The 144,179-nt window shown below is 42.9% G+C and overlaps 1 long non-coding RNA gene across 1 annotated transcript; it reads right to left on the bottom strand.

The window, feature by feature from the left end:
• Nucleotides 1-49,205: 49,205 nt before the first annotated feature.
• LOC138645986 (uncharacterized) lies at nt 49,206-92,814 on the bottom strand. The gene is made up of 4 exons (XR_011314815.1): nt 92,549-92,814; nt 84,503-84,595; nt 76,774-76,876; nt 49,206-49,451 (listed from the first exon to the last, which is right to left on the bottom strand). It is a non-coding gene; the product is annotated as an uncharacterized lncRNA (long non-coding RNA).
• Between the last annotated feature and the right edge of the window lie 51,365 nt (nt 92,815-144,179).

Raw genomic sequence — 144,179 nt, 5'->3', positions numbered from 1 at the left:
AATCAGACCAATTATTCTAATCAGACTCTGATGACATTCGTTTAGTCAAAGTGTGGTACAAGTGACATCAATTTTCTTGTACGTGGACAAAATGCACTAAAAAATTCTCTATCTAACAATCTATGAAAATTGGACTGCACTTTGATGTCATCCACGTGCAGTCAAATTTTTTTTTTCAAGGTCCCATTGACTTGCATTGCTGATATTGATCAGACCCTCGGATCAAAATCGAACATATCTATGATATTTTCCATGGATCGCTCGGTCTGATGAAAGAATTCGACATGTGACTGGTCCCATAGACTATCACAGGTATGAGTGTGATCTGTGAAAAACACGGATAGCACTAAACAGACATCTAAATGAGGCCTTAGAAGTCAGATCATTCATCTTCAGACACCTAAAACTGACTATACACCTTAGCCGAACCCACCGATATCAACGCTTCAATGTGTATGGAGGCAGCAACCAAAGATGGTCGGGAGTGATGTCAATCAGGAATGTCCAATTTCAGACTGTTGATTGCATTGATCTCTCTGATATAATCTGACACCGATGTGTCAGTCGATGTCTTTCTCTTAGAGAACACAGGCGTGCTCAGCCGAATGAGCTCTCCTGTACATAGGAAAATTGACCGAGATGTCGAATGGACGAATGATCACTTTACAACAGCCTAAGCATCTGTTGTAAAGAAAATATCTAAACCACTTTACCCAGAGTAGACTAGCAGATCAGACAAGACAACTGACTTCCGAGGCATGTAAAGAATTAAAGAGTTTAAGAAAAATGTGTGATCGGAAAATAGGAAGAAATTAGTAAAGTAAAATGATTGAACATCTAGTTTTAATTAGTAAAAAAAACATATATTAGTTCTACGTTCCCTTTAAATAAAAATTAAAGAGTCTATGTAAGAATTAGTTCATTCGAATGGAGTCGCTGGACAAGGTTTTCAATCCAAGGAACATTTCACTGGCGACGAAGACACAGCTCGTACATAGCCTGATTTTTTTCAGCAGTAACATTTGGATGCGAACCCCAGACTATAAAGAAACAAGACAGAAGAAGAATCAATGCCTTCAAAATGTGGTGCTGGAGAAGGATGTTACCAATACCATGGATGGCAAGAAGAACAAACACATCAATTTTGGAACAAAGTAAACTAGACCTGTCTCTCAAAGAAGGATCACCGATCTACGACTTGTCTACTTTGGACGCATTATAAAAAAAGAGCGATCACTGCAGAAGGACATCAAGGTTGGAAGACTACAAGGAACGGGGTGAAGAAGAAGACCAGCAACCCAATAGCTTGATACAATCAAGATAACGGTGGAGAAGACCCTGATGGATCTATCTAGGCTGACACAAGATCGATCTTGCTACAAGAGCGTTCATCCATCAAGTTACCATGGTTCGAGACCGAGCCAAAGGCTGGTAATAGTAATAACATTAGATGTCGCAAAATCTGAGCAAATTCAAAACCCTACAGCAAAATAATATATGGAAAATATTTTTACATAAGGAATCTGCTAAAAAAAATAATCAAGTGTTGTGCTTTTGCTAGAATTATTTGCTTTGTAGCCTCTTACCAATTTCTAACCCGTCTTGGTATTCATCATGTGTCGAAATTGCAGAAATTCTTTTATTGGATTATTTGAAATGAGGCAAGAAAAAAAGAAAGAGAAATGCAGCAAAACCAGGATTAGAGGCATCGTAGGTCAACAGAACGAGAACATTCGCCACTATATGACAAATATTAATATGTATCCAACAGCCACCTCCATCTTCTCACTGCACCGCAAGATCAACATGTCATTTGAGTCAATTAGGAAATGTGTATTCTAATGTAATACAATATCTCAGCAAGGAACAGCGTTTCTCTGTTATTGTGCGAACTCACAAAACTCTTTCTTGTTTGATGGACAGGAAAAAATACGGGAATAAAGAGCGCCGCTTCTTATTTAAAGAACGCTTTCAGTCATTGTGCTATGTCTTAACCTGTAATTTTAAGAAGATGAAAATAGCTATGGAAAAGCTTTGAGAGGTCAAGGGTTGATATTATGGACTAAATATGTCACAATTAGACCTGCTGCCATAGCGAGTGGGGATCAATAGGCTGAAAAATGTGTATAGCATTGGGCTATTATTCCGCATTATATACTGGGATAATCATTGCATAGTATTGCATATGTTCCTCTACATTTCTCAAAATTATCATCCTCTGGTGCTAAATATTTCTGAACATAATATAGTCCTCCTATTTTTTTTTTCTAGGCCAGATCCCAGCATGCATAAGCTTCTGGCACAAAAGATGTGAACCCAAAAGTTGCAAATCCTGCAATATTCATATTACTTTCCATGTGGGAATGGGTCCCGTATCTGTATCCTTGTCTTTTAAGTGTAAAAAATTATTTTTTCTGTGAAAAAGCTCAGGCTCGACAGGTGGTATTGAAATGTGCAAATGTGCCCAACCAATAGGCCAGTGTTAATGACTTTCTCATTGACGCCATGCAGTTGGCAATATGCAAATACATCAGCTGAAATATAACATTTTATAATTTCTGATGTTAATATCTTTTCGATTGTTTATTTGTTGGAGTATGGAGCAAAGCAGAGCAGCAGATAAGGATGACATGAAAGGAGAACTTCCGAGGATCTATGCAAATTGTATCTTCAGAGAGGAGAAGGCCTTGAACTCTAATGTCACCAGTTGGAAGTATTTTCAATTGGGGAGATTCGTGGATATTACCCATGCTGCTGCATAAAGGAATGTTCAGGCGCATTGGAGATACAAATGGTGGTTTATTCTCAATGTGTTTCAAAGTCACTAGGACGTCTTCTTCAGGATTTGATACAAGACTTGTATCTACTTTTGAAGAAGACGTCCTAGTGACTTTGTGTGAATGTGTTGAGAATAAACCACCATTTGTGTCTGCAATACGCCTGGACATTCCTTTATGAGGCAGTGCGGGTAATATCCACGGATCACCCCAGTTGAAAATTCTGAATCAGTCATTGTCTGACCAGTGGATCTGCGGCAGCTGCTAACTCTGAGTTCCTTTATGCCATAATTCCAAGAAATATCAGGTGAGTGTAATCTCATTTATACTCGGTGATCTCCATCGGATAAGACCCTGTTTGTGATTTTCTCTCCTACGGTATCCCCTATTACCAGTTGGAAATAGCAATCCTACAAGTCACTATCGACCTTTTAACGAGCCTTGCCACATGACTTAAGATAAAAGCCAAACCAGAATTTCAGTTTGCAGACACATGTTTTGGGGTATTGCCCCTCTTCAACTCAAAGAATGAGATCTGATTTGTATGTATGAGAGTCTTAGGAGTAGGATCTAAGGTGTAATGTGACATGCCAGGGTAAGGAGCATTACATAGCTTATAAGTCTCCTTACCCTGGATTCTTCCACAAGTAGAAACATTAATCCTTAGATCCAAAGATCTAGAAATAGGAAAAAAACAGCTGAAAGTCAACAACAGGTGCTTTTGCAGAATCTTCAAGGGCAGCAGAGCTAGTAGGACATTGGTGCAATTAAACGCCGGAATAGTGTGCCTCCTACAGCTGGCTCAAAAGCCAGAGATTGGGCAAACAGCATGGTGGATAGATAAGTCACCAATAACATGCATATATGGACAAGTCACATACAAGAAGCACTTGATACACCGATGCCTTGGATACTGTGCAGGTTTATAGAGACTGTATGGCTTATGTTACAGGCTGCAGCATTGTACCTTCCAGATTCATCTCCACATTTACCCAGCAAACTACTGTACAAACTATGTCAAATGCATGCTGAACTGATAAAGTTAACATATTGGGGAGGACTAAACCCACTTTTAAATCCTATTGCTTATAGATTTTCGTTTTCCAGATGTTGTGTCAAGTCTATCCATTCATAGGTCTTTGAAAGCTATATACAGTAACACCTTTATAACTTCAATCTGTTGCTGCATTTCTACGAAATTGGCATTTTAACTCTTATGCAATTGAGTTGTTAAGTGCTTTAGGTGTAACAGAGCACTTCCCAAACATCTGCCTCCAGAGATTGTTTCACCGCCTAGCATTACCTTCTTTAGCTTGATTGATAGCTCACTGTTTGATTTACTTGCCTGGTGCCTGAGGTTACACAAACAATGAGCTATTAATCAAGCTAAAAAGACTGGGATTGGAGATGGAAACAACCATGGGAGGCAGAGACTTGAGAAGTGCTCTGTTATGCCCAAAGCACTTAATATGAATAATAATGAATATGAATTACAATGCTGATTTCTTGGTAATGAAGCAACAAATAGAAGATAAAGGTGTCAATGTGTTTTGCTTTCAAAAATCTGTATGTCCATATATGCAGTTTGGGAAATTGTTCTTACTGACATATTCCCTTTAATTAAGCTTGTTCAAAGCAAAAGGTGCATAAACTCTTGTCTCAATAGAAGCCAGGGTCATCACACAATAAGCCATTATAGGTATATTTATGGTGAGAAGCTTAGAATAGCACCAACTAAGAAAAAGTAACCTTACATTATCAATAGAACAATATTAAGAGAATTCCAGATGAAAAGGTAACTACTAGGGTTGAGCAACCTTTACTTTTATAGGATCGGGTTGGGTTTCACGAAACCCGACTTTTTCAAAAGTCGGGTCGAGTGAAATCGGCCGATCCTATAAAAAAGTCGGGGTCGGGCGAAACTCGAAACCCAATGCAGTGCATTGGGTTTCCATGGTTTCCAAGGTCTGAAGGAGCGGAAACTCTCCTTCAGGCCCTGCGATCCATATTTTAGTGTAAAAAAAAGAATTAAAATAAAAAATATCGCAATACTTACCCTCTGACGCGCCCTGGTACTAACCGGGAGCCTTCCTTCCTTAGAATCAGCCTTCCAGGACCTTGCGGTGACGTCGCGGTGACGTCGCGGCTTGTGATTGGCCGTGCGGCCGCCCATGTGACCGCTCGCGCGACCAATCACAAGCCGCGACATCACCGCGACGTCACCGAAGGTCCTGGAAGGGCTGATTCTTAGGAAGGAAGGCTGCCGGAAAGAAGCAGGGCGCGTCCGAGGGTGAGTATATACCTAATAGGAATATACTCACCCTCGGACGCGCCCTGCTTCTTTCCGGCAGCCTTCCTTCCTAAGAATCAGCCCTTCCAGGACCTTCGGTGACGTCGCGGTGACGTCGCGGCTTGTGATTGGTCGCGCGAGCGGTCACATGGGCGGCCGCGCGGCCAATCACAAGCCACGACGTCACCGCAAGGTCCTGGAAGGCTGATTCTAAGGAAGGAAGGTTCCCGGTTAGTACCAGGGCGCGTCAGAGGGTAAGTATTGCGATATTTTTTATTTTAATTCTTTATTTTACACTTAAATCTGAATTCCAATACCAATTCCCGATATAAACATATCGGGAATCGGTATCGGAATTCCGATTCTAGATTCAAAAGATCGCCGACTTCATGGCCGACCCCACACAGGGGTCGGGTCGGGTTTCATAAAAACCCGACCTTGCCAAAAGTCGGCGACTTTTGAATATTTTCGACCCGTTTCGCTCAACCCTAGTAACTACAGGATTGTGATGCTAAGGTTGAAAAAAGGTTTGAAAATGAGTTTGCCACATTATTACAAGTATCAGCTGTTGCTTTGTGAATACTCAGTCACTGCTATTAAATTGTCCCGAACTGTGATGTTAATGTTTATGTCTTGTTACAAATGCAATGCTTTAGCCTATGAATTAATATGTATACTGCTGGGACAACTGAGACAGATCTCGTGAAGTTCCATGAGTGATGCAGAAGATTGGTGTATAGGGTGCATCAATACATTTTGTAGTAGCAATGCCTTGGGTTTAACCTGTCCAGATAACAGGCCACTGAAAGCACATTTTTAACTTCAAAGGGTTGTCCGGGACTGTACCATTGGTGGCCTATCCTTAGGATAGCTCATCAATGTCTGATCGGTAAGGATGTGACACCCGGCACCCAAGGAGATTAGTGTGATGGCGCCGCTGGGCACCGCTGCTCCTGCCGCCCCGCCTGCCACTCCGCCCCCAGCTCGCCGGCATACTTACCCTCTCCGGCGCGCTCTTCTTGCAGGTGCGCGTTCTCCCTTCTCCTCCTGATGCACCACAGCTTGCTGGTGTCCGCCGGCCACACGTGCGCACTCCATCTCCCTCTGCGCACGCGCACATTCTCTGTGACATACTCGCGCACTACTTCTCTTCTCTATGGCCTGGAGGACCCTGACCCGGAAGTCCTTCTGCACACCATGTATTTAAGGTACGCCCTTCCTCTGCTCCATACCTGATTGTCATTTGTCCTCATTTGACCCAGGTCCCTCTGTACCTTGCTCAGTCCTGTGCGTTCGTCTTACCTTGCTCTGTCCTGTGCGTTCACCATGCCTTGCTCTGTCCTGTGCATCCGCCATACCTTGCTTTGACCTGTGCATTCGCCATTCCTTGCTCTATCCTGTGTGTCCGTCATACCCTGCCTGTCTTGTGTTTCCATCATACCCTGCCTGTCCTGAGTTTCCGTCATAACCTGCCTGTCTTGTGTTTCCGCCATACCCTGCCTGTTCAGTGTTCCCGACATATCCAGTTTGTCCTGGGCGTCCGCCATATCCTGCCCTTTCTTAGTCTCTGTCATTGCCAGTCAGTCCTGTGCCTCCATCACGGCCAGTTCTGCGTCTTTTCCGCTCCTACTTCCTGTCCCCGGGTATCAGCTTCTGCGGCAATAGTTTCCCTCAGGTCTGCCCCTAACACTCCCAGTATTGGGGGTGGTCCACCTGGCCAGCTCACCCTTGGGAGGTTCGTTGTCGTGGTTCTGCGGGTTCACTTTAGGAGTTTCAAAAGAGCTGACAATCAGTTGTTCCAACTATGGTCGGAGACTGGAACTGCTCGGTTGCAAACCTGCACAGCTCTGTCGATGGAATAGTGGCCACAGCCAAATACTGCACATCTGCCTCTATTGATTTGAATAGTTGGTGGATGTGCAGTACCAGTCCATGGCCACTATACAGGCAATGGAGCTGTGCTGCGCAGCTCCGGAACAGAGAAATTCTGGATGCCGCTGACACCGGTAACAGCTGTCGCACTCCCACCGATCAGACATTGATGATGTATCCTAAGGATGGGCCATCAATGGTAACATCTCAGAAACGCCTTTAATGTACTGAACTTTGTATGAAATACAGAGACATTAGGTATGTGCAAATACAGTAGCAGTAACCCAAATAGAAAGCAAGCAAGTAATGGCTGAGTACTATCTTACAATTGGTGAACCACCCCAGGTAACTAGTTAGGAATGTAGGAAGTTTGATCCTTCAATACAGTTGTTGCGTCTGTACAAGGAGGGAAAGTTTAGCCCTCCTGGTTGTGAGGATCACTATTATAGAGAGATGGACACGATTGACGCCCCAGAGAGAAGTATAGAGACCTATTCCTGGGAGTCAAGAGTCTATCCACCAACAATAAAGGCACGGATGATTGACCTCGTGGAGAGCAAAACATCCAACACCGCGGAGACACCATCACGTGTTTCTCAACGCAGTGATCCAGAACACTGCCCCCAAATATGCAAACGCAAGTAGAGGAGCTGCGGAGACACCATCACGTGTTTCTCAACGCAGGCAGTGAATAGCCAGGCCTTTCCCCGGGAAGGAACAACCAAGGGAAGGGCATAAATATATAAATGGAGGGCACCGCAAAAATACAACAAAGATTGGAAGGTTCACTGTGGGCTTGTGATTAAACATGAAGAAAGAGCAAGAAAAAGATCATGCCCACATAGACAGGAACACCTCCATATATAATCCAGTATCAAAAATAATTTTTATTATTAAATTGGCAAAAAACCTCAAGACTGCACATAAGTACACACACAAAACAACACAAAAACCATTAAAAACACTTAAAAAATGCAAACATGCAAGAAAACATGCATATATATATATATATACAGTGGGGCAAAAAAGTATTTAGTCAGTCAGCAATAGTGCAAGTTCCACCACTTAAAAAGATGAGAGGCGTCTGTAATTTACATCATAGGTAGACCTCAACTATGGGAGACTAACTGAGAAAAAAAAATCCTGAAAATCACATTGTCTGTTTTTTTAACATATTATTTGCATATTATGGTGGAAAATAAGTATTTGGTCAGAAACAAAATTTAATCTCAATACTTTGTAATATATCCTTTGTTGGCAATGACAGAGGTCAAACGTTTTCTGTAAGTCTTCACAAGGTTGCCACACACTGTTGTTGGTATGTTGGCCCATTCCTCCATGCAGATCTCCTCTAGAGCAGTGATGTTTTTGGCTTTTCGCTTGGCAACACGGACTTTCAACTCCCTCCAAAGGTTTTCTATAGGGTTGAGATCTGGAGAATGGCTAGGCCACTCCAGGACCTTGAAATGCTTCTTACGAAGCCACTCCTTCGTTGCCCTGGCGGTGTGCTTTGGATCATTGTCATGTTGAAAGACCCAGCCACGTTTCATCTTCAATGCCCTTGCTGATGGAAGGAGGTTTGCACTCAAAATCTCACGATACATGGCCCCATTCATTCTTTCATGTACCCGGATCAGTCGTCCTGGCCCCTTTGCAGAGAAACAGCCCCAAAGCATGATGTTTCCACCACCATGCTTTACAGTAGGTATGGTGTTTGATGGATCCAACTCAGTATTCGTTTTCCTCCAAACACGACAAGTTGTGTTTCTACCAAACAGTTCCAGTTTGGTTTCATCAGACCATAGGACATTCTCCCAAAACTCCTCTGGATCATCCAAATGCTCTCTAGCAAACTTCAGACGGGCCTGGACATGTACTGGCTTAAGCAGTGGGACACGTCTGGCACTGCAGGATCTGAGTCCATGGTGGCGTAGTGTGTTACTTATGGTAGGCCTTGTTACATTGGTCCCAGCTCTCTGCAGTTCATTCACTAGGTCACCCCGCGTGGTTCTGGGATTTATGCTCACCGTTCTTGTGATCATTCTGACCCCACGGGGTGGGATTTTGCGTGGAGCCCCAGATCGAGGGAGATTATCAGTGGTCTTGTATGTCTTCCATTTTCTAATTATTGCTCCCACTGTTGATTTCTTCACTCCAAGCTGGTTGGCTATTGCAGATTCAGTCTTCCCAGCCTGGTGCAGGGCTACAATTTTGTTTCTGGTGTCCTTTGACAGCTCTTTGGTCTTCACCATAGTGGAGTTTGGAGTCAGACTGTTTGAGGGTGTGCACAGGTGTCTTTTTATACTGATAACAAGTTTAAACAGGTGCCATTACTACAGGTAATGAGTGGAGGAAAGAGGAGACTCTTAAAGAAGAAGTTACAGGTCTGTGAGAGCCAGAAATCTTGATTGTTTGTTTCTGACCAAATACTTATTTTCCACCATAATATGCAAATAAAATGTTAAAAAAACAGACAATGCGATTTTCTGGATTTTTTTTCTCAGTTTGTCTCCCATAGTTGAGGTCTACCTATGATGTAAATTACAGATGCCTCTCATCTTTTTAAGTGGTGGAACTTGCACTATTGCTGACTGACTAAATACTTTTTTGCCCCACTGTATATATATATATGTCATATCCTAGAATGAGGAAAATGACAGCCCACAAAACATGTGCTTCCCACAATAAGGTTATCACAAGAATCTGACTGCACAAGCGAAGATAATGCAAGGATAAATGACCACTCCATGAAATGGGTGTGAAGATGTTAATATTGCAATACCATACATCCCTATAATAAGGCACATAATATGCGTGCAGGATACTTCAATAATATAGAAACTTTAGTCATATGGCAAAAAGAAAAAATGTAACTGATGAAAAAAGGCGTGCAACAAAAATGGTGATGAATGAGACAGTAGAAAAAATAGAAAAGCATAAGAGATGTTAATATATGAAGTGTCTCAGTAATAGTACGCATAGGACCTGCGGAAGGGGGAGGGAGAGGGGGAACTAGACAATGCAAGAGCCCAAAACCTCAATCCCATGGGGAAAAAAAAAAAAAAAACCTTGTCATACCCACAGTCCAAAGCCATAGAGAGAGATCTTGTGAAGTGGGGAGGCAGAATGTGGGATAGGCTCCCACGCGTATCGCCGCCTGAGTAGCGGCTTCCTCAGGGAAAAGATATCATGTAGTGTGAGGCATCCCATGTGGTAACATATATACATATCCCTAATGGTACTAAAGGTATTCACCTGTGTGGAGAGATCTCAAGGAGCACATGCATGCAATACAGCATGGTCGCGGCCATCTTGTTTGTGTTAAATTCCTGAATGAAGCAATAAAGTTTGATCACATAGCCAGTGCGCATACATAGAGGCGATGTGCACCGAAAACTCAGATATAAAGCGTCTAGCCATTGCTGCGCAAACCCAAGGGGGAAGTATCTGCGCATGCACACTGCATGGCACTGCCTAAGTATCACAGTACATGCTTCAATTATTCTGCACATACCAAGTAGCCAATGTACCTGCGAAAATTAATGTACACAGTTCCCACTAAGTAAACAAAGCATGAGCCAATTTTGTAACATTGATGGGAAAAAAAAAAAAAAAAGGAAAGCAGCTTATGCTTGTGCGCATAGACATGGATGTCATATGCCAGTAACATGAAACTGACCGACATGGCGATTGCTGCACAGACAAATGGAGATGGTACCAACGCTTGCGCTATGTGCCACACAACACCCATGCAAGACCACTCGCTGTGGGTATAGGCGCAAAAGACGCTGAGGCTTATTGGTGTAATAGAGAGAATATCAACATATATAAAAGCACATGCACAGCATCCAAGAGGATAAATGAATGAAAACACGCTCATTACATGGGGCTAAGTAGCCTGTACTGAAAATGAAAAAAAAAAAAAAAAAGTAAGTAAATGAAGAAATAATAATAAATATTAAATAATAATTAAAAAATAAAAATTTTGCTCAAAAGATGGAAACTATTAATCTATTATATTTGTAACAAATACTGTTGTAATACCACCATGCCCGACACAAGATACAGATGTTTTTGCGCCGTTGCGATCCTTTGTGCCTAAAGTACATAGTACAATTAAGGTGCATGCAATAGACTTAAGCGTATGGTACTGCAATATCAAGAAATGAAAAATCAAAAAATCTCTGAAAAACAGGCATAAACGAGACAGAGTAAAAAAGGGAGAGTGGGGGGTTGTTGTGATCAGACCTAACTCGAAAATATATATGTATATCCAGGTGCAAACAATGCACACGCAAATAGGTTTCACACCATATATGTACATGTATACAACACGGCAATCCAGGCATCAACAGGATAACTATGACTATTATACAGATAGGCCCCCACATGAATATTTTGACAATGGTCCAATCTGGGATGCAAAATAAGGTCCAAATCAGCCATTAAATCCAGAGAACAAGAGTTCTTCATTTAGTTCGTTGGGCGATAAGCTTTTTAAATTGAAGATCCAACAGTGATCCAGAACATTGCCCCCAAATATGCAAATAGGAAAGGCCTGGCTATTCACTGCCTGCGTTGAGAAACACGTGATGGTGTCTCCGCAGCTCCTCTACATGCATTTGCATATTTGGGGGCAGTGTTCTGGATCACTGCATTGAGAAACACGTGATGGTGTCTCCACGGTGTTGGATGTTTTGGTCTCCACGAGGTCAATCATCTGTGCCTTTATAAACTTTTTACTAGGCACTGCTCCTGATAGCCAGTTTCCTACTCCACACTGATGAGGGGCAAAAACCCCGAAACAGCTGTCTGTGGATGGATACCAGGCTTGGCATAGGTGGTTTTCCTTTATTGGATGCTGCCCTTCTTTTGGATGTTCCTTCCCAGGGAAAGGCCTGGCTATTCACTGCCTGCGTTGAGAAACACGTGATGGTGTCTCCGCAGCTCCTCTACATGTATCCACCAACAATGACTTCATAAGCACGACAAATTAGACACAGCAGATGGGAGAATAAATGCATATTCCTGACTATGAAGATTGTCAAACAAGAAGCAGCTGACTGCTGATGCATGAGTGTCAAAAGAATTTCCACATCAGAGACATCAAGAGGCCAATACCTGTGTGGTAGGAACTGTGAGGCAATAACAGTGTCCCAAGAGTTTACAAGTTGCCAGAAAACGGCTACTGCAGGTTACCACTTTCTAGATAGATGACCTGATAAAGGGGTCTCAGCCAGCACTGTGGATGTGTGCTGTGCTGCCTTGTGAATGTGACTAAAAGATTGTGCTAGTGTGCAGGAAGTGCTGCTGACATGTTTGAGAGTAGAATGTCCCAAGTATTGGCAAAATGTCTCTTATATTTGTTTATTGATGTAAACTAACCTTTTACCTCTTAAATAGACTTTTTAACAATATAGCATGTTGTCCCCAAGTAATTAAAGTCAATTAGCACTGTTACAGTACATTTGCTATCCCTGAATTACGACGCCAATTTTTCCAACGTGAGCCAGTGTTTCCATAACTTAAAAGGAGGCATGTCAACCACCCAGCACACCTCTTACATTGTAGAATATAAAACAAACCCAAACAAAAGAAATAAAAGGGATATGTAAGAAACAGCTTTGTGGAGAAATGACAATACAATTAATTCGCGAAAAATGGCAAAAGGCAGAACATGCAGTACTGACAATTCTAAAAGAATGGCTTTACAGAATAAATTTTATAAATCACAATGCAAAACTGTCTTCCAATCATGAGTTTCAGATACAGATCCTCAATGGTGGAGCCTCCACAATAGTTGGGGGTGGGCAGGGCAGTCTCAGATGACCCTTAGCTTGACAAGTGTAGACCAAGGTTATTTACTTCTACCTTACCTCCTCCAATGAGCCCTGGTATTTGCCCAAGATTGTCTGGTGTTGATCCGAGCTGTAAGTGTGGGGAGCAATTTACCTATAACTACAGACCTAAACTTAAGCATTGAGTCGGTAATCTTGTTTTAGGTCCAAATATGTCGCGTTATGCCAAAATCGGGTAAGGTTTTCTCAGCTTGAGAATGTGTACTAAATATTTCCAAATGCTTTAGAACATTGACAGGTATGATGAGCTCTATTGTGGCCTTATGTAGACAGTTTCTATGGAAACAGCTTATAACAACTGCAGTCCCATAAGTCAGAATACATGAAAAATGTCCTAGGAATATTGAACCGAAATGTACTGCTTATATTTCATAGTTCATAGTACTGCTTATTTTTCTGTATTCATGAGGATCCTCTAAAACAATATTCAAGGAACTAAAAGCCTTATATTTATCTAATTAATCAATTCCCCAAAATATTAATTAATAGATTTACTGTATTAAATAATTAAAATAATAGTATGTTTAAATAATTTGCATTCAAGTTCAGATCCAGGTATGTGTAAGATCATTAATGATAGTCATGATGAACTTCTAATTTACCTACCCTTAGCTCTACAAGTATCGAGTATGTTTGCCCCAATCATCATGGTCTCTCTCACATCTGGTTAGTACTGATTTTTCACAACTACAACAATGGCCCATAGTAGACTTGGATGCATGGCAATATAATTCTTATCAATAGATAAAGAAGTCCTCCAAAAATCTTTGTCATATGTTGATGGAGCAGATGGGAAGAACCACTTGGCTCTTGAGGGATCCAAAGACAAAGATCCTCCCTCTGGAGTAACTTATAAAATGGCTGTGAGGTCAACACTAAAATTTGACCCTTAGTCATGCGAGCAGAAGACCATTGGTGCTCCCCCTCCCGTTTATTATATAAATAAATATAATCACGTCAAAAGATCCCAGCGGAATTCATCAGATGGATCCAAGTCTTAAATTTTCACGCCTAAAAGTTCTTGGCCTTGCCTATTTTACTTAAAGAGGTGGCATAGCTTAATATGACTGTACAAAAGGAAGGAATGTTTTAAAAATAATAAAAGAATGTATACTAACCAACTCTAACTTTCATGTCTGCAACATAGGCTGCTTTGGTGCTTAATAAAGTTTAGCAAAATGATTTGAAGGACCTTAGTCCAAGTGTCATGTTGGTACTTCATGGTCTCCAGACCAAAGCAATGTGAACTTCCGACTACCAACTGGCATCCTTGGGGCCTCTTGATTAGTAAGCCCTATGACATTATGACATAGTCATGATCAGAAGAAGCACTGAAATCTTCTTACTACCTCCCGGATTCTGGAGGTGTCTTCTGATTAGTAGGCATCATAATGTCATGACACAGCCAGGATCAAAAGAGGCACCCGGAACTTCCTAGTATCTTCTGGCAGCTGACGTGCCTCTTCTGATAAGTAGGCCATACAACATCACGGCATAGTCATGAAGTCTTTGGTTCTACTAATGAGAAGTCATGACTCATGACATAGTGAGTCCTACTAATCATAAAAAGTGTCTAGGATACCAGCAGGCAGTAGAAACTTAGGTTATCACGGAGTCCCACTGTGACTGCAAGATCAGGGTCCTATGGATCATTTTGCTCAATTCTAGAGCCCACAGGTATATCCAATGACCTCCTGTTCCAGTCACCAACAGCTGTAGCCAAACACATTCTTCAGCCCTCAGAGGACCAAATAAAGGGATGTCATCACTTCCAGTCTCACCAGAGACTTCAATTGGCTGTCACTGGAATCACAGGAGTTAGGGCTGCTGGGTATACATTCTTTTATTATTTTTTTTTAAATATCCATTCTTTCTGTACATTTTTTAACTCGCGTATCGCATTTGCATGCCATCTAACACTAGTCAATAACATAGGCTGACATTTTTATATTTATGTGAATAATTCACAGATCTGTAACTAAAAAGCTGTTTGATTATTTTCATCTAATTTCCTTGTATTTTGGTGTGCTGAAAACGAAAAAAATATTGAAAAAAATCCTGGACGTCAGGATTTGCCGCAAAATTCTCTTCAAATTTAGTATATTGTTCTCAATTTTTGGTATTTTTTTTATCTTAGGGTTTCGAAAGTCAAAATTACTATTAATTAATTCACATCAATGCATTGAAGATATACAAGACCCTGACTACAAAAAAATCGTCAGACGAATGCTGAAAGCATTTCAAGCTTTCGGTTGCCTGATGAGTTTGAAAGTGCATTTCCTCCATTCCCATAGTTACTTAAATTGTCAGAAAATGTGATGTCCTATGACAAAACGTAGGTCGGTTTCAGATTCAGCGCACTTGAAAACATAAAGATTACGTGGAATAACCAAAACAGCTCTTGAAAAAAAATTTTTTTTTTGCAGACCTGTGTAATAGATTTACAATTCTTTACATAATTTACATAGAGTGGGTATTCTATGGAGAAGAGACATGATGTGACGGTCAGGGAGATCTGAGTCCTAGTCATGAATCTTCAACAGATGGTGAGTAATTGGTATTCTGGTGAGTGTGAGCTTTAGAAAAGAGCATTCACTTTTATCAATGATCTTCAATGCTTGAAATGGTGTATTTCATAAACCCTGAGTATAGTTTCATGCCTCATCACACTTCATTTAAGCATTAGTTTAAATACCTTTTCACTGCCTTAATGCTCTTCTAAAAATTCCCCCCCAATTTTAATTTCAAAAGACATCTGTTATGAAATTTTATCATTGACTTTAAAATTTTATTTGAATAGTTGAAAAGATTTGTTTTAATCTTCACGAATATAAGTGGTATCTGTCTAAAAATCTGTCAAGACTAGGTAAAGCAATGAATTTGTAAACCTTGGCCAAAAGAATTTCAAACTATAACCCAATCTTAGTAGGTTCACTTATCTTTTTCAAGCGGATTCCACCTGATAAAATGCCCCCCCAAAAATGAATATCATGCACTGCAATGTAAAAAGGACATTACTCTGCACGTCCTGTCTTCAGTTACGTCCTTTAACTGCTTAATGGTGCGAAAATCGAGAAGTGGTTAAAAGAAATAACATGTTCATTCTTTGGGTGGCTTTGTTTAGAAACCACTCGCACACAATGTATACATACACTGTGTTCCAAATTATTATGCAAATAATATTTCCTCATATTTTCTCTAAATTACCTATCTGAATTGCAGTCATTGTTATTTTCCAGTCATCTACTATTTTAGTATAATTGCAATGTTTTGGAACAAACTGCCTATGAAAACAGTATCTTTAAAAAAAAAAACACTCAAAATGCATGTTCCAAATTATTATGCACAGCAGAGTTTTCAACCTTTTTTTATTTAATTTTGAACAAAAAATGGTCAATTGTGAAGTTATAAGAAATTATCAGCTTATTACAAAATGAAATCAAACAGTTTTCAAGTGAAAACTTTATTCTAGGTGATGTTACATTTGCACATAGGACCCCTTGTTCGAAAGAAGCTTCTGAACTCTCTCGTCCATTGAATTTGTCAGTTTTTTGGATGGTTTCTGCTTCAATTGTTTTGCATGTGGACAGAATACCCTCCCAGAGCTGTTGCTTAGATGTGAACTGCCTCCCGCCATCATAGACACTCCTTTTGATGATGCTCCAGAGGTTCTCAATGGGGTTGAGGTCAGGGGAAGATGGTGGCCACACCATGAGTTTGTCCTCTTTTATGCCCATAGCAGCCAGAGATGCAGATGTGTTTTTTGCAGCATGAGACGGTGCATTATCATGCATGAAAATGATCTTGCTGCGGAAAGCACAGTTCTTCCTCTTGAACCATGGCAGGAAGTGTTGTTTTAGAATCTCCACATAGATTATGGAGTTCATCTTTACCCCTTCAGGGATCATAAAGGGGCCGACAATCTCTCTCCCCATGAATCCAGCCCAAAACATTACTCCACCTCCTCCTTGTTGGCGCCTTAGCCCTGCTTTCATGGGGTGTCCATCAACCAGCCATTCTCCACGCCATCCATCTGGACCATCGAGCGTTGCACGGCACTCATCGGTGAACCAAACAGTTTGGAAGTCAGTCTTCATGTATCGTTTAGCCCACTGGAGCCGCTTCTGCTTGTGTGCAGTGGATAGAGGTGGTCGACAGGATGGCTTACGCACAGCTGCAAACCTCTGAAGGACCCTGCATCTTGTTGTTCTGGGGACGTTGGAGGTACCAGCAGCTTCAAAAACTTGTCTGCTGCTATGACAAGGCATTTTTGCAGCTGCTCTTTTAACCTTACGCAATTGCCTGTTGGAAAGAGTCCTCAATTTTTTCTTATCAGCACGCACACATGTGTGCTGGGAATCAGCTACATACTTCTTGATTGTGCGATGATCACGATGAAGTGTCATGGCAATGTTGATTGTAGTCATGCCTTGACCTAAAAACTCCAGAATTTGTTGCTTCTCAGCAGCCGACACATCCTTTTTCTTTCCCATTTTGGCCAAAAATGTAGGCTGCTTAATAATGTGGAACAGCCTTCTTAAGTAGTCTTGCCTTTATTTGGACACACCTGCCAAACTAATTTGCACAGGTATCTGCAATTGCTTTCAGTGATATAAAGAGCCCTGGTACACATCACCATCAATGAGTTTAAATGACAAACAAAAATATTCTAACCTCATCACTCCTAAACTCTTTGTGCATAATAATTTGGAACACAGTGTATACTGTAGGAGAAAGAGGCCGGCAATGGAGCCACCGTGAAAATGACTACAAAACTGACGATGGAAAAAAATCACCGGATTTATGAAAGGGAAAACATTTGTCGTGTCTACTGCACGATTACCGTTAAACAAGCGAAATGGCCGTTCCTCTTTGACATGGGTTACCCAGACAGGACTGTAAGTAGGTCTCAAAATAGATGGTGGAAGGGCAGGACCCAGAATTGAATTGCAGTTTTAAATAGTTGAAAATATAAAATTAGATTAAAAGGAAAAAATTATTAGTAAAAAAAAAGTATCATGATCCCTTTAGTATAAAAGTGTGATCTGGACTCTGGAAGTGGGAAAATATTCTTAACAAGGTTGTATACATGAAGTGAAGAGATTACTGATGAAGAACAACATATTGACCTTTCATCATTGTATAAAATGGTCTTTATTTGGATGTCGATCAGTTGGGTTAATACTTGTGTTGACTTTCAATGGTATTATACTGTTCACAATACGACCTAATTATTCAGTGCTTTTCACCTTGAACACCTACCTTATAAATGTAGACTCCCACAGGAGTTAATGAAAGCATACACAACTCTTAAACCAAAGACCGTTCCTCAGGAGATTGACTTCAAAGAGCGCAGGTCAAGCTTCCCATTGCTTCTGTTTAACCTCGACCTATCGGATACATACATCCAGACCTCTATAGGAATGAACAAATAATAATTATACAACAATACCAAAGTAAAAGAAGATAGCTTCCTCCCCCAGCATGTTTATACCACCTAGAACAGGTCATGGAAAATGCATTTCTATGTCGCCAGTGAATTATTTCGCAGCTTTGAGATTTAACTGTTGGAAATATACAGTGAACAGTGTGAAAAAAAAATCAGTTATGAGTCTGTATTTTCTGTACAAAGTATTGTTAATACTTCCAGACAGCACAGTGTGTCACTGTGTCCTATTCACAAGAAACTCAAAAGCCGTTTCAAGCGATGACATTTACACAATGCGGCCTCAACACATGCATATTCCTTTATTTGTTAGCTGGAAGGAAAAAAAACCCGACACATGGTGAAAGCACAATCACATCAATAAGGAATTTTTAAAGCTGGTTACAAACTTCTGGTGACGCAAAAGATGAAGGACTATGCTTTGAAAAAGGGCAGATATGAGTAATTAATATGCTCATAGAGCTTTGCTTAAGGAAAGCGTACAAGGCTGAATTATCGGGAAACCATTAGAGGCAATTGCTCAAGGACTTTCAATATCTAGTGATCAGTGGTGTAGATTTAAGCTGGTGAACTCCAAAGCATAATCTCCGATGGGGTAGTCAACTGTAACACGTCTCTATTAGTTTTGGCCTAAACATGTGTGTCAAAGGGAACTTTTAGGCCACTCACAGACTCCTGGACCTTGGAGCAAATGCATCCCCGTACCCATAATAGCTACACCCATGTTAGTGATCTTCACCAGTTCCAGTAGTCTCATTTGCCTCATTCGTCTATGAAATACAGCACTGGAGGTATGAGAAAGGCAAATATGTAACCCTAATCCCCTGTCGTGCCCCATGTGGAGTCCCACCCTAACAAGGGTAGTACCCAAGTATTCATGTCATTCCCCAAAGCCTTCTCCCTACATGTTTCAAACCTATTGCAGCGGCTTCATCAGGGGAGTATGTGATACCTGGGGTAGGTATAGGTATGGGTAAAAAGTATGTTTTCACATACTTTTTACCCATACCTATGCCTACCCCAAGTATCCCATACTACCTCGATGAGGCTGCCGAAATAGGGTCGAAACGTGTAGGGAGAAGGCTTTGGGGGATGACATGAGCAAGATGTCACTTGAGTACTGCCCTTGTTTGGGTGGGAGAGGCACCAAGCCAAATTAAAGGCCTAAGTGGTGTCTGACAACCTCTGGTCTATATGTCACTTTTCATTAATGATAGAAATTGAAAAAAACCTTTAAAAAAAATCTCCCTTGTAACAAACACAGACTCCTCCTTGCGTAGTTTGTAATCTAGTGAATATTGTGGATAATCAAAGTAAGAGCAATGCCTTCCCATCGAAGACTCAAGAAGTATAACTCCTATTTTCCAGGAGTCCCACAGACGTCCAGAAGAGTAAGCAAGCATCGCTTAAATCCGAAGTCCTTTCAGGATGCTTCACTCCAGCAATCAATGACGCACATGAAGACTCAATCTTATGTACATGTTTATGGTTCTGCGTCCTTTAATAAGTCTTAATTATGAGTCAAGCCCTTACAGAAAGCATTACAGTATATCTATTAGAATATAATGAATTATTAATCTACCCCGAAGCTGTTAGCATATTTTATTTAGAAAGACGATGAAGAATCTTGATCAAAGTCATACCGCTCTGACATGTCAGCGGACACTCACACCCTACCCGCGCTATCACAAACTTCTCTCTTTGATTAACCTTTGCTGTATTTGCGATGATATGGGGGGAGGCATGTAACGTGATGAACATACTTTAAAATTTTTATCATTTCATAAAAATGTAATCAAAGAAATAGACTTTGCTACGACGTGATTTACGAAAGAAATGTTGCAGAGGGATTCTAATGGAAGAGATATAAGAGGGTCCTACTAAAATACATATACAGATGCAATCAAAGTTAATCAACCCTTATTACAAACTTGGCTTAATTGAAACATTCACAAACTTTCAATTAAACAAGAACAATGTAAATATCTGAAAACGACTAATATAATATGTGCTTTCTGTAAATTCATCACAAAATACCGATTTAGCTGACTGCTCTGTATCAGAATTATTTTGCCTAGAATAAAAAAGTGATGTCTCAGTGAGTGTAGCCAGTGAACAGGAGATCAGAGATGCCGTAGATAAAGCAGGTATTTATTCAAACGTGTTTCGGATCAGATTTGGCTCCTTCATTTGATTGCAGCGCTCACTGAGGCGCCGTTTTTTATTCTCTGCAAAACTTTCCTGAGACCTGACGCTGCCTGTCAGAACTGCGTGGAAGTAGTAGAAACATATATGGACCATTTGCAGGCCAATCACTCATCATAATGCACAAGTCCACTTACTTCTGAGGTGGTAGTGGGCCCGCTTACTTCTTGGGTGCCTTTATGGATGCACTGGTTGCACCAATGGTATATCCACCCATGTCTAACTTGCAAACACATCGTGCCTGCAGCTCCTTGCTGCATAATTGTAAGCACTCCTGCATAGTGTTCCTAACACCATGTGGTGGCACAAAAAGCCAACTGTCTGCTGTAAGGTGCTCACTCATACCTCTTAGGTTGGTGTCCAGTCCTACCCAATTCCATCTGGACTTAGAGGCAGCCTCCCCTTGGGTAATAGTCTAGCACCATCGAACTCACTTTGCTTCCCTCTTGGTCTGATATCTCTCACAGCCCCTGCAGACTTCTAAGAATAACAGCCTCACATCACTCTTTCTAGCCTCCTGTCCACCACCTCTCGTGCAATGGAGCCCCTCTAAAATCCAGCCACTGATACTTCTGCAAAGATCAAACCCACTGCTGCTTTATTTTATTCTCACCTAAAACCTTACATGGACCAACCACTTTTACTTGATGTCAAATGAAGACCATGAACACTCTGCTCCCTTGGCACCAAAGGACTCCATTTTTTAGAAGCTTTCCGTACATATTAGTGGTGTGGCACAGAGTTTCAGCATCATAGTGCACACTCCAAAATCATCATCTGGCTCTTCCTTGGCTAACATTAATACATACTTATCAACAGTCTCGATTTTCCGACAGTCTCGATCAAAAGATGAATGCCCAGAAGTAAATGTTTCATTTGCATTCCTGGAGCATTTTGGGGGAGTTTGAAGGTGGTCTCACAGAGAGACTTAGAGGTCCTAATTTTGGGTTTCAAGGTGAAGGTATTAATAATGTCAGAGCTGTGATTTTTCCACTCATTTGCACAGTTGTCATTAATATAATTTCTCCATTTTACCATGATAGTCATCATTACATGACTTCCTTCCTCACCCTCAGTGCAATTAGTGCCTATAGACAAAATCAGAAACCAGCACAATTTTCCAACACTGTTGATTTTCCCTTCATGCAGCCAATCAGAGATATTGGGCAATTAGGCTCTGAGATGCTCGGCAGCTTCTGGTGTAACTGATAAACATGTGGTGTCCAGGTTGCTGCTATGTATGTGTATATCTATGTGTTTTTCCCTATTTTTTGCTAAGAAAACATTTGGTATCAATGGGAGGGAAGTGATTTACAAATTTATCAATGAAGCTAGAAAGGGAGCGATTCACTAATTTATCAATGAAATTAGGAGGTGAATGATTCTCTAATTTATCAACGAAACTAGGAGGGGAAAGATTCACTAATTTATCAATAAAATTAGGAGAGGAGTGATTCTCTAATTTATACAATGAAACTAGGAGATGAGTGATTCACTAGTTTACCAATGGAAATTGGAGGGGAATGATTCACTAATGTATCAATGAAATTAGGAGAGGAGTGATTCTCTAATTTGTCAATGAATCTAGGAAAGGAGTGATTCTCTAATTTATCAATGAATCTAGGAAAGGAGTGATTCTCTAATTTATCAACGAAACAATGAGGGAAAAGATTCACTAATTTATCAATGAAATTTGGAGAGGAGTGATTCTTTAATTTATCAATGAATGTAGGAAAGGAGTGATTCTCTAATTTGTCAATTAAACTAGGAGAGGAGTGATTCACTAATTTATCAATGAAACTAGAAGGGAAACGATTGGAAGTTCCCCCATAAGAATTAAAATGGGGTTCTCATGGTGACATGAACCCTTCATTTTATTTATTATTGCCATGGGTCTTTTTGAGGTTGCTATGTTATAAAGGGTTAATTTTAGTACGCTGTGTATGACACAAGCAGGTTGTTCCAGTTTAAACCAGTTTTTCAGTGGTTCTTTAATCTCTATTTTCATTGATTTGAATAAACAGAGCGGGATGAATCTATATATATATATATAATTGTCTAAGGGGTACTTCCGTCTGTCTGTCTGTCTGCAACTTCCGTAACGGAAATCCCACGTCGCTGATTGGTCTCGCCAGCAGCCTGTCATGGCTGCCGAGACCAATCAGCGATGGGCACAGTCCGATTGCTACCTCCCTACTCCCCTGCAGTCAGTGCCCGGCGGCCGCCTACTCCCCTCCACTCACCGCTCACACAGGGTTAATGCCAGCGGTAACGGGCGGCGGGTACCGCACTACGTTAACGCTGCTATTAACCCTGTGTATCCCCCAATTTTTACTATTGATGCTGCCTATGCAGCATCAATAGTAAAAAGATGTCATTACAAAAATAATAAAAAAACAAAAAAACCTGCTATTGTCACCTTCCGTAGTCCGACAATGCGCTCGCAGCTGCATCCATCTTCCGTTCCCGAGATGCTTTGCGAAATTACCCAGAAGACTAAGCGGTCTCGCGAGACCGCTAAGTCATCTGGGTAATTTCACAATGCATCCTGGGAACGGAGGATGGTGGCAGCCGCGCGCATAGGGACAGCTTCGCTGGATCCCGGCGGGTGAGTGTATAACCATTTTTTTTATTTTAATTATCTTTTTTTAACACTGATATGTGCCCACACTGCTACATACTATGTGGGCAGTGTTATATAGCGCGTGGGCTGCATTATATACAGTGTGGCTGCTATATACTACATGGCCAGTGTTATATACTATGTGGGAAGTGTTATATACCGCGTGGGCAGTGTTATATACCGCGTGCACTGCGTTATATACCGCGTGAACTTTGTTATATACCGCGTGGCTGCTATATACTACGTGGCCAGTGTTATATACTACGTGGGCAATGTTATATTCCGCGTAGGCAGTGTTTATATACCGCGTGGGCTGTGTTATATACCGCGTGGCTGCTATATACTACGTGGCCAGTGTTAGATACTATGTGGGTAGGGTTATATACCGCGTGGGCTGCATTATATACCGTATGGCTGCTATATACTACGTGGCCAGTGTTAGATACTATGTGGGCTGTGTTATGTACTGCGTGGCCTGCGCTATATATTACGTGGCCACTGTTATATACTGCATGGCCTGTATTATATACTACGTAGCCTGTGTTATATACTGTGTGGCTGCTATATACTATTTGGGCTGTGTTATATACTGCATGGCCACTGTTATATACTGCGTGGCCTGTATTAACGCATCGGGTATTCTACAATATATATGTATGTATGTATATAGCAGCCACATAGTATATAGCACAGGCCACGTAGTATTTGTCTGCTATATACAACATGCCTCCTATATACTACGTTGCCTATGCTATATACTATGTGGCTGCTATATACAGTTAGGTCCATATATATTTGGACAGAGACAACATTTTTCTAATTTTGGTTATAGACATTACCACAATGAATTTTAAACATAACAACTCAGATGCAGTTGAAGTTCAGACTTTCAGCTTTCATTTGAGGGTATCCACATTAAAATTGGATGAAGGGTTTAGGAGTTTCAGCTCCTTAACATGTGCCACTCTGTTTTTAAAAGGACCAAAAGTAATTGGACAATTGACTCCAATGCTATTTCATGGACAGGTGTGGGCAATCTCTTTGTTCTGTCATTCTCAATTAAGCAGATAAAAGGCCTGGAGTTGATTTGAGGTGTGGTGCTTGCATTTGGAAGGTTTTGCTGTGAAGTAAACATGCGGTCAAAGGAGCTCTCTATGCGGGTAGAAACAAGCCATCCCTAAGCTGAGAAAACAGAAAAATCCCATCCAAGAAATTGCTATAATATTAGGAGTGGCAAAATCTACAGTTTGGTACATCCTGAGAAAGAAAGAAAGCACTGGTGAACTCATCAATGCAAAAAGACCTGGGCGCCCACGGAAGAGAACAGTAGTGGATGATCGCAGAATAATCTCCATGGTGAAGAAAACCCCTTCACAACAGCCAACCAAGTGAACAACACTCTCCAGGAGGTCGGCATATCAATATCCAAATCTACTATATAAAGCTGAATGTGTGTGTGTATGTGTGAATGTCCGGGATTGGCATCTGCACCGTCGCAGCTACAGCCACAAAATTTTGTACAGTCACACGTCTGGACCCCGAGAGCGTCATAGGCTATGTTGTGAGGCGAAATTTTAACCCCGCGCGTTCCAATTCACCAAACTATTTTGCCCCTATCTACATAATGGGGAAAAAAGTGAAAGGAAAAGTGTTGGAGGCGTCGCAGTTACAGAAACAAAATTTTGCACAGTCACATGTCTGGACCCTGAGAGCGTCATAGGCTAAGTTGTGAGGTGAAATTTTAACCCTGCGCTTTCCAATTCACCAAACAATTTTGCCCTTATCTACATAATGGGGAAAAGTGAAAGGAAAAGTGTTGGAGGCAAATTGACAGCTGCCAGATGTGAACAAGGGGGACTTAAAGAATGAGAGTGATGGCACAAAAGAGTATATACCGATCAGTTGCTAAGGTGGGGCCCCGACATGAGATAATCACCACACATGGGGATATGAACACACACACAAAATGCGCCACACACTACCACGTGCTTGAACACATATACCACCCTCAGCACACATTTCACCACACATACACCAACCTCGCCACATAAAAGTCGAAACACAAAAGTCGCCGCTCAAAACTCACCACGCGCAAAACTCGCCACATGCAAAAACTAGGCTCACGCAAAACTCGCCACAAGTGCAAAACTCACCTCATGGAAAACTCGCCACACGCAAAACTTGCACACGCGGAAAAATTGCCACATGCACAAAAGTTGCAACACATGCAAAAGTTGCCTCACACTAAACTTGCACATACTCAAAAGGCACCAGACATAAAACTCACCACGCGCAAAACTCGCCATGCGCAAAACTTGCTACACTAACCTGTCACATGCAACTCGACACACAAAAAGTTGCTACACGCATGTTGCCACACAAAACTCATCTCACAAAAGTCGCTACATGCTTGTCGCCACACACAACTCAACACACACAACTTGACAAACGAAACTCGCCCTAAAACACACACAAGTCTGGTATTAGCCTTCAAAAATAAAAATCTGATTAATAAGCAGACAAACTACAAGAGCAACAAATGTACCATATAGGAAATACAGCAGCTGTCAGTCACATGACCTGTCTATTATGTGTATGTGTGAGCTAATATATACTGCCAGGGGGAGGGCTTCCTGTTGGCTGGGGATTTATCAGGCTGCCAATTTATCTTACAAATACTGAGTTAAAAATACTGAGCAAATAACGTGTTAACGAGGTCTAATACAGGAGATCACACAGGTATATACTATATACAGGGGAGATGACACACAGATATATACTATATACAGGAGAGATGACACACAGGTATATACTATATAGAGGAGGAGATGACATACAGGTACATACTATATACAGGAGGAGATGACATACAGGTATATACTATATACAGGAGGAGATGACACACAGGTATATACTATATACAGGAGCAGATTACCTACAGGTATATACTATATACAGGAGGAGATGACATACAGGTATATGCTATATATAGAACATGACATACAGGTATATACTATATACAGGAGGAGATGACATACAGGTATATACTATATATAGAAGGAGATGACATACAGGTATATACTATATATAGGAGGAGATGACATACAGGTATATACTATATATAGGAGGAAATGACATACAGTTATATACTATATATAGGAGGAGATGACATACAGGTATATACTATATACAGGGGAGATGACACACAGCAGGTATATACTATATACAGGGAGATGACATACAGGTATATACTATATACAGGAGATGACATACAGGTGTATACTATATATAAGGGAGATGACAAACATGTATATACTGAGGTGAAAATGAGAGGTGTGAGGTGAAAATGAAAAGGTGTGAGTGCAAAATGAGAGGAGTGAGGGAAAATAGTGGAGTGATCGGAAAATGACAGATGTGAGGTCGAAATGACAAGTGTTAGGGGGGAATGAGAGGAGTGAGGGGGAAAATGAGAGGTGTGAGTGAGAAAATGATAGATGTGAGGGGGAAAATTAAAGATGTGATTGGGAAAATGAAAGGCGTGATGGGAAAATAAGAGAAGTGACGTGCTATAACTAACCACAGATATTTACTATGCCCAGGCAACGCCGGGCTCTTCAGCTAGTCTACCATAAAGAGAAGACTGCATGAAAATAAATACAGAGGGTTCACTGCACGGTGCAGCCACTCATAAGAATCAAGAATAAAAAGGCTAGACTGGACTTTGATAAAAACATCTAAAAAAGCCAGCACAGTTCTGGAAGAACATTCTTTGGACAGATGAAACAAAGCTCAACCTCTACCAGAATGATGAAAAGAGAAAAGTATGGCAAAGTCGTGGTACAGCTCATGATCCAAAGCATACCACATCATCTGTAAAACACGGCAGAGGCAGTGTGATGGCTTGGGCATGCATGGCTGCCAGTGGCACTGGGTCACTAGTATTTATTGATGATTTGACACAGGACAGAAGCAGCCGAATGAATTCTGAGGCATTCAGAGCCATACTGTGTGCTCAGATCCAGCCAAATGCGGCAAAACTGATTGTCCATCTGTAGTATGAAACGACGACCAATGACCCAAAACATAATGCCAAAGCAACCCAGGAGTTTATTAAAGCAAAGAAGTGGAATATTCTTGATTGGCCAAGTCAGTCACCTGATCTCAACCCAATTGAGCATGCATTTCACTTGTTAAAGACTAATCTTCAGACAGAAAGGCCCACAAACAAACAGCAACTGAAAACCACCACAGTGAAGGCCTGGGAGAGCATCAAAAAGGAGGAAACACAGCGTCTGGTGATGTCCATGAGTTCAAGACTTCAGGCAGTCATTGCCAAAAAAGGGTTTTCAATTAAGTACTAAAAATGAACATTTTATTTAACATTATTGAATCTGTCCAATTACTTTTGGTCCATTTAAAAACAGGGTGGTACATGTTAAAGAGCTGAAATTCCTAAACCAATTTTAATGTGGATGCCCTCAAATGAAAGCTGAAAGTCTGAACTTCAACTGCATCTGAATTGTTTTGTTTAAAATTCATTGTGGCAATGTCTATAACCAAAATTAGAAAAATGTTGTCTCTGTCCAAAAATATATGGACCTAACTGTACATACATACATACATATTCTAGAATACCCAATGCGTTAGAATCGGGCCACCATCTCATTGTTTCTATAAATAGCTGGCTCCACCTGAGCAGCTTCACAGCCAATTTTTAGTCAAAAGAATATTACTGCGTCTTGGTGTTTTTATTGGTTAGCTAAAGTGGGTTTTGTGTCACCATGAAACTAGGAGAGGAGTGATTCACTAATTTACCAATTAAACTAGGAAGGGAGTGATTTACATATTTGACAACGGAACTATTAGGGAAGTGATTCACTAATTTACCAATGAATCTAGGAAAGGAGTGATTCACTAATGTATCAATGAATCTTGGAAAGGAGTGATTCACTAATGTATCAATGAATCTAGGAAAGGAGTGATTCACTAATGTATCAACTAATCTAGGAAAGGAGTGATTCACTAATTTACCAACGAATCTAGGAAAGGAGTGATTCACTAATGTATCAATGAATCTAGGAAAGGAGTGATTCACTAATGTATCAACGAATCTAGGAAAGGAGTGATTCACTAATTTATCAATGAAGCTGGGAAAGGAGTGATTCACTAATGTATCAATGAAACTAGGAGAGGAGTGATTCACTAATGTATCAATGAAACTAGGAGAGGAGTAATTTACTAATTTATTAATAACATTTAGAGGGTTGATGAATTATTACTGACAGGCTTTAATTACAGAGGACTTTGCTGATATGATTTCAGTAGTAGGGAATAATATGACCAGGAACAGTAATATTTCTCTATGGACTTATTATTAGCTATGACTGAAGTAATATCAGCCCCCTATAGACATAACATGGGCATACAGAGTTTATATTAGACACTAAAGAAGTCACCTGTGTGACTATATTACAGAAGTAATGTGGAGCGCTCCCAGACGCAGGGCCGCGGGGTACTCGGTACCGGTTCTTTCTGTCTCGGTGCTGGGGTTGTCACGGTGGCTGGACCCGGTCTGTGACCCTGCCAATGGGATGTCCAATGAAAGGGTGAGGAAAGTTTGTCAGGGGTTCGTGACGCCACCTGTGGTATTCGGTCAGGGCGACTGACGCTGCTTGGGGTCCGCTGGGGTGATGGAATGGCAGCTAGATGGTATACCTTCCCACAGGTGAAGTATATCCCCAGGGCTTCCCAGTAGTGTTGGTGGCGATGATGTGAGGTGCAGTTAATAACGAGGACACAGGGTTGAAGTCTCTTTACCTTTTTACAGAAGACTTCGGCATCCGCAATCCAGAGCACTGCTAACAGGCCTGGCTGAGTCCGGACGTTCTGAAGGCACACCCAGAGTTCCCTTTGCAGGTGGAAATAAGTGCCTACCAACTAGCGCCTGTGTGTTGTAGTCCTTCCCTGCTGAGCATTCGGGATAGTCCTCACAACTTTCGTATTCGTTCTTTCTCTTCTTCGTCCCCCAAGTTTATCTGGCTAGGAAGCACCCGTATGACGGGTTGGCTCGTAGCCATTCTGGGACCCTAGAGACGCCCCTCTCCACGTTTGCCCCTATGTCTGCTTAGGTGATGTAAGGTAGACAGCCAACCTATAATCAACTGTCCTGCCGCTGTTTGAAGTAATGCTTGGAGTGTTTCACTTCCTCGGCGTTCCGGCCACCGGCTACGCGCCTCAGTAGGATGTTGCCGATCTCGGGGCACGACTCCTACTGGTTTATCTCCTTGAGCTGCAATTTAGTTTCTCACTTCTCCACAATATCCTTCACTTTGTGTCCTTCCTTAGGATGCCACCGCAAGGTAGTGCAGGCGCGGCTCCATAACTGTCTGTCCTTTCTGCTAGGTACCTGCCAGGAACCCACCCCTGACAGGTCCTCCCTGGAGCTCTCCCAGGCTGCGTTCTCCCTCACTTCCCATCCAACCCCCAGTTTTACCAAAGTGTGAGGAGTGACCTAATACATAGTGCCTTTTGCTCCCCCTGGTGGCTGGAGTGTGAAGTGTAATGCGTGACTGTGATACCTGGTTAGGTGAACTCCTTTAGTGCAATCAGACATAACATCACTCCCCTTAGTGGCAGAGCAATATTACTGCAATGACCAGGACTCTGGGGCGCTGCAATTATAAGCCTGTATCAGCCACTGATATGAGCCTTGTACTGTGTGCGATTAACTTAAAGGGGTTCTCTGGGCTAAATGTAATGTTGCCCAGAGGCATTGATTCCCCCCCAAAAAAAAAAAAAAATTGATGATCAATGATTTTCAGCATGGATTCAGTCAGCTACAGATGTGATACCGTCACAGTTCACCAACCACGGATGATGAAAACAGGCCATGATGTAATATTTGATTTATCTGAAAACTGCAGGTGTTTTTTTGGGGTGGAGATGTTTGGACAGGAGGTGGATTATTTCAATTTCCACCTCTGGCAGCAGAAAAGCTAAAGTTGTCGTTCCCTGAGACTGTTGTGTGCATTTTGCTGCAAGGTTCCTAAAGGTTCTAAAACCAAAATATCATCTCGGAATTGTCGGGTGTTAAAATTCAGCAAAAACTGTGCTACCATTAGAAATTTCACCACCTACTCATTCTTTATGAAATCTCTTGTCACATCACACATTTCATCTCTACACGGATTCTTGTCCTTCAGGAAAATCGGCCCCCATCTAGAATCATTCTTCTCGGTGACAGCGACGAGCGTCATCTGGCAGAATCTTCTCAGTTGAGTGTGATTAAAAGCACACATACAGCCCACCGGCAGACACACACACACCATCACATCTAAACAATGCTCGTCCCGAAAGCATATATGACAATGTTGTGATTACTGCAAATGATGAAACCGTTGAAGATGATCAAGCAATAATTTCCTATATTAATATGTGGAATATAGGCATATCGCACGGTAATGTGCACATCAGTGCCTGCGGTAAGCAGACTGCTCTGGAGTGCAAAATGTGCAGAAATAGCACCATTCTTTTGCGTGGACATGTCTGGTATTTCAAAGCCAGCCTATTCAAAGAAAAGGGTTTTACGCCGCCACCGCCACCCGCTTTTCCCTGCTATACTTACCTGTCCTCGGCGTCCCGGCATGGCTCTGCTGCTGCGGCGTCCCTCCTCCAGCACTCGCTCCCGGCGTCAGCTGATCGTCGGGTGCGCGCTCACGCCGGCTTTCGTTCTGCGCATGCGCACCTCTAGCCTCTTACTAACGCTGTCTGCCCTGTCCACTCTATGATCCTGGAGGACCCTCTCCACCCGGAAGTAAGCTCTTGCGCTGCTATTTCTTCCTGTCTGCTCCTTGCCTCTGTGCCTGATGATCACTTGTGCTTCGCAAGTGCTCCTGGTCGCACGTAATCTCTGTGCATCTTTTGTGCTCTGATCTTGTGCTTTGTTATTTGTCTTTCTGCAGTTCCTGCGTCAGTCCTTGGCGTCGGTTACTCAAGTTCCAGTCTCGTTACTGTTCCTGTGTTTCCAGCTCTCCTTGTGTTTCTAGTGGTACCGTGTTACTTCTAGTCCCCGTCTCCCTGCGGTTCTCTTGTGTCTTTTCCTCCTTGGTCCTCCAGCTTCCGTGGCGATAGTCCCTTACGTTCCTGCCCCTAACACTCGCTGTATAGGTGTGGTCAACCTGGTCAGCTCGTCCGTGAGGGGATCATCGTCACGTCTCAGAGGGTCCACCTTTTTCCTAGAGATCCTCACAAAGGGGTTTAGTGGTAGTATTATGCATGGCCTGTGAAAAATAATGGTGCTGTTTTTGAACAAAAAATGTCCAATTTTATATGCCATATCATAAATGTACTTACATGCTGCGTTCAGGCACCCATTCAGTGGCGCCATTGGAGCTTACATCCCTATATGTGGCCGTAGACTTTAATGATGACGACAGAGTCTATGACCCTGCCGGCGAATGCACCCACATCTAGTGGATTTGGATGTAAGCAGTGAGCATGCAGCCCCGACGCGCGCTCATACCCTCCACTGCCTGCACAGACACCAACAAATCCCCGCAGGATACAGTGAGGACTCATAAGTGTGCAGTCACACAGAGTGACTGCAGACTTATCAGTTTTGACCAGACAACCCCTTTAATCTAACACTAAAGATGTTTTTTGAAGCACACATCTGAAGATGGCCTAATACTTGCTTAAAAACGCACCATATCATAAAGGACCTCTTTACAATCCTGCGGTACAGTGCACATGCATTTCTACAATATTAAATGTGACTTCCGTTTAACGTAAGCTTTTTTTTTTTAAATAAAAGGAAACTGTTAAACAGAATGTCTTTTAGCCAACCTACCCAAGAAAGTCATTCTCCAGCCCAGCAAGAATACAATACCATAGATGATACCATAGATGTACCATAGTAAAAAAAAAAAAAAAATCAGTAAAATGCTTTCAGAGGTATTTGCTTGTTAAAGCTCTCAGCAAAGGTCATACAGAGTCTCTAGCTGATTCTCCTAATAAAAGCTTTGAAGAGAGGAAATTCTGCTAGCACGAAGGAAAAGATAAGACCAAAAAAAAGGAAGACGTTGATCCCTATACAGGGATATCAAATGAAAGTTCAGTTCCTTGACAAAAGTTTTCTTTTAATTTCTACCTCATTTAAAATGGTCCGAACTGTATAAAAAAAATAGCTCCCACCTTTAATGTAATGCATGACACCAATTATGCGAGGTTGAGTGCATGGCTCCTGCATACGCAGCACACATCTTGTATTAGAAACATTTTTAATTAGACCTTGGCATCATTAGTAAGTGTTGTGTGTGGCCCATCATTAGTAGCAGACTAACACAGACTACAGAGAATCGGGGATTTTCTGTTGTGTATTCCGAGACAGAATGTGACCAAGTTCTAATCAATGTCAAACAATGGCTGAAGCCGAAGAAACATTTGACTTCTCAAATACACATTATATCCTTTGGTTGCGTTATAAGTTTGTGAGCTATACACAACAAAATACTAAACCAGTATTATGTCAGGTTCCTCCCTCTGCAGGTTAAATCTCTAATTTACAGTTGTCTCTGAGCTGGTGGGTGGAGACATGCATACACAAGAGATTCCTACTCTGTTGTTTCTATGTCAATCATTTAAAGAAGAATCAGCACAGAGTCCTTTATACGACTGTACTGACTAGTGTAGCTGTGAATCCAGCATGCACTGAAATAAACACATTTTAGAAGGCAGCAAAATGATCTTCATATCTCTGTGCCCCCAACTCTCCATAAACTTCAAAAGGCAGCTAAAATCTGATACCTCAGTGAGCTTGGCAGACTGTCTGTTCTTGAATAAGACAGATTTCAGCCTTTTTTTTTTAGAGTTAAAGGCGGATTCAGTAAGAAAGGGCATATGACTCTGAAAAAAAAAATTAGAGAATTTTCTTATAATCGTTTGTGCTATTAAATGATGTGAATTTTACTAAAACGACAATCGAACTACATCCTCTCTACAGTGCCAATTGTGCCACACAATACAGAAACACCAGGTGTTTTCTTTCCTTATACCTAAGGGTATATTTACATGTATAGAAGCTTCTTCAGTTCCATTCATCTATCTGATTGGAATTGTTTTGGTGGGAAAGAGATTTGGTCAAAAAGATTTGTACTACCTCGGTTTAGCACCCACTTTTGTACTCCATGGCAGACGATCCATGGCAGTACAAAATTCCTCAGTTGGCATTCGAAAGCTGGCATCCTTGGCGTCTCTCGTAATTACTAGGTCACCATGACCACATGATGTCTAATAAATAGGCCTCATATGGCGCTATCATGCATGACAACATGACTTCGTGACTAGGGTTGAGCGAAACAGATCGGCACTTTTCAAAAGTCGCCGACTTTTAGCAAAGTCGGGTTTCGTGAAACCCGACCCGATCCCACTCTGGAATCGGGTCGGCGGTCGGCGATCTGTACTCCAAAGTCGGGTTTCGTCTTTTATATATATATGTCATAGAGACACACATATATATATATATATATATATATATATATATATATATATATATATATATATTTATATATATATAGTGGGGCAAAAAAGTATTTAGTCAGTCAGCAATAGTGCAAGTTCCACCACTTAAAAAGATGAGAGGCGTCTGTAATTTACATCATAGGTAGACCTCAACAATGGGAGACAAACTGAGAAAAAAAAATCCAGAAAATCACATTGTCTGTTTTTTTAACATTTTATTTGCATATTATGGTGGAAAATAAGTATTTGGTCAGAAACAAAATTTCATCTCAATACTTTGTAATATATCCTTTGTTGGCAATGACAGAGGTCAAACGTTTTCTGTAAGTCTTCACAAGGTTGCCACACACTGTTGTTGGTATGTTAGCCCATTCCTCCATGCAGATCTCCTCTAGAGCAGTGATGTTTTTGGCTTTTCGCTTGGCAACACGGACTTTCAACTCCCTCCAAAGGTTTTCTATAGGGTTGAGATCTGGAGACTGGCTAGGCCACTCCAGGACCTTGAAATGCTTATTACGAAGCCACTCCTTCCTTGCCCTGGCGGTGTGCTTTGGATCATTGTCATGTTGAAAAACCCAGCCACTAGTGTTGAGCATTCCGATACCGCAAGTATCGGGTATCGGCCGATACTTGCGGTATCGGAATTCCGATACCGAGATCCGATACTTTTGTGGTATCGGGTATCGGTATCGGATACATAGAGATGTGTAAAATAAAGAATTAAAATAAAAAATATTGATATATTTACCTCTCCGGCGGCCCCTGGTGAGTCCGCGGGTAACCGGCAGGCTTCGTTGTTCAAAATCAGCGCTTTTAGGACCTGAGAAACACGTCCCGGCTTCTGATTGGTCGCGGGCCGCCCATGTGACCGCCACGCAACCAATCACAAGCCGTGACGTCACCGCAAGCTATTAGCGCGCTCATTTTTGAAAAATGAGCGCGTTAATGACTTTCAAAGACGTTGCGGCTTGTGATTGGTCGTGGCCACGCGACCAATCACAAGCCGCGACGTCACCGCAAGCTATTAGCGCGCTCATTTTTGAAAAATGAGCGCGTTAATGACTTTCAAAGACGTAGCGGCTTGTGATTGGTCGCGGCCACGCGACCAATCACAAGCCGCGACGTCACCGCAAGCTATTAACGCGCTCATTTTTAAAAATGAGCGCGTTAATGGCTTTCAAAGACGTAGCGGGTTGTGATTGGTCGCGGCCGCGACCAATCACAAGCCGCGACGTCACCGCAAGCTATTAACGCGCTCATTTTTAAAAATGAGCGCGTTAATGGCTTTCAAAGACGTAGCGGGTTGTGATTGGTCACGGCCGCGACCAATCACAAGCCGCGACGTCACCGCAAGCTATTGACGCGCTCATTTTTAAAAATGAGCGTGTTAATGGCTTTGAAAGACATAGCGGCTTGTGATTGGTCGCGTGGCCGCGACCAATCACAAGCCGCGACGTCACCGCAAGCTATTGACGCGCTCATTTTTAAAAATGAGCGCGTTAATGGCTTTGAAAGACATAGCGGCTTGTGATTGGTCGCGTGGCCGCGACCAATCACAAGCCGCTACGTCTTTGAAAGTCATTAACGCGCTCATTTTTCAAAAATGAGCGCGCTAATAGCTTGCGGTGACGTCGCGGCTTGTGATTGGTCGCGTGGCGGTCACATGGGCGGCCCGCGACCAATCAGAAGCCGGGACGTGTTTCTCAGGTCCTAAAAGCGCTGATTTTGAACAACGAAGCCTGCCGGTTACCCGCGCTGAGTTCAGGGGCCGCCGGAGAGGTAAATATATCAATATTTTTTATTTTTATTCTTAATTTTACACCTCCCTATGGATCCCAGGGCCTGAAGGAGAGTTTCCTCTCCTTCAGACCCTGGGAACCATGAGAATACCTTCCGGTACTTGATGTCCCATTGACTTGTATTGGTATCGGATATCGGTATCGGCGATATCCGATATTTTTCGGGTATCGGCCGATACTATCCGATACCGATACTTTCAAGTATCGGACGGTATCGCTCAACACTACCAGCCACGTTTCATCTTCAATGCCCTTGCTGATGGAAGGAGGTTTGCACTCAAAATCTCACGATACATGGCCCCATTCATTCTTTCATGTACCCGGATCAGTCGTCCTGGCCCCTTTGCAGAGAAACAGCCCCAAAGCATGATGTTTCCACCACCATGCTTTACAGTAGGTATGGTGTTTGATGGATGCAACTCAGTATTCTTTTTCCTCCAAACATGACAAGTTATGTTTCTACCAAACAGTTCCAGTTTGGTTTCATCAGACCATAGGACATTCTCCCAAAACTCCTCTGGATCATCCAAATGCTCTCTAGCAAACTTCAGACGGGCCCGGACATGTACTGGCTTAAGCAGTGGGACACGTCTGGCACTGCAGGATCTGAGTCCCTGGTGGCGTAGTGTGTAACATATGGTAGGCCTTGTTACATTGGTCCCAGCTCTCTGCAGTTCATTCACTAGGTCCCCCCGCGTGGTTCTGGGATTTTTGCTCACCGTTCTTGTGATCATTCTGACCCCATGGGGTGGGATTTTGCGTGGAGCCCCAGATCGAGGGAGATTATCAGTGGTCTTCTATGTCTTCCATTTTCTAATTATTGCTCCCACTGTTGATTTCTTCACTCCAAGCTGGTTGGCTATTGCAGATTCAGTCTTCCCAGCCTGGTGCAGGGCTACAATTTTGTTTCTGGTGTCCTTTGACAGCTCTTTGGTCTTCACCATAGTGGAGTTTGGAGTCAGACTGTTTGAGGGTGTGCACAGGTGTCTTTTTATACTTCATATTTCATCAAAGGATAATAAAAGAAGTGGCACTCACCAGTTTGCTGAAAAAAGTGTCTTTAATGCAGCCTTAATCCATGCTTACAGGCTATTCAGACACGTTGCAGGTGATTGTGAGGGTGCGGGGAGTGAAGGAGGACGACGGCCGTTTCGTGCAATCAGCACTTCGACGGGTCCATGTGGAAGTGCTGATTGCACGAAACGGCCGTCGTCCTCCTTCACTCCCCGCACCCTCACAATCACCTGCAACGTGTCTGAATAGCCTGTAAGCATGGATTAAGGCTGCATTAAAGACACTTTTTTCAGCAAACTGGTGAGTGCCGCTTCTTTTATTATCCTTTGATGAAATATGAAGATTACTGTTACTTATTGAGCAGAGCACCGTATCCATTAGCTTTATCTGGAAAACGCAATTGGTATATATCGGTGAAATAAGCAAAGGGGCATAGAACCAGAAGGCGAGCCCTGGTGCTGTTCCAATCTCTATGTTTGTCATGTCTTTTTATACTGATAACAAGTTTAAACAGGTGCCATTACTACAGGTAATGAGTGGAGGAAAGAGGAGACTCTTAAAGAAGAAGTTACAGGTCTGTGAGAGCCAGAAATCTTGACTGTTTGTTTCTGACAAAATACTTATTTTCCACCATAATATGCAAATAAAATGTTAAAAAAACAGACAATGTGATTTTCTGGATTTTTTTTCTCAGTTTGTCTCCCATAGTTGAGTTCTACCTATGATGTAAATTACAGACGCCTCTCATCTTTTTAAGTGGTGGAACTTGCACTATTGCTGACTGACTAAATACTTTTTTGCCCCACTGTATATATATATATATATATATATATATATATTTACTTCAGCGCGATAATGTTGAAAAGCCGGTAATTCAATTGCTGGCTTTTCATTTCTCCTGCCTAAACCCGACATGATATGAGACATGGTTTACACACAGTAAACCATGTCATATTCACCTTTTTTTTGCATATTACACACTAATAATGTTAGTAGTGTGTATGTGCAAAATTTCGGCGCTCTAGCTATTAAATTTAAGGGTTAAGTCGCGGAAAAAATTAATCTCCATTATTAATCTGGCTTAATGTCACCTTACAATAACAAGGTGGCATTAACCCTTCATTACCCCATATCCCACCGCTACACGGGAATGGGAAGAGAGTGGCCAAGTGCCAGAATAGGCGCATCTTCCAGATGTGCCTTTTCTGGGGTGACTGGGGGCAGGTGTTTTTAGCCAGGATGGGGGGGCAATAACCATGGACCCTCTCCAGGCTATTAATATCTGCCCTCAGTCACTGGCTTTACTACTCTGGCGGAGAAAATTGTTAAAACTATTAAAAGTCTCTCATCCTACTATCTACTAAAAAGTGACAAACCCTAGAAAGCAGCTGTCTGTTCCTTTCAGAGAAATCTCTGGTTTGTCTAAATATCCTAAGTTATGTGTCAAAGTTTGTTAAAGATTGAGACTGTGACTTTTAAGGTAGCTACCTTCAAAGCATGGGGCTGTAGAATTAGCTTGAGAATTGAAGGTAATTTGAATATGTAACGTGCTAGGGCCGCGGGGTACTCGATATCGGGTCCGGTACTTAAAGGGATGTGTCACGGCGGCGGCGACCCGATCCGTGGCCTTGGGTGCCCATGTTAAAGGGAAAGTCTTTAAAGGAGTTATGAATAAAGTTTGTGTTCATGATGCCACCTGTGGTTCTTGGTCAGTGATGACCGATGCTGCTTAAAGGGGACCGCTGGGTGATGTTATGGCAGCTAAGATGGCATAGCTTCCCACAGGTGAAGCTGGATCCCCAGGGCTTCCGGTATGGAGATGAAGATGGTGAGTAGTGTAGCTAAAACCAAGGACACATGTTTGCAGTCTCTTTACATGGTTTATTGAAGAATTCAGGCAGCCACACTCCAGGGTCCCGTATTACAGGTACAGGTCCAGCCATCTTGGAAGTGAGTTCGGAGTCCCCTTTACCAGGTGGCGTTAGAAGCCTTCCCTCTAGCGTTGTGGTGTAGTTCCTTGCTGCCCTAGGCCTTTCACAAGGTCCTCACGTGTTCTCTCTGTCTTTCTTGAAGTTAGGACACTATCCTGAATGGCAGGTGGCTCAAGCCTTTTTACAGGGTCTCTATCATGACCCGGGCTCTATGCACCACTGTGTCTCCAGCTGTCAGGGCGGACAGGTAATATATAATCCAGCTGTCCTGCCGGTTTCTGCTGTGAGCCGTGGAGTTCCTCACAACCTTGATCTTCCGTCTACCGTTGTCTGCATTCTGTAGGGAGGTAGCCCAGTCGTAGCTGTCCTCCCCAGTTCTCACTCTCCTGCTCTTCACTTTTCCTACATCTCTCTACAAATTGTTCGGCTTTCTCCTTCTTTCTTTCCAGGAGCTGCAGCACTTTCTCGTGGCTGCACAGCCCATCTGCTTCCTTCTCCTCTGTCTCTTTGACAGGAACTACCTGAACTTTCCCTCCAGACCAGAATATATATAGGGGAGCCACCCACAAGCTGGATCATTGTTCCCCCTTCTGGCCTGGAGTGTGAACATGTTGTATGGTTGTATGTACCTGGTAAAGATCCTTTCTCTCTTCCAAGCATGACATGACTCTCCCCGTGAGGAAAGGAATGCCACTGTCACAACCAGGACCCTGGGGTGTCACAAATACTTTTCCCCAGGGCCTATGCGTCTTCCTACTTCAACTTGGTGGTCTCCACAAGAAGAAACTGCACAACCTAAACTTTTATCAAAAGCCTCTCAACCAACCTATCTCAGTCCCTATCACTTTCTGATGATATGATTGGGTATGTTAACCCAAAAGCAGCGATGGCTGGTTGGCTAGACGGTTGGTTGGCTGGATAGTTGGTTGGCTGGTCAGTTGGTTGGCTGGTCGGTCAGTTGGTAGGCTGGTCAGTTGGTTGGCTGGTTGGTTGGTTGGCTGGTCGATTGGTTGGCTGGTCGATTGGTTGGCTGGTCGGACAGTTGGTAGGCTGGTCAGTTGGTTGGTTGGTCTGTTGGTTGGCTGGTCGATTGGTCATTCAATCATTCTAGAAATCTTACTTTGTGTGGCAAAGCTTGTTAAAGAGTTAAGATCTTAATTGAGGAAACCTTGCTGCCAAGGAGCATGATCTGGCCTTTAAGACTCCATTAGCCAGCTTGGCAGTCTCAAAAAAGAGAACCAGTGCCCCCTAAACATCCTATTCTGGTGACATGTCTATTTTGTGCTTCCTTGTGTATATCTAATATTAAACAACGGCAGTCACTGGCTGTCTACAGTCCAATAAAGCTTACAATATATTGTGGAAAAAAAATAACACCTATTGATTGAGGCATACAACTCAATACGCAACTGTCAAAAAACAATATCCTAAATAAGCTGACCTTTAAGATAACAATGATCCAGATCCAGTGATAAACATTTTTCCACTGACATTTTTCACAGGGTCTCGTATGCTTCAGTTTCCCAGCAATATGCACTGTAGACGTTGTATTGCTACATCGCTTGTGTAATATATGAAGAATATTAACGCTCTGTGCTGCCTGCTCAGCATTATTCCAGTGCAATCCATGCTATTTTATTGCCAACTAATGCACATTACTATATTACAATCTCCAAGATGTACAAAGCTACATTATGGCAGCACCTGATTAAAATCACATTATACCCTGCCCTTTAAGTAGTAAACACTATAAAAAGGGTTAAACTTTAATTTCCACAGGAAAGGCCAAAATCTGCCCAATGGAGTCCTTAGTTACCAATCACAAGAATGGAGTCCTAATGCTCCCTTTGCGAATGTTGCAAGAGTAAGCATATGCAACCAGGGGACTCGGCAGTTTGCAATTATTTGCTGCATACGTTCCTCAGGTTAATGTTAGAATCGGGAGTTCCATTGTCAGCTGAGAACATTTTTAGGGACTGTGCAGACAAATGACTTTTCTCGGCATTGTTACACCATTTTGTAACAGTTCCAAGAGTTGTCCACAGGGCCTGTTGGGCTGCGATGACCGAGTTTCTTAAGGACCATGGAAGAAGGGAACTTGTCAATCTCATATGGAATTTAGTTTCTGCGGGAACATGGCAAAGAAACACAAAAGCTTGGAGTGATTGGCTTCTATGTGTGATGGGTATCGTATTGGAGGCTCATCTTTATTATTGGCAATGTTTGATTACTTAGAAGTCCTGTGGCAGTGAGATGCGTCAGCTAGTAAAGTAACCATTACACATCATACTGGTAACTATTATTCATCACACTGGTAACCATTACACATCACATGGGTAACCATCACACATCAGACATCACACTTGTATCCATTACACATCACCCTGGTAACCATTGCATATGACACTGGTAACCATTGCACACCACAATGGTGACCGTTGCATATCACACTGGTAACTATCACACATCACACTTGTGTCCATTACACATCACACTGGCAGCCATTACACATCACACTGGTAACCATTACATCACACTGGTAACCATTACACATCATACTGCTAACCTTTACACATCACACTGGTACTAACCATTACACATCATACTGGTAACCATTACATATCACACTGGCAGCCATTACACATAACACTGGTAACCATCACACATCACACTGGTAACCATTACACATCACACTGGTAACCATTACACATCACACTGGTAACCATTACACATCACACTGGTAACCATTACACATCACACGGGTAACCATCACACATCACACTTGTATCCATTACACATCACACTGGTAACCATTGCACATAACACTGGTAACCATTGCACATCAGAATGGTAATCATCACACATCACACTGGTAACTATCACATATCACACTTGTATCCATTACACCTCACACTGGTAACCATTACACATCACACTGGTAACCATTACACATCACACTGGTAACCATTACACATCACACTGGTAACCATTACACATCACACTGGTAACCTTTACATATCACACTGGCAGCCATTACACATCACACTGGCAGCCATTACATATTACACTGGCAGCCATTACACATCACACTGGCAGCCATTAGACATCACACTGGCAGCCATTACACATCACACTGGCAGCCATTACACATCACACTGGCAGCCATTACACATCACACTGGCAGCCATTACACATCACACTGGCAGCTCTCCTTCATGGAAAATAAGCTCTGGAGGCAGAGATATCTTCCAGGCACTGTCCTCCCCATAATTTGGAAGAGATTATTTATGTAAAGGGATAAAAGATGATTTATCTACAACAAGGCACCTAATATGAGACACATGGGTATCACTTTTTCAGCATTATTTAAGCTGTGTGCCCATATTAATAGTATAGAGATCAAATGTGGTAACAGATTCCCTTTAAGGATCGGGGAATTAGTCCCTCCTCCATAAAGTGAATTTAAAGGTCTCCCGCTCAAGGCTGTATTAGTATCGGAAAATGTGTTGAGAATCTGTATAAGAAGATCAAAGACAGATGTTTTGGTAGGGCCACATGGCTATTGGCTAATAAGTTGCGAACCAAATTTTAACCAGTCAGTATGTTTGAGTATTCAGGTCTAAGGGGTTTGTGTGAAGTATTCCTTTTGCACATAGACAATTCTCCATTGACTCATAAGTTTCGGCAATAATCAAAGTTTATATTTGGGAATTTGGGTTTGTTGTGTGTGGCACGGTTGCAAAGAAAGTGAAGGTTTTAGGTAGATTTAAATCACAATGTTATAGGGGTTATATTCCACCGGATTAGCAGTCGGAGGCCCTATTTGTTAGGTAGGGAAGCATTATTACCCATTGATTTTAATTTGGTTTTAGTTGTATTTGTGATAGGACATTTGTATATTTTCTGGGCAGAATGGGCAACGAGAGTTCATCCGGTTGGAATCAACTTTGGCCATCAGAATGTTTCGGTTGTTTGGATGGGTATAAGAGGTCTACAATAGACACAAGTCCTTAATTCTGAGGTTAAGTGTAGCAAACATTATTAGGCAACTTAGTTTTGGTGATACATGCAGGTGACAACGACTTTTGGAAGGTAACAGTCGGTAATTTACTGTTTCAAATAAAACAGGACACAACAAGGTTTGAGGAGTTTTTCGATAAGGTTGCTATAGTTTGGTATAATATAAATAGTGCCAAGGAGGAATTGTCGAGGTGCTCTGAGCCCTGCAGGAATAGAAAAAGGCCGGAAGCCTTTTAAATACATGAATATCTAAACATGTACAGTCCATGGACAAGGGTAGTAATGAAACATAGGTAGCTCGAAGGTGACAATGCGGATTTACTCAGGAGACTGGGTTCATTTGGACCAAATAAGAACATATATATTCCTTTAAGGGTTACAGCATAGGCTTGAAAAATCCTTAATTCTTTTGGATGGGGTTGGTTGAAATACAAAGTAGATTTATTTTGTCTTCGTAGGTGGCAATTCTCCTCCATGCCTGAGTAGGTTTAATCACAATGCCCATTGTACAGCAGAGGTTGGCCTTCATTTTGCTGTTTGTCTAAGAGATTGGTTGGAACAAAAAAGAAATGGGCATGGTAAGAGTGTAGAGTTGTTGTAATGGTTTGACAGTTGTTCAATAAAGCTATGGCCAAGCTTTTTAACCCAGAACGATGTCCAGTGTTTTTATTAACATAGGCTACAAGGTTTTAAAGCAGCCTAAACACCTGGCAAGGGGCCAGAGATTTGCACTCCTTGCTGTCTGGAGAGCATGGGTAAGGCGATAGACAAAGATGAAAGAGGAGATGTATGGTGGGGAAGAGCTATGGAGACCTTTTTGGGTGAGAGTGATATGTTTTAATTAGTGATGAGCGAGCATGTTCTGGTAAGGTCAAACAAAGAGGCTATCTCTGCATGTGTTGCGGCTCTCAAAAACCATGAGACATGCGGCAGCGGCGACTCTAGAATTTTTTTTTGAGCATGCTGAAAATACTCAATTAGGAAACAAGCGTGCTTGGATGGCACATCATTCGAGCATGCTCGTTCATCACTAGTTATAATGCCATCTCTTCCAAGTGATAACTGGTTAAGTCTTACCTTCTTTCCTTTTTTTCCCACTAATCCTTGATACAATTAACACAGTCAGTTAATCTTCTGCCAGCTGCCAGTAGATTTTAATACTGCAGAGTTTTCCTATTGATATGCAAGAAATGTCTTCTGTGTTTTGAGTTGTGCAATTATGTGTAATTCATTTATGCCGTGATGTTTTGTTGTCACTATAGTGGGTGAAGAAATTTTAGCGCCACTCAACCTCCCGTAGCAATAAATGTCAACAGCAGCGTATTTAGAGCTACTTCATAGCCATATTTACTAGGACAACATTTACTGCTGGGGCTTCCCAAGGCATATAAGACTGATGAACTTGTCTTTTACCAATACAGTTGCAGATAAACTTGTTGGGTAATTAAAAATTGACAGCAGTTTCCTTCACTCTCAGTAGGCACTCTCTTCAAAAATAGGTCATTATTGGGTTGGAGGAACTGGCAAGAAAACCTGATGACTACTGAAGGTTCTAAATGGGGTGGTGCAGGACACGAAAAAACGTAGATAGATGGCATGCGTCACCCCCCTCTAAATTTTATAGAAGGCAAAGCAGAGTGTAGAAGTTTTCCTGAAATGTTTTTTTAACGCACTGAACTCCATGTATTTTTCTCGATTCATTTGTCACGATCTTTATGTACAAGCTTTGTTCCTGGTGGGTCTTCTTTCAGTTTTTGACCCAAAGCAGCACATGATTTCCAGTGTCTTAACTCTCATATCAAACAAAGAGGAAAAACACAATGTGAATTAAGCCTTAGCAATTGGTTTAACAGATTAAAAATAGTAAATTGTGAACTCTTAATTTATGACGTTCCCAGGTTATGTGCAAAACTTGCATTCTAAAGATTTTGCTGCTAAATCCATGCGATAATAGGCATCTAGTGTTTATTCTTTCCTCTACATGTGGAAGAGGGTTTCAAAACAAAATGTCTGCAATGTAAAGTATTGCAATTTGAGAGAAAAAGAGAGCAAGTGAGCGAACGAGACTGATCAGAAGAGAGAGCAAGTAAGCGAACGAGACTGATCACACAAAAGAGCAAGCGAGAGAATGAGAAAAATAGAGAAAACGAGACAGACAAATCAAGCCAGCGAGTGAGTGGCAAGAAAACAAGCGAACAAACAATGTAAAGCAAACAAAAGAGAGCACAAGCTTGTGAGAGAAAGAAAAAGAGCAAGAAAGCAGGAGAAAGAGAGAAAGAAAAGCCAGCAACTGAACAAGTGAGAGAAAGTCAGAAAATGAGAGTAGGCATGCCAGTGAAAGCAAGAGCAAAGGAGTCAGGAAGCTGGAAAAATTAGCAAGGGTGAACCAAATAAAGAGCTAGCCAGTGAAAAAGACATAAAGCAAGATAGCAAACAAGAGAAAGCAATTGAAAAAGAGAGCAAACTTGTGAGAGAAAAAGAAAAGTGTAAGCAAAAAAAGGAGAGAGTGCAAAAGCATGATAGCAAGCAAAAAGGTGAGCAAGTCGGCAAACAAGGAGAAAGAAGCAAGAGAAAAAACATTTGAGCGAACGAGAACAAGTGAGCAAGGGAAAGAGAGATAAAGATAACAGAAGAAGAAAGAGTAAGAGAAAGAGAGCAATTGAGCTTTAGAAAGAGAAAGAGAGAGAGGAAAAGCAAGAGAGCAAGAGAAAGTGCTAGAGGAAGCGAGTGAGAAAGAAGGCACTGTGGTGTATGATGTTTTGAGGTCAGAAAAGCCATGCTCATTGCTTAACATCCTTTGTCTTTCCAGCAGTCAGAGCTCTGTGAAGCGCGTTCATGTCTGTGCCAGGTTGTTCTCACACATACATATACTGTAGCTCGCTTTAGATTGAATGTATTGTTTATTTTAGGATCATAAAACCTCGGAGAACTCATGTGGACTCCTGGCCCATAAGTTATTAACTTCTGTATTATTCCATTAAGTATTTTTTCTTTATTAATTGGCAAAGAATTCAGTATAATGGTGGGGTTTCTCCGTCACTTGTTTTTTTTCGTCACATTTATCAGCTTCAGAATTATCCGCGTTCTTTAGAAGCGACTTCCTGTGGATCTTTTATTTACTATAATAAAGCAGCGGCTTCATATAAACACTTTCTGCCATGAACCGCAGGATGAAATATTTAGTAAAATAATCTTTGGACTCTGCCGTTGTATGCAAATTAGAAGACACTTTAAATGATCCTAAATGTTTTCTTGGCAAGTCCAGCAGCATTTGAGCACACGCACCCAGCGGGGAGCTGAATTACCGATAGTTGACATTAATAAATGGACTTGGCTTGGTTTATGATAGCTATGAGTAGAGAATGAAGGCAATAAGTATGTTACGTATTTATATATACACTATGCAGCATATTGTTATGGATTTAGCTAGATTATTGCAACAATTCAACTGTGAAATTTGTTAGCTTTTTTTGTAATAGATTGATTAAAGGGGTACTATATTCCCATCAGATACACCAAAAATGTCTAAGAGCTGGGAATCCAACCTTTACGACCCCGATCTACTAACAAAACAGTGACCCCAATTTTACAAGCCAAATCAGCTGCATATCAGGCGGAACAGAGTAAAGAGGTAGGAAGGGTTTTTAACCACTTCTGCACCACCTGTAGACTTTAAACATCAGGAACTCTGCTATATACAATTGTTTAGCTGCAGAAGCGGTGACCCAACTGTCAGAAACAGCTGCAATTCCCATACAGAAGGCACAGGTGGTTTATTGCCACCTCCGCCTTCTCCATCACTGTTTAAGTAATGCTAAAGAAGTATTGAGTACACGGTAATAGGAAGTGCTGAAGGTGCGTCTTTCCCCATACATAAATGTCAAGTGCTCGCTGTGTATAGTGTGTGAGAAGGAACTGCTGGGTCATAGGAGACCTAGACAGCTCTGCTATGCAACTAGGAAGCTGCATTTCCCCTGTAACTTGGGCAAATATACCAGCCCCAGTTACAAAGAAATGATGAAAATTAAAATAATTTAATATTTAAGTCCGAGTGCCCCCCCCCCCCAAATGACTTCTTATGATCTTATCAGGATGCACAATGTGCAAACTAAAAGTAAATGCATAAATAAAAACATGCCACTGTCAAATCAAATCTATTATTTTAGCTGTTGCTAAAAAAAGTATTCAATGTATAATAATAATAATTGCAGACTGGGGAACACATTTCTAACTGTATTTCAGTGGTCCTAAAGAACAGATACTTATTTCCTTCATTTTTTCACCGTTACCATAAAGAAAAGAGAAAATGTGGCAGTGACATAAACGTAAAGCCTTATCTGTAACAAAAATTGTGCTTGAATTTCTTGAATATCCAAACGAGAAAATAATATATAACTGCTTAGACCACCTGTATGAAGAAACTTTAAAATGTTGGTCAGGAATGGGTCTTTGTTTTGAGCTGGTTAAAGGGGTTGGCCAGGTTTAATACTACTTTCATATTCTTTGCCTAGAATTGTCTCTTGGTCAGAGTCTACAAGGGCTCCCAAGAGTGTCTCTTGCTCAGAAGGGCCTGGCCTGTATTGATTTCCACATACAACTCATTGCATTTAATGGTTACTGTGCAAGGCTTAGTCTCCCCTGTGATGGCACTGCAGTAAAACTGGGCACTATCTACCAGGTTTCTCCAAAATTTAGGCTGATCTCTGGAGGTCTCAACAGAGAGACATATTGTGATCAGTATGTTGTGAACTGAACAGGTAGGCATTTACCAAAGAAGAGAGTCCCTTGAACTCTCATAGACTTCAATGGATAGAGCCATATAGTCCATGGTCAGTGGGTTCCTCTCCTGTAGAGTAGAAGCTGTTATAGTCAGCAGGGTCCTCTCTCTCCTGTAGAGTGTAAGCTCTTATGGTCAGTGGGGTCCTCTCTCTCTCCTGTAGAGTGTAAGCTCTTATGATCAGTGGGGTCCTCTCTCCCCTGTAGAGTGTAAGCTCTTATGGTCAGTGGGGTCCTCTTTCTCTTCTGTAGAGTGTAAGCTCTTATGGTCAGTGGGGTCCTCTCTCTCCTGTAAAGTGTAAGCTCCTATGGTCAGCGGGGTCCTCTCACTCATGTAGAGTGTAAGCGCTTATGGTCAGTGGGGTCCTCTCTCTCCTGTAGAGTACAAGCTCTTATGGTCAGTGGGGTCCTCTCTCTCCTGTAAAGTGTAAGCTCCTATGGTCATTGGGGTCTTCTCTCTCCTGTAGAGTGTAAGCTCTTATGGTCAGTTAGGTCCTCGCTCTCCTGTAGAGTGTAAAATCTTATTGTCAGTGAGGTCCTCTCTCTCCTGTAGAGTGTAAGCTCTTATGGTCAGTGGGGTCCTCTCTCACCTGTAAAGTGTAAACTCTTATGGTCAGTGGAGTCCTCTCTCTCCTACAGAGTATAAGCTCTTATGGTCAGTGCAGTCCTCTCTCTCCTATAGAGTATAAGCTCTTATGGTCAGTGGGGTCCTCTCTCTCCTATAGAGTATAAGCTCTTAAGGTCAGTGCAGTCCTCTCTCTCCTATAGAGTATAAGCTCTTATGGTCAGTGGGGTCCTCTCTCTCCTATAGAGTATAAGCTCTTATGGTCAGTGGGATCCTCTCTCTCTCTTCTGTAGAGTGTAAGCTCTTATGGTCAGTGTGGTCCTCTCTCTCCTGTAAAGTGTAAGCTCTTATGGTCAGTGGGATCCTCTCTCTCCTGTAGAGTGTAAGCTCTTATGGTCAGTGGGGTCCTTTCTCTCCTATAGAGTATAAGCTCTTAAGGTCAGTGCAGTCCTCTCTCTCCTATAGAGTATAAGCTCTTATGGTCAGTGGGGTCCTCTCTCTCCTATAGAGTATAAGCTCTTATGGTCAGTGGGATCCTCTCTCTCTCTTCTGTAGAGTGTAAGCTCTTATGGTCAGTGTGGTCCTCTCTCTCCTGTAGAGTGTAAGCTCTTATGGTCAGTGGGATCCTCTCTCTCCTGTAGAGTGTAAGCTCTTATGGTCAGTGGGGTCCTTTCTCTCCTGTAGAGTGTAAGCTCTTATGGTCAGTGGGGTCCTCTCTCTCCTGTAGAGTGTAAGCTCTTATGGTCAGTGAGGTCCTCTCTCCTGTAGAGTGTAAGCTCTTATGGTCAGTGGGGTCCTCTCTCTCTCCTGTACAGTGTAAGTTCTTATGGTCAGTGAGGTCCTCTCTCTCTGCTGTAGAGTGTAAGTTCTTATGGTCAGTGGGGTCCTCTCTCTCTCCTGTACAGTGTAAGTTGTTATGGTCAGTGAGGTCCTCTCTCCTGTAGAGAGTAAGCTCTTATGGTCAGTGGGGTCCTCTCTCTCTGCTGTAGAGTGTAAGTTCTTATGGTCAGTGGGGTCCTCTCTCTGCTGTAGAGTGTAAGTTCTTATGGTCAGTGGGGTCCTCTCTCTCTCCTGTACAGTGTAAGTTGTTATGGTCAGTGAGGTCCTCTCTCTCCTGTAGAGTGTAAGCTCTTATGGTCAGTGGGGTCCTCTCTCTCCTGTAGAGTGTAAGCTCTATGGTCAGTGGGGTTCTCTCTCTCCTGTAGAGTGTAACCTCTTATGTTCAGTAGGGTCCTCTCTCTCCTGTCGAGTGTAAACTCTTATGGTCAGTGGGATCCTCTCTTCTGTAGAGTGTAAGCTCTTATTGTCAGGGAGATATTCTTTTTCTTTTTTGAGTCTAAGTTCTTAAGGTCAGTGGGGTTTTCTTTCTCCTACAGAGTAGAAGCTCTGATGATCAGCAGGGTTCTCTCTCTCTCATTCTCCCTCCTCTTCCACACATGTATTTAACAAGCTTTCCGGTAAGAAATTTTCACAAATTTATTCGACGTGAATCAAATTTTGGGGGAAAAATTCTCAGAAGTCGGTGTATTTGAACTTCAAAATATTCACTGATTTCTTTTCATGGTGACTTGATGGTCTACACTGTAGCCTTACACAGCTGGGCTCTTGAGTTCAAATCTCACCAAGGAGAACATCTCCAAGGAGTTTGTATGTTTTCCCCTTGTTTGTGTTGTTTTCCTCCAGGTTCTCCCCTTTCTGCCCACGTTCCAAAGACATACCGATAGGGGATTTAGATTGAGAGCCCCTAATGTAAAGAGCTGTGAAAAATAATGAGCTGTAGTGAGTAAATTAAATAAAATGTGATTGAAAAATAACTCAAAAGTATAACAAAGTCATAAAGTCAGAGGTAGAAAGTCCATGCAACACGTTTCAACTCCAGACCAGCATCCTCATCAGAAATTATATGAGTGTAGGTGTTGACATTGGCAATTTTTGGTTTTACCACCCTAACCAGTATAAATGAGTATTGTATGACTGGTTAGCCAGTGCTAATTTTGGCTGCTGCATAGGAATAAATTTTACCTTAGCATTAGTTTCCGATGTAATGAAATTCATCCTCCGTGATCCTAATGAGAGGCTATACGTCCAGTATGTTAATGATAGCCGGCTTATTTCCCTCTGCTCAGATTCTGGCTACGTTCTCCGTGCGCACTCGCTCGTCATGTAGGAATACATTTGCTTACTTGGAAGTTAGAACTAAGATGTAATCTCATTTTGTTTTCAATAGACCGAAGCTAAATTAATTATTCATCGGGATATTTTCTTAAAGTAGTGTCTTAGCCTTAATTTCCAATTCCCTTAATGCGGTAAGGATCTGTGCTGGCAAGCTATCAATTATTAATGGAGTTAAAACAATATTTGTTTTACATACGATAAATTCCTGAGGGGGAGCATTAAATCTGCTTACAAATTCCGTGTTAGCGTTTCGCTTCCGCACAGATGAGACTCAGAACCAAATACAACAATGCCGGCTCCTTACTTTTGTTCTACTAACTTTAGTTAATGTACTTTTAATAAGAAAATGGTAAACTTAGACTCCTCGGAGACAGACGTTGCCATGGGAATTCTTTGTTCCGGGCTGGACATATGCTGAGACTACATGCAAATTATTCAATGCAGATAGAAAAATGCAACAATAAATTTCCACAGACGTAAGCCTTAAAGGGACTCTGTCACCTGAATTTGGCGGGACTGGTTTTGGGTCATATGGGCGGAGTTTTCGGGTGTTTGATTCACCCTTTCCTTACCTGCTGGCTGCATGCTGGCTGCAATATTGGATAGAAGTTCATTCTATGTCCTCCGTAGTACATGCCTGCGCAAAGCAATCTTGCCTTGCACAGGCGTGTACTACGGAGGACAGAGAATGAACTTCAATCCAATATTGCAGCCAGCATGCAGCCAGCGAGTAAGGAAAGGGTGTATCAAACACCCGAAAACTCCGCCCATATGACCCAAAACCTGTCCCGCCAAATTCAGGTGACAGGTTCCCTTTAAAGGGTGACAAATAAACAATAATTTTCCCCCAGAAATGGTACCACTTCTTTTTTTTTGCCACATTTGATATTGCTGCTGCTACCCATTCTGGTAAATGTATGGTAGTTGAACGGCACTGTCCAGAGGAACAAAAACCCTCTTAAAGGGAATATGTCAGCAGGTTTTTAATGTGTAATCTGAGAGCAGCATGATGTAGAGACATAGACCATTATTCCAGCAATGTATCACTGGGCTTTGTTTTGATGTTTTAATACAATTAGTTTTTTAGCAGCATGAAATTATAACTACATGACTAGGTGTCTCATGCCTCCTAGTCCAGCCCCCAGCACAGTGTACACAGAAAGCAATCAGTGATGTGGATAATACTGAACCTGTGAACATGGCCTTAGCCTCAAATACATGAATTTATGTATGGTTCAATTTTTTTCATGGGCCCATAGACTTGCATTGCCAATTTTAATCTGAATCCTCAGATCAAAATAGGACATGTCTTCATTTTTTTTTCTCGGACCACTGGAAAAAATTACACATGTGAATGGACCCATAGAATATCACAGGTACGAACGCTATATGTAAAAACCACAGATAGAACTTGCATTTTGTTGACCCTAAAAGCTTGTTCATACTTCCGATTTTATAATACAAGTGACATCTTCTTTGATTAGACAACTGGAGACCTTTGCTTGATCCTGTGAACTGATACTCCATTCAAAGAGGACTTGCTACCAGGTCAGCAGTAATCAGTTCTTGACATCATTTAACAGGGGGCGCATCACCGCGAATGAAGGTAACTATAGGTCATTGACCTACATTACCTTCATTCGCTTTGGTTTACAGCCACGAGCACAGCTGCATTATAGCAGAGCTCCTGGCTGTAAAATATTTTAACCCCTTCAGATGGATTTACAAAGTGGGACGTGACAGATCTACGGAAGGTATGTATATTGTTGGTTTATTATTTTTAATTTGTTACAGAGCGAGGGTCTTCAAGTGGATTGAGAGTACAATAAAATATTAAAACAACCTGTGTGTTTATTTCATTAAAATACTTTTTAGTAATGTGTGTGTGTTTTTTTTAACCATTTAATGAAATTGGATTAATAATGGATAGGTGTCAGAATTGATGCCTCTCCATTATTCATCTGGCTTAATGTTACCTTACAATAGCAAGGTGACATTAACCCTTCATTACCCCACATCTCACCTCTACACGGGAATGGGAAGAGAGTGGCCAAGTGCCAGAATAGGCGCATCTTCCAGATGTGCCTTTTCTGGGGTGGCTGGGGGCAGATGTTTTTAGCTGGGGGGTCAATAACCGTGGACCCTCTCCAGGCTATTAATATCTGCCCTCAGTCACTGGCTTTACTACTCTGGCGGAGAAAATTGCGCGGGAGCCCACAACAATTTTTTCTGCCATTTAACCCATAAATTTAAGAGCTAGAGCGCCGAAATTTTGCACATACACACTACTAACAATAGTAGTGTGTAATATGCAAAAAAAAAGGGGGATATGACATGGTTTACCGTATGTAAACCATGTCTCATATCATGTCAGGTTTAGGCAGGAGAAATGAAAAGCCGGCAATTGAATTACCGGCTTTTCTGCTATATCACGCTGCAATAAATATAAAAATAAAAAAATTCCCATTGACTGTGCATTGGGTTTCGTGTTTCGGCCGATCCCCGACCCCGACTTTTCAATAGGATTGGCCGATTTCACTCGACCCGACTTTTCAGAAAGTCGGGTTTCACGAATCCCGACTCGACCTGAAAAAATGAAGTCACTCAACCTTAGTTTTGATGCCTTCAGTGTGAATGTGCAATTTTCATAGTCATGAAAATACAGAACAATCTTTAAATGAGAAGGTGTGTCCAAACATTTGGTCTGTACTGTATATATATTCCACTCTGCAGCCTCTATTACATTATGTGTCTGCTCAACCTGAAAAAATTGGTGAAAGATCCTCTTTACCCAAGTGCATAGCACACAGAAACTTCTAGTTAATGGGAATAGGTAAGAGTAACTCAACAATTGGTTTATAAGTTTGTCCAACATGGATAGTTATGAAATTTTGCAATTCACTTTATTAAAGGATTTGACTTTATTCCTTTAAAACTAAAAAGTGCATGTAAGTGGCTTCCAACTCTCTGCTTTGGCCTTCTCTTTGCGCCTATTTTTTTTTATCATCATGGGCTCATTTGGATTACTGATGCTGGGAGTGAAGAAGAATATATAGAGGATTGGAGTATTACTTGGAAAGAGAGTTGGCTACTTGATGATCACTGGACTTCCTTGTAGAGTTAAAGGATGGGGTGAAGTCTGTGGACCAGACAGACGAAGGACGTAGAAAAAAAGCCTAAGCCCTGATTTTGGAAGAGAAGTGCACCCTACATCACTATCCAGTGAATCTGCTTATGTTTGTAACTTGCTGCTGTACCCACAGAGGAGGAACCGCTAACCTTTGTGCACTAAAGTACATCATGAAAACCTGGGTTTGACTTCAACTACTGCTCTCTGGATCTCCTGTATTGTCTTTATTTAACATCTTTGGGCACATCACTATCTGAGACAGGAGGAACTTTACAGCCCAGTGCCACTACAACTTTTCCATCACTTCAAGTAATTTCCTTTGCCCATTACTCTCATATCTGCATCAGGCCACTAAACATACACTATAAGGGTAGGTTCACAGTCTGATGTCTCCACATCCAAGAAAAATGGTCGTGTGTAGTGTTGAGCATTCCGATACCGCAAGTATCGGGTATCGGCCGATACTTGCGGTATCGGAATTCCGATACCGAGATCCGATATTTTTGTGATATCGGGTATCGGTATCGGAAGTGTAAAATAAAGATTTAAAATAAAAAATATTGTTATATTCACCTCTCCGGCGGCCCCTGGACATCAGCGGGAGGATCCGGCGTCCGGCACGGCTTCTTTCTTCAAAATGCGCGCCTTTAGGACCTGTGGTATGACGTCCCGGCTTCTGATTGGTCGCGTGCCGCCCATGTGACCGCCACGCGACCAATCAGAAGCCGCGACGTCATTCCTCAGCTAAAGTCCTAGAATGAGCGCCTTTTAGGACCTGAGGAATGACGTCGCAGCTTCTGATTGGTCGCGTGGCGGTCACATGGGCGGCACGCGACCAATCAGAAGCCGGTACGTCATTCCACAGGTCCTAAAGGCGCGCATTTTGAAGAAAGAAGCCGTGCCGGACGCCGGATCCTCCCGCTGATGTCCAGGGGCCGCCGGAGAGGTGAATATAACAATATTTTTTATTTTAATTCTTTATTTTACACTTTAATATGGATCCCAGGGCCTGAAGGAGAGTTTCCTCTCCTTCAGACCCTGGGATCCATGAGGATACATTCCGATACTTGATGTCCCATTGACTTGTATTGGTATCGGATATCGGTATCGGCGATATCCGATATTTTTCGGGTATCGGCCGATACTATCCGATACCGATACTTTCAAGTATCGGACGGTATCGCTCAACACTAGTCGTGTGGCATCAGTATTTCTCAGACGTGGAGAGGGAAAAAAAAGGTTCTTCACCTTCTCAATTCTGTTAGTCCGTTAAAATTGGACAAGACACAGATGTTATCCAAGTGTGGTCTGATTTCTATCACGGACTCGTAGGCCGTTGACAATTTTGATCCGACAACAGATCAAAATCGGACAGGTCTCCTATTTTTTTTCAAGCATCACTTGGTCCAAGCAACAAATTAGACATGTGAACAACCCCACAAAATATTATAGGTATGAGTGCTATCCGTGAAAACCACAGATTGCACTCATCAAGTAAATCGATGGTGTGCGCAAGCCCTTAAAAAGCAAATTTGAAAGAGAAGTCTAAGGCAAACAATAGTAACATAGTAACATAGTAACATAGTTAGTAAGGCCGAAAAAAGACATTTGTCCATCCAGTTCAGCCTATATTCCATCATAATAAATACCCAGATCTACGTCCTTCTACAGAACCTAATAATTGTATGATACATTATTGTTCTGCTCCAGGAAGACATCCAGGACTCTCTTGAACCCCTCGACTGAGTTCGCCATCACCACCTCCTCAGGCAAGCAATTCCAGATTCTCACTGCCCTAACAGTAAAGAATCCTCTTCTATGTTGGTGGAAAAACCTTCTCTCCTCCAGACGCAAAGAATGCCCCCTTGTGCCCGTCACCTTCCTTGGTATAAACAGATCCTCAGCGAGATATTTGTATTGTCCTCTTATATACTTATACATGGTTATTAGATCGCCCCTCAGTCGTCTTTTTTCTAGACTAAATAATCCTAATTTCGCTAATCTATCTGGGTATTGTAGTTCTCCCATCCCCTTTATTAATTTTGCTGCCCTCCTTTGTACTCTCTCTAGTTCCATTATATCCTTCCTGAGCACCGGTGCCCAAAACTGGACACAGTACTCCATGTGCGCTCTAACTAGGGATTTGTACAGAGGCAGTATAATGCTCTCATCATGTGTATCCAGACCTCTTTTAATGCACCCCATGATCCTGTTTGCCTTGGCAGCTGCTGCCTGGCACTGGCTGCTCCAGGTAAGTTTATCATTAACTAGGATCCCCAAGTCCTTCTCCCTGTCAGATTTACCCAGTGGTTTCCCGTTCAGTGTGTAATGGTAACATAGTAACATAGTAACATAGTTAGTAAGGCCGAAAAAAGACATTTGTCCATCCAGTTCAGCCTATATTCCATCATAATAAATCCCCAGATCTACGTCCTTCTACAGAACCTAATAATTGTATGATACAATATTGTTCTGCTCCAGGAAGACATCCAGGCCTCTCTTGAACCCCTCGAATGAGTTCGCCATCACCACCTCCTCAGGCAAGCAATTCCAGATTCTCACTGCCCTAACAGTAAAGAATCCTCTTCTATGTTGGTGGAAAAACCTTCTCTCCTCCAGACGCAAAGAATGCCCCCTTGTGCCCGTCACCTTCCTTGGTATAAACAGATCCTCAGCGAGATATTTGTATTGTCCCCTTATATACTTATACATGGTTATTAGATCGCCCCTCAGTCGTCTTTTTTCTAGACTAAATAATCCTAATTTCGCTAATCTATCTGGGTATTGTAGTTCTCCCATCCCCTTTATTAATTTTGTTGCCCTCCTTTGTACTCTCTCTAGTTCCATTATATCCTTCCTGAGCACCGGTGCCCAAAACTGGACACAGTACTCCATGTGCGGTCTAACTAGGGATTTGTACAGAGGCAGTATAATGCTCTCATCATGTGTATCCAGACCTCTTTTAATGCACCCCATGATCCTGTTTGCCTTGGCAGCTGCTGCCTGGCACTGGCTGCTCCAGGTAAGTTTATCATTAACTAGGATCCCCAAGCCCTTCTCCCTGTCAGATTTACCCAGTGGTTTCCCGTTCAGTGTGTAATGGTGATATTGATTCCCTCTTCCCATGTGTATAACCTTACATTTATCATTGTTAAACCTCATCTGCCACCTTTCAGCCCAAGTTTCCAACTTATCCAGATCCATCTGTAGTAGAATACTATCTTCTCTTGTATTAACTGCTTTACATAGTTTTGTATCATCTGCAAATATCGATATTTTACTGTGTAAACCTTCTACCAGATCATTAATGAATATGTTGAAGAGAACAGGTCCCAATACTGACCCCTGCGGTACCCCACTGGTCACAGCGACCCAGTTAGAGACTATACCATTTATAACCACCCTCTGCTTTCTATCACTAAGCCAGTTACTAACCCATTTACACACATTTTCCCCCAGACCAAGCATTCTCATTTTGTGTACCAACCTCTTGTGCGGCACGGTATCAAACGCTTTGGAAAAATCGAGATATACCACGTCCAATGACTCACCGTGGTCCAGTCTATAGCTTACCTCTTCATAAAAACTGATTAGATTGGTTTGACAGGAGCGATTTCTCATAAACCCATGCTGATATGGAGTTAAACAGTTATTCTCATTGAGATAATCCAGAATAACATCCCTCAGAAACCCTTCAAATATTTTACCAACAATAGAGGTTAGACTTACTGGCCTATAATTTCCAGGTTCACTTTTAGAGCCCTTTTTGAATATTGGCACCACATTTGCTATGCGCCAGTCCTGCGGAACAGACCCTGTCGCTATAGAGTCACTAAAAATAAGAAATAATGGTTTATCTATTACATTACTTAGTTCTCTTAGTACTCGTGGGTGTATGCCATCCGGACCCGGAGATTTATCTATTTTAATCTTATTTAGCCGGTTTCGCACCTCTTCTTGGGTTAGATTGGTGACCCTTAATATAGGGTTTTCATTGTTTCTTGGGATTTCACCTAGCATTTCATTTTCCACCAGGAATTCCAATAGGAATTTGAACAATCGGAAGCAAATTAAATTAGATATAAATTTCCCCAAAATTTAGGATTTACCAATTTGTTTTTCATTTTCTGGTCTGAGAAGGGATTAAAAATGTAAAAAAAAATATATATACTCACCTGTGCAAGATGTTAAGGGGTGACGGATGTCATGATGGTGCATGAAGCCTAGTCATAGCAAGAAGTGCCAAAGAATGAAGACTAGGGTTGAGCGAAACGGGTCGAACATTTTCAAAAGTCGCCGACTTTTGACAAAGTCGGGTTTCATGAAACCCGATCCGACCCCTGTGCAGGGTCGGCCATGCGGTACGCGACTTTCGCCCCAAAGTCGCGTTTCAATGACGCGAAAAGCGCCATTTCTCAGCCAATGAAGGTAAACGCAGAGTGTGGGCAGCGTGATGACATAGGTCCTGGTCCCCACCATCTTAGAGAAGGGCATTGCAGTGATTGGCTTGCTGTCCGCGGCGTCACAGGGGCTATAAAGGGGCGTTCCCGCCGACCGCCATGTTACTGCTGCTGATCTGAGCCTAGGGAGAGGTTGCTGCCGCTTCGTCAGAAGCAGGGATAGCGTTAGGCAGGGTCCATTAACCACCAAACCGCTTGTGCTGTAGCGATTTCCACTGCCCAACACCACCTTCGGTGTGCAGGGACAGTGGAAGCTACATTTTTTATTTTTTTTTCCCCCTCAGCGCTGTAGCTCATTGGGCTGCCCTAGAAGGCTCCCTGATAGCTGCATTGCTGTGTGTACGCCGCTGTGCAAACCAACTGCTTTTTTCAAAGCACAAATCCTCTTGTTCCTTCCTTTCTGCACAGCTATCTTGTTTGTTTGTCCACACTTTTTATTTAATTTGTGCATCAGTCCACTCCTTATTGCTGCCTGCCATACCTGGCTGAGATTACTGCAGGGAGATAGTAATTGAAGGACAGTTCCTTTTTTTTTTTTTTTTTTGTGGGAGATTAAGATTGGCATTTCTGCTAGAGTGCCATCCCTGTCTATGTCATCTCTCACTCAGTGGGCCATAGAAAGCCTATTAATTTTTTTGCTTGATTTGGGTTCTAAAATCAACCTAAAAAAATCACTACATCAATCAGTGGGAGAAAAATATTGGCCTCAGGGCTTGTGTGCCACTCCTTACTCCTGTGTGTGCCATCTCTCAGTGGGCCATAGAAAGCCTATTTATTTTTTTGCTTGATTTGGGTTCCAAAATCTACCTGAAAAAATCAATAAATCAATCAGTGGGAGATTAATATTGGCCTTTGGGCTTGTGTGCCAGTCCTAAGCGTGCCATCTCTCTCTCTCAGATAGTGGGCCATAGAAAGCCTATTTATTATTTTTTTTATTGGGTTTATAAATTTTCCCTGGAAAAAAAAAAAAAAGTGGGAGATTAATATTGGCCTCTGGGCTTGTGTGCCAGTCCTGAGCGTGCCATCTCTCTCACAAATAGTGGGCCATAGAAAGCCTATTTATTTTTTTGGTTGATTTGGGTTCTAAATTCTACCTGAAAAAATCAATAAATCAATCAGTGGGAGATAAATATTGGCCTCTGGGCTTGTGTGCCACTCCTGACTCCTGTGTGCGTCCTCTCTCACTCAGTGGGCCCTAGAAAGCCTATTTTTTGTTTTATTTGTTTTCTAAATTCTCCCTGAAAAAATCATTTTATTTTATTTGGTTTCTAAATTATTCCTGAAAAAAATCATTTTTTTTTTTTTCTAAAGTCTCCCTGAAAAAAAAACAAAAAAAACAAATCAGTGGGAGATTAATATTGCCCTTTCTGCTTGTGTGCCAGTCTTGATTCCTGGGTGTGCCATCTCTCTCTCTCCAATTGTGGGCCATAGAAAGCCTATTAATTTTTTTGCTTGATTTGGGTTCCAAAATCTACCTGAAAAAATCACTAAATCAATCAGTGGGAGATAAATATTGGCCTCTGGGCTTGTGTGCCACTCCTGACTCCTGTGTGCGTCCTCTCTCACTCAGTGGGCCCTAGAAAGCCTATTTTTTGTTTTATTTGTTTTCTAAATTCTCCCTGAAAAAATCATTTTATTTTATTTGGTTTCTAAATTATTCCTGAAAAAAATCATTTTTTTTTTTTCTAAAGTCTCCCTGAAAAAAACAAAAAAAAACAAAACAGTGGGAGATTAATATTGCCCTTTCTGCTTGTGTGCCAGTCTTGACTCCTGGGTGTGCCATCTCTCTCTCTCCAATTGTGGGCCATAGAAAGCCTATTAATTTTTTTGCTTGATTTGGGTTCCAAAATCTACCTGAAAAAATCACTTAATTAATCAGTGGGAGATAAATATTGGCCTCTGGGCTTGTGTGCCACTCCTGACTCCTGTGTGCGTCCTCTCTCACTCAGTGGGCCCTAGAAAGCCTATTTTTTGTTTTATTTGTTTTCTAAATTCTCCCTGAAAAAATCATTTTATTTTATTTGGTTTCTAAATTATTCCTGAAAAAAATCATTTTTTTTGTATTTTTTTTTTCTAAAGTCTCCCTGAAAAAAATAAATAAAAACAAATCAGTGGGAGATTAATATTGCCCTTTCTGCTTGTGTGCCAGTCTTGACTCCTGGGTGTGCCATCTCTCTCTCTCCAATTGTGGGCCATAGAAAGCCTATTAATTTTTTTGCTTGATTTGGGTTCCAAAATCTACCTGAAAAAAATCACTAAATCAATCAGTGGGAGATAAATATTGGCCTCTGGGCTTGTGTGCCACTCCTGACTCCTGTGTGCGTCCTCTCTCACTCAGTGGGCCCTACAAAGCCTATTTTTTTTTTATTTATTTTCTAAATTCTCCCTGAAACAATCATTTTATTTTATTTTGTTTCTAAATTCTTCCTGAAAAATTCATTTTTTTGTATTTTTTTTTCTAAAGTCTCCCTGAAAAAAAAAAAAAAAAATCAAATCAGTGGGAGATTAATATTGCCCTTTCTGCTTGTGTGCCAGTCTTGACTCCTGGGTGTGCCATCTCTCTCTCTCCAATTGTGGGCCATAGAAAGCCTATTAATTTTTTTGCTTGATTTGGGTTCCAAAATCTACCTGAAAAAATCACTAAATCAATCAGTGGGAGATAAATATTGGCCTCTGGGCTTGTGTGCCACTCCTGACTCCTGTGTGCGTCCTCTCTCACTCACTGGGCCCTAGAAAGGCTATTTTATGTTTTATTTGTTTTCTAAATTCTCCCTGAAAAAATCATTTCATTTTATTTGGTTTATAAATTCTTCCTTAAAAAATCATTTTTTTTTTTTTTCTAAAGTCTCCTTTTTAAAAAAAAAAAACACAAATCAGTGGGAGATTAATATTTACATTTGTGCTTCAGTGACAGTCCTGCGTGTGTGGCATCTCTCTCATTTGTTGCCACCAACAACAGAGTGTGTAACATTGTGCCTGATTTTCGTTGTGGTCTCACCCACCTGTAAACGGGTAGCTAAATCATACTGAAGTTATAGCTCACCGTGACTGCAACAAATACCGTTAGTTTGGTAACGTTTTTAAAACAATGAGGAAGTCTGGTGGAAGAGGTCGTGGCCGGGGGCGTTCATTGTCAGCTGGTAATGAGGGTAGTGGTAGTGGTGGAGCATCAGCTGGTCGTGGGAAAAAAAATATTGCACCTAAGTCTGGAGCTGTGGAGCCAGGTTCGTCGTCTGGCTACACAAGGCCTCGAACGCTCCCTTTTCTGGGAGTAGGAAAACCGCTTTTAAAGCCGGAGCAGCAAGAGCAAGTTTTGGCTTATCTTGCTGACTCAGCCTCTAGCTCTTTTGCCTCCTCTCGTGAAACTGGTAAAAGTAAAAGCAGCGCGTCGTTAGTGGATGTTCACGGTCAGGGACAAGTCGCTTCCTTGTCCTCTTCAGCAAAAACAACAACAGAGAAGAATGCAGCAGGCGACACAACGGGTTACTCCATGGAGCTCTTTACACATACCGTCCCTGGCTTAGAAAGTGAAGCAGTTAACAGTCCATGCCCATTACAAGTTGAATCTGACATGGAGTGCACTGATGCACAGCCACAGCCAGACTACTATGCTGGTCCTTTAACTCAGACCACAACATTGCCCTCGCAGGGTGCTGATCAAGAATCAGACCCTGATGAGACTATGTTGCCCCATCACGAACGCTATACCACCGACCGACAAGGTGACACAGACGAAGTTGCACACATGCTAAAAGAAGAGGTAATAGATGACCCAGTTCTTGACCCCGATTGGCAGCCATTGGGGGAACAGGGTGCAGGCGGCAGCAGTTCTGAAGCGGAGGAGGAGGGGCCGCAGCAGGCATCAACATCGCAACAGGTTCCATCTGCCGGGCCCGTATCTTGCCCAAAACGCGTGGCAAAGTCAAAACCTGTTGGAGGACAGCGTGGCCATCCGGTTAAAGCTCAGTCTGCAATGCCTGAAAAGGTATCCGATGCTAGAAAGAGTGCAGTCTGGCATTTTTTTAAACAACATCCAATTGATCAGCGCAAAGACATCTGTCAAAAATGTTCAACTACCTTAAGCAGAGGGCAGAATCTGAAAAGTCTCAATACAAGTTGCATGCATAGACATTTAACCACCATGCATTTGCAAGCTTGGACTAACTACCAAACATCCCTTAAGGTTGTAGCACCCTCGGCCAATGAAGCTAGTCATCAACGCAACATCCCTTCCGGCAGTGTAGGGCCACCATTTTCTGCACCACCTGCAGTATCTGTGCAGGTTTCTTTGCCAGGCCAAAGAAGTCAGGGTCAGGGAATCACCAGTTTCGTAGTAGGAAACACTGCATCTAGGGCACCGGCGGCAACAATACCATCTCCCACCGTCTCTCAGTCTGCCATGTCCACCGGCACCCCCGCTAGTTCCACGATCTCCAGCTCTCCAGTCCAGCTCACCCTACATGAGACTATGGTTAGAAAAAGGAAGTACTTAGCCTCGCATCCGCGTACACAGGGTTTGAACGCCCACATAGCTAGACTAATCTCGTTAGAGATGATGCCCTACCGGTTAGTTGAAAGCGAAGCTTTCAAAGCCCTGATGGACTACGCTGTACCACGCTACGAGCTACCCAGTCGACACTTTTTTTCCAGAAAAGCCATCCCAGCCCTCCACCAGCATGTTAAAGAGTGCATCGTCCATGCACTCAGGCAATCTGTGAGCACAAAGGTGCACCTGACAACAGATGCATGGACCAGTAGGCATGGCCAGGGACGTTACGTGTCCATCACGGCACACTGGGTAAATGTGGTGGATGCAGGGTCCACAGGGGACAGCAAGTTTGGGACAGTTCTGCCTAGCCCACGGTCTAGGAAACAGTTGGCTGTAGCCATTCGCACCCCCTCCTCCTCCTCCTCGTCCTCCTGCAGAAGCGAGACCTCGTCCACAGACCGCAGTCGCACAACCACTCCATCCGCAGCTGCCACTGTTGCACACCAGGTCTCCCATTATGGGGCAGCTACTGGCAAACGTCAGCAGGCTGTATTGGCTATGAAGTGTTTGGGCAACAACAGACACACCGCTGAAGTTCTGTCCGAGTTCTTGCAGAAAGAAACGCAGTCGTGGCTGGGCACTGTAGATCTTGAGGCAGGCAAGGTAGTGAGTGATAACGGAAGGAATTTCATGGCTGCCATCTCCATTTCCCAACTGAAACACATTCCTTGCCTGGCTCACACCTTAAACCTGGTGGTGCAGTGCTTCCTGAAAAGTTATCCGGGGTTATCCGACCTGCTCCTCAAAGTGCGTGGACTTCGCTCACATATCCGCCGTTCGCCCGTACACTCCAGCCGTATGCAGACCTATCAGCGTTCTTTGAACCTTCCCCAGCATCGCCTAATCATAGACGTTGCAACAAGGTGGAACTCAACACTGCACATGCTTCAGAGACTGTGTTAACAGAGGCGGGCTGTTATGTTTTTGTGGGAGGATACACATACACGGGCAGGCAGTAGGATGGCAGACATGGAGTTGTCAGGTGTGCAGTGGTCGAAGATTCAAGACATGTGTCAAGTCCTTCAGTGTTTTGAGGAATGCACACGGCTGGTTAGTGCAGACAACGCCATAATAAGCATGAGCATCCCCCTAATGCGTCTGCTGATGCAAAGTTTGACGCACATAAAGGATCAGGCGTCTGCAGCTGAGGAAGAGGAAAGCCTTGATGACAGTCAGCCATTGTCTGGCCAGGGCAGTGTACAGGACGAGGTAGCGGGCGAACAGGAGGAGGAGGACGAGGAGGATGATGGGGATGATTATATTTTTAATGAGGAAGCTTTTCCGGGGCCAGTGGAAATTGTTGGCGCGGCAAGGCCGGGTTCTGGTTTTTGGAGGGACACAAGTGACGTGGATTTGCATGAAACTGCCCCTCAACCAAGCACAACCACAGATTTGAGAACTGGAACTTTGGCCCACATGGCGGATTATGCCTTATGTATCCTCAAAAGGGACACACGCATAACAAAAATGATGAACGATGACGATTACTGGTTGGCCTGCCTCCTTGATCCTCGCTATAAAGGCAAATTGCAAAATATAATGCCACATGAGAACTTGGAACTAATATTAGCAACCAAACAATCAACTCTTGTTGACCGTTTGCTTCTGGCATTCCCTGCACACAGCGCCCGTGATCGTTCTAACACGAGCTGCAGGGGCCAGCAGACCAGAGGTGTTAGAGGGGCAGAAATCAGAAGTGTCGTTGGCCAGAGGGGTTTTCTGACCAGGTTGTGGAGTGATTTTGCTATGACCGCAGACAGGACAGGTACTGCAGCATCAATTCAAAGTGACAGGAGACAACATTTGTCCAGTATGATTACTAACTATTTTTCATCCCTTATCGACGTTCTCCCTCAACCGTCATTCCCATTTGATTACTGGGCATCAAAATTAGACACCTGGCCAGAATTGGCAGAATATGCATTGCAGGAGCTTGCTTGCCCGGCAGCTAGTGTCCTATCAGAAAGAGTATTCAGTGCTGCAGGTTCAATACTAACAGAAAAAAGGACTCGTCTGGCTACCCAAAATGTAGATGATCTAACCTTACTTAAAATGAACCACAACTGGATTTCGAAATCTTTTGCCCCACCTTGCCCGGCTGACACCTAGCTTTCCTATGTAAAGGTCTTGCCTGTGGACTATTCTGAACGACTTTTCCAATCTCGTAATTTGCAGCACCTGACTGTCCAGCATCCGACATGTTAACACCTCCCTAAATGGCCAAAGTCCCCACACGGGGCCGTGGTATCGCCACTTGGCGCCAGCACCCGTGAGAGTACTGTTTGTCTGAAGAGGTGGGTGTGCCCGCTTTTGGTCGACGGCACTGCCACTAGGTCCCTCATAGTACAATAAAGTGTCTGGCGGTGGTGGTGCGCACCCAACGTCAGACACACCGTTGTAATATGAGGGGCCCTGGGCCTGTACCGCCGGCCACAAGACAGTCCCCCCCAGGTCAAACAGTGCTCTACCACTTGCAAAATTTTCTCTCACAGCTCCACCAATGTTTAGTCTATGCGCTGACATCCTTCAATGCCTGGCACTGTCAATACCATTGTATTGACATTTTTCTTATGTTAGGCCTTTGAAGCCTGTCTGCGGTCCCTCCTTCCACTAGACCTCCACTGACCTGTCTACTGCTGCCCGGGTTCCCCTGGAACCAATTTTAAATTGCCTACAGCCAGCCCAATTTATTATGTTAGGGCTTCGAAGCCTGTCTGCGGTCCCTCCTTCCACTAGGCCTCCACTGACCTGTCTACTGCTGCCCGGGTTCCCCTGGAACCAATTTTAGAATGCCTACAGCCAGCCCAATTTATTATGTTAGGGCTTCGAAGCCTGTCTGCGGTCCCTCCTTCCACTAGGCCTCCACTGACCTGTCTACTGCTGCCCGTGTTCCCCTGGAACCAATTGTAAATTGCCTACATCCCAATTTTTGTCATGTTAGGCCTTCGAAGCCTGTCTGCGGCCCGTTTTTCCACTACTACTACACTGACCAGGCCACTGCTGCCCGTGTTCCCCTGGAACCAATTTTAAATTGCCTACAGCCAGCCCAATTTATTATGTTAGGGCTTCGAAGCCTGTCTGCGGTCCCTCCTTCCACTAGGCCTCCACTGACCTGTCTACTGCTGCCCGGGTTCCCCTGGAACCAATTTTAAATTGCCTACAGCCAGCCCAATTTATTATGTTACGGCTTCGAAGCCTTTCTGCGGTCCCTCCTTCCACTAGGCCTCCACTGACCTGTCTACTGCCGCCCGTGTTCCCCTGGAACCAATTGTAAATTGCCTACAGCCAGGCCAATTTATTATGTTAGGGCTTCGAAGCCTGTCTGCGGTTCCTCCTTCCACTAGGCCTCCACTGACCTGTCTACTGCTGCCCGGGTTCGCCTGGAACCAATTTTAAATTGCCTACAGCCAGCCCAATTTATTATGTTAGGGCTTCGAAGCCTGTCTGCGGTCCCTCCTTCCACTAGGCCTCCACTGACCTGTCTACTGCCGCCCGTGTGCCCCTGGAACCAATTTTAAATTGCCTACAGCCAGCCTAATTTATTATGTTAGGGCTTCGAAGCCTGTCTGCGGTCCCTCCTTCCACTAGGCCTCCACTGACCTGTCTACTGCTGCCCGTGTACCCCTTGAACCAACATCAGAAAATATAAAAATAAGTATTTTGCTTATAAAAAAGAAAATACTGGAGAGATATCAAATGCAGACATTTTAACATTAAAAACAAACACATACAACAAAAATCTGGTAAAGTACTAAAAATGGCCACCAGCTACAATAACTTTCTCCTGCAAGTAGTTAACTGAAAGTTTTTTTCAATTTAAAACACAGATATGGCATCCACCGAGTGTTGTCCTGTCGCGTCTTCTTTATATTATTGCCAAGAAGATGCAAAACAATGAAAATAATAAAATCATTATTTACCAAAAAAATAGAGTAAGTCAAAACAACATTGCAAATAAACATTCATTACAAATAAAGAAGCAGGGCGCGTCCGATGGTGAGTATATACATAATAAGAATATAATCACCCTCGGACGCGCCGTGCTTCTTTCCGACAGCCTTCCTTCCTAAGAATCAGCCCTTCCGTGGTGTAGAGAGAGGGCTGTTACACTCCAAGGTGTTCCCCAGGTTGCATTTCCTGAGCTTCGATCTTCCGGCTCTCGTTTAGTAGTTCTTGGAAACTACACGGCATTAGGCCTACATATTGGGTATGGGGTGTAGAGAGATGGTGTGTTCCACTCCAAGGTGTTCTCCAGGTTGCCTTTCCTGAGCTTCGATCTTCCGGCTCTCGTTTAGTAGTTGTTGGAAACTACACTGCATTAGGCCTACAAATTGGGTATGGGGTGTAGAGAGATGGTGTGTTCCACTCCAAGGTGTTCCCCAGGTTTTCTCGCCAATGCTTCGATCTTCATGCTCTCGTTTAGTAGTTGTTGGAAACTACGCTGCATTAGGCCTACAAATTGGATATGGGGTGTAGAGAGATGGTGTGTTCCACTCCAAGGTGTTCTCCAGGTTGCCTTTCCTGAGCTTCGATCTTCCGGCTCTCGTTTAGTAGTTCTTGGAAACTACGCTGCATTAGGCCTACAAATTGGGTATGGGGTGTAGAGAGATGGTGTGTTCCACTCCAAGGTGTTCCCCCGGTTTCCTCGCCAATGCTTCGATCTTCATGCTCTCGTTTAGTAGTTGTTGGAAACTACGCTGCATTAGGCCTACAAATTGGGTATGGGGTGTAGAGAGATGGTGTGTTCCACTCCAAGGTGTTCTCCAGGTTGCCTTTCCTGAGCTTCGATCTTCCGGCTCTCGTTTAGTAGTTGTTGGAAACTACACTGCATTAGGCCTACAAATTGGGTATGGGGTGTAGAGAGATGGTGTGTTCCACTCCAAGGTGTTCCCCAGGTTTTCTCGCCAATGCTTCGATCTTCATGCTCTCGTTTAGTAGTTGTTGGAAACTACGCTGCATTAGGCCTACAAATTGGATATGGGGTGTAGAGAGATGGTGTGTTCCACTCCAAGGTGTTCTCCAGGTTGCCTTTCCTGAGCTTCGATCTTCCGGCTCTCGTTTAGTAGTTGTTGGAAACTACGCTGCATTAGGCCTACAAATTGGGTATGGGGTGTAGAGAGATGGTGTGTTCCACTCCAAGGTGTTCCCCAGGTTTCCTCGCCAATGCTTCGATCTTCATGCTCTCGTTTAGTAGTTGTTGGAAACTACGCTGCATTAGGCCTACAAATTGGGTATGGGGTGTAGAGAGATGGTGTGTTCCACTCCAAGGTGTTCTCCAGGTTGCCTTTCCTGAGCTTCGATCTTCCGGCTCTCGTTTAGTAGTTGTTGGAAACTACACTGCATTAGGCCTACAAATTGGGTATGGGGTGTAGAGAGATGGTGTGTTCCACTCCAAGGTGTTCCCCAGGTTTTCTCGCCAATGCTTCGATCTTCATGCTCTCGTTTAGTAGTTGTTGGAAACTACACTGCATTAGGCCTACAAATTGGGTATGGGGTGTAGAGAGATGGTGTGTTCCACTCCAAGGTGTTCTCCAGGTTGCCTTTCCTGAGCTTCGATCTTCCGGCTCTCGTTTAGTAGTTCTTGGAAACTACACTGCATTAGGCCTACAAATTGGGTATGGGGTGTAGAGAGATGGTGTGTTCCACTCCAAGGTGTTCTCCAGGTTGCCTTTCCTGAGCTTCGATCTTCCGGCTCTCGTTTAGTAGTTCTTGGAAACTACACTGCATTAGGCCTACAAATTGGGTATGGGGTGTAGAGAGATGGTGTGTTCCACTCCAAGGTGTTCCCCAGGTTTTCTCGCCAATGCTTCTATCTTCATTAGTGTTGAGCATTCCGATACCGCAAGTATCGGGTATCGGCCGATACTTGCGGTATCGGAATTCCGATACCGAGATCTGATACTTTTGTGGTATCGGGTATCGGTATCGGATACATAGAGATGTGTAAAATAAAGAATTAAAATAAAAAATATTGATATATTTACCTCTCCGGCGGCCCCTGGACTCAGCGCGGGTAACCGGCAGGCTTCGTTGTTCAAAATCAGCGCTTTTAGGACCTGAGAATCACGTCCCGCCTTCTGATTGGTCGCGGGACGCCCATGTGACCGCCACGCGACCAATCACAAGCCGCGACGTCACCGCAAGCTATTAGCGCGCTCATTTTTGAAAAATGAGCGCGTTAATGACTTTCAAAGACGTAGCGGCTTGTGATTGGTCGCGGCCACGCGACCAATCACAAGCCACGACGTCACCGCAAGCTATTAACGCGCTCATTTTTAAAAATAAACGCGTTAATGGCATTCAAAGACGTAGCGGCTTGTGATTGGTCGCGTGGCCGCGACCAATCACAAGCCGCGACGTCACCGCAAGCTATTAACGCGCTCATTTTTAAAAATGAGCGCGTTAATGACTTTCAAAGACGTAGCGGCTTGTGATTGGTCGCGGCCACGCGACCAATCACAAGCCGCGACGTCACCGCAAGCTATTAACGCGCTCATTTTTAAAAATGAGCGCGTTAATGGCTTTCAAAGACGTAGCGGCTTGTGATTGGTCACGTGGCCGCGACCAATCACAAGCCGCGACGTTACCGCAAGCTATTAACGCGCTCATTTTTAAAAATGAGCGCGTTAATGACTTTCAAAGACGTAGCGGCTTGTGATTGGTCGCGGCCACGCGACCAATCACAAGCCGCTACGTCTTTGAAAGTCATTAACGCGCTCATTTTTAAAAATGAGCGCGTTAATAGCTTGCGGTGACGTCGCGGCTTGTGATTGGTCGCGTGGCGGTCACATGGGCAGCCCGCGACCAATCAGAAGCCGGGACGTGATTCTCAGGTCCTAAAAGCGCTGATTTTGAACAAAGAAGCCTGCCGGTTACCCGGACTGAGTTCAGGGGCCGCCGGAGAGGTAAATATATCAATATTTTTTATTTTAATTCTTTATTTTACACATCCCTATGGATCCCAGGGCCTGAAGGAGAGTTTCCTCTCCTTCAGACCCTGGGAACCATGAGAATACCTTCCGATACTTGATGTCCCATTGACTTGTATTGGTATCGGATATCGGTATCGGCGATATCCGATATTTTTCGGGTATCGGCCGATACTATCCGATACCGATACTTTCAAGTATCGGACGGTATCGCTCAACACTAATCTTCATGCTCTCGTTTAGTAGTTGTTGGAAACTACGCTGCATTAGGCCTACAAATTGGGTATGGGGTGTAGAGAGATGGTGTGTTCCACTCCAAGGTGTTCCCCAGGTTTCCTCGCCAATGCTTCGATCTTCATGCTCTCGTTTAGTAGTTGTTGGAAACTACGCTGCATTAGGCCTACAAATTGGGTATGGGGTGTAGAGAGATGGTGTGTTCCACTCCAAGGTGTTCTCCAGGTTGCCTTTCCTGAGCTTCGATCTTCCGGCTCTCGTTTAGTAGTTGTTGGAAACTACGCTGCATTAGGCCTACAAATTGGGTATGGGGTGTAGAGAGATGGTGTGTTCCACTCCAAGGTGTTCCCCAGGTTTCCTCGCCAATGCTTCGATCTTCATGCTCTCGTTTAGTAGTTGTTGGAAACTACGCTGTATTAGGCCTACAAATTGGGTATGGGGTGTAGAGAGATGGTGTGTTCCACTCCAAGGTGTTCTCCAGGTTGCCTTTCCTGAGCTTCGATCTTCCGGCTCTCGTTTAGTGGTTCTTGGAAACTACACTGCATTAGGCCTACAAATTGGGTATGGGGTGTAGAGAGATGGTGTGTTCCACTCCAAGGTGTTCTCCAGGTTGCCTTTCCTGAGCTTCAATCTTCCGGCTCTCGTTTAGTAGTTCTTGGAAACTACACTCCATTAGGCCTACAAATTGGGTATGGGGTGTAGAGAGATGGTGTGTTCCACTCCAAGGTGTTCTCCAGGTTGCCTTTCCTGAGCTTCGATCTTCCGGCTCTCGTTTAGTAGTTCTTGGAAACTACACTGCATTAGGCCTACAAATTGGGTATGGGGTGTAGAGAGATGGTGTGTTCCACTCCAAGGTGTTCTCCAGGTTGCCTTTCCTGAACTTCTATCTTCAGGCTCTCATTAAATTGTGGTTAAACGGAACAACTGCATTTGGCGTACTAGTTGGTTTGGGGCCTACTATCGGTGTCTGCCACTCCTTGCTGTTCTCCTGGTTTCCTGTCCTGAAATTCCGTTTTCAGGCGCTCGTTAAGTAGTTGTTAATGTTAGACTGCATTTGGCCTACTAGTTGGGTTGGGGCCTACTATCGGTGTCTGCCACTCCTTGCTGTTCTCCTCCACTGAACAAAGCTGTGCCGCCTGTTTACTACGGTTGCCAATTTTGAACTGCATTTCGACTACTTACTGATTTGGGCCTACTCTCTGTGTCAGCCTCTCATTCCAGTTGTCCTCCACTGCAATGCCCCCTGGTTATTCCTGTGTTACCAATTTTGAACTGCATTTAGCCAACTTTATTCTTTGGGCCTATATCTGTGTTTCCTCCTCATCCTGCCCATTGCCCAGCCAATGATAGATGAGTCTGCTGGTACATTGACCCATAACGCAACATTCCCCGTGCATGCTACACAACAACATTGTGACCCTGCTGAAAGTCAGGTTGCTCTTCCCGCATACCATACCACCTTACACGGGGACAAAGAGGAAGGTGCAGATGAAAGTGCAGGTTCCTTCATCAGGTGGGGGGAGGAATACTAGTTGGCGACGTCACTGGCACAGGGCCTCTCATAGTACGCAAAAGTGTTGCTGCTGGTGGGAGGCGCCCCCGCCGTGCAAACACACCGCTGTACTTTGAGGGGCCCCGTGCCAGTGCCAATGCCAACGAGTGGGCCCCCCCTGCTTGCTCAGGTTCACAGCACTTGCAAAGTTGAAATACTTACCTCTCCCTGCTCTACTGCCGTGACGTGGTCCAGATTTCTTGGGCCCACTAATTACTTGAACCAGCCCTACCCACCACAACTTTAGCCAAATGACCCCCAATTTCAAATGCCTTCCAATTATTATAAGGTAAATTACGCTTGACAAGCTTTATTAAGAAGAATGGATGGTTTTGACATTAAAATGGGCACTCTAGGTGTTTTCCTGGCCCCCACTCACTGCCGACTATGCTGCCCCATTGACTTGCATTGGGTTTCGTGTTTCGGTCGATCCCGACTTTACGTCATAATCGGCCGATTTCACTCGACCCGACTTTTGAGATAGTCGGGTTTCGCGAAACCCGGCTCGACTCTAAAAAGGTCAAGGTCGCTCAACTCTAATGAAGACAATAGAAAAAGAAGAATGGAGCTGGTGGAGAGCGAGGGAACTAGGACAGATGAGGGATGAACTGATTATATATTTTTTTTGTTTTTTAAGTTTTACCGGTAATTGGGACACATTTGATTCACAAAACGAGAATCCCATCTGAATTCGACTGAATCTCCAAAATTTGAATTTCAGAAGATAAGCTCAGCTCCAGTAAATAATCCTTAGCAAAATCTGTTTTGCAAATTGGAAGGTTACACGGGGATATAGAGAAAGGACTATATGTGTTCATTTATTTCCATTTTCTGTAAAGAGGAGTCCAAATATTCTCACAAGGAGACCCAGAGAACATCTGTCAGACATGTAATGTGGCAGACATAACAGGTGGCTGTACACAAGAATATTCATCGAAATCCATCAGGTTTTCTCACTTCTCCCTTAATGGAACCTATGAGATCAGATCATAGATATAAACAATCATGAAGGTTAACTAATGGAGATCTGCTCCAGTAATTTCTTTCAGCTGGGTATGGAAATTGTGAATATTTAATTGAATATTGCAAATCAATATGATTAACTGAAATGTTAAAGGAATATTCCAATTATGTTTGTAATGCAATTAGGATTTCTTTCCTTTCTCTATAAGCGCAGCATATAACAGATACAGGTCCATATCCAAAACTCCTATTATTCTGCTTCATTCCCCTCACATCATTAATTTTAATAAAGATGAACTGCAATACCAGACACAACCCATGGACAAGAGTAGCACTGGTGTCTGGAATTTCCGTTTGCAAATGTAATGTAAAAAAAAATGATACAGTTTTCTTAGTGGCTACAGTGGCTATATGTCTCATCATTTTGGAGATCTATGCTTGCTGTTAGTGTATGCAAACATTTTACCCAGAGGCTGAAAGCTAGTTTGGACCGAATACTAGTTTTGGCTCTCGAAGTGTTCTTTTACGCATCAGGAAGGGAATGCTGTAAATAAAGATAGAGTTGTGCCCTAATGTTCTGATGTGTCTGCTGGAAGCGCAGCCTAAGGGTTTATTGTAAGAATGTTCCATAATGTTATGGGAGCTATTTTCATACACATTAAAATTGAATAATATGATGTAGACACAGGAAAAATAAAATGATAGATGATGTCTGTGAATAAAAAATAGAAACGGGATAAACAAATACATAGATGATAGATAGATAATGGATATAGATAATAGAGATAGATAGATAGATAGATAGATAGATAGATAGATAGATAGATAGATAGATAGATAGATAGATAGATAGAATAGAATAGATAGATAGATAGATAGATAGATAGATAGATAGATAGATAGATAGATAGATAGATAGATAGATAGATAGATAGATAGATAACAGATATAGATAGATACAGTGCCTTGCGAAAGAATTCGTCCTCCTTGGACGTATCAACCTTTTCCCACATATGATACTTCACACATAAAGATACCAAATGTAAATTTTTGGTGAAGAATGATCAACAAGTGGAACACAATTGTGAAGTAGAACAACATTTATTGGTTATTTTAAATTTTTGTGGAAATTCAAAAACTGAAAAGTGGGGCATGCAATATTATTTGGCCCCTTTACTTTCAGTGCAGCAAGCTCACTCCAGAAGTTCATTGTGGATCTCTGAATGATCCAATTTCCTCAATGCCTAATGATGATAAATATAATCCACCTGTGTGTAATCAGGTCTCCGTATAAATGTGATAGTCTAAGGGTTCTGTTTGAAGCACAGAGAGCATCATGAAGGTCAAGGAACACAACAGGCAGGTCCGTGATACTGTTGTGGAGAAGTTTAAAGCCGGATTTGGATAAAAAATGATTTCCAAAACTTTAAACATCCCAAGGAGCACTGTGCAAGCGATCATATTGAAATGGAAGGAGTATCATACCACGTTAAATCTACCAAGACCCGGCCGTCCCTCTAAACTTTCATCTCAAACAAGGAGAAGACGGATCAGAGATGCAGCCAAGAGGCCCATGATCACTCTGGATGAACTGCAGAGATCTACAGCTGAGGTGGGACAGTCTGTCCATAGGACAACAATCATTCGTACACTGCACAAATCTGGCCTTTATGGAAGAGTGGCAAGAAGAAAGCCATTTCTCAAAGATATCCATAAAAAGTGTTGTTTAAAGTTTGCAAAAAGCCACCTGGGAGACACACCAAACATGTGGAAGAAGGTGCTCTGGTCAGATGAAACCAAAATCGAACTTTTTGGCAACAAAAACCTTTTTTGGCAACCCCGAACACACCATCTCCACTGTCAGACATGGTGGTGGCAGCATCATGGTTTGGGCCTGCTTTTCTTCAGCAGGGACAGGGAAGATGGTTAAAATTGATGTGAAGATGGATGGAGCCAAATACAGGACCATTCTTGAAGAAAACCTGTTGGAGTCTGCAAAAGACCTGAGACTAGGACGGAGATTTGTCTTCCAACAAGACAATGATCCCAAACATAAAGCAAAATCTACAATGGAATGGTTCACAAATAGTGTTGAGCGATACCGTCCGATACTTGAAAGTATCGGTATCGGATAGTATCGGCCGATACCCGAAAAGTATCGGATATCGCCGATACCGATATCCGATACCAATACAAGTCAATGGGACACCAAGTATCTGAAGGTATTCTGATGGTTCCCAGGGTCTGAAGGGGAAGAAACTAACTGCCCATGAATTGAGGAAAATCAAGCATGATGCTGCCAAGATGCCATTTTCCACCGGCTTTGCCATATTTCAGAGCTGCAACCTTGCTGGAGTAACAAAAAGCACAAGGTGTGCGATACTCAGGGACAAGGCCAAGGTAAGGAAGGCTGAAAAACGACCACCTTTGAACAAGAAATATCTTAAGACTGACTTTTCAAAAGTTTTATGGGCTGATGAAATGAGAGAGACTCTTGATGGGCCAGATGGATGGGCCAGAGGCTGGATCAGTAAAGGGCAGAGAGCTCCACTCCGACTCAGTTGCCAGTAAGGTGGAGGTGGGGTACTGGTATGGGCTGGTATCATCAAAGATGAACTTTTGGGACCTTTTCGGGTTGAGGATGGAGTGAAGATCAACTCCCAGACTTACTGCCAGTTTCTGGAAGACATCTCCTTCAAGCAGTGGTACAGGAAGAAGTCAGTATCGTTCAAGAAAAACATGATTTTCATGCAGGACAATGCTCCATCACATGCCTCCAACTACTCCACAGTGTAGCTGGCCAGTAAAGGTCTCAAAGAAGAAAAAATAATGACATGGCCCCCATGTTCACCTGATCTGAACCCCATAGAGAATCTGTGGTCCCTCATAAAATGTGAGATCTACAGGGAGGGAAAACAGAACACCTCTTGGAACAGTGTCTGGAGGCTGTGGTGGCTGCTGCACGCGATGTTGGTCGTGAACAGATCAAGAAACTGACAGAATCTATGGATGGAAGGCTGCTGAGTGTCATCATAAAAAAGGTGGCTATGTTGGTCACTATTTGTTTGGGGGGTTGTTTTTGCATGTCAGAAATGTTTATTTCTAAATTTTGCGCAGTTTTATTGGTTTACCTGGTGAAAATAAACAAGTGAGATGGGAATATATTTGGTTTTTATTAAGTTGCCTAATAATTCTGCACAGTAATAGTTACCTGAACAAACTGAAATCCTCCTAAGATAGCTAAATCTAAACAAAAAAACACTCCAACTTCCAAAAATATTAAGATTTGATATTTATGAGTAGGGTTGAGCGACCTTTACTTTTATAGGATCGGGTCGGGTTTCACGAAACCCGACTTTTTCAAAAGTCGGGTCGAGTGAAATCGGCCGATCCTATAAAAAAGTCGGGGTCGGGGTCGGCCGAAACCCGAAACCCAATGCAGTGCATTGGGTTTCCATGGTTCCCAGGGTCTGAAGGAGCGGAAACTCTCCTTCAGGCCCTGCGATCCATATTTTAGTGTAAAATAAAGAATTAAAATAAAAAATATCGCAATACTTACCCTCTGACGCGCCCCGGTACTAACCGGGAACCTTCCTCCTTCGAATCAGCGCTTCCAGGACCTTGCGGTGACGTCGCGGTGACGTCGCGGCTTGTGATTGGTCGCGTGGCCGCCCATGTGACCGCTCGCGCGACCAATCAGAAGCCGTGACGTCACCGCAACATCACCGAAGGTCCTGCAAGCGCTGATTCTTAGGAAGGAAGGCTGCCGGAAAGAAGCAGGGCGCGTCCGAGGGTGAGTATATTCCTATTAGGTATATACTCACGCTCGGACGCGCCCTGCTTCTTTCTGACAGCCTTCCTTCCTAAGAATCAGCGCTTGAAGGACCTTCGGTGACGTCATGGCTTCTGATTGGTCGCGCGAGCGGTCACATGGGCGGCCGCGCGACCAATCACAAGCTGCGACGTCACCGCGACGTCACCTCAAGGTCCTGGAAGGCTGATTCTAAGGAAGGAAGGTTCCCGGTTAGTACCAGGGCGCGTCAGAGGGTAAGTATTGCGATATTTTTTATTTTAATTTTTTATTTTACACTTAAATCTGAATTCCGATACCAATTCCCGATATCTTAAACATATCGGGAATCGGTATCGGAATTCCGATTCCAGATTCAAAAGATCGCCGACTTCATGGCCGACCCCACACAGGGGTCGTGTCGGGTTTCATGAAACCGGATCTTGCCAAAAGTCGGCGACTTTTGAAAATTTTCGACCCGTTTCGCTCAACCCTATTTATGAGTCTTTTGGGTTGATTGAGAACATAGTTGTTGATGAATGATACAAATAATCCTCTAAAATTCAACTTGCCTAATAATTCTGCGCACAGTATAGATAGATAGATGATAGATAGATAGATAGATAGATAGATAGATAGATAGATAGATAGATAGATAGATAGATAGATAGATAAATAGATAGATAATAGATAGAAAATAATAGATAGAAACATAGATAAAGTTGAAACCAGAAATTTGCATACACTATATAAAAAGACACATATCCATGTTTTTCTCATTATCTGACATGAAATCAGAATAAACCTTTCCCACTTTAAGTCAATTAGGATTATTAATGTTTTCCAAATGCCAAAATAATGAGAGCAAGATAATTTTTTAAGGCATTTTTATTACTTATTGCAAAGTCAAACGTTTACATATACTAATATTACTATGCCTTTAAACAAATCTGAACTGCCCATATGATGTCATGTGTTTGGAAGCTTCTGAGGATGTATTTTGAGGAGACACACCCGTGGATGTTTTTTAATGCACACCTGAAATGCACTGCTTTTTTGTGTAGCATCATGGGAAAGTCTCAATAAATCAACCAAAATATCAGGAAGAGAATTGTTTGACTTGCACAAGTCTGACTCATCCTTAGGTACAATTTCAAGATACCTGAAGGTGCCTCGTTCATCTGTACAAACAATTATACACAAGTACAAACAAGATTGGAATGTCCAGCCATCATACCGCTCAAAAAGAAGATGGTTTCTGTTTCCCAGAGATGAACCCAAGGAAAAAGCAAAATACCTTGTGAAGAAGATGGTGAAAGCTGGTAAGATTGTTGTCAATATCCACAGTGAAACGAGTACTGTATCAACATGGGTTGAAAGGACACAGGAAGAAGCTATTACTGCAAAAGAAACATAAAAACGGTAGATTAATGTTTGCAAATGCACACAGGAACAAAGACCTTATACTACATATACTTTTTCAATCTTTGTGGGAACAATTTGGGGAAGGCCATTTTCTGCTCCCCATGAATGTGACCCAGTGCACAAAGTTGAAAAAGACAAGGGTAAAGGGGTCAACATGCATATGTTCCTATAGGTGTAAAGTATAAGTGACCCAATAAATTTGTCCATATAAGGCATAATATTTATAAATTAGTTACAATTAGGATTTCAAATATTTTTTGAGTTACTTTCACCTACAAAAGTTGCTTTGTCACAATCTATCATTGGGTTACTGCAACAAAGAGGAGCCAGAAAATGGCAGCATCTGATTGCTCCTACTCCTGCGCCAAAAAGAAGCATTTCTCATTTTTAAATGGTATTTATGTCTTTTGGCAGAACAGGGGTTAATCATCCATGTTGGAGAGTCTGGGAGTCTGAGCTCTCAGCTGAGCTCGGTTAGCGACTCCCATTCCATTTATAATCTGTGTCCTTCAAATCCATTGTCAGAGCTAGCTTTTGCTGCATGACTTGGTGGAGAGGTGTTCTTATGAGAAGGATGTTTGAAGGAATTATCTGTGACGTTTGCATGGTTTGTGTGATAATTCCCTTCCCTCCTCATACTTTTATTATTCCCATGTCCTTCACTCCCTGGTGCATTTCTCTGTTATATGTGAGTGAATATTTGTATGCTTGGTATTTCAGTTTACCCTGGTTTGTGTTGCCTTGTTCTTCGGGTTGGTGTACTGCGGTGCACATTAGAGTCCCTCTTCTCTGGGTGGGGAAGAGAACAGATGGCGGGCTGATACAGAAGATAAGGCAAGGGTAGCAGGCCCGGCATCTTCACCTTCAGAAGTATTCTGGGGAATAGGGCGAGCTAAGGCACCCCCTAGTGGTAGAGAAAGGAAAGGAGCCCCTGGTCCTGGGTCACCTGACAGCGGAGTCATGACAAAATCTCTTTCATATTACCTTAGGAAGGGTGATTAATTAATTTCCATAGGTCCAGCTCCAGAAAAAGAGAAACAAACACATTGCTTCAACTTATTTGAAGTCCTTAGTAGAGGAATAATTGCAGTAATTCTACCATTAAAGTCTGCTTCTCACAGTAGTCTTTTCTAGGCAATTGATGTCGAGATATGTCTGATACTTTCTGATTGTATTAATTCTGATGAAATTATCCTCTGCATCAAAAGTAATTATTTTGTCTTCCTTTCCTGTGGTAGTACTCCTGAGTAGGGTTGAGCGACTTTTCTTTTTATAGGATCGGGTCGGGTTTCACGAAACCCGACTTTTTCAAAAGTCGGGTCGAGTGAAATCGGCCGATCCTATAGAAAAGTCGGGGTCGGGGTCGGCCGAAACACGAAACCCAATGCAGTGCATGGGGTTTCTAATGGTTCCCAGGGTCAGAAGGAGAGGAAACTCTCCTTCAGGCCCTGGGATCCATATTTAAGTGTAAAATAAAAAATCAAAATAAAAAATATTGATATACTTACCCTTGGACGCGCCCTGGTTCTCACCGGCAGCCTTCCTTCCTAAGAATGAGCGCCTGAAGGACCTTCGATGATGTCGCGGCTTGTGATTGGTCACGTGAGCGGTCACATGGGCGTCACGCGACCAATCACAAGCCGCGACGTCATCTAGGGTCCTTCAGGCGCTGATCCTTAAGAAGGAAGGCTGCGGGTTAGAACCAGGGCGCGTCTGAGGGTGAGTATATACCTATTAGGAATATACTCACCCTCGGACGCGCCCTCAGACGCTTCCTTCCTAAGAATGAGCGCCTGAAGGACCTTAGATGACGTCGCGGCTTGTGATTGGTCACGTGACCGCCCATGTGACAGCTCACGCGACCAATCACAAGCCGCGACGTCATCGAAGGCCCTTCAGGCGCTCATTCTTAGTAAGGAAGGCTGCCGGTGAGAACCAGGGAGCGTCCGAGGGTGAGTATATCAATATTTTTTTATTTTTATTCTTTATTTTACACTTAAATATGAATTCCGATACCGATTCCCGATATCTTAAACATATCGGAACTCGGTATCGGAATTCCGATTCCAGATCAGAAGATCGCCGACCTCATGGCCGACCCCTCACAGGGGTCGGGTCGGGTTTCATGAAACCCGACTTTGCAAAAGTCGGCGACTTCTGAATCTGGCCGACCCGTTTCGCTCAACCCTACTCCTGTGGGTCAGTTTCACCCTAACGGTTTATGGTTTTCATGACTGGCTACCTTCAAGAGCCAAGCAATTTTCCAGATTGACTGACTTTCATGTCTGGAAGTAATGATGGAATATTGTTTCCGTTTACTTTAAATGAGTTATTACCATATTCTGGCTTAGAACAATTGTGGAATAGTGTGAGCACTGTATGGAGCTGTAGACCAACACTGCTTTGGCATAACATACCTGATAGTCTCAAACAGATGGTCTCAAACACTTTATGAAGGCCAATGACTCTACAAATGGACTCTTGACTAGGCATACTTGTCCTTTGGAAACCATTCCAGGTGACAACCTGATTAAGCTGCTTGAGAAAATGCTAAGGAGGTATAAAGCTGTCATGAAAGTAAAAAAAGGGAGAGTGTCCTAAAGGAAGCTAAGGAGTACTGCACACTCTGGTTTGTTTCACATGTGTTTATTTACTCCTTGTTTCCATTTTAGCCCCTTTGTGGTTTTGCTGCCTTCAGTCTGAATCTGCAATGCAGTGCATATGGAAAGTATTCAGACCCCTTTACATTTTTTACTCTTTGTTTCATTGCAGGCAGCCATTTGGTAAATTCAAAAAAGTTCATTTTTTTTTCTCATTAATGTACACTGCACCCCATCTTGACTGAAATATAAAAAAAACTGAAATGTAGAAATTTTTGCAAATTTATTAAAAAAGAAAAACCGAATCTTAGACATATCAAGTTCTTTCAATAACCTATAAAATAAAGTTTTGGTGACAGGTGAATGCAGTTTTGAAAAAATCAAAAACTTTTTTATGTATTTGGCATTTATAAAAAAATACATAAATTAAACTCTATCCTTTAAGAAACCAAAAATTATTCTAAAAATGTATAACTTGCCTCAAATAGCTCTTTAGCCTTAAAAGGAACCTGACAGCTGACACTCAGGATTGAGCCACATGTGAAACTAATCTCCCTGCTTGCAGCTAGTGAGTGACAAGTCTCTCCCTATGTGAGCCCGTAGTGAGGGAACTGTCACTCCAGTGGAACAGTCAGAGGAAAGTCCATGAGGGCCTGTCTGTCTGGCTAGTCTCCAGCACAGCTAAGTCTCCGGTGGCTTTGAATCTGTTTTTTTCTGAAACATCAGAGCGTTTCAGATAAAATATGTATGGCAGCATGTATCAGCTGTCAGCTTCCCGTTAAAGAAAAAAAAAATAATGGTTACCAGAAGGCAAAAAATAAAAAAAAATTGCCTCAATTGTCAAATGGTTAACCATCACATCTTATGCTTCTGGTGCAAAAGACAAAACCCTAAAACAGTAAGTATCATAATTTAATACAATCAGATTTGCGGAATGAGGTTGGACAAATACATCATTTCAGAAGCGTAAATTCATGTTCGCGGTATACATCATAAGCCAGTGTGTAGCGAGACAGGAAGGACATTATTTTAGCCTCCCTGAATGATTGCATTCCTTCTCAGTGACAGACAGAAGCAATGAATTAGTGCATGAGCGCATTAGATGGAGCGAGACGTGAAGAAATGTCTGATAGTAGCGGAGAAAACGGGTATTGTAGCAGAATAAATCCCAACATTAGCTCAGTACATCTGTGAAAGACAATGACCTCCGGCAAGCTGAGATATCCTTCGCTGATACCGTGCGGATATATAACCCGCCGATTACACACATACGGGTTGAAGTGAATGGAATACAGGGTATTTTCTTGGGAAAAACATCCGCTCCTATCAGATATGCATGGCAGATTTCCTGTTGACACTGTTTAGGAGCAGGAAAAGGTTAAAGGGGTTGTACAAGACTAAAGTATAGATTAACCACTTTGCTGTTATTGGGTCCCGTGACTGCCATAAGAATACAGTGTACATAGCGCCGTTCCCTGTGCAGTAGCCGCTCTCATTAACTTCAACGGGAGAAGAGCTGCAGTACAAAGAATGGCCACTTCACAGTGTAAGGAGCTATGTATTTCCATCATCCATGGGCACTGCTAACAGATGATCATTTGATTGCCGGTGTCGGATCCCATTGGATCTGATAATGACAACTACCCTGAAGATCGGTTATCCGTATTGTAGTCTTTGGCAATCCAATAGTTATACTTGACAACTTTTTATCATGCCCGTACCGGAGAAAAGTGATAGTCATGCCCCCTTTTAAAGACCATGGCCTATCTAATCCTCTTCATACCCATTGAATGTGCATTTTGGGGCCACCAAAGACTGCCCAACCCTGCTTTCTGTCAGAATACAGGAAGAGCTGACAACTCCATCTAGAGACCAGGGGGCCAACGCTGTTTTTTTGGGAGCTTTCCAGAAGAGTTGCTAATTCAGGAGCGGACATTTCGTTGGTGCAACCTGTGCAGAAGCACAGGAGCCTAAAGGTACCTTCACACTGACCAACTTAACAACGATATGGCTAGCGATCCGTGACGTTGCAGCGTCCTGGATAGCAATATCGTTGTGTTTGACACGCAGCAGCGATCTGGATCCTGCTGTGACATCGTTGGTCAGAGCAGAAAGTCCAGAACTTTATTTCGTCGCTGGACTCCCGCAGACATCGCTGAATCGGCGTGTGTGATGCCGATTCAGCGATGTCTTCACTGGTAACCAGGGTAAACATCGGGTTACTAAGCGCAGGGCCGTTCTTAGTAACCCGATGTTTACCCTGGTTACCAGCGTAAACGTAAAAAAAACAAACACTACATACTTACATCCCGGTGTCTGTCGCGTCCCTCGGCGTTCTGCTTCCCTGCACTGTCAGCGCCGGCCAGCCGTAAAGCAGATTACAATGGTGACGTCACCGCTGTGCTTTACGGCCAGCCGGCGCTCACAGTCAGTGCAGGAAAGCACAGCGCCAGGGGACAGACACCGGAATGTAAGTATGTAGTGTTTGTTTTTTTTACATTAGCACGGCCCTGCGCTTAGTAACCCGATGTTTACCCTGGTTACCAGGGGACTTCGGCATCGTTGGTAGCTGAAGAGCTGTCTGTGTGACAGCTCTCCAGCGACCACACAGCGACACTGCAGCGATCGGGATCGTTGTCTAGATAGCTGCAGCGTCGCTAAATGTGATGGTACCTTAAGTGGAGAGGGAACCCATTTATATCTCCAAAGCAGAGGTAATTTATAGGAGCTATTGGGCTGCAAAGGGCAAATATATATTGTTATATTGTTCTTGCACAGGGGCCCTTTTCTGTTTGTGTTAATATGCAAATAGCCCATTATGTGGCCATCGCTGTGTCACTCATGTATGTGGCACTCTATGTCCCCAATGAAGTTTATGGTCATTGTGTAATGTTAGGCTGATACTGAATGCAGGGAGCCCTCTAGACAGTGCCACAGTAAGTGCCATTGAAGGTTGCCTAGTAACAGGCTTCATTTTCGGAGGTGACCCCACTTGTTCTCCCTTATCTTGTGGAGACCACCAAGTCACGTTCTATACTACAGAAGGGTGGAATAAGGGCAAATAGTCATCACTGACCACTGGTGGACCACTACAGCTTTCTGTCGGACATGTATGTTGCTGATATGCACTTCCAATGGAAGTCTCCGGCATATGTATTTGATGATATATGTCACCATTGTAAAACACATATACCATGAAACATACAGATTTTTGTAATTATGACCATCTGTATAGCACACCAGACACCACCCTGATGGGGGACAAAATGACACGATTGACCTGACAGAGGCCAAAAGTGTGTCATTTTGGCCCCTGTCAGGTCAATGGTGTTCTATGGATGTTCCCAATTTATACAATAAGTGTAATCCTCTGATATTGTGGAAGATCGAAAACCATCCAAAAAGAAAAATCTCTGTGTTGCCCATAGCAACCAACCACAGTGCAGCTTTCATTTTGCATTCTGAATTTTGAAAACTAAAAGCTGCGCTATGATTGGTTGACAATGGCAACACAGGCGTTTTTTTCTTTTGGGTGTTTTTCTTAAATCTGCACCATTATGCACAGAGCCAAAAATAAACACTTTAGGCAAAGCATTAAATTAGTTTTGCTGAAATTTAACTGTGAATCCCCTTATATAGCCAGTACTCCCCTGGTCTTATTAAAGTTGGCTCAATATACAATAAGTTTAAGGCTGCGATATCATCACTAATTCATCCCAGCTTCCCATGGCATTAAGTGATTTTAATGTATCCATGTAGGGAAGTAAGTCCTACAATAATCTCATGATACCTGTAGTGGCTGGGATCTTTGTGGTTATGTGCCTTGAAGCGGGCTGGTAGCTGTGGACGAGGACTTGTCTCTTATGCCCCAGCACGTTGCATGAAGGTGGGAGTCCTGGCTGGGTGTGTGGACTTGTGCAGTCTGCATTTAACCGATGACTTTGGTTGACCAGGACCAGATGTTCGACAATTCAATGAGGGAGACCACCATTCAAAAAATAAACTTTTCACTAAGCGATAACTTGGCGGGGATTTTATATGAGTCAGTAGATACAGTACATAGGTACACAACTTGCTGAACGTTTCTCTTAGTGCATGGAACATCTTCAACACCTTCATACACATTCTCCCTGTCCGTCTCAGGATGACTCTGATCTGCATCATTTAGTCCTATCTCTTCACCACTGCCCAGCACAGTACTTCAGGAGCTTCCCTCGTCCCGAACATTGTTACTACAGTCAGTATGTGAGAGTCCTGTACTTGTACCCGCGGTTCCCCCTTGTACCCGCCGGTCACCTGACTGCTCACGTGACCGCAACGTCATTGAAGGTCCTTCACTCTCTGCATTCTTAGAAACGGAGGCAGACGTATGCAGAGGTGACAGCCAGGGTTCGTCGGAGGGGTGAGTATATCCATATTTTTTATTTTTATTTTTTATTTTTTACATGAATATGGATCCCAGGCCCTGAAGGAGAGTCTCCTCTCCTCCAGACCCTGGGAACCACACGCACCGCACATGCCGAAGATGACTGGGAACTTATAAGAACTTCCGATTCCGATTTCCGATATCGCAAAAATATCGGAACTAAAGTATCGGAATTCTGATACAGCAAATATCGTCCGATACCCGATATTTGCAGTATCAGAATGCTCAACACTACTCTCCACTGAATCACACTATGTGATCTGCTGACTAATCAGACCAGAGGTCTGCCCTAGCTGCAAGCTAGGCCCTGTCTGACTCACTAGAAGAAGGTCCTCTCTTATCAGGCTACATAGGCCATCCCTCTTTGGGCTAGTCCCAACTCTTAACTTGATCAACGCCTGCTCACTACCTGTTGCTGGGCAGAACACAGTTTCATCATGTGACAATGCAAACCATTAAACAGGCAAACATTGCAATGCGTCACACATCACAACAACACAAGTGTCTTCAAGTGGGAACGTGGGCAGCATGTCCGTCTCCTTACAGTCTTCAGAAGTTTTCCTCACAATTTGTACCTTTATAAGTTTCATGACAACTTTAGTATGACCCAACGAAGTCACAGAATTAATGCCGCACAGCGGATCCCTCCATCAGCGTCAGAGGTTATTCTTCATTATACACAGGTGTAATTGAAATAAAAGAGGCAAATAAAATTAGTATCTGTACAGGAACACTCTGACCTCATGTACCAGCAGTATGTTTATGGGAGAAATGATAACAGAGACATATGTCTCAGAAATTCAGCTACATCTGCAGTACAAGAATATTATCTATCTATTTATATTTACAGTGTCTTGAATAAAGTATGGATACCCTGTGAACTTTTCCATATTTTTTCATGTTAGGCTACTTTCACACTGGCGTTTTTTTTAATACGTCGCAATGTGTCGTTTAGGGGAAAAAACGCATTCTGCAAAGTTGTTTGCAGGATGCGTTTTTGCCCCATAGAGTTACACTACCGACGCATTGCGACGTATTGACACACGTCGCAACCGTCTTGCGACGGTTACGCCATGTTGTGGCGGACCGTCGGGAGCAAGAAACGTTAAATGTAACGTTTTTTGCAGCCGACGGACCGCTTTTTCCGACCGCGCATGCGCGGCCGGAACTCCGCCCCCACCTCCCCGCACCTCACAATGGAGCAGCGGATGTGCCGGAGAAATGCATCCACTGCACCCGTTCTGCAGCACAACAAACGCTAGCATCAGAATCTTGGCCCGATGCATTGCGACGGGGAGATTCCGACGCTAGTGTGAAAGTAGCCTTACACCCCCAAACTTAAATGTATTTTATTGGTTTTTTATGTGATATACCAACATAAAACATTAAATATTTGTGTGACGTGTAAGGGTAAGTTCGCACTAGGCATTTTTTTGAGCATTTTTTTCTGCAGCAAAACCTGATCTCTTTGCAGGAAAGAAGCTACAGAAAAAAACATGATTTCCTTGTTTTGCCTTGTGCTTTTTGCTGCGTCTTTGCTGTGGTTTTGACAGGCTGGATTTGTCTCTTGCGCATGCTGATAAAGTTTAATGTTGAAAAAAATGCTATTTTACAGAATCGGGTTTTGGTACAATAAACACAGCAAAACCTGATACCTGCGGCTTTGGTACATTTTTTCAGCAATTTTTCACCACTTATTCATAACAATAGTGAAAAACACTGAAAAAACACTGAAAGAATTAATATGCTCCATTGTCTAAAAAAAACATGCACAGCACAAAATCCTTATGACAAAAATACTAAGGTGTGTGCATGAGATTTGTGAAATCTCATAGACTTTGCTGGTACTATAAAACTGAAGCTGAAATTTTGCTTTAAAAAAATGCTGCAAAAAAGCCTAGTGTGATCTTAACCTAAGGAAATTCTAAACAGTTTTCTAAATATTTTAAAAATATAAATCTAAAAATTGTGACGTGTATTTGTATTCAGCCTCTTGTAGTCTGATACTCATATGTAAAATAAAATTCTGAGTGACCAATTGCCTCCAGACATCGTCTAATTAGAATAAATTACACTAAGGAGGACTCATTTTACTCTGTATAACTACAACTTCTCTGCGAAGGCCCCAGAGGTTTGTTTGAGAACATTAGGGAGCAAACAGCAACATGAAAACCAAGGAACACACCAGATAGGTCAGGGATAAAAATGTGGAGAAGAGTAAAGCCAAGGAACACACCAGACAGGTCAGGGATAAAGATGTGGAGAAGAGTAAAGCCAAGGAACACACCAGACAGGTCAGGGATAAAGATGTGGAGAAGAGTAAAGCCAAGGAACACACCAGACAGGTCAGGGATAAAGACGTGGAAAATAATAAAATAGGTTATAAAAAAAAGCCCAAGCTTTGAACAACTCATAAAGCTCTGTTTTATCTACCATCCCAAAATTAAAGGAGTATGACACAACTGCAAACCCATCAAGACATAGCCGTCCACCTAAACTGACATCTCAAGCAAGGAGAAACCTAGAGAAGCAGCCAAGAGGTCCATGGTCACTCTGGATGAGCTGCAGTCATCCGGAGCTCAGGTGTGAGAATCTATCCATTGGCCAGATTCACAAGTTCAGTATTTGGTCAGCATTTTACATCACTTATTTGTAAGCCAAAATTAGGAGTGGAACAATCAGACGAAAAGTACAAAAGAAACGCGTCACCACTTCTGTATTTTTCACCCTCGCCTGGTTTTGGCTTACAAATACTAAGGTAAAAAATTTACCAAAAGCTGAATATGTGAACGTGACCTTAGTCATATACTCCACAAGCCTGGCCTCTATGGAAGAGTGGCAAAAAGAAAGCCGTTTTTGAAACCAAAGCAAAGAAGTCCTGTTTGCTGTTTGCAAAAATCTATCCATCTATTTATGCATCCAAAATGAATATATCTATCTATCAACCTGTATTTCTATTCATCCGTTTCATATATATGCTATATCAATTGAACTATCTATTTTCATCCTCCCATTCGCTGACACCAAGCAGAGATTTTGCCAATATTGAATAATTAACAAAGTATATTAAAACAGTTGCAAAACTTTAAACAATATGCCTCATTAAAAAAAAACACACGCAGAAAACCCTTTATGCCATTGTGCAGGAAACTCTGCTATCTGTTGACATTGAATAAGGCAGGAAAATCCAAGAAACATAAATAATCTGTAATGGATATTCTTGCCAAAAGATTCTATATAATTTGTGGTTTTTTTTTTTTTCATCTAACTCCTTGCTCCTTTTAGTCCAGAGTCTGAGGCTTCTCAGAAATTGACAGCTACAGTTGAAACCAGAAGTTTACATCCACTATATAAAAAGACACATATCCATGTTTTTTTCAATATCTGACATGAAATCAGAATAAACCTTTCCCATTTTAGGTAAATTAGGAGTACCATAATTATTAATATTTGCCAAATGCCAGAATAATGAGAGAACCGTTATAATAGATGAAATGTGGATTACATCCGCGCTGCTGCGACAAATAATAGATCCAGAGATATCTCTGTGTGGAAACTTCCTGAAGAAGAAGCCATGAGCTTCGAAACGCGTTGAATAAACCACCCGAACATCTTACAAGTATATCTGGATCTATTATTTGTCGCAGCAGCGCGGATGTAATCCACATTTCATCTATTATAACGGTTCTGAGAGGTCGCAGCGCCGACCTGTGGATCTGCAGCAGCTGACAAACTACACGCTTGTACTGTGTACTACCAGGTGAGCAGTTCTCTCACAATTGATCAGAAACAATCCTGGGGATAAGACCCTATTTGCGCTTTTTTTGTCTCCTATCTTTCAATTCTAGAATAATGAGAGAGAATGTTTTAAGGCTTGAGAAAGGCTTTTGGAAGTCGAAGCGTCGCTACGCCATGTGGGCTTGTTAAAGTCCACCAGTGTTTTTTGCTAAGGTTGGAGTGCTGCTTTCCATTTTTTATTGATAGAAAGAAAGATAGATAGATAGATAGATAGATAGATAGATAGATAGATAGATAGATAGATAGATAGATAGAAGATAGATAATAGATAGATAGATAGATAGATAATAGATAATAGATAGATAATAGATAGATAGATAATAGATAGATAGATAGATAGATAGATAGATAGATAGATAGATAATAGATTGATAGATAGATACATAGATAATAGATAGATAGATAGTTAGATAGATAGATAGATAGATAGATAGATGATAGATAGATAGATAGATAGATAGATAGATAATAGATAGATAATAGATAGATAACAGTTAGATAGATGGATAGATAGATAGATAGATAGATAGATAGATAGATAGATAGATAATAGATAGATAGATAATAGATAGATAGATAGATAGATAGATAGATAATAGATTGATAGATAGATAGATAGATAGATAGATAGATAGATAGATAGATGATAGATAGATAGATAGATAGATAGTTAGATAGATAGATAGATAGATAATAGATAGATAATAGATAGATAGATAGATAGATAGATAGATAGATAACAGTTAGATAGATAGATAGATAGATAGATAATAGATAGATAGATAGATAGTTAGATAGATAGATAGATGATAGATAGATAATAGATAGATAATAGATAGATAGATAGATAGATAGATAGATAGATAGATAGATAGATAGATAGATAATAGATAGATAGATAGATAATAGATAGATAGATAGATAGATAGATAGATAGATAGATAGATAGATGATAGATAGATAATAGATAGATAGATAGATAGATAATAGATAGATAGATAGATAGATAGATAGATAGATAGATAGATAGATAGATAGATAGATGATAGATAGATAATAGATAGATAGATAGATAGATAGATAGATAATAGATAGATAGATAGATAGATAGAATAGATAGATAGATAGATAATAGATTGATAGATAGATAAATGTTCAGAGTGACAGATTCCCTAAGAGAGGAATAAGAATTACTTTGACCTTATGTGGAAAAAAAATAAAGCAGAGACTACTAATGTTATCATCATCATCTAAGTGTCGTCAGCCATTGATTTGCTGTGAATGATAATGGATCTCATTAGGCAGGAGAGGTGGTATTGTAGAGCTGTCTCGGTAATCTGGCTAAATTACTTGACTTGTTTGACCCAAAGAGGTAAAATTATAATCACACATCTGCAATTAAAGTGATTGCATATTTGAGAGTCCATCTATCTTGCATAACACATGTATTAATGGCTGATATCATTATTACAAAGCAGAAACGTACTGCTGTATAACTGTGCCGGTAAAAATATGCTCGCTTTTCCAATTGTATCTCAGACACTTCACAGGTGAAGCTGAAGAGCTTGTCAGTAGGACCATGTTATAAATAATGGCGCTCAGGGCCACAAGCAAACTAGGGACCCGTTTCTTAATTTAAGTGAAATGTTCTTATAATCCAAAGTGCGGTATGTTAATTAAAAGGTTTATACTGGAATACTACCATAATGCATCATGCAATGCTCCCATAATACAGCCATTTGGTGCCCTTTTAACATATTGTGTAATAACTAAATACTACCTTCATATAGCATCAAAACAATACCGGTTAAAGCTCACATACCTCTGCCATATATTCCTTACACAATACTTCCCTTCTTTAGCATCTGAATAATATCACAATAGAAAGTCTAAATAATGCTGCAAAATAACATCTAAATAAAAATATTAAATAGTTCTCACATATCAATGCTATGAATAATACTGCTATAATATGCCAAATTAATGACTTCATACAGTATTCAAAAAATACTACTATATACTGCTCACATAACACCGCCATATATATTCTGCGCAAAACGGACGTTTGTCAATGATTTAAAAATACATCCATACAATGTCTAAATAATATCTGCATACAACATCCAAATAATCCTACTATATAGTGCTCACATAACACTGCTCTGTAATTCCCATTTGAAACTGCTACTATTTAGTGTTTGAATAATATTGCTATAAACTACCTAAGTAATGTCTGCATAAAATATCGAAATTATTGTACATCAGGAGGAAAAAGAGCAATCAGGTACCAATTAAAACTCAACAAAATTTATTAATATCATTAAAATACAACATCAAGTAATACACAAAATAGCAGGAGGAAGCACCATAAGGGAACACAGGGCTCCACACTAAATGCCTAGCCGAAAAATGCAACGCAGGTTACATATATAGCGTTAAGGTGCAAGTGCAATGTCCATGCTGCATATAGGCAGCATCCCCATACACCCCAAGAGTAATCACAATATTAATGTATCAAAAAGAAGCCATTGGGGGTGGAATGCTTACCAAGGGCCAGGGTGTGGAGGTACTGGACCGGGTGTGCGTGCCCCCACGCACGCACACCCGGTCCAGTACCTCCACACCCTGGCCCTTGGTAAGCATTCCACCCCCAATGGCTTCTTTTTGATACATTAATATTGTGATTACTCTTGGGGTGTATGGGGATGCTGCCTATATGCAGCATGGACATTGCACTTGCACCTTAACGCTATATATGTAACCTGCGTTGCATTTTTCGGCTAGGCATTTAGTGTGGAGCCCTGTGTTCCCTTATGGTGCTTCCTCCTGCTATTTTGTGTATTACTTGATGTTGTATTTTAATGGTATTAATAAATTTTGTTGAGTTTTAATTGGTACCTGATTGCTCTTTTTCCTCCTGATGTACAATATGTTTATCTGAGCAGGGTTTCTGTTTTGTGAGCCTGGCTCAATTGAGCCGTATAGGTGTGGCATAGTTATTATGTCACTGAGGTTGTGGTATTTATAAAATATCGAAATCATACTACAAACAAGAGCTCATATAACGCTGTCATATATTTTCCATGTTATACCGCAATTCAGTGTCTGATTAATACCGATGTACAATTTCTAGATAAGTCCTTCCTAACATTAAAATAAGGTATACAGTGTACACATACCCCTGCATTACATTTCCCACACAATAATACATTTCTTTAGTATTTTAATAATACCGCCCAGTGGCATACCGGTAATAGCGGCACACCACACAGCTGCTACAGCGCCCATGAGTTGAGAGATCCCTGTGTCGGCACCTGCACTGAAGTGTCCAGCCCGACATCACACTTTCAAATGTATCTTGGATGCAGATATAGTTGAAATCAGTGATGGAACAGAGAGTTGTCAGCTCCTTCCGCCATCATCCTATCTGTGCGTCTGAGCACTGATGTGTCAGCACAGCGGGTGTGATGATGCCACTACTATCGTGCCCACTATGCAGATTTGGATGGCTGTGTGAAAGTCTTTATACTGTATGGAGGGCTATGCTGGGGCTATTATACTGTTTGGGGGACTATGTGGGGGCCATTGTACTGTTTAGATGGCTGTGTGAGAGCCATTGTACTGTTTAAAGGACAATGTGGGGGTCATTACACTGTTTAGAGGGCTGTGTGGGGGGCATTATACTGTTTGGAAGACGATGTGGGGTCATTATACTGTTTACTATAAGTTAAGCCAATATACAGCTTGGAAGGCTATGTGGGGGGGGGGGGAAACTGTTTTGAGGATGATGAGGAGGGACATTTTGTTGTTTAGAGGGCTGATGGGGCCATTATACTGTGTGCAGGTCATGAAATAGTGTGGAGAGTTGTGTGGGGTTCATTATACAGCGTAAAGGGGTTTGAATTCCATTATAAGATATGGAAGGCCATTATACTGCATGGATGGTCACCAAACTATATGAAAGACCATCTTACTGTATGGAGGGCTGTGTGGGGGGCATCATATTGTGTGGGAGTGCTGTGGGTAGCCTCATACTAGGTGGGAGGACTGTGTTAGATCCATCTCACTCCATGTGAAGATCTGTGGGAGAAACCATTCTGTGTTGGAGTCACTGTTGGGGCATCATACTGTGTTGGATTCCCTGCAGAGGTATCACAATTTTGGGGGACTCTGTGGAGGAATTCCCTGTGGGGTTCTGTGTTTGGGGGGGGGGGGGCAATTTTGTTGGCATCATATTTTATGGGGGCCATGAAAGAGGTATCTTACTGCTCGAGAACACTAAGGGGCTTCAATAGGACCAAAATTACTTAATGTAAGGACAGCAAAGTTGCGGGATATGCTCTTCAGTGAGCTGCTGAATGGCATTTTTTTTTTTGGGGGGGGGGTGGAGGGGTGGGTGACTCAATTAGGACTTTTGCTATGGGGCACCGTGATTTCTATGTACGCCCTTGATACTGCCACACAAAGCCTAAACAATACCACCATACAGTATATAAATAACAATACTGTAAAGTACTCACACATCACTGCCATAAACTTGCTACACCATACTGACATTGTAAAAAAATAATACTTCTATACAACAAATAAATAACTACTTCACACAGTATACAAAAATACTACTGTACAGTAGAGTTGAGCAGATTGATACATGGAGTATGCAACTATCGGATAGAAATTCTTCAAATTTTCAGTTCCATGTAAAATTTGAACACTGTAGATTCAATTTGTAATTTGTAAAAAAATGAGTAAATAAATGCGAAGCCACCATATTGGTGAAGCTTTTAAGGAGAGCAAATGGTAAAAAAAAAATGAATACTCACCTCTCCGGCTGCCCCACTGCTCACTGCTTTCTGCTCTCAGTTCCGTCCCCTTGTTTCTGCCATTGTGCGCCACATCTCCATCCTCTTCAGTATAGCCCAGGACTTCGGAAAGGATTTGGGACTGTTTAGATTGCAAAAAAAGAAGGCTAAAAGGAGACTTAATAGCTGTCTACAAATATCTGAAGAGATGTCATAGTGTAGAGTAGTGTTGAGCGATACCGTCCGATACTTGAAAGTATCGGTATCGGATAGTATCGGCCGATACCCGAAAAATATCGGATATCGCCGATACCGATATCCGATACCAATACAAGTCAATGGGACATCAAGTATCGGAAGGTATTCTCATGGTTCCCAGGGTCTGAAGGAGAGGAAACTCTCCTTCAGGCCCTGGGATCCATAGGGATGTGTAAAATAAAGAATTAAAATAAAAAATATTGATATATTTACCTCTCCGGCGGCCCCTGAACTCAGCGCGGGTAACCGGCAGGCTTCTTTGTTCAAAATCAGCGCTTTTAGGACCTGAGAATCACGTCCCGGCTTCTGATTGGTCGCGGGCCGCCCATGTGACCGTCACGCGACCAATCACAAGCCGTGACGTCAATCGCAGGTCCTTAACGCGCTCATTTTTTAAAAATGAGCGCGGTAATGACTTTCAAAGACGTAGCGGCTTGTGATTGGTCGCGGCCACGCGACCAATCACAAGCCACGACTTCACCGCAAGCTATTAACGCGCTCATTTTTAAAAATGAGCGCGTTAATAGCTTGCGGTGACGTCGCGGCTTGTGATTGGTCGCCTGGCCGCGACCAATCACAAGCCGCTACGTCTTTGAAAGTCATTAACGTGCTCATTTTTAAAAATGAGCGCGTTAATAGCTTGCGGTGACGTCGCGGCTTGTGATTGGTCGCGTGGCCGCGACCAATCACAAGCCGCTACGTCTTTGAAAGTCATTAACGCGCTCATTTTTAAAAATGAGCGCGTTAATAGCTTGCGGTGACGTCGCGGCTTGTGATTGGTCGCGGCCACGCGACCAATCACAAGCCGCTACGTCTTTGAAAGTCATTAACGCGCTCATTTTTAAAAATGAGCGCGTTAATAGCTTGCGGTGACGTCGCGGCTTGTGATTGGTCGCGTGGCCGCGACCAATCACAAGCCGCTACGTCTTTGAAAGCCATTAACGCGCTCATTTTTTAAAATGAGCGCGTTAATAGCTTGCGGTGACGTCGCGGCTTGTGATTGGTCGCGTGGCCGCGACCAATCACAAGCCGCTACGTCTTTGAAAGTCATTAACACGCTCATTTTTAAAAATGAGCGCGTTAATAGCTTGCGGTGACGTCGCGGCTTGTGATTGGTCGCGTGGCCGCGACCAATCACAAGCCGCTACGTCTTTGAAAGTCATTAACGCGCTCATTTTTAAAAATGAGCGCGTTAATAGCTTGCGGTGACGTCGCGGCTTGTGATTGGTCGCGTGGCCGCGACCAATCACAAGCCGCTACGTCTTTGAAAGCCATTAACGCGCTCATTTTTAAAAATGAGCATGTTAATAGCTTGCGGTGACGTCGCGGCTTGTGATTGGTCGCGGCCACGCGACCAATCACAAGCCGCTACGTCTTTGAAAGTCATTAACGCGCTCATTTTTAAAAATGAGCGCGTTAATAGCTTGCGGTGACGTCGCGGCTTGTGATTGGTCGCGTGGCCGCGACCAATCACAAGCCGCTACGTCTTTGAAAGTCATTAACACGCTCGTTTTTAAAAATGAGCGCGTTAATAGCTTGCGGTGACGTCGCGGCTTGTGATTGGTCGCGCGGCCGCGACCAATCACAAGCCGCTACGTCTTTGAAAGTCATTAACGCGCTCATTTTTAAAAATGAGCGCGTTAATAGCTTGCGGTGACGTCGCGGCTTGTGATTGGTCGCGTGGCCGCGACCAATCACAAGCCGCTACGTCTTTGAAAGCCATTAACGCGCTCATTTTTAAAAATGAGCGCGTTAATAGCTTGCGGTGACGTCGCAGCTTGTGATTGGTCGCGGCCACGCGACCAATCACAAGCCGCTACGTCTGTGAAAGTCATTAACGCGCTCATTTTTAAAAATGAGCGCGTTAATAGCTTGTGGTGACGTCGCGGCTTGTGATTGGTCGCGTGGCCGCGACCAATCACAAGCCGCTACGTCTTTGAAAGCCATTAACGCGCTCATTTTTAAAAATGAGCGCGTTAATAGCTTGCGGTGACGTCGCGGCTTGTGATTGGTCGCGTGGCCGCGACCAATCACAAGCCGCTACGTCTTTGAAAGCCATTAACGCGCTCATTTTTAAAAATGAGCGCGTTAATAGCTTGCGGTGACGTCGCAGCTTGTGATTGGTCGCGGCCACGCGACCAATCACAAGCCGCTACGTCTGTGAAAGTCATTAACGCGCTCATTTTTAAAAATGAGCGCGTTAATAGCTTGTGGTGACGTCGCGGCTTGTGATTGGTCGCGTGGCCGCGACCAATCACAAGCCGCTACGTCTTTGAAAGCCATTAACGCGCTCATTTTTAAAAATGAGCGCGTTAATAGCTTGCGGTGACGTCGCGGCTTGTGATTGGTCGCGTGGCCGCGACCAATCACAAGCCGCTACGTCTTTGAAAGTCATTAACGCGCTCATTTTTAAAAATGAGCGCGTTAATAGCTTGCGGTGACGTCGCGGCTTGTGATTGGTCGCGTGGCCGCGACCAATCACAAGCCGCTACATCTTTGAAAGTCATTAACGCGCTCATTTTTAAAAATGAGCGCGTTAATAGCTTGCGGTGACGTCGCGGCTTGTGATTGGTCGCGTGGCCGCGACCAATCACAAGCCGCTACGTCTTTGAAAGCCATTAACGCGCTCATTTTTAAAAAATGAGCACGTTAAGAACCTGCGAATGACGTCGCGGCTTGTGATTGGTCGCGTGGCGGTCACATGGGCGGCCCGCGACCAATCAGAAGCCGGGACGTGATTCTCAGGTCCTAAAAGCGCTGATTTTGAACAACGAAGCCTGCCGGTTACCCGCGCTGAGTCCAGGGGCCGCCGGAGAGGTAAATATATCAATATTTTTTATTTTAATTCTTTATTTTACACATCTCTATGTATCCGATACCGATACCCGATACCACAAAAGTATCGGATCTCGGTATCGGAATTCCGATATCGCAAGTATCGGCCGATACCCGATACTTGCGGTATCGGAATGCTCAACACTAGTGTAGAGTGATCATCATTATTCTCATTTGCACATGGAAACACGAGAAGCAATGGAATGAAACTGAAAAGGAGAAGATACAGATAAGATATTAGAAAAAACTTTTTGACAGTGAGTGTGATCAATGAGTGGAACAGGCGGCCACGAGAGGTGGTGAGAACTCCTTCAATATAAGTCTTCAAACAGAGGCTGGACAGACATCTGTCTGAGATGGTTTAGTGAATCCTGCATTGAGCAGGGGGTTGGACACAATGAATTTGGAGGTCCCTTCCAACTCTAACATTCTATGATTCTATGATTCTGGTCCCAACCAGGCTTTGGGGATCACTATTCATCACAGAGTCGTGATGTAACAAGGTGAGCCATGACTTTACAACTCGCAGTGATCGGGTTGGAAGTCTTGGCCTACAGAGAAGAGATGGAGATGTTGCGTGCTTAAAGAAGACAGGATGGCTGACAGTGAGAAGCAGGGCAGCTAGAGAGGTGATCAGTTAGGTGAGTATTAGTTCTTGGGATTTTTTTACGTTACATTTATTATGTTCTGGGGTCTCCATAATATGGAAGATTCAATTCATAGTAAGGAACATTCAATGGGTTAATGGAAAAGTCCCAGGTGATCCTGGGAATATATGCCACTCAACAGAGATGCAATGCTCTGTAGACAATTTCCCAGTTTGTCACCCCTTAAAACTAGTCTTGAATAACGAGAGTTGCGGCTTGTGTGTTGGGTGGAAAGAAAACTGAAGAGTTAACAAAATTTATTCTGTTGCTTACAGCAAAACCACATAACCTTTAACAGTGTACTCACATTATGTATAATATGTAAAAAATATCACCTGCTGATGTACCCACAGAGCTAGGGCAGGTGATGACATCTGCAGACGGCTGAGGGAGAAAGTGCAAAAGTTAACATATACCTGTCATGCAGATTGGAAGAATGTAACACTAAAGTTTGCCTATACAGTAAGAAAGAAATGTGTGTATATATACATATTAACTGTATATATATACACTGCTCAAAAAAATTAAAGGAGCACTAAAATCCCACATCCTAGATAACACTGAATTAAATATTCCTGTTGTAAATCTTTATTCATTACATAGTGGAATATGTTGAGAACAAATAAAACCTAAAAATGATCAATGTAAATCACAACTAATATCCCACAGAGGTCTTGAGTTAGAATGATGCTCAAAATCAAAGTGGAAAATGAAGTTACAGGCTGATCCAACTTCAGTGGAAATGCCTCAAGACAAGGAAATGATGCTCAGTAGTGTGCGGCCTGTTGTGAATTCTGTTGTCGGGCTCCCTCCTGTGGTCATGAATGGTACTTCAGCTGGTTCTGTCCATGGACTTCCTCTGGTGGGTGTTTCTGAGTTTCCTTCCTCAGGTGACGAGGTTAATTCGTTAGCTGGCTGCTCTATTTAACTCCACTTAGATCTTTGCTCCACGCCACCTGTCAATGTTCCAGTATTGGTTTAGTTCACTCCTGGATCGTTCTTGTGTCCTGTCTTCCCAGCAGAAGCTAAGTTCCAGCTTGTATTTCTTTAGTTTGCTATTTTTCTGTCCAGCTTGCAATTTTTATTGTTGTCTTGCTTGCTGGAAGCTCTGGGACGCAGAGGGAGCGCCTCCGCACCGTGAGTCGGTGCGGAGGGTCTTTTTGCGCCCTCTGCATGGTCTTTTTGTAGGTTTTTGTGCTGACCGCAAAGTAACCTTTCCTATCCTCGGTCTGTTCAGTAAGTCGGGCCTCACTTTGCTAAATCTATTTCATCTCTGTGTTTGTATTTTCATCTTACTCACAGTCATTATATGTGGGGGGCTGCCTTTTCCTTTGGGGAATTTCTCTGAGGCAAGATAGGCTTTATTTTTCTATCTTCAGGGCTAGCTAGTTTCTTAGGCTGTGCCGAGTTGCATAGGGAGCGTTAGGCGCAATCCACGGCTATTTCTAGTGTGTTTGATAGGATTAGGGATTGCGGTCAGCAGAGTTCCCACGTCCCAGAGCTTGTCCTTATTATCAGTAACTATCAGGTCATTCCGTGTGCTCTTAACCACCAGGTCCATTATTGTCCTGACCACCAGGTCATAACAGTACAGGAGGCCCAAAGTACTAATGCATATCAATAGAGGGATAAGAGAAGTTCTGAGACCATTTTTTTTTCTTTGCAGTGTGTTTTGTCTCTCTTTTCCCCTTTACCTCTGGGTGGTTCAGGATACAGGTGTAGAGATGGACATTCAAGGTCTGTCCTCTTGGATGGATAATCTCACTACAAGGGTACAAAACATTCAAGATTTTGTGGTTCAGAATCCGATGTCAGAGCCTAGGATTCCTATTCCTGATTTGTTTTTTGTGATAGATCTAAGTTCTTGAATTTCAAAAATAATTGTAAATTGTTTCTTGCCTTGAAACCTCGCTCCTCAGGTGACCCTGTTCAACAAGTAAGGATCATTATTTCTTTGTTACGTGGTGACCCTCAAGACTGGGCATTTTCCCTTGCGCCAGGAGATCCGGCATTGCGTGATGTTGATGCGTTTTTCCTGGCGCTTGGATTGCTTTATGACGAACCTAATTCAGTGGATCAGGCAGAGAAAATCTTGCTGGCTCTGTGTTAGGGTCAGGATGAAGCGGAGATATATTGTCAGAAGTTTAGAAAGTGGTCTGTGCTCACTCAGTGGAATGAATGTGCCCTGGCAGAAATCTTCAGAAAGGGTCTCTCTGAAGCCCTTAAGGATGTCATGGTGGGGTTTCCCATGCCTGCTGGTCTGAATGAGTCTATGTCCTTGGCCATTCAGATCGATCGACGCTTGCGTGAGCGTAAAGCTGTGCACCATTTGGCGGTACTATCTGAGCATGGGCCTGAGCCTATGCAATGTGATAGGACTTTGACCAGAGCTGAACGGCAAGAACACAGACGTCAGAATGGGCTATGTTTTTACTGTGGTGATTCCACTCATGCTATCTCCGTTTGTCCTAAGCGCACTAAGCGGTTCGCTAGGTCTGCCACCATTGGTACAGTACAGTCTAAATTTCTATTGTCTGTTACTCTGATTTGCTCTTTGTCATCCTATTCTGTTATGGCATTTGTGGATTCAGGCGCTCCCCTGAATTTGATGGACTTGGAGTATGCTAGGCGCTGTGGTTTTTTCTTGGAGCCCTTGCAGTATCCCATTCCATTGAGAGGAATTGATGCTACGCCTTTGGCCAAGAATAAGCCTCAGTACTGGACCCAATTGACCATGTGCATGGCTCCTGCACATCAGGAGGATATCCGCTTTCTGGTGTTGCATAATCTGCATGATGTGGTCGTTTTGGGGTTGCCATGGCTACAGGTTCATAATCCAGTATTGGACTGGAAATCTATGTCTGTGTCCAGCTGGGGTTGCCAGGGGGTACATGGTGATGTTCCATTTTTGTCTATTTCGTCTTCCACTCCTTCTGAAGTTCCAGAGTTTTTGTCGGATTATCGGGATGTGTTTGATGAGCCCAAATCTGGTGCCTTACCTCCTCATAGGGATTGCGATTGTGCAATTGATTTGATTCCTGGTAGTAAGTTTCCTAAGGGCCGATTGTTCAATTTATCTGTGCCAGAACACGCCGCTATGCGGAGTTATATAAAGGAATCATTGGAGAAAGGCCATATTCGCCCGTCGTCATCACCGTTAGGAGCAGGGCTTTTTTTTGTGGCCAAGAAGGATGGTTCTTTGAGACCTTTTATTGATTACCGGCTTCTTAATAAAATTACAGTCAAATTTCAGTATCCTTTGCCGTTGCTATCTGATTTGTTTGCTCGTATTAAAGGGGCTAGTTGGTTCACCAAGATAGATCTTCGAGGGGCGTATAATCTTGTGCGTATTAAACAAGGCGATGAATGGAAAACTGCATTTAATACACCCGAGGGCCATTTTGAGTACCTGGTTATGCCATTCGGGCTTTCCAATGCTCCATCAGTATTTCAGTCCTTTATGCATGACATCTTCCGAAAGTACCTGGATAATTTCCTGATTGTGTATTTGGATGATATTTTGGTCTTTTCGGATGATTGGGAGTCTCATGTGAAGCAGGTCAGAATGGTGTTCCAGGTCCTTCGTGCGAATTCCTTGTTTGTGAAAGGGTCAAAGTGTCTCTTTGGAGTTCAGAAGGTTTCATTTTTGGGGTTCATTTTTTCCCCTTCTACTATCGAGATGGACCCTGTTAAAGTCCAGGCCATTTACGATTCGACTCAGCCGACATCTGTGAAGAGCCTGCAAAAGTTCCTGGGCTTTGATAATTTTTATCGGCGCTTCATCGCTAATTTTTCTACTGTTGCTAAACCGTTGACTCATTTGACCAAGAAGGGTGCTGATGTGGTCAATTGGTCTTGTGCAGCTGTAGAGGCTTTTCAGGAGTTGAAGCGTCGTTTTTCTTCTGCCCCTGTGTTGTGCCAGCCAGATGTTTTGCTCCCGTTTCAGGTTGAGGTTGATGCTTCTGAGATTGGAGCAGGGGCTGTTTTGTCGCAAAGAAGTTCTGATGGCTCGGTGATGAAGCCATGTGCTTTCTTTTCTAGAAAGTTTTCGCCTGCTGAGCGTAACTATGATGTTGGTAATCATGAGTTGTTGGCCATGAAGTGGGCATTCGAGGAGTGGCGTCATTGGCTGGAAGGAGCCAAGCATCGCGTGGTGGTCTTGACAGATCACAAGAATTTGACTTATCTTGAGTCTGCCAAACGGTTGAATCCGAGACAGGCTCGATGGTCATTATTTTTCTCCCGTTTTGATTTTGTGGTTTCGTACCTTCCGGGCTCTAAGAATGTGAAGGCTGATGCCCTGTCAAGGAGTTTTGTGTCTGACTCTCCGGGTGTTCCTGAGCCGGCGGGTATTCTCAAAGAGGGGGTAATTTTGTCTGCCATCTCTCCTGATTTGCAGCGGGTGCTGCAAAAATTTCAGGCTGATAGACCTGACCGTTGCCCAGCGGAGAAACTGTTTGTCCCTGATAGATGGACTAGTAGAGTTATCTCTGAGATTCATTGTTCAGTGTTGGCTGGGCATCCTGGAATCTTTGGTACCAGAGATTTGGTCGCTAGATCCTTCTGGTGGCTGTCTTTGTCACGGGATGTGCGTTCTTTTGTGCAGTCCTGTGGGACTTGTGCTCGGGCTAAGCCCTGCTGTTCTCGTGCCAGAGGGTTGCTTTTGCCCTTGCCGGTCCCGAAGAGGCCCTGGACGCATATTTCTATGGATTTTATTTCGGATCTCCCCGTCTCTCAAAAGATGTCGGTCATTTGGGTGGTTTGTGATCGCTTTTCTAAGATGGTCCATTTGGTACCTTTGTCTAAATTGCCTTCCTCCTCTGATTTGGTGCCATTATTTTTCCAGCATGTGGTTCGTTTACATGGTATCCCGGAGAACATCGTTTCTGACAGAGGTTCCCAGTTTGTTTCGAGGTTTTGGCGATCCTTTTGTGCTAGGATGGGCATTGATTTGTCTTTTTCCTCGGCTTTCCATCCTCAGACAAATGGCCAAACCGAACGAACTAATCAAACTTTGGAAACATATCTGAGATGCTTTGTTTCTGCTGATCAGGATGATTGGGTGTCCTTTTTGCCATTGGCTGAGTTCGCCCTTAATAATCGGGCCAGCTCGGCTACTTTGGTTTCGCCGTTTTTCTGCAATTCTGGTTTCCATCCTCGTTTCTCTTCAGGGCAGGTTGAGTCTTCGGACTGTCCTGGTGTAGATACTGTGGTGGATAGGTTGCAGCAGATTTGGACTCATGTGGTGGACAATTTGACATTGTCCCAGGAGAAGGCTCAACGTTTTGCAAACCACCGGCGCTGTGTGGGTCCCCGACTTCGTGTTGGGGATTTGGTTTGGTTGTCGTCTCGTTATGTTCCTATGAAGGTTTCCTCTCCTAAGTTTAAGCCTCGTTTCATTGGTCCGTATAAGATTTCTGAGGTTATCAATCCTGTGTCATTTTGTTTGGCCCTTCCTGCTTCTTTTGCCATCCATAATGTGTTCCATAGGTCGTTATTGCAGAGATACATGGCGGCTGTGGTTCCATCCGTTGATCCTCCTGCCCCGGTGTTGGTTGAGGGGGAGTTGGAGTATGTGGTGGAGAAGATTTTGGATTCTCGTGTTTCGAGACGGAAACTCCAGTACCTGGTCAAGTGGAAGGGTTATGGTCAGGAAGATAATTCCTGGGTTTTTGCCTCTGATGTTCATGCTGCCGATCTGGTTCGTGCCTTTCATTTGGCTCATCCTGGTCGGCCTGGGGGCTCTGGTGAGGGTTCGGTCACCCCTCCTCAAGGGGGGTACTGTTGTGAATTCTGTTGTCGGGCTCCCTCCTGTGGTCATGAATGGTACTTCGGCTGGCTCTGTCCATGGACTTCCTCTGGTGGGTGTTTCTGAGTTTCCTTCCTCAGGTGACGAGGTTAATTCGTTAGCTGGCTGCTCTATTTAACTCCACTTAGATCTTTGCTCCACGCCACCTGTCAATGTTCCAGTATTGGTTTAGTTCACTCCTGGATCGTTCTTGTGTCCTGTCTTCCCAGCAGAAGCTAAGTTCCAGCTTGTATTTCTTTGGTTTGCTATTTTTCTGTCCAGCTTGCAATTTTTATTGTTGTCTTGCTTGCTGGAAGCTCTGGGACGCAGAGGGTCTTTTTGCGCCCTCTGCGTGGTCTTTTTGTAGGTTTTTGTGCTGACCGCAAAGTAACCTTTCCTATCCTCGGTCTGTTCAGTAAGTCGGGCCTCACTTTGCTAAATCTATTTCATCTCTGTGTTTGTATTTTCATCTTACTCACAGTCATTATATGTGGGGGGCTGCCTTTTCCTTTGGGGAATTTCTCTGAGGCAAGGTAGGCTTTATTTTTCTATCTTCAGGGCTAGCTAGTTTCTTAGGCTGTGCCGAGTTGCATAGGGAGCGTTAGGCGCAATCCACGGCTATTTCTAGTGTGTTTGATAGGATTAGGGATTGCGGTCAGCAGAGTTCCCACGTCCCAGAGCTCGTCCTTATTATCAGTAACTATCAGGTCATTCCGTGTGCTCTTAACCACCAGTTCCATTATTGTCCTGACCACCAGGTCATAACAGCGGCCTCCACGTGCCTGTATGATCTCCCTACAACGCCTGGGCATGCTCCGATGAGGCGGTGGATGGGCTCCTGAGGGATCTCCTCCCAGACCTGGACTAAAGCATCCACCAACTCTTGGGCAGTCTGTGGTGCAACGTGACATTGGTGGATGGTGCAAGATATGATGTCCCAGATGTGTTCAATCGGATTCAAGTCTGGGGAATGGGCGGGCCAGTCCATAGCTTCAATGCCTTCATCTTGCAGGAACTGCTGACACACTCCATCCACATGAGGTCTGCCATTGTCCTGCATTAAGAGGAACCCAAGGCCAACCGCACCAGAATATGGTCTCACAAGAGGTCTGAGGATCTCATCTCGGTACCTAATGGCAGTCAGTCTACCTCTGGCGAGCCCTCCAAAGAAATGCCACCCCAAACCATTACTAATCCACTGCCAAACCAGTCATGCCGAAGGATGTTGCAGGCAGCAGATCGCTCTCCATGGCATCTCCAGACTCTGTCACGTCTGTCACATGTGCTCAGTGTGAACTTGCTTTCATCTGTGAAGAGCACAGGGTGCCAGTGGCGAATTTGCCAGTCCTGGTGTTCTGTGGCAAATGCCAAGCGTCCTGCATGGTGTTGGGCTGTGAGCACAACCCCCATCTGTGGAAGTCACGCACTCAGACCATCCTCATGGAGTCGGTTTCTAACCGTTTGTGCAGACACATGCACATTTGTGGCCTGCTGGAGGTCATTTTGCAGGGCTCTGGCATTGCTCCTCCTGTTCCTCTTTGCACAAAGGCTGAGGTAGCGGTCCTGCTGCTGGGTTGTTGCCATCCTTCGGCCCCCTCCACATCTCCTGGTGTACTGGCCTGTCTCCTGGTAATGCCTCCAGCCTCTGGACACTACGCTGACAGGCACAGCAAACCTTCTTGCCACAGCTCGCATTGATGTGCCATCCTGTATGAGCTGCACTACCTGAGCCACTTGTGTGGGTTGTAGAGTCCGTCTCATTCTGCCAAGAGTGTGAAAGCACAACCAACATTCAAAAGAGACCAAAACATCAGCCAGAAAGCATTGGTACTGAGATGTGGTCTGTGGTCCCCACCTGCAGAACCACTCCTTTATTGAGAGTGTCTTGATAATTGCCAATAATTTCCATCTGTTGTCTATTCCATTTCCACAACAGCATGTGAAATTGATTGTCAAACAGCATTGCTTCCTAAGTGGACAGTTTAATTTCACAGAAGTTTGAGTTACTTGGAGGTATATTCTGTCTTTTAAGCATTCCCTTTATTTTTTTAAGCAGTATATATATATATACAGTATATATATATATATATATATATATATATATATATATATATATATATACGAGGGGCGATCCAAAAGTAATGATAATCAATACTAAACACAATGAATATAGTCAAAAAATTTTTTTATTTTTTTACATAGTCTCCTAACAAGTCTATACATTTAGTCCATCTCTTTTCTAAACTTAGAATTCCCTTCGAAAAAAATTCTTGATCTTGACCCTCAAAAAAATCCCCAACAGCAGTTATCAGTCACGTCACTATTGTCATCAAATTTCTTGCCCCGGAGGTGTTCCTTGAGCCAAGGAAAGAGAAAGAAGTCACTGGGGGCTAGATCTGGCCAATAGGGGGGGTGTTCCACCAGTTCAAAGCCCGCTTCTTGAATGGTAGCCATGGCAACTGCAGCTTTGTGAGCCGGCGCGTTATCTTGGTGAAACAGCACTCCAGCCCACAGTTTGCCGCGCCTTTTCTCCTTGATAGCCTCCCGCAATCTTCTTATTTGTTCTGCGTAGTAGGAGCCCGTAATAGTGGCTCCCTTCTCCAAATAGTCCACCATAAAAATTCCTTCAGCGTCCCAAAAAACGGACGCCATAACCTTCCCTGCTGAGCTTGACACTTTGAATTTCTTCGGCGTCGGTTCGTCGGCTCGTTTCCACGTCATCGATTGTTGTTTAGTTTCGGGATCAAAGTGGTGGATCCAGGTCTTGTCCATGGTCAAAAAACGTGACAAAAAATTTTCCTTGTCTGCTTGGAACTTTTCGAGATTTGCTATTGAAATGTCAACTCGTTTCTTCTTTTGCTCGTCGGTTAACATTTTTGGCACCCAACGTGCGGAGACCTTTCTCATATGCAATTATTTTGCAAGGATTCTTTGAATACTGCCATATGAGATCCCTGTGACCTCAGCTACATGCCTGATAGTCACTCTTCGATCTGCCAATACAACTTTTTTCACGTTTTCTTCACTGAGGGACGTGGATGGGCGTCCTTCACGATGTTCAACTTCCGTCGATGTTCTTCCCAGCTTAAATTCCTTGGCCCAGCATGCAACTGTGGAATATGGAGGAGATGAGTCCCCCAATGTTTCCACCAAGTCGCTGTGTATGTCTTTGATAGTCATTTTTTTCAAGCAGAGGTATTTGATGACAGCTCTGAGCTCATTTTTTTCCATTTTGATGTTCACTCCTTGGCAGTTCATATTCAAATGAATGTAGCTCCCGGGAATCGTGGTCTATTTAAGTGATTTTTTTTTCCTGGACTAGTGGGTACCTAAGAGAGAAGAAAACATTTTATTTTAATTTCTGTGTGCAATAGAAATAACCGATTATCATTACTTTTGGATCGCCCCTCGTATATATATATATATATATATATATATATATATATACTATCTATCTATATACGGTACATATATACAGTACAGACCAAAAGTTTGGACACACCTCATTTAAAGATGTTTCTGTATTTTCATGACTATGAAAATTGTATGTACATTCAGAATGAAGGCATCAAAATTATGAATTAACACATGTGGAATTATATACTTAACGAAAAAGTGTGTAACAACTGAAAATATGTCTTATATTCTAGGTTCTTCAAAGTAGCCACCTTTTGCTTTGATGACTGCTTGGCACAATCTTGGCATTCTCATGATGAGCTTCAAGAGGTAGTCACTGAAAATGTTTTTCACTTCACAGGTGTGCCCGGTCAGGTATAATAAGTGGGATTTCTTGCCTTATAAATGGGGTTGGGACCATCAGTTGTGTTGAGCAGAATTCTGGTGGATGCACAGCTGATAGTCCAACTGAATAGACTGTTAGAATTTGTATTATGGCAAGAAAAAAGCAGCTAAGTAAAGAAATACGAGTGGCCATCACTACTTTAAGAAATGAAGGTCAGTGTTAGGAGTCGAGTTCCCGTCGCTGCACAGGGGGAATCTCGAACCATGCCTGCTGCGGTCTCCCATTCTGCATCGGCCGCAGTGGAGCCTGCTCAGCGGAGATGCCGGTCCCAGCATCTCACTGAGTCTGATACTGTGCAAAGGGTTGCTGCTGCCTCTCCAGGCTCTACTATTGTACCCTGCACTGGTCTGCGGCGAGCAGGATTTTCTGGGACTAAGTCCTGCTTTGCACACACTGAGCATGCCCAGGGTAAGATCTCTCAGTGGAGATCAAGGGTCACATTCTCAGGTACTGCAGCAACTTCCATTGGTCCTCCAGGAAGGTCCTGTACCTGATCAAGTTCTGTGGCAGCCTTCCATTGGTCCTTCTTGGAAGGTCCTGTAGGTGCTACAGCTATAAAAGGTTCTCATGACCGCTTGGCCATGCGCTAGTATCAAATATGTACGAGCTCACCGCCAGTGTGGTCGTGTGTGTGGTCAGGGACCCGGCTAAAATAAGCCCCAAGAATGCTGGCACCTCCGGCGAGGAGCTTTGTGTATGCAGTCAGGGACCCGGCTGAAATAAGCCCCTAGAAGGCTGGCACCACCGGCGAGGAGTTTATGTGTTGGTTGGACTGCATGACCACTGTCGGCTCTACACAGTAAAGAAGCTGCGGAGACACCATCACGTGTTTCTCGACGCAAGCAGTGAATAGCCAGGCCTTTCCCCGGGAAGGAACAACCATGGGAAGGGCAGCATCCTATGAAGGAAAGCCACCTATGCCAAGCATGGTATCCATCCACAGACAGCTGTTTCAGGGTTTTTGCCCCTCATCAGTGTGGAGTAGGAATCTGGCTATTAGGAGCAGTGCCTAGTAAAAAGGCTATAAAGGCACAGATGATTGGCCCCCATGTGCTGCTCCCATCCTGCGCCCCCGTTCTGTCATGTGCTGCTTCCATCCTGCACCCCCGTTCTGTCATGTGCTGCTGCCATCCTGCACCCCCGTTCTGTCACGTGCTGCCCTATTCTGTCATGTGCTGCTCCCATCCTGCGCCCCAGTTCTGTCATGTGCTGCTCCCATCCTGCACCCCAGTTCTGTAATTTGCTGTTCCCATCCATATGCCCCATACGCTGCTCCATAAAGGTTGATGGCCCCATAAGATGCTCCATAGTATATGCCTCATATGCTGCTCCATTATGGTTGATGGCCCCCATAAGATGCTCCATAGTATATGCCTCATATGCTGCTGTATTATGGTTGATGGCCCCCATAAGATGCTCCATAGTATATGCCTCATATGCTGCTCCATTATGGTTGATGGCCCCCATAAGATGCTCCATAGTATTTGCCTCATATGCTGCTGCATTATGGTTGGTGGCCCCCATAAGATGCTCCATAGTATATGCCTCATATGCTGCTCCATTATGGTTGATGGCCCCCATAAGATGCTCCATAGTATATGCCTCATATGCTGCACCATTATGGTTCATGGCCCCCATAAGATGCTCCATAGTATATGTCCCGTATGCTGCTGCATTATGGTTGATGGCCCCCATAAGATGCTCCATAGTATATTCCCCGTATGCTGCTGCATTATGGTTGATGGCCCATTAAGATGCTCCATAGTATATGCCCCGTATGCTGCTGCATTATGGTTAATGGCCCCCATAAGATGCTGTTCAGTCAGAGGGTGGCGCGCATTAAGCGAGTCATCGCGCCCTCTGAACTGTGAACGTCACAGGCAGAGGACCCGGAAGATGGAGTGGCGCGCAGCGCTGGAACGGGACAGGTGACTATAGCATACTCACCCTCCTGGCGCGTCCCTGCTTCTCCGTTGGAGATCGCGGTGTGCATTCAGTGCTTACGCATACCGCGATCTCCTGGGCTGCGTCACTCTGTGGGGTCCAGACTGCGCCGGCGCTTGCGCTTGCGCAGTCTATAAAGGCTTCGGATAGAGTGACGCTCCCAGCCTTATATTATAGATGAGATCACTTTGATATTATTTGGGCTGCGATTGCATTAAAAAGCTTGAAAACAATTGGATACACTCCTAGGGGACCTCATATATATATATATATATATATATATATATATATATATATTCTGAGCAATTGCAGGCTCTCCAGTACTTTTGATGGTCCACTAAAGTTGGTGTGAATCAATTCGCCCTACCCAGTCTAGCGACCAGATCAGCAATCTCTGGACACAGGACGGTAGTTCAGAGGGTCAGCTCTTACCACCTCGTTACTTCTTTTGATTAACTGTATTGGTGGGCCGCCACATGTGCATCATGTGGCAAAGAATACATCTCGCCAAGCCGGCTAATCAAAAGAATAGCCACCAATGCTGAGAGGTAGGAGACGGTTCTTGGGGCTCCCATCCAGTGACCACAGATTACTCACCTGGCCACTGTAGTGGATCTTCAGAATCGATTTGCACCAGTTCTCAGTGTTCCCATATAACAATCACATATTACTGACCTTGCCACTCTGCTGGATCTTGAGAATCGGTTCACACCAACTCTTTTCGCCACTAATCAAATTTTCAGGAAAAATTTGGCAAAACTGGTAAATTTAAATTTCAAAAGGTTTGCTTATCTGTGGTTAGCACATTTGAGGGACTGCCAGTGATTAGGCCGGTTAAACCCTCCTTGTCACTACCTATCCACTAAAATGCCAACCAAAGTTATGGAATAAAAATCTTTCCCAAGCAATAAGAAAAGCAAAGCAAGACTGTACATGGATAACTGTCCTAAATCACCTATACTGATATTTATTTGTAAGTCGGGCTCTATTTAGAGCTCCCTAAAGTTAATTATGAATGCGAAATAAGTGAATTCTTTCTGAGCAGGGCATTGGTGTTTATAATGTAATTCTTCAGACTAGCTAGCTAACATATTTTTTTAATGAACCGGGTCTGTAGTAATTGATATTATAATTTTTTTCCGGATTGTGCTATGAGCGTGTATTATCCATTCAACGATGGTGCGAGAAATATTTGACAATTTTTTTTTTCCATATAAAACAAGTAAACAACAAGAACAACTCTCTGTTATCTGAAGATGGCCGGAAACAAGATAATCTGCTAAACTCTATTGCCCTCTGCTGGAATTCTAACAATCTAAGGAAACAAAGAATTATCAACAATTTTGCCTTTTATGGAAATATTGGCGAATACAATGGACGGATTTATCAATGAGTCTTAAAAAACTGTAGTTACTGATTTGTAAGGAAACCGTCAGCTCAAAACGGGCTTCTGAAGTCATATCTTGCACTGCTCATTCTGGTAACTGGCATTTACCCTTTAACTAGACGTGAGCACATACGGTACATTTGAGTGAAATTAATAATAATTATAATAATAAATTTTATTTTTATAGCGCAAACATGTTTCACAGCAGTTTACAATTTTAGAGGGAACGTGTACAGACAATAAAGACTATAAAATCTACTCAAATTTTATAAAAATTCACATTTGTAAAAATTAAGTAATTGACCTCCGTGCAGATTCAGCAAAGGTCACCGCGCATCATGGTGTCCTGACATTATAACTTTTTGCATGCTTGCGCCGAATCCTCCCGGACCTTATCTGAGCTGGAAGTGGTGGCTCAGTGTGGGGGGCTCATAGATTTCAATGAAAGCAGTGGAGATCAGAAGATGCAGCAAGGACCAGATGGGTGATGATGGGGAGCAGGATTGGCCGGAGAGGTAAGCGGTAATGTGAGTATAAGGATTTTTCCTGCCTCAGAGTAACCCTGGATTCTGCCCTGTCCTTCAAACCGCACATCCAAGCTCTCGCCTCCTCCTGTCGCCTCCAGCTCAAAAATATTTCCATAATCCGTCCTTTCCTCAACCTTCACTCTACCAAAATGCTTGTGCATGCCCTAATCATCTCCCGTCTCGACTACTGCAAAATCCTCGTCTGTGGCCTACCTTCTAACACTTTCGTACCCCTCCAGTCCGTCCTTAACTCTGCTGTCCGACTAATTATTCACTCTCCTCGCTACTCCTCCGCTTCCCCTCTCTGCAAATCCCTTCACTTGCTCCCAATTTCCCAGCTTATCCAGTTTATACTACTAACACTGACCTACAAAGCCATCCATAACCTTTCTCCTCTGTATATTTCCAAACTAATCTCTCAATATCTTCCCTCACGTAATCTCCGGTCCTCCCAAGACCTCCATCTCTCCTCCACGCTTATTCGCTCCTCACCCAACAGCCTCCAAGACGTCTCCCGAATATCCCCCATCCTCTGGAATTCTGTGCCCCAACATGTCCGGTTATCCACCACATTTGGATCCTTCAAAAGAAACCTGAAAACCCACCTCTTCAAAGAAGCTTACAGCCTGTAATGACCACAAACAACCTCAACACCACCGGAGCTACTGCAACCCCCAAACTAGTGTCTCCTTCCCCATAATCCTGTAGAATGTAAGCCCGCAAGTGCAGGGTCCTCTCCCCACTGTATCAGTCCGTCATTGTTAGTTTGTTTACTGTAAGTGATATCTGTAACTTGTATGTAACCCGTTCTCATGTACAGCACCATGGAATCAATGGTGCTATATAAATAAATAATAATCTACTATATAATTGTCTAAGGGTCACTTCCGTCTTTCTGTCTGTCTGTCTTTCTGTCTGTCACGGATATTCATTGGTTGCGGCCTCTGTCTGTCATGGAATCCAAGTCGCTGATTGGTTTCGCCAGCTGCCTCTCATACTTGCCACGACCATTCAGCGATGGCCACGGTATGATTAGTCCCTCCCTACTCCCCTGCAGTCAGCGCCCGGCGCCCGCGCCATACTCCCCGCAGTCACAGCTTACACAGGGATAATGCCAGCGGTAACGGACTGCATTATGCCGCGGGTAACTCACTCTGTTACCGTCGCTATTAACCCTGTGTGACCAAGTTTTTACTATTGATGCTGCCTTTGCAGCGTCAATAGTAAAAACATATAATGTTAAAAATAATTTAAAAAAATCAAAAAGTCATTATATACTCACCTTCTTCCGCCTTTCCCCCTCCTCTCTACGCTTCGGTAACTGCTCCATGCAAGCGTCAGGTTCCGGTGGCAACCATGGTATGAGAGAAGGACCTGCCATGACGTCGTGGTAATGTGACCGCGACATCATCACAGGCCCTGCGCGCCGGTGCGAGAAGAACCTGCCATGACGTCACGGTCATGTGACTGCGACGTCATCACAGGTCCTGCACGCCTGCGCAAGAAGGACCTGCCGTGATGTCACGGTCATGTGATCGAACTACCAGGGGCCCTCGGAAGGTGAGTATATGTTTATTTTTTATTTTTGACCTGTGACATACGTGACTGGGCAATATACTACGTAGCTGGGAAATATACTACGTGACTGGCCAATATACTACGTGGCTGGGCAATATACTACGTGGCTGGGCAATATACTACATGGCTGGGCAATATACTACGTGGCTGGGCAATATACTACGTGGCTGGGCAATATACTACGTGGCTGGGCAATATACTACGTGGCTGGGCAATATACTACATGGCTGGGCAATATACTACGTGGCTGGGCAATATACTACGCATATTCTAGAATACCCGATGCATTAGAATCGGGCCACTATCTAGTAATAATAATAATAATTATACTCTGAAATCTGGAGAGACTCCAGAGCATAAAAAGGGACATTACATTTGTGTAGAATAACTTCTGGGCAAATTGAATTTTGGGAGAAAAAAATTCAAGAATAGGCAAATTCAAATTTTTCCTGCTCTTCTCATCTTTCCTTAACTCTTCTATATCGATCGATCGTTACCTTGCTGCAGAGATTGGATCAACAGAGTCGCTGACTGGTGAAGTAAGCAGAGTCAAGAAAGCAAACTAGTCAAAGTAGTAACCAGATATTCATCAACAAGGACAGAATGAGGACCAATAAGAGGGGCTGTATCCAAAAAAGTCAGATAGGGAAGAGTTAATCAGGCTGAGGTCAAACCACAAGGGGCAATCCAGCGTTAATGCAGAGGGTTAGTTAAGAATTAGCAAGGTCAATACTTTACATAAATGATTGAAATGACCCCCTCCTCAAAACTGATTAAAGGGGAACATAATTGAACAAAAGGGGTTCTCTGAACTTCTATAAGAATTATCTATATTTTTTGTTGAAGTTGATGGAATTAGGCTGGATGGTTCCCCTTTAAGAAATAGGAGACTGGGTGTGTAATAGATTACTGTGATGAGGCTCTTTTAGGATTGCTACTTCCAGTAGATGGCAATAGGGTTCTAGTCCTCTCCCTCTATGAAGAGACAATTTTCATTTTTCCCAGAGGAGCATTGCAAGGCTTAAAAGTCTCCTCACCTTGACATGTCAGTCTCTGCAAGGAGAATCATTACCACTTGAATGTGAGGAGGTTGGAATTTATAAAGACATGTAACTTTATTGTTTTACTGTGCAAATGATTATTGCCCTACTTGACTGTTTATCCTGTTTAAGTTGGTCTATACATGATTTATTTGTCTGTAATCTTTTTTGCACATATGCAATACTGTAATTTTGTTAAGATGCTGATATGCATTTTGACATTAAAGGGGTTGCCTGGTCAAAACTGATAAGTCTGCAGTCACTCTATGGTGACTGCAGACTTATGAATCTGGATTTGCTGGTTTCGGATCAGGAAACGGAGGGTATGTATGCGTCATACATATCCGTGGCTGGTGGGTGCGGCGTCGCTCTCCATACACTTTTAGTCTTGGCTCAATCCAAGTCTACAGAGTGAGGCTGCACAGGAACCTGATTCGCAACACCAGTTTGCACATATAGTTTTTATTTATTCTAACAGTTGATGAGCCATGGGGAAAAGTGGCCAAATCTCACCCTGAATCACTCCTCTCATATACATATATTCATCTCCATCCTGCAGTACATCTTTTTCTCAGCCCCCCTATATACTACTCCATCCTGCAGTATAACAGTCCTATAAGCCCCCTATATATAGCCCCATTCTGAGGTATATCGCTCCTTTCCTCTCTATTTACAATCCCATTCTAAAATATATCACTCTTCTCAGCCCTTCTATACAGTATATCACTCCTCTCAACATCCTGTACACAGCCCCACCCTGTCATATATCAATCATCTCTGCCACACTATACACATCCCCATTGTTAAGTAGATCACTCATCTCAACCTTTATATATTCAACCTCATCGTGCAGTACACCACTCCTTTCAGCCCCTCTTTATCCCTCCTCCCCCCTTTGTTTTCAGCTCCATGCTGCAATACATCACTCCTCTTTACCCCTCTATGTAAAGCCCCATCCTATAGAATAACACTCATCTTCTTGATGTATAGCCATATTCTACAGTATATCACTTCTCTCATTCTCTATATATACTGCCCAAACCTCCTGTATATTACTTCTCTCAGTGCCTAGATACAGCCCCATCCTACACTACATCATGCTTTTTAGCTACGCTTTATACAGACTCTTCCTGTAATACATCACCCTTTTTCTCTAAATACAGCCCCACCCTGCAGTACATCACTGCTCTCAGCCCCTATATATACTGTCCCATCTTGCTGTACATACAGTCCCCTATACATAGACCCCTTCTATAGTATATCACTCCTCTCAGTCCCTATACACAGTCCCCTCCTACAGTATATCACTCCTCTTAGTTCACTATATACAGTCCCCTCCTGCAGTATGTCACTTCTTCCAGCCTATATATAACCCAGTCCTGCAGTATATCACTCTTTCTAAACCCTCCATATACAGACCCTCCATATACATAGCTCCCGAACTGCTGTTCACCACTATATATTGTATTATTATTTTATTTTGCTCTGGATGGTGCAGGAATAAGTGATGGCCCTTGGCCACAATGTATACATATAATTTAATTTTATTTCTTAAGAAGGTACATTTTTTTTAATAAAGAAATAAAAATCCTGCGTTTCTATTTACAAATTGATCATGTAGCCTGATAAAATTCCTTATTACTTTATAGCTGTTGCCACAAGAGAAACTAAGTTTATAGCAATTTTTGCAATTCTATTGAACTTATTCCTAAAATCATATGCAGTGAGCTCCCCCTGATGGTAGCTTCAAGAGTTACAGTCTTTATTTTTTTTTTCCCAGAACTGTTCAGGGGGCACTTTCTATAGACAAAAAAAAAAAAAAAAAAAAACTCAGTAAATTCCTGACAAAGGTCATATGCAGAACCTGAATTTTACTAGACTGAAGTGTGATACATATGTACATTATTAATGCATGGCATTTATTCCGCTTGCAAAATTCAAGCTGGAAAAAGACTATAGGACAATTCTCTCTAAGAAATAAACTGTTACTAGCCGGCGCGGGACGCTACTGGTCAATGTACTCGTCTTCCAGCAGCGGCTCGCTACATGAAGATGGGGGTCCTAGCTGAGTGTTTGGCCTTCGACTATGGGGGTGCTATGCCCTTGCAGACCGCATGCTACTGATGACTTTGGTTACCAAGACCAATTGCTCTAGAGATCAATGAGGAAAACCACCAGCCAGCAATAAATAGTCTTTTGCTTATCAGGAATTTGGTGGAAACTATGTACAATAGATATCAGCTGCAAAACTTCACAAATGTTTCCTTTAAAACATGCAAATTGCCTCTTCTGAGAAAAAGAGGACTTAGACTCTACAGCGCCACCTGTTGGAAGTAGCAATCCTACAAGTCACAATAAACTCTTTAACGAGTCGTGCAATATGACTTAGGATAAAAGCCAAATCAGCATCTCAATTTGCAGACACGGTGTTTCGGGCTGTTGGCCCGCGTCAGTGCAAAGCATGAGAACTGATTTGGCTAGGTGAGAGGCTCTGGACTGGGGTCTAAGGGGTATCGTTTCATGAAGCATCTTCAAACACAGTCTCTTTACCTCTTCGAAACTTATTTGTTTCTACCCCCAAATTCCTCTGCTTTGAGCATAATCCAGAACAGCACTACAGACCAGTATGTGAGACTCCTGACCTCAATTCCGCTGTTCCGTGTCTTCTTTTCCTATAGGGAAGCTAATTTTCCACTATGGTGGTTACTTAGCTCCTCTGCTTTCTGACACATTGGAATTACTACCTGGGGCACTCTCTTGGTCTCACATCCCTGTTCCATCCTGGCTTGTTACCTCTCTGACTTGCGTACTCGGGACTGTACTGCTAGGCGTCCTGCCCCAAGACCCATCTCTGGTAAAACACTAAAACACTGTCCTTCCATCTGTTTTCCTTTCTCCTCTCTGGATCATGCTATCCACCGCCTCGATCTCCGTTCACTTTGGGGACAACCGACTCACATAGCTCTAATGAGTACTCAGACTAAAGATTTACTCTAGCTGCAAGCTAAACCTGACTCAGTACCAGGAAGTCCTCTCCGATCTTGCTACACAGCCCCTACCTCTCTGGACTAGTCCAATCTCCTAACTGTCCATATCTACGCACTGCCTGTTGCTGGCCAGAACAAAACTCTATCACATAACAATGATAAGTGAGCGTGCTTGATGCTGTTCGATACTCAATGAAGCATCAGGGTGCTTGGACATGTTTGTTACTTGATCGAGTATAGCGGGTGTTCAAGTGCTATGCTCAAGTCCCCAACCCACATGTTTGGTGCCTGTTAAACAGCCAATAAACATGTGGGGATTGCTTGCCGTACGCGGTAATGTTGTAACCATATTATCTACTGGCATTACTTTGAATGGCTAGCCGCAGTCACATTGAACCATCAGACCTTGTATGAGACCCGTTGATGCAATGCTCAGCAGTGTTCTCAGTAAGCAGATCAGGGAAAGTTGTTATAGGAGGGAGAGCATATGTTCAATAATATATTTTTTAATTACGTAGGGTGCCCCCTATTTTTGATAACCAGCCAAGGTAAAGCAAACAGCTGCAGGCTTCCATTATTAGGTTTGGGATGGTGCCTGATTATTCGGCCCTTCCCAGTCTTAAAAATACAAGTCAGCAGCCGATCAAGAATTCTGGAGCTTTTCTCAGCTGCCCGGGGTGTCCTGCTGCAGTGGCAATTGGGTAATATTTTTTGGGGTTGATGTCAGCTGTGTGATGCCATCGAGCCTAGGGTTTATTAACGGAGAGACATCTATCAGACACCCCGATTATTAAACCAGTAATAATAAAAAGGGAAACACACACTTTGAATAAAGACCCCCCCCCCACACTATCCTTTGTTCACCAATTTATTAAAAAAAAGTGTTCCTATGAATCTCGTCTGCCGTAAACCATGATCTTTGATGTCTCAGTAACATACTGCTTTTCATAGGTTCTTGGTAGTGAGAATAACTCTCATCAGAGCCTCTGGCTCAGTTCTTCACTCAACGATAGCCAGCGGCTCTGAGAGTTGTCACTACCCGGCGCATGTGAAAAGCTGCACTTTACTGCTATTCACAGATGCCGGAGACATCTAGGAACGTGGATTATGACGGAGGAGCTTTGTGGGAAAAATTTTTAAAAAATTGGTGAACGAGGGATGGGAGGAATCTTTATTCAAATAAAGTATTTGTTTTTGTGTGTCTTTTTTTTTCTCTTTTTACTTACTGAGATAGCAATGGGGGGTATCTGATAGATGCCTATCCATTACTAACTCTTGGGCTCGATGTCAGTTGACATTGCACAGCTGACAACAACCCCCAAAAATATTACCTCGATCGTCACCACACCAGGGCAATCAGGAAGAGCCGGGCAAAGTACCAGAATTGGTGCATCTTGTATGATAATCTAATTCTAGGGGGGCTGAGGGCTGTTTTTTTAGGCTGGGAAGGGAAAGGTAACCAAGATCTGTCCCAGCCTGATAATATAAGCCGCCTGCAGCGGTCTGCTTTACCTTGGCTGGTTATCAAAAATAGCGAAGAACCCACATTTTTGTTTAATTATTTGTTTAATAAATACTGATTGTGGTGGGAATCAAGGTAATGTTTTTGGCGTTCAGAGTCAGACAGCCTCATTACTAACCCAGTAGTAAGAGAAAGAAACATAAAAAATCTTTATTTGAAAAAATCACTCCACAATAATTTGCCTTGTTCATCAATTTATTAAAATCCCAAAGCCTGCTAGTCCTCTGTAGTCCACATGAAGGTCCCACAATGATGCCCGACTCTGTCATCCAATATCTGTGGAGCTTTGTTCAGATGAGGAGGCTTCATGGACTTCCATTATACTCATAGCTCTAGTCCAAGCATTCGACCTGCTCGATTTGAGTAACAAGCACTCCAGCATTTTAGGGCTCGTCATCATCACTAATTGTAATACAACACATCACAGCACAAATCAAGAAGGAGGAACGTGGGCACAACTTATCGCTTCTAAATTGCAAGACTATGTGCAACCTACAGCTTGGCATGATTTCTACTCACTGAGCATTTAGCTGTCAAATCTGCATCTAGTCTGTTAGAATAAAATAGTCGTTTTTTGAATGAATTTGCTCATAGAGCCGCTTGACCCAATCAAAATCCAATAGATGAGTGTAATAACATTGAACTACGCTACCCCACATTACGCAGGCATAAAGAAAGCCGTCGGCTTGTTTTCTTATCATATGGAAATAGAGATAAAATTAAACTGTTGCTTATTTAGCACAATACTAAGCAAAAAGCTACATAAAAAAAGATTAAATGGAATTAAAACTAACTTTGCTGATGCTTTTCTGGACGCTGTTTTTACTGTTGTACGATTTGAAAGGGATATAAAATCTCATGCTTGCATTATACATGGCCAAAGAGGTTTAATATGTAATAAAATAGCAAACTTTGCAGGAGGAAGGCATTAAGCGCAACATATAAATAACAAAGGGAAAGTAAATCAAGGAATTGGCTCATTAAAAATCCCACAAAAATATCATATGTATTAGCCCGCTCTTTGCCGAAAATACTGGGGGGCAAATAAAGACAGCTTAAAGGGAGCCTGTCACCAGGTTCTGGTTGCCTAATCTGAAAGCCCGATGTCAGGACAGAAACCCTGATTCCAGAAATGTGTCACTTGCTTCGTGCAGTTTCAATAAAATCAGTGTTTTATCAGCAGGATATTATCAGTAGAGGTCTAGTAAACCTTCTGCCATTTCGTCATCCAGATTTGAGTGCTTTATAACCCCGCCACCACTACAGATTGGCAGCTTTCTGCCTATGCACAGTGTATACAGAAAGCTGAAAATTAGTGGTATGGGCGAGATTTTACAGAGCTCAACTTCAGATAACTACTAAATTTGCAGGAAGCAGCTCAGCACGTAAAACATCACTTGAATCAGGGTCTCTGCCCTTACATTATGCTGCTCTCAAATGGGGTAGAAAAAGTCTGGTGACATATTTGACCCCTTAGTGACAGGGCCAGTTTGGTATTTAATGATCAAGCTGATTTTTACAATTCTGACCACTGTCAGTTTATGACGTTATCCCACTGATTCTGAGATTGTTTTTTTCGTGACATATTGTACCTCATGTTAGTGGTCAAATTTAAACAATAGCTCATTTTTCTGATGATACATTCCATAAAAGCTAAGCATTCGCTTTTACCTGGGATATTTCAGATTTTTTTTCTGGCAGCATTCTCCATTCTGTGAAATTGGAAAAGCTGATACACCAATTGGTTTATTGGGGAGGTTTAGTGTTAAGTTTTCATTGATGGAGATAGTAGAATCAGTAGGAATTGAAAGACTTTCTATGTTGAAAATATGTTGAAAAACACAAAGTTTTTGCATTGCATTCCATTTTGTTCTGTTGACTTGCGGCCAACATCTTGATGCCGTAATTTAATATTCGTCTTTGTGCAGGGATTTTAGGGTTCAGTATAAATATAAAAGTGGAGACTCGATTTTAAATGTTTTTTTTTTTTTACCCTTTATAACTAGCAATACAAATATGTTTAAATTTTTTTTTGACAATTTCCAAAAATTTTGCATGTGTTTTTCCATTTGTCAAATGATCGCCAACTACCAACGCCGGAAAGAAAAACCAAGCATTTAGCAAAAGTAGCCATCTAAATTTCTGCCCATTCAACTACGTAATAATTGCAGATCCTGTTTATTTAGATGCCTCTCGGTGTTCGTGCACCCAGCGGGGAACGCCAAAATGACCTGCGTCGCAAACAATTTGAAAGAATTGAATTAATTACAGATTACATGGTAATAATCTTGAAAATATTTTTTCTTTTAGTAAATAATGGCGGCCACCCGCTGGGTTGATGTAGACTGGCGACAGATTCTGTTCTCTCGTAATTTGCCTCCAATTAAATGTTCATAGAGCCAGCTCAGTAAAAGGCTAAAATTAAGTATATGTACATCAAGAAATGTGACATTAAAAGAAATAAAATATTACTTTCAGTGCCTTTATAATGGAAGACTGGAAATGAACTGATGAGTAATTAGCCTCCTTACACGAGATTTACAGCAGAATTCGACTTTTCCCGCAAGGATGGGGTCAGAATATAAATTGTATAAATTGTATTTCATTTTATCGGGTCATCACTTTGCAGAAGTAAGCACACGGCTTTGCATGTCACATGAAAGGTTTTATTTCTTCTATTCATGTATCCTACTTTCAGATACATATAGGCTATGCAGTAATGATGACTTATCTTCCAACATTTAGAATCAAGTAATATTCTGCTTTATCTTGTTTGTCACTATGTTGAGACCAGAAAAGCATTTATTTAACTAATAATGGGGGTCTTAATATGCAAAGTCACCGATAAAGCCTACAAGTCCAGGAAACCTGCAACCTGGTTACCAACAAAGCAAAACGCCAGGAATCTGTTGTTTGGTCACAACATTTTTTTTACCAGTACACATTTTCTATTAACTGTGCACCAACAAAGCTTATAAGTCCACTATAACTCTCCCGTGATCATCATTAAGTCCAGTCTATAAGTCCAGGAAACACATCATCCATAAAGTCGACAAGTTTAGGAAATCTGTCACCTGGTCACCAACAAAGCCTTCAAGTCTATCATGTCTGTCATCTAGTCAGCAACAAATCCTACAAGTCCATTAAAGCTCTTACCTGGTCACCCATAAAGCCTAAAAGTCCAGAAAACTTGTCACCTGGTGTTAGGGCTAGCGGAACGCACCAAATAATAAGACTGATAGTGTACGGTGCGTTCGTAGCCCGGGGTCCACCGTGCAGAGATGGAACCTGCTGCTGAGTAATGACGGACTATATGGCGGTACTCATAAGTATACTCGCGTGGGTTAAACTTCACCCAACGTGAAGGAAGCGATCCTGTTGCGTCACAGGATCACGGTACCGCACATAGAAGGCGAGCAAGCAGTCAGCGAACTTAACCCCAACTAGGATTGAAGTCCGATTAGACCACTTGCTGACACAACACCACAACAGGGTGTGTTAGGCAACTCTTATAATTAGAGCATCGAAGTGCGAACTGTGCCGTGCTGGCAGGCACCACTAAGCACCCAGACGTGGGTCAGGAAGCGCACTACTGGCGCGTGGCGCCGCACTGGCGGTCACAGCAATAGACGCTGATACGTGTGTGACACGTTGAGTGATTTGTCGGGCGCTAGATAGCAGCCATACTCCATACGCGAACAGTCATTCAATAGGGTAGGGGTATTTAATGAACGACTTGCACTCACAACAAACACACGTATTCAATTGTACACTAGCGCATGGCCGTGCGGTCATGCGCAGTTTATATAATTGCAGGACAGGAAGTGGCCACAGAAACTTTGCCCTTCCAGGGCCTGCCAAGAGGACCAATGGAATGCGCTGCAGAGCCAGAGCACATGACCCTCGATCTCCAACGGGAGATCTTGCTCTGGGCATGCTCAGTGTGTGCAGACAAGGACTTAGTCTCAGAGAAGTCTGCTCGCCGCTGACCAGCACTGACTTTAATGGCAGGAGCTGAAGAAGCAGCAGTAACTCTCTGTACAGAGTGAGAGCGAGCAAGACACTGGGAGTGACGTCCCTGCTGAGCAGACTCCACTGCGGCTGGAGGAGAATGGGAGACCGCAGCGGAGACGGATCGAGATTCCCCCTGTGCAGCAGAGGAAACTCGACTCCTAACACCTGGTCACCAATAAAGTCTCCAAGTCCAGGATATCTGATGTTTGATCATGAAAAAAAAATCTTACAAACGCACATTTTCTGTCACCTATTATTCAATAAAGCCTACAAGTCCAGGGCCTTCTTAACACATGGTCCCGATGGGCACTTGCCTGGGGGCCCCAGGAGTATAGGGGGCCCTGCTAATCTGTGTATGTTAAAGTATAACTAAACTTTCAGACAACTTTACACTAAATGAATTGCTGTGTTTAGCTGTCAGCTTCATCTTGGCTGGTTAATAGGGGGGATGCCATGCCATTTTATGTAATTATTTAAATACTTACAAAAAAATACAAACAATTTTTGATAACCAACCAAGCTAAAGCAGACACTTGAGGATGGTATTCTCAGACTGGGAAGGGGCCATGGATATTGGCTCTCCCCAGCCTAAAAATAGCAGCCCGCAACCGCCCCATAAATGGCAGATTCATTAGATGTACCTGTGAAGATCTGGAGTTGTGGGTTGTAATAAACACTTTTACAGGTTATTGAAAAAACGTTTTTAATTCTTTATGTCCATGGTTTTACAACAACTCTGGGTAGATGGCAAAAATACATTGCCCCCAGTCGACAAGATCCCCTCCCTGGGGTCGGTAGTTTCACTGCCCCGTACCAGGCGATACTCACTGTCTCCCAACTTTTGGTTGGCCCACATATTTTGTATCTCCCGCCAGTACAGTCTATATTCACAGTCCACACTGCTCCAGATGACAGATAACACGACTGAACACCCTGCCCTTCGAAGCTAACTGTGTATTAGTGGCAGTATTTTCCTTCAAGCCAAACTCATTACCTGGAACTGCATCTGAGACCCCCTTTGGCAATGGCTCCATTGGGTCTATTATCCCCATCCACACAATGGGATAGGTCCCGGGAAGAACAATGGAATGATTACCTTCCTTTGTTACTAATCTTGAGTCTGGGCTTACAGTATGCTTAAAGGTACCTTCACACTGAGCAACTTTAGAACGAGAATGACAACGATCCGTGATGTTGCAGCGTCCTGGATAGCGATCTCTTTGTGTTTGACATGAAGCAGCGATCAGGATCCTGCTGTGATATCGCTGGTCGTAACTAGAAGTCCGGTACTTTATTTGGTCGTCAGGTCGGCGTGATTCGTCATGTTTGACAGCAAAAGCAACGATGCCAGCAATGTTTTTACATGGAGCTAACAACCAGCGAGAACGATAAGTACGTCACTGGATCGCTCCTGCATCGTTCTCGTGTTGCCGTGCTTGACGTCTCTACAGCGACCTAAACAGCGACGCTGCAGCGATCGGCTCATTGTCTATATTGCTGCAGCGTCGCTTAGTGTAACGGTACCTTAAGATCCAGGCTGCATGTCTTCCTCTGCTTACTGTCACTGAAAGGAAGAATTGATTCCTGAGGCTGAACTGACAAGCAAGCCAATCTCTAATAAAACACAGCAAACAAATCAGCAGCTGTGAGGCCCAGAAGCCTTAAGGGAGACTTTAAGGCTTTTTTCACATTGCGCTATGGCTCTACGTTTAACGGACTACATTACACCGCGGCATAATGCGGTGAAACGTAGTTAACGCCGCCATAGACTGCAATGTCGGACGCATCTCTAGCGCACGCCCACACTGGGCGTGCGCTAGCGATGTGCCGTCATTTGAGTGACGGACCCGAGATGCGGGCTGCAGCGTTTCCGGGTCCGTCACTGCTAGCGCAGATGGAGCTAGCAGAAGCTCCATCTGCGCTAGCGCTGTGCAAGCGCCGGCACTTGCGTTAGTGCAGTCCGTTTAATGGATATGTTGAACGGACTGCACTAACGTAGTGTGAACCTAGCCTAAGAGAAATTTTAAGGATACTGGTGTTTCCAGCTGTTTGAACACCTTGGGACTGCAAACTAAGGTTACATAGGGTGTGTATTTTACTGTCTTTGTTTGCAAATAATTGAGAAAAATTATGTGGGGGCCCCTATATTCAATAACCAGCACAGGCTAAACAGACAGACATTGATATTGGCCGCTTCCCAGACTAATAACATGAAGCCCTCAGTCGTTTCAGAAATGGCACAGCCCTCTTCCCAATTGCGAATCATGATAGCAACCATTCAAACAAACGCAGAGTATATAAAACAACTAGGGTAGAGAATATGAAGGAAGGTATTTCACAAACAATGTGTTCAAACGTGAGCTGTAGAAAGGAAAGGCGAATGTTTAAAACATGAATGGCTACTCTATTCATCATCCCAATGTAGTTTGCACTGCTTTGTATGTCGCCTATTGTCCAAGAATGAAGCTCCATTTGCTACATCGGAGTTCAATGACTGGAAGCACAGCAATGTTATTGTAGAACATGAAAATGGACAATAACATCGAAAGTGCATGACAGCATATTTGGTAAGGCATAAAGAAACTGGAAGTGTAGAAGTGCTTTATTACTTAAGCAACATCGCTCAAAGCAGGAATATTGGCATAAAGCGTTGACACTTGTGGTTTCTGTAATTCGCTTTCTTAGCTCCAGAGGTTTGCCATTTCATGGAGACAATCTGCTTAACGGGTCAGCAAAAATGGCCACTCTTTAGGAATGCCAACGCTGCTGAGTGATTTTCACCCTTTCTTAGAAGAACATCTCAAAAAGTTTAGAAATTCTTCAAAAAGGAATCAAAAAAGCATTATTCAATAAGTGTAACTTCCACTCCCGAAATCTCACACACAGATCAAATGATATTTACTATACGTTAAAGCTTGTGAGTCTGTGGAACGTTTTTTTGATGTTCATCCCCATCTTTTCTCAAGGAGTAAAGGCTCTAACGGACACGGTTGTGTATTTTCTTAGGCTACGTTCACACTAGCGTTGTGCGCCGCTGCGTCGGCGACACAACGCACAATGCACGCAAAAACGCAGCAAAATGCACGCAAAAACGCTGCGTTTTGCGACGCATGCGTCGTATTTTGCCGAAATTTGGACGCAACAAAAATGCAACTTGTTGCGTTTTCTTCGTCCGACGCTTGCGGCAAAAAAGACGCATGCGTCGCACAACGCAGCACAAAAAGACGCATGCGTCCCCCATGTTAAATATAGGGGCTCATGACGCATGCGTCGCCGCTGCGTTGCCCGACGCAAACACGACGCAAAACGGGAAACGCTAGTGTGAACGTTACCTTAATGAGAACAAAATTCCACTATCAAACTGCCGAGGTCAGTCATACGATAATGCCTCACATATGTCAGGACAACATACTGGATTGCAAGCACAAATTCATCAACTTAATTAGCTCTCCATCTTTGTCCCCTGTGCTGGTCACAGCCTGAACTTGGTGGTAGTAAAAGCAGTAAAGTGCTGTCTACAGACTGAAAAATTATTTGACTTTGTTTAGCATTTGTATTCATTTTTTGCTAGTTCTTCTCATCGCTGGAATGTATTGAAATAATCTTTAGGAAAATATTTTGTGTTCAAGCATCTGATACACGAAGGTCAACACATATTGATGCTGTTCATGCTCTGTATGAGGATTTTGAGAAAATATTACTTGCACTGGATTTTCTATCACTTAACAATGAACAGCAAGTGGATACAAGGCGAGAGGCGGTAGGATTGAGAAAAAATAATGGAAAACCTGGAAACAATGTTTCTTATAATTCTTTGGAATGAAATTCTAGAAAGAATAAAAAAGAAAAAAACAAGCAAGACCCTGAAATCAAAGGATGTGAACATCCTTGTTGCCACAAATGTTGAGTCAATGAAAACCTATTTTCAGGAAACTAGAGACAAATTTAGTGAATATGAATTCAAAGCCAGGAGTATATGTCCGGAAACAGATTACAGTGATGGGGAGAAACTGGAATACAAAAAGAACGAAGTGTTCATCTTAGTCTATATGATAATGATGGATCAACTGAAGAAGAGGTACCTCTCAGTAAAACTTAAAAGTTCAAGGTGGAACCATTCCTCTCTATTCTGGACACTCTGATCATTAAATTGACAAAACGTGCACAGTTTTAAAGAGGTTGTCCACTACTGATGCCCTATCCTGTGGATAAGGCATAAGAATCCATATAAAAAGAGAAGAAAGTATGACGGCACCAGGATAGATGGTTTTAGATGGCCTTCAAGTGAGCAATTTACTGCAGCAATCAAAGTCTCTCATGGCAATCGGACCAACAGTGGAATATAATCGCACTGTGGTGCTCTACCAAACAGTAGACCCATTGAAGCGCATCGTGCGCGAAATGGCCGTCGTCCGGTTCACTCCCCGCACCCTCTCGTTTTACCTGCAGCCTGAAAGGCATGTCCTTACTCCGTTATATGGAAGAATAAAGGATTATTAATACATCGCTTGGTGAGTGCCACCTTTTCTTTTTCTTTGGATGTTCAATAAGGCATAAGAATGCCTGATCAGCTTGGGTCTGGCACTTGGTGCCCCCGCCAATCTGCTGTTATCGGTACTGCCGGCCGGAAGTACTTACTTGCGAAGCTTGGCTGTCTACTTGTAGTGGCGACCGCATGGTACTACACATCCGCCTCCTGTTCAATCCAATGAGAGGCAGATGTGCAGTAACAATCTCCGGACACTACAAGTAGACGGTCAAGCTCCACAAATAAGCATTTCCGTCCGGCGGATGCTGCCGCCGGCACTGATAATAGCTGATCGGCAGGGGTGATGAGTGCCGGACCCCAGCCAATCTGACATTGATTCCTTATCCTAAGAATAGGATATCATTGTAAAAGTAGTGGACAACCTCTTTAAGAACTGATTGGAAATCTGTTTGATTTTTTTCAGTGAGTAGAAAACTTCTTACGCCCTAAAGTAATGTATCACAAAGACCTGAATTATAATGAGCTTTTAAATAAATGAGCATCTGAAGCACTACATGACTGTTGATTTAAATTGTGAGGCTCTCCCTGCACTGCACAGAAAAATAATTTTGGACAACTTGAAATCTGTATTCCAAAATGTTGAAATTGCACTCGGATTGGTCATGTGCATGATGGTGGCCAACAGGACTGGAGAACGTTCTTTATCAAAACTGAAATATATAAAACATTTGCTTCGTATCACAATGGGGCAGCATGGTTTGGACCGGTTTTCACTCGTGTGCATGGAAAATGACATCCTTAAGACCATTGACTTCAAGCTAACAATAAGGCAATTCTCTGAAAAGAAATGTTACAAATGCTTGTTATAATAAGAAGTCCGTACTTTCATCGAATCTGTATTATTGCATTTTTCAAACATTGTGTTTTGTTCAGATATTTATCATGATGATTAAGTGTTGCTTTACAGCATAATTTTATTGTTTTAACACCAGTTTTGTTGAAGTGCCAATAAAATAAATATATGTTTAATATTATCGACCATTTACTTTTAATTCTTGTGAGTGGTTGTTGTAGGAGCCCCAGCACACTGCTTTGCCCAGGGGCCTTTAAAGCCATTAATTAGGCAGCATTCTGTAGCGCCATTGCTTGCAAACATGAAATATGAAAATTGAATCGCAGTACCGCACTAGAAATATGAAAAATTGAGAAAGCTTAGTGCATAAATTGCCCAATTCATGTGTACCTGGTAGCCACGGTAAGGCGTTTCTCGTTACCAGGACCTATCAATGCCAATCCTTTAATTTTCATATTTCATGTTTGCTAGCTATGGCGCTACAGAGTGCTGCCTTATTTTTTTGATTGTATATGAGTTGGTGACTCTAAGTCAGCACCTCTTCACACCTAGTCTATGTTTGGATGTGAGTTTTTTAAAATTTGTATTCATTAGCTCTCTGACTGAGTACTCCGCCTCTTAGCTTCAATAAGAAGCTGCGGTCGTCCAGATCGAGACGAGAATGAATCAGAGGAACAATAAATGTCACCTGGTCACCAACAAAGCTTACAAATCCAAATTTTCTGTCGCCAGGTCCCTAACAAAGTCAAAAAGTCCATAAATCTATAAGCTGGAGAAGGAATGAATGTTTTTAAATGTCATTGTCACAATAACAATTTGGGCAAAACATTTCAGGTAAACAATTTTTTTTTTACAAATATCATATTTAAGCAACTTTGTGTAAAGAATTACACATTTCTTGCTGGATATTTTTACATATGAATGTATAACTGTATAATTATGAGTCAGATTGCCTAGTGATGTAGTACCGCAGGTGCTAAAGGCCTCTATTCAAACTAACTCAATACAGATGTATCTGAATACATAACATTGCCTGATGTATATCAAATTTCAGAAAGAAATATTAAAAAGCTCATCAAGTCTGCAGGGAGCATCCATTGATCCATGCAGTACATTTCAGAAACTTTGTGCTGAAATGGTAAAATCTTATTGCATTCACTGGCATCTGTCAACACTTGCAGTGGGTTTCTTCAATCCATAAATGAGAGTGGTGCTGTTTCTGATGTTAAATCTCCATGGGTGGGTATGGGCAGCATATGTTTGGCAAAATAAAGTGAAGGCTACATAGAACTGCCGTCAAAAAGCATGGTGAGATCTGGTTTATAAATTGATTGTTAAAGTGATCATGTCCTTTTACATAAATCTGTAGAATGCATAGTTTAGTAGCCCTTATCACCTACATCAAGGTAAAACTGCTATGGGTGCACATACAAGTCTAATATGTTCATGAACTGTTCCTGTTCCACCTCCTTTTTCATCAGCAGTATAGGCACTAGAACTTTTCACCCAGCATTTTCTAGCATGAAATGATCATGGCTTTTAAAAACAGCGTTCCTTTCATGAACTGAAAGGCAATCCCTCTGCCATGTATGCAGTATGAAAGATGAGAACAGAAGCAGAGATTCATAAAACTCCCCTCCAAATCTTATAGAGAGTTAAAGTCCCAACCCCACTTCCTGTAAAGTGGCAAACAGCCATTCTCAATTTCTGTAGAGAGACAAAGAATCTCCCTTAATTCTTTTAATGCATCTCGGCATCTCTGCTGCTAGTTATGGATTGTTCTTTACAACAGGCAACACAGAAATAAGACAGCTAATGGCCAGCACTTCAAAATTACTTTTTAGGGGGGTTAAATTACACAATTTTTAAAGTGATTTTGAAATTATTTTCCTTTATAAAAATGCTTCTAAAAGGAAGTTGGGTAACTCATACCTCAACTTTGAAAAAATGTTTATTTTACACTAGGTATCCTAAACTCACTCAGTTCTTTATATGTGCCCACACAGTTATATTACTCCTAGTGAAGTCTATTACTATGCTCACATTGTATAATACCCCTGTCATGGCCACCATAGTGCTCCCTATACAGGACAATCCCCCTTAGTGTCCGTCTCATACAGTATGATGCTCTCACAGTCTCCATCACATACAGTATGATGCCCTCACCGTACATTCCTCACACGCACACAATATTTACTTATTATGGTTGTGAATATAGCTCTATTAATTTCCACAACGGTTTACAAACATCATCATGACTGTCCCTTTTGGGGCTCGCAATCTTAACACTAGAACTACCGGGGGGAGGTAGGGCATTTTGACCCTTTTGCTATTTATTTTTCTTATAATTTCTAAAATTTTAACAAATGATTTCTGAGTTTTTGTGACTTATAATTACTCATGGTAGTGTATATTTTAGAACGCAAACATTAATTGTAATTTTTTCAAGGAGCCCAGATTTAACAATTCATACCTATAAGTACAGAAATGGTCAATTGGACGCCATACACAAGGGTAATAGTAGGCCATTCAGGTAATATTCCAGAGTACAGAAAATCACAGTCCTTCTCCCTAGTTGTAGAATACAATTGTGTCATTGCATATCAGGGATGATTCAGCATTTTGTTTTGTCTAAACTTGTCTGAACATGTTTGATCCATGTCTCTACTAGTGATCTTTGTCCGCACGTCAGTAGCAAACATTACAGTTGAAGATAAAACTCTTCATGTTTGTGCAGTGTAATTTTATTACTTTTGTGATTTTACAGGTCACGTTTTGCAATGTATAAGCATGAGTAAGCAGAGGGGTCAGGCAAACTACGACATTTTGAAATTTCTTCAAAATTTATCTTAAAATGAGTCCGAAAAAAATGAGGAACAAATACTTTCCTCACGGCATTTCCAAAGAATCAAGCAGTAACAGTGATATAATTGACGATACCAAATATAATGGAGAGGATGATGGATGTCCTACTACGTCAACAAGATGTACGGCAACACCAGAATTACGGAGCGGTAAAGGAAGAAAGACCCGACCACAAGATATTAAATACAGAGGGAGAAAGAAAGGTACAGTGGACATTCCACCTGCTGTAGGTCATAAAGAGTCTTGTTGCGATGCAACTGTGTGGGAAGATGTACATAGTGCTTTTGCTTCTATTAGCCAACTGTCCCAACAAAATATACTATGAGAAACATTGGGACCCACCCCTAATGCCAAATGGAAGATCATCAATGGGCACGTATCAAGTGCTTTGGGTTGCTAATTGATGAAACTTTTCTTTGTCACATAAAGTGTACAGAAATGGAGGCTTGTCAGAAACCTGAAGATGATAAATGGACAGTTTCTCTAATCAAGCTCGATGCATTTATTGGAATATTATATGTGCAGGGCGCATATATTGCAAATGGTCTTTCTGTAAAAACCTTGTGGTCAAGTACTTGGGGTCAGTACTTTTAAAGGGAACCTGTCACCTGGTTTGGCTGATAAGAGACACGGTCACCACCTTTCAGGCCTAATATACAGCATTCTATAAGGCTGTATATCTGCCCCCAACCTGAACTGCAAGAGAAGAAAAATAACTTTTATTATACTCACTTGCGGTTCAGTCCAGTCCGAGGGGTGTTGAAGTTCTTGGTCCGCGCCTCCCATCTTCTTACTATCCCAATCCTCCTTGCTTCGTGTGGATGATGCATTTCCGCGTCATCCAGTCAGTCTTCTTGGCATCGTGCTCCTGCACACGCGTACTTCTCTGCCCTGTCGAGGGCAGGGCAAAAGCACTGAAGTCCACAGGTGCCAGGAAAGGTCAAAGAGCCCCGACGCATGCTCACGGCAGCACTTTGGTCTGCCCTCAACAGAGAAAGGAAGTATTCCTACACAGGAGCACAAAGCCGGGGACCCTGTGTGGATGATGCACTGACGTATTATTCACACGAAGCAAGAAGGAGGACAGCGATTAAAAGAAGATGGGAGGTGTCAAACCAAGTAGAGCGACACCCCTTGGACTGGATCACCCCTCAAGTGAGTATAATAAAAGTTATTTTTCTTCTCTTACAGGTCTGGTTGGGGAAGGTATACAGCATTATAGAATACTGTATATCAGCCCTGAAAGTTAGTAGCCATAGCTCATACCAGCCACACCTGGTGACAGGTTCCCTTTTAAAATAAAAATTATATATTTTTACTCCAAAGCCAGTACTTTTTAATGGGGGTCAAAATGACTCCTAATGGTAATTATACATATTAAGAAATATGGGGTAGTTCTTGTGTTACCACGATTATTATCTGTTGTTACAGCTGAAGTCAGGACATACCTCCAAACTCCTAGGACAGCAGGACAGCTCCTCAAATTCACCGCTTTTAATGCGACCATACAAGTGGTAAGATTTCTGGCTGTTAGTATACAGTATCAGCGATAACTAGTGACAGATGTAAAGAGCGGTATGGAATATTTGACACATAGAAGACAACCGTAGCCAGGAAGGGCATTTCCTGTAGAATTCGGGATAAGTGGCCGCTCAGCATAGCTTCATCTAAATGATAGTTGTGTTCATCGCAAGCAAAAAAATATCTGTAATATGTTCTAAATTTAATGGTTGATTCATGCCATGAACAGCAACAACTGCACAATAGAGCATTAAGTAAATAAATTGGGAACAGACCCATTAAAGCCTTCATTTACAGGACGGTTCCACGAAAGCAGTTCCATCTGAAACATTAAGTCCTTTCTGCACCAGAGTATCAAGCGGCAGAAGAAATGGAATCCATTAACGTTTGACATGGTATTTACATTATAGAAAAATTCGGCCGATTAACTTTTATTTTTGTATCAAAGTTGTTCTTTTTTCCATCTGTCGTCTTTTTTTTTTTTTTGCTGCTTTATAGAGCATGCCACTTTATGCCATGCATTTACTTTACTCTGAGGAATTTTACTACGGTACATTAAAAATGTCATGAGAATCCTCTAAGGGCTTTTATACATTTAAGCTGAAGTTAGCTGGAAGAACGTTGCGTGATTAAAGTTTATATAACTCACATTTCCTGTAGCTTACATGTAGGGTTACATTAGGTTCTCAGATCTTTACCCAAATGAAATGTTTGCGTTTAGAACTCCGATGATCGTGATACAGATGTAGAAGAACTGACGCTATCATGATCTGTATTGAGATAAATTAAGGGTTATTCCCCAAAAAACACATTATTCTCTATCCACAGGATAGGAAACAACTTGCTAATTGCTTGGTGTCCGACCACTGGGACCCCATTGACCCCAAGGTCAGAGGTCTGGAATCCTGGAAATGGGGCTCTGCAACCTTGCCCTAAATGGAGCGGTGATGCGCATTCTTTGCCTTTGCTTCATTAATTGTCTATGGCATTTCCAAGCACTTGGCTATTTCCAACAGTCCCAAAGACAATGAATGTGGCAGAGGCTGAACATGTGCACGTTCTCTCCATTCTGGATGAGGCTGCAGAGCAACATGGATTTTTTTCTAATAACTAGTGTTGAGCGATACCGTCCGATATTTGAAAGTATCGGTATCAGATGGTATCGGCCGATATCCGAAAAATATCGGATATCGCCGATACCGATATCCGATACCAATACAAGTCAATGGGACACAAATATCGGAAGGTATTCTGTAATGGATCCCAGGGTCTGAAGGAGAGGACACTCTCCTTCAGGCCCTGGGATCCATATTCATGTGTAAAATAAAGAATAAAAATAAAAAATATTGATATACTTACCCTCTGACGCGCCTTGGTCATCACCGCTGCAACCGCCTTGCTTTCGTTCCGAAGAATGAGCGCGTAAAGGGCCTTCGATGACGTCGCGGCTTGTGATTGGTCGCTGAGCGGTCATGTGACCGCTCACGTGACCAATCACAAGCCGCGACGTCATGGAAGGTCCTTAACGCGCTCATTCTTCGGAACGAAAGCAAGGCGGTTGCAGCGGTGACGACCAGGGCACGTCAGAGGGTAAGTATATCAATATTTTTTATTTTTATTCTTTATTTCACACATTAATCTTAATCCCGATACCGATTCCCGATATCACAAAAATATCGGAACTCGGTATCGGAATTCCGATACCGCAAATATCGGCCGATACCCGATACTTGCGGTATCGGAATGCTCAACACTACTAATAACCCTTTACTATAATGCAATGATACTATGTAAATCAATACATATTGCAATGAGTTGTGCAAAATAACAAGTTCAGCTCATATCTGTCCACCCAATATCTATCTACAAACAAATGATTATATCTGCTAAGATGTGTAAATGTTGACTATATAAAATCTGGACAGCATTGCTATGTACAATATACTTAGAAAATGAAGGTACTTTGTGCACAAATTGACAAATTCATGTGAACCCGCCAGCCATGACAAGCTGACCTTTTTTTGATGGGACCCTAAAGCTAATAAGTATTGGCAAATTTATGTGCTACTATAAGTTGCAGGACTTGGTAGCACATGTATCTATCTATTATCTATTATCTATTATCTATCTATCTATCTATCTATCTATCTATCTATCTATTTCTTCATTTATTGCTTTCACTTAACATGAGAATGAGGGATCCTATAATAACCACAGTTTGGTATATATCAAAACAGCCGACTACAAAGTTAACAAGTTAGCCATGATCCTCATTTTTCACGCACAAGTAAGACTTGCTTTTCTCTTCTCCTCCCCTTCTGACTCATCCCACGCTGGTGATCATAAATCAGTTTCTTATCTACTGGAGGTACCGTAATCTTAGATATGACAAAAAATGTCTATGGTCTTTTGCCCCTGTAAGCTGGCGCAGTGCAGTAGTTTGATCACATTGCTTGTTTTTTACAAACAATAGTGGTGAATGGTGATGTATTTGTTCATTGAGTCTAAGATCTGCAGTTTTCAGCATGTATGTATAGGAGGTGATTATACGGTACTTTTGCTGTAATTATACTGTGCAGCATGAATTATTGGAATTAAAAGCTTTTCAGTGTATTGTGTGTGAGAATAACGATTGCCTTATAAATAGCCCATACAAGAAAATTATGAGTCAATTAAAGAGATTGATTGCGAGTGGCGGTTGTTTATCGCTCTCCAGGCTCCTCCCACCAGTTTCTAGACCACTTTGCCACCTGGCTTACTCACTTTCTATCCTGTGACATCCCCACCCTCATCATGGGAGACTTTAACATCCCCATCAATGATTTCCTCTCCCAATCTGCCTCTCATCTTCTTTCCCTAACTTCTTCATTTGGCCTCTCACAGTTTACTAATTCTCCTACGCATGAGGACGGGCATACGCTGGACCTGGTTTTCTCTCGTCCCGGCTCGCTGCACGACTTTACTAACTCCTATCTCCCGCTCTCGGACCACAACCTTCTTTCCTTCTCTGTCAAGAATTGTCTCCTCACCTGGGACACCCCCACTTACCACACTTATCGGAATACACGTACCATTAATACCCAGCAGCTTATGGACAATCTCCACACATCTTTAGCCCCCATCTCCTCCGTCTCCTGTCCAGACTTAGCTTTGTCACACTTCAATAATACACTGAAGAATGCCCTAGATCAGGGGTCCCCAACCTGTAGCTTAGGAGCCACATGTGGCTCGCGGTCCCATGAATTGTGGCTCGTGGTTGTCTGTCAGCTTGGTGCATCAGCTCCAGTTGTAGCAAACAGTTAGGAAGAGCACATCTGAAAATGGTGAATTTTGTGAGCCCTGCACAAAAAAGCAGATCTGGATGCAGATATACTGGTCTTAGGGGTTTTGAGATGATTTAAGAGGAGGTACTTGAAGCTGGATGTGACAGTGTCTTGGGAGTGCTTTATAGGAGGATACTGAGTTGAGGTATTGTAGGAACCCATGGATCTTTGTATACTGCTTTGGGGTGACTGATGTTTGTGGAAAAGCTTTGGTTACCATTGTGTGGGGGGCGGGAACTGAATGTGGCTCATGACCCTCTCTCAAGGCTGGATGTGGTTCGCGACCCTCTCCTTAGAGCTGATGGCTCTTAAGGTCAGAAACGTTGGGGACATCTGCCCTAGATGAAGGAGCACCTTCTACATGCAAAAAGACCCAATACAGACAATGGCAGCGCTGGCACTCAATGCAAACACGCTTTCTTCAGCGCTGCTCAAGGTGTGCAGAGCGGCAGTGGAGAAAATCTCTCTTGGCAGAAGACTTCATCCACTATAAGTTCATGCTCAAAACCGATAACTCTGTCCTTCATATGGCCAAATAATCCTACTTCACCACCCTCATCACCTCACTATCCAGCAACCCAAAAGGACTTTTTGAAACCTTAAACTCCCTCCTGAAACCTAAAGTACAGGCCTCCATCACCAACCTCAGCAATGAGGATCTGGCCACTTATTACCTAGAAAAAATCCACCACATCCATCAGGATATCTCAGCCCAATCTCCTCAGTGCCTGGATCCCCTTCCCTGCTGCACCTCAAGCTCACTAGACATCTTTGAGCCTGTTTTAGAAGAATAAGTTTCCAAGCTCCTCGCTTCTGCTCAGCCTACAACCTGCACCAGTGACCCCATTCCTTCACATCTCCTGCAGTCTCTCTCACCAGTGGTCACCGCTCACCTGACTAAAATATTTAACCTCTCTCTTTCTTCAGGTATCTTTCCCTCCTCATTTAAACATGCAATCATAACCCTTTACTTAAAAAGCCATCCCTGGAACAGAACTGCACAGCTAACTACATCTCACAGCTTTCCTTCCTCTCTAAACTCCTGGATCGCTTGGTCCACTCCTGTCTAATCTGCTATCTCTCGGATAACTCTTTTGTCGACCCCTTACAATCTGGTTTCCGCTCTTTACACTCCTCTAAAACTGCACTCACTAAAGTCTCTAATATCCATTTCACTCCTGCTCCCATCCTCCCGACGCCGATGCTTTAAAGTATTGGAATAAAGAAGTTTTTTAACTGGTGAGTGCCATCCGTTCCTTTCAATTTTTTTATCCATTGTGGCTATTGTCTTTGGAGTGGCACCTCGGCTCACGGAGCACTTACTGCTGTATACATGCTTGCAGCATCAATTCATGCAATTACCTGTGCACTGAGTGGGCTTCCCCGCTGTGCGGATTTACACTTTGTTGGAGCTAAAGCCTCTAATAATCTAATAACAGCTAAATCCAAAGGTCATCGCTCCCTGCTGATTCTCCTGGATCTCTCTACCGCATTTGACACCATGGATCACCAGTTCCTTCTCACTATGCTCCGCTCTATAGGCCTCAAGGACACAGCCCTCTCCTGGCTCTCCTCCTACCTCTCTGACCGCTCCTTTACTGTATCTTTTGCCGCCTCCTCTTCCTCTCCTCGTCCCCTTACTATTGCGGTTCCGCAAGGCTCAGTCCTAAGCCCACTCCTCTTCTTTCTAAACACTGCCCCTATTCTAAACCTACCCTAATTCAAAAGTATGGATGACTTGCTGCTGTAGTTAGTATTAGGGGTTTTAGTAGGATGGAATAGGGATGACGTGCTGCTATAGTAAGTGTTGGGGTTTTTAGTAGGAGGAACTAGGGATGACGTGCTGCTGTAGTAGTTGTTGGGGGGTTTAGTAGGAGGGACTAGGGATAATGTGCTGCTGTAGTAGTTGTTGGGGGGTTTAGTAGGAGGGAACATGGATGATGTGCTGCTGTAGTAGGTGTTAGGGTTTTTTAGTAGGATGGAATAGGGATGATGTGCTGCTGTAATAGGTGTTGGGGTTTAAGTAGGAAGGAACAAGAATGATGTGCTGATGTAGTAGGTGTTGGGGAGGGTTAGTAGGAGGGAACAGGGATGATGTGCTGCTGTAACAATAATAATAATAATCTTTATTTTTATATAGCGCTAACATATTCCGCAGCGCTTTACAGTTTATTTGCACACATTATCATCACTGTCCCCAATGGGGCTCACAATCTAGAATCCCTATCAGTATGTCTTTGCAATGTGGGAGGAAACCGGAGTGCCCGGAGGAAACCCACGCAAACACGGAGAGAACATACAAACTCTTTGCAGATGTTGTCCTTGGTGGGATTAGAACCCAGGACCCCAGCGCTGCAAGGCTGCTGTGCTAACCACTGCGCCACCGTGCTGCCCAGGTGTTGGGTGTTAAGTAGGAGGGAACAGGGATGATGTGCTGCTGTAGTTAGTGTTAGGGGGTTTTAGTAGGATGGAATAGGGATGATGTGCTGCTGTAATAGGTGTTGGGGGGTTAAGTAGGAGGGAACAGGGATGATGTGCTGCTGTAATAGGTGTTGGGTTTTTTTAACAGGAGGGAATAGGGATGATGTGCTCCTATAGTAAGTGTTGGGGGTTTTAGTAGGAGGGAATAGGGATGATGTGCTGCTGTAGTAGGTGTTGGGGGGTTTAGTAGGAGGGTACAGGAAGGATGTGCTGCTGTAGTAGGTGTTGGGGTGTTTAGTAGGAGGGAATAGGGATGATGTGCTGCTGTAGTAGGTGTTGGGGGGTTTAGTAGGATGGAACAAGGATGATGTGCTGCTGTAGTAGGTTTTGGGGTGTTTAGTAGGAGGGAATAGGGATGATGTGCTGCTGTAGTGGGTGTTGGGGGGTTTAGTAGGATGGGATAGGGATGATGTGCTGCTGTAGTAGGTGTTGGGGTGTTTAGTAGGAGGGAACAGGAATGATGTGCTGCTGTAGTAGGTGTTGGGGGGTTTAGTAGGAGGGAATAGGGATGATGTGCTGCTGTAGTAGGTGTTGGGGGGTTTAGTAGGATGGAACAGGGATGATGTGCTGCTGTAGTAGGTGTTGTGGGGTTTAGTAGGAGGGAACAGGAATGATGTGCTGCTGTAGTAGGTGTTGGGGTGGTTAGTAGGAGGGAATAGGGATGATGTGCTGCTGTAGTAGGTGTTGGGGGGTTTAGTAGAATGGAACAAGGATGATGTGCTGCTGTAGTAGGTGTTGGGGTGTTTAGTAGGAGGGAATAGGGATGATGTGCTGCTGTAGTAGGTGTTGGGGGGTTTAGTAGGATGGGATAGGGATGATGTGCTGCTGTAGTAGGTGTTGGGGTGTTTAGTAGGAGGGAACAGGAATGATGTGCTGCTGTAGTAGGTGTTGGGGGGTTTAGTAGGATGGAACAGGAATGATGTGCTGCTGTAGTAGGTGTTGGGGGGTTTAGTAGGATGGAACAGGGATGATGTGCTGCTGTAGTAGGTGTTGGGGTGTTTAGTAGGAGGGAATAGGGATGATATGCTGCTGTAGTAGGTGTTGGGGGGTTTAGTAGGATGGGATAGGGATGATGTGCTGCTGTAGTAGGTGTTGGGGGGTTTAGTAGGATGGGATAGGGATGATATGCTGCTGTAGTAGGTGTTGGGGTGTTTAGTAGGAGGGAACAGGAATGATGTGCTGCTGTAGTAGGTGTTGGGGGGTTTAGTAGGATGGAACAGGGATGATGTGCTGCTGTAGTAGGTGTTGGGGTGTTTAGTAGGAGGGAATAGGGATGATGTGCTGCTGTAGTAGGTGGTGGGGGGTTTAGTAGGATGGGATAGGGATGATGTGCTGCTGTAGTAGGTGTTGGGGAGTTTAGTAGGAGGGAACAGGAATGATGTGCTGCTGTAGTAGGTGTTGGGGGGTTTAGTAGGATGGAACAGGGATGACATGCTGCTGTAGTGGGTGTTGGGGGGTTTAGTAGGAGGGAACAGGAATGATGTGCTGCTGTAGTAGGTGTTGGGGAGTTTAGTAGGAGGGAACAGGGATGATGTGCTGCTGTAGTAGGTGTTGAGGGGTTTAGTAGGATGGAACAAGGATGACATGCTGCTGTAGTGGGTGTTGGGGGGTTTAGTAGGAGGGAATTGGGATGATGTGCTGCTGTAATAGGTGTTGGGGGTTTAGTAGGAGGAAATAGGGATGATGTGCTGCTGTAGTAGGTGTTGGGGGATTTAGTAGGAGGGAATAGGGATGATGTTCTGCTGTAATAGGTGTTGGGGGGTTTAGTAGGAGGAAATAGGGATGATGTGCTGCTATGGTAGGTGTTGGGAGATTTTAGTAGGAGGGAATAGGGATGATGTTCTGCTGTAGTTGGTGTTGGGGGGCTTAGTATTTATTGTTATTATTATTATTTTACATTTTATAGCGCCATTTATTCCATGGCACTTTACATGTGAACGGGGCAAATATAGACAAGTACAATAAGCATGAGTAAAACAAGGCACAAACAAGTACAGGAGGAGAGAGGACCCTGCCCGTGAGGGCTCACAGTCTACAGGGGATGGGTGAGGATACACTAGGAGAGGGTAGAGCTGGTCATGCAGCGGTTCAGTAGACTGGGGATCACTGCAGGTTGTAGGCTGGTCGGAAGAGATGGGTCTTCAGGTTCCTTTTGAAGGTTTCTGTGGTAGGCGAGAGCCTGATATGTTGTTGTAGAGAGTTCCAGAGTATGGGGGAAGCACGGGAGAAGTATTGGATGTGGTTGTGGAAGGAAGAGATAAGAGAGGAGTAGAGAAGGAGATCATGAGACGATCGAAGGTTGCGTGTAGGTAGGTAACGGGAGACCATGTAACAGATGTATAGAGGAGACTGGTTGTGGATGGCTTTGTACGTCATTGTTAGTGTTTTGAACTGTAGCATCTGGGCAATAGGAAGCCAGTGAAGGGTCTGGCAGAGAGGAGAGGTTGGGGAGTAACAGGGAGACAGGTGGATTAGTCGGGCAGCAGAGTTTAGGATGGATTGGAGTAGTGCCAGACTGCCAGAGGGGAGGCCAGAGAGTAGGAGGTTGCAGTAGTCGAGGAGGGAAATGATAAGGGCATGTACTAGTGTTTTTGTGGTTTCATGGTTAAGGAATGCACAGATCCGGAAAATGTTTTTGAGTTGGAATCTGCAAGAGGAGGCAAGGGCTTGGATATGTGGCGTGAAAGAGAGGGTAGAGTCAAGGATCACCCTGCGGCACCGAGCATGCGGGACCGGGCAAAGTGAACAGCCATTGACATTGATAGATAGGTCGGGTGGAGGGGTAGAGTGAGGTGGGGGAAAGATGATGATTTCTGTTTTGTCCATGTTCAGTTTTAGAAAACGAGCAGAAAAGAAGGATGAAAAAGCAGCCAGACATTGTGGTATTTTGGTCAATAAGGAAGTGAGGTCGGGTCCAGATAGGTAGATCTGCGTGTCATCAGCGTGGAGATGATATTGTAAACCGTGGGATCCTATGAGACGTCCCAGGCCGAAGGTGTAGATGGAGACGAGTAGGGGTCCTAGAACTGAGCCTTGGGGAACACCACTGACAGACAGGGGGCGAGATGAGGAGAGGGAGACACTGAATGTCCGGTCTGTTAGATATGATGAGATCCAGGATAAGGCCAAGTCTGTGATGCCAAGAGATGAGAGAATCTGTAACAGGAGGGAATGGTCCACAGTGATGAAGGCAGAAGACAGCTCCAGGAGGGGGAGGACAGAGTAGTGTTGCTTGCTCTTGGCAGGAGGGAATAGGGATGATGTGCTGCTGTAGTAGGTGTTGGGGGGTTTAGTAGGAGGGAACAGGGATGACATGTTGCTGTAGTAGGTGTGAGCACGGGATGTGCTCAGATACAAAATCTGAGGTAACAGTAGGTAAAATGGAGAAGGCAGGGGCAGGAGTCAGTGACATTTCTGTGCTTCTTTTGAGAGAGGGTTTCAAACTGCTCTAGATGCTGAAGGTTAGGAGATATTTTTTTTTAATTGAGGGAAGTAGAGGATTTGCTGAAGTGGGGAAGTGAATGGTGCACTGCTGTGAAAGAAGGGTATGTGCTGCATGGAGCAGAATGTGTTATAGTAGAGAAAGAGAGTATTGTCTGCTGTTTAGGGTTACCACGTGCTGCTGTGACACTGGTGAATGCGAAGATCTCACAGGTGATGACATCACAGGTTTGCAATGTGCTGCATGTTGACATCACAGGGAATCATAATGCTACAATTTGACCACCAGAACCCACAGCTGACAGACAGTCATTGTGGCAGCCATTAATCTATATAAAGGATGATGATAGTGCTCATGAGTCAGCATGGTGGTTGCCAATTACATGGGCTGGTGGTTACTTACTGGTCACCAGTGGATGTGATGAACTTACAGAGTTATTTAATATATCATGCATGTTGTCTCATGCTTCCCTTTTAAGATCCAAAAAAGGTGATATCACAGGAAGGGACATTGTGGGCAGTGACATCACAACACATTACAACTCTATATATTGGTTGCTAAGACAAGCTGCAGGCATGAAATCATGGTGGTTTTGGGTCTCTGCAGGGATGATAACAACGATGAGATTCTCAGTATTCTCAGTAAGGATTCTGTAGGGGAAATTGGCAAATGGGTCGCCAGTAGGTCACCAGTTCATGTGATGTCACCGGAGTTTACACCATAGTAGTCACTATCAGTAACTTTGCCTAAAATGTCTCTATTGGGACCACAGAAGGAGAAGTGCCATCACATGATATATTCCATCTATCCCAGGATATTGACCACTTATCTAGAAGGTCATTTTAGTGCAATTTTGAATGGGGACTCCAAAAAGATCTTTCATGAAAGCATATATACCTATTAAAAGGATGATACACATCTTTGGTCTCTGCGTAGGAATGCCATTGAACACCCATATATTTTCATGGTTCTCCGGGAGGGTTGTTAAGCATTTTTTCTGCACAAGAACGTCAACGTCATTTCCATTTTACTTGACAAGGGTGATTTGACACACAATGGGAATCCGCATACATCTGTAGCACTGCGGGGACATTGATAAATGACCCCTCCCAACCACCTAACTTATGCATTTTAATAAATACCTCAGAGAGATAGAGAAAGTACAATTGTGTGCCAGGAGGCTCAGAGAGTTCAGACACAAACAAAGAGCTTCGTAATTGAGCTCAAGACACAGAGAAAGGCTCAGAAAGTAATGCTGCATCCCACTGTGTACAATGCGGCTGAACAAGTGAAAATCCAAAAAGGAATACACAATGAACAGAGGGAAAGGGGCAGTGATAGGCCAGGTTCATACTAAATTGGTCATATTCATCTTTTCTCACATTTCTGTTCAATCTATTGCCCATTATTTCTGATGATCAAAATTGGTGCTGGATCAATTATCCTGAATGTCAACCAAGTCGTCCATTCAAGGGTGTATCATCCATGAGACTTCTATGGAGCCTTACGAGAAAGGGGCTACGTTCAGAACATTTTTCTATTTGGTTATAAGAACTAAGTCATGGCCTCTCTGCAAGAAACTGAATTTGTAACAAATAGAGTGTAGGACATTGACCCGAAGGTCATGGAAAACGTAATGGGTGAAACAAATACCAGGTTTTTGGTGGCCAATAATGGATGGCCTTGTTTGATCCGTGTAGTGAACCTTCTTCTCTTCTATAGATACCACTGCCTCTACTGTCTTATAGATGGGTCTGGTAAGGTTTTATTTAGATGCACAAAATTCGCTGCAAAAAATGTCCACAGCAGATCTAAAGAAAGTCACACAAATTGTGTGAGTTATCTGCTTGCTGATTTTCTAATGTAGATCTACCCCAAAATAAAAAAAAAATAACACAGGGGTGGAATTTATAAAATTGTTTAAACAAATGCTGGATCCCCTCCAATGTTATGCTTTTTATAACTCTGATGTCTTCTTTTTTAGATTAAAGGACCTCTTGGTTAATGCATAGTCAGCAAACTGATCATCTTAGGACAATTAGAAGGTCTATGACAGTAGAAGGATTGGATAACAAAGACGAGGCACCATCTTCCAGATTGTTGATGCCAGTTAGAGAAGCCGACACCAAATATGTGATACCAAAAGTAGGGTCTAATGTCATTAGGTCAACAGATAATTAATTTTTACTTGTGTGCCAAAAACTTTTCACCGAGGAAGTCACCAAAGAGTAGATTATATAAAATATTATCCTGTTATCTCAACAAGGCATGAAGAAAAGAAAATCACGATGTCATGCAGGCTGCAGTGTAGATGTGGAGCCCTAACCCTCAAAGTCACAGTGACATGATGGTTGGAAAGGAACCTCAGAGGTCTTCACGCATAGATGCAACTTCAGACTTAGTAGATACTATGTCATCATAACTAAGTCTAACTGTCCATGGTACTGTATACAAGAAGAGGTCTTTCATTTGTACGATGTGAGGGCGCACATGAACCATTTGGTCACAATTGGTCTAGGATTGCTAAGTGAATCTTTGCCCCGGGAAAAGGTATACCAAGCTTTGACTTTACCAGACTTCTCGTTAGCAACAACTACCCTCATTGATGGGCAACTCTTTTCGGTCACACTCATCAAGTCAACGTGATTACTGTGCGAGGCACAACACCACCATGAGAAATGGCTCAGATGATGACGAATCATTACATTAAGTAATAAAACGATCCGATGAAAGGGAAAAGCACTTTCTTCATTGTAACAGATGGGGCCACAGCTTGAAAAGAACAAGATAAATTAAATTTATAACTAGTAATACAATTTCATAGCAACAGAACGATAACTAACGTGATCCGAAATCCATGTAAAATGTAATTTTCTCATCCAACCATCATTTTAAAATAGAAGTCTTAAGAGATTTGCAAAGTCTGAAACTGTGGACGGCAGAAAATTTGTAGCACAAATGTATTGATCCATGAAAAGAGTACAGAGTATTTGGAAAAGGAAGCTCAAAAAATGATAATTGCAGAGTAATACTGGTGCTTTCCTTGGCATCCTTTGTTGGCAAAAATGAATTCACCCCCAAACAAGATGCGAACAATTAATAGTGTAATAAGCTCTCTTGGTGTCTAAACATGACGTTGTGGAAGGCGTTCCACCATAATTGGTCTTTGATATTGAGCAATCACGTTTTTCACCTCTCTCCATATCTGACTCTTCCTAATCAATCAATGCTTTACAATTTATCTGCCCCCCAACATATGTGAAGGATGAAATGGCCACTGTAAGCAAATGCAACAGTTGCAGCTGCCCCATGAGCACAGAAACTTCTTTTTAATTCAGGGGCACAGTAGCTTCTTTGTAATTCAAGGGGCACAGAGGCTTCATTTTATGTTCAGGGGGGCAATTTTATGTTCAAGGGAGCACATTAGAGCATTTTAAATTCTGGGGAACACAAATAGCAAATTTCATATTCTGGAGGGCACAATGGCTAATTTTGTATTTAGTGTGCACAGTGGTCAATGATTTTTTTTTTCACGGTCACAGTTGGGGACCGTTTTTATTCAGGGGGCACAGTGAGGGGATTTTATTTATTATAGTGACACATTGAGGACCACATTTGTATTCAGGGACCCTGTGTAGGACTTATTTGTTTTTAGAGGTGCGATGTAGGTTTTTTTTTATTGATTTTAGCTCTATGCGTCATTCTCATTCTCAGAGGTATGTACCTGATGTAAAAGAAGAAAACAAACACATGAGAGTGGCAAACTCTCACATTCTCCAGGACTTGGACAGCTTTCCCAAGCTACAATTACTTTTAGTAATTTATTGAGTAAATCCCAATTTTTGGTCCACTGAGTGTCGGTAAAGTCAAAACAGTATGTTCAGCTGTATTGATGAGCGAGTGTACTCGTTGCTCGGGTTTATCCGAGCACGCTCCGGTGATCTCCGAGTATTTGTCACTGTTTGGAAATTAAGTTTTCATCACCTCAGCTGAATGATTTACAGCTACTACCCAGCCTGAGTACATGTGGGGGTTGCCTGGTCGCAAATCATCCAGCTGCTGGGAGGAAAACTAAATCTCCGAGCAGTCATAAATACTCGGAGATCACCCGAGCGTGCTCGGAAAAACCCGAGCAACGAGTACACTCGCACATCACTAATGGAGATCCTATAGATGGAGCAGGTAAAAAAAAACCTTACTGGCCCCAGTACTGAGACCAAAAACAATAAGAAGCACAAGCTAAAAAAAAAAAGAATAACAGCAAAGGATTCTGGGAGCCCATAAATGACTTGAAGTCTTTCCTCAATAATAAATATCTGACAATATCAGCACGTGTAATGTAATAACTA

This window comes from Ranitomeya imitator, chromosome 7, assembly GCF_032444005.1.
Source record: "Ranitomeya imitator isolate aRanImi1 chromosome 7, aRanImi1.pri, whole genome shotgun sequence".
Lineage (NCBI taxonomy): Eukaryota > Metazoa > Chordata > Amphibia > Anura > Dendrobatidae > Ranitomeya > Ranitomeya imitator.
The sequence above is the reverse complement of the archived record's forward strand: the minus strand, read 5'-3'. Positions and strand labels throughout refer to the sequence as shown.